The following is a 144,179-nucleotide window of genomic DNA, read 5'->3' on the forward strand; positions in this document are numbered from 1 at the left end:
TGCTAGACTGCTTATGACTGCCTGGCAATAAATATCCCTATATTTTATTGATTTATATACCACTTTTTCAGGCAAAGCTCACAAAGCAGTTTTCAGGAGATTTCTACAACAATAAGCATCACTCTTTTTTAAAAAAGAAATAAGGTTACAATAAAATGGGTAAGACAAGTTATTTGTTTAGAAATAGCTGTTGCTGCTGCTTATCCCCTCCTCTCAGGGTAAAGATGCCCATTCAGACGCCCCTGTGGTAGCATTTGTGGAAAGGGAGAGACCACGATATATAATGTTTAATATTGAGATTCTGTGTTCGTTCCTTAGCTGTATTAACATTTGTTTCTATCACTGTTATCAGTTGTAATTGTCAGTTGTTCTAAAATGTTTTAACGGTCTGCTGGCTGCAGATAAAGAAAACCCTTCCATCACTGAAGTACTAATATTACTACTAATACAGTGGTAGGTTACTACTACTGTTGCTATTATTACACGTAGTACGAATATTATTACATGCATTATTACATATTGCTAATATATTGCTAATATTACATGTCCATCTGAAATTGCACCAGATCAACATCTCAGATTCGGTTGTTGGCTCCTGTGAATATGATGCTGAATTCCAGGAATGAGGGTTTTCTCCCTTCCTCTCTCTCTTCTAACCTTGCCACCCACACATCACATTTTTTCATTGCCTGGAATTAAATTTACCTGAACAGGTGGAATACTGAAAGAAGGAAGTGCTTCATGCTTTATTGAGAAGTGGGCAGGACAGTGATGGAAGGGAAGATGGATATTTATAAGGCGCTTGAGGCAGCCTGCAGAATGGGGTCTCCAACTCTTTTCCAAAGCAGCGTGTCGAGATCTGAATCACCTCAGCGAGGTAAGAGTCTGTCGACTTCTCTTTGAAAGCTATTGCCTAAGTAACATTCTTCCATCACCACTGTGATGAAGAGGATAAAGCAGTTCCTTTGAATCAGAAGGACTTGTTTTCATATCCTCACTTAGGGATGAAACTCACTGGGTGGTTTTAGGCCAGATATTCTCTTGTCAGTCTAGTTTACCTCACAGGGTTGCTGTGAGGGTAAAAGGATTTAAGGATTTATGTCCCCTTAGCTCCTTGGAGAATGAGTAGGATATAAATGTAATAGATGGGTAGTTCCCAAACATTTTCTGCACCACAAACGTTTTGGGGAAACACCTAATGCTTTTTCTGCCTGTTGTAGCAATTGTAATGCCCTGTGCTGCATGATTTTTTAAATTGTGAACAATACAACAGTAGACGGAAAGTTTAGTTCCTCGACTAGTGGCTCCATTTTGGCTTCTTTGGGTACCTTCCAGCAGATGTGGCTTTCCAAGCAAGAATGCAAAGCAGGAAAGCAATGTGCAGAAAGAAAATGCCCATAAAAATCTGTGATTAAAAATAAATTTAAAAAACTGCTGCCTTCTCCAGTGCTTCTAATATTGGACAGCTTTAGCATACTCAGGAATCCAAAGTTTTATGTCTCTTTTGTAGGATATGTATACTTTTTGTGGCTTCTGCAATTTCCATTGCTCCTTTTATTTCATATATATTGCATTTTATTGTATTACTCAAATTTTGAATTGTAAAAATCACAATATATGAAATGAAAGAAGCAATAAAAAAATAACTAAAATCAGCATGAAGACTTAATGCGATGGATGTGCCACATCACAGATCCACAGACGTGGCATGGAGCACTTGAATGAAGCTCATGGACCACAGTTTAGAAACCTCTGGTGTAGAGGATGCCGTGTTTTCCTTGAACCCGGATGAGCTGATGTGTGATGTAGAGCAAGGGGTTCACAAAGTGTGATCCATGGACCACCGGTGGTCCGTGAGCTTCATTCAGGTGGTCTGCAGCATGTCTGCATTCAATATTCATCTTTTTTTATTCCTTCTTTGATCTCTTATATTATATTTGATTGCATTGCAGTTTGAATTCCGTAAAATGCAACATAAGAAATAAAGGAAGCAAAGACGATACAATTAAAAATCATACAGCATTGAGCACAGTACATTAAAATTGTTACAAGAGGCGGGGGGGGGGTGATGACATGGTCCGCAAAGACCACCAGCAGTTTTCAAGTGGTGAAAAATGTTTGGCAGCAACTGATGTAGAGTGTGATGGAGAGCTGATGGAGATAGCAGCTTGGCTTCCTTTCTCTCCTTTTACTAGAGCCTGATGCTGCCAGTTGGGGGAAGGAGGACACTGATGGAGGTAGTCTTTCAGTAAAGCTATTGGGGTTAGAATAAATCCCCAATCCCAATGTCCATGGTGTTACCACTAGCAGCACAGACAACTATGCTGACATTCACGCTCATGATCAGGACACGAAAATTCAAAAGAAACTATGAGCCGTTCCTTCTTGATCAAAAAGGAGTTGAAACATAGGAGAAATCCTCACTAGAAGGCTATGCTAGGGCAGTAATGTTTTTTCCCCAGGTAGGGATAACACAGAAAGTTATCCCATACATGCAACATCTTTTTGTCATGTGCAAAAGGGTGTTACAGTACGGTGGTACCTCGGGTTAAGAACTTAATTAGTTCTGAAGGTCCGTTCTTAACCTGAAACTGTTCTTAACCTGAAGCACCACTTTAGCTAATGGGGCCCCCCGCTGCTGCTGTGACGCCACCGCACGATTTCTGTTCTCATCCTGAAGCAAAGTTCTTAACCCAAGGTACTATTTCTGGGTTAGCGGAGTCTGTAACCTGAAGCGTCTGTAACCCGAGGTACCACTGTACTGGCAAACATGGGCAAAGATCTTTGACACTGTTTCAAAGCAAGCGACAGCTACTGTTGCAGTTGCTCAAGTTTGATACGGGTTAACGTTAAGACCAAGTTTCTATCTCTCAGAAAATGTGCTGGTTTGGAAAACTCCTTTTCTTGGCAACTGGTTGCTTCCTTGCACATGCTCTGCCGCATGCCAGAACCAATGAGGAAAACTGTCCCACGGTGAGGAGGTTGCGTGAAACTTGGAAAGAAATTGAAAAACTGGTAAGTTGCATTGGCACTGTTATGTGTACACCAATCTTTGAGAGACTTGGGTTTGGTTTCCTTGGAACAAAGGTCACCAGAGACTGAGGGAGTTTTCGGTGATAGAAGGTTTTTAGAAGGGGGGGTATAGTCAGGGCTTCTTTTTCAGCCAGAACTTGGTGGAACTCAGTTCTGTCACCTCTCAGGTGGGCACCATTACCATTCTAAGAGAATGAGGGTGGTGTTCATGGTGAGTTCTGGTACCTCTTTTTCTAGAAAAATAGCACTGGCATAGTGATTAGTGTGTTGGGCTAGAACCTGGGAGGTGGGGCTTCAAATCCTTGCTCCACCATGAATCACACCAGGGGACCCTGGACCAGTCATGGTCTCTTGGCCCAACTAACCTCAAAGGGTTAATGTGAGGATAAAATGGGGAGGAGGAGAACCATGTATGTCACCTTGAGATTCTTGGAGGAAATAATAAGGGAAAACAGATAAACAAAAATAAGGCGGGAGCCTCACAGAATTAACTCTCCTGCTCCCCTGTTTGGTATCTGCTCTGCCATTAGATTTCTGTAGGGGGTCACCAAAGGCATAGCTTTGGGTTCTCACAGAGAAAAGCAGATCAGTTCTAGAACCAAATATGTTTGTTTGCTTTGTTCTCTTTCACATCACCTCTAGTCAGAGGAGGAAGGGAAGCCCCCTTCTGCTCACCTTCCAGAAGGTTCTTTAGCTTTTAGTTCCAGTGACAGCAAATCACCTGCACTTGGCCTACTTTCTGGATAAGCAAAGACCCATTTCCCCCAACAAAATGGAATGTGCCAAGCTATCTAGTTAACAAAAGAAATTGTTTTGACCCTTTCCCCCCAATCCTCTTTTTCTACAGGGTCAGAAAGAGCTGTAAAATTTCAGAGCTGGAAGCACAACACTATCCCCTCACAATACTATAATATTACAAAGAAGCCTTACACTTTCAATGATTTACCGGCTGCCTTGACCTGATTTGTTTTTGTTCTGTTTTTATGAACCATTGTTATGTGTTTAAATGGTGTTCCTTTTCGTTTTGTCAACCTTCTTTTCCTGATCTAAGAATGGAGGAGGCTCATCTCAGGAATGCACATTTATGAACAAAAGCAGTTTGTGTGAACCAGCACAGATTGTGAAAATGGTAAGATGTTAAGCTTCAGTTATGCATTGTAATCCTTCTGTTGTTAAATGTTTTCGATGTAAGCCATGATATCAGCCTACTGGCTGAAAAGTGAGATAGAAATAAGTAATAATGCATTTTCAATGGGTATTTGTTTATTTCAGCAATTTATATACTGCTTCATTACAAGAATCTCTAAGTGGTGTACAAGTAACTCAAAACAATAAAAATAAAATATATTCCCCACCCTCATACTTTTAAACAAGTTTCACAAAGTAGTAGTCCATCTCGGTGGATTTTGTAGGAACAGAAAACACTCCAATTTTTTTTAAAGTACAGTTCTCTAAATTCAGGGTAGTAGCCAGCACAATACTCCCCAAATATTATGCGCTAAAGGTCCCAGGATCCTTGGTGATGCTGGTGGCAGCTGATGTGAGCTGCAATTCAACATCTGAAATGCACCATTTGGGCTACTCCCTCCTCTAAATCGTTCTTTTAACATTTATTTTGCAGGGTGTCTCTGATAAAGCAGCTATTGTTCTTCAAATCCTCAATGAAACAGCTACGCTCTTTGAAAGGAAGGACGTCCCCTTCTCCAATGTGAGAGGCGTTCTGGAGTATATCTATTATGTACATGATCAGCTAAAACCTTGTGTAAGTACTAAGAATTATTTTCCTAAGGAGTTATTATGGCAACATGAAGCAGAATGAAACTTGGTGTGCAGAAGAAACAGAGGGTAAGACAAAATGAAACTTGGATTTGTACATGCCTGTCTCTCTGTTAATATAGGTGTGTCCACATGGCATATTCCCCAATGTTGTCCCAGACCTTTCTCCTCTTTGAAAGTGATTCCCCAGGCCCTGGCCCTTTTGGGTTTTCTAAGTATGGGGGGGGGGCATATTTAAAGGAGAAAAGGTCTGAGACAACACTGAGTAGCCCCTAAATTTATGGGGAGACAGACAGATGCAAATCCACATTTTGCTCCAGTGTTGACAAGCCCAGAATGTGCATATTCCACACTTTAACCGCTACAGCATGGGTCGGCAAACTAAGGCCTGTGGGCTGGATCAAGCCCAATTGCCTTATGGATCTGGCCCACGGACAGTCCGGGAATTGCCGCATGGATTGCCAGCGCATGCGCTCTTTCCCTCTCCCTCCCTCTCCCTCACACGGCGGCGGTGACGCCTCCTCCCTCCTCCTGGCTTCTCCTGGCCCTGCCTAGAGGAGGATGGGGCTTGGGCTTTGTTGGTGCTAGCAGCAGCAGCGCTCAAGTGGCCGCCATTTTAAGCAGCCCCTCTCCAGAGCCCTTTCTCGCGCCACTCATTGTGCCGCCGCCACCAGCCCCTGCCACTCGCAAGACACAGGTAAGCAGTGTGGACATTTCACCCCTCCCATTGCAAGAATCTCATGATGTTTTCAGAAAGGAGGGGGCGGAATCTGCTCATCGCTTCTTCCGCTTCAGCCTGACTCTTTAGGAGTCTGAGTGTTATCTGTGTAGAGATAATATGACTGCATAACGAACAGAAACACTCATGCAGTCCGGTAGCCTCTGTTAGTCTTTAGTTTGTAGTTTATTTCTAGTTTGCAGTAGCTGTAAAAGAATAAAGAAGTTAAGCTTCAGAGCCGTCGTTCGTGTAATTCATACTCTGCTGTGCTCTGCTGACTTTGGTGCTGAGTTCAAAGTTGTGAGTCCATTGCATTTAGACCTCTTTTCCTGAGTGGAAGGTCTCTGGAAGTGCTTCCCAGCTTGCCTAGTCCAATCAGGGCACCGGGGCTGAAGAGGTTGAGCCCAGTCATTGGCACTGGCTCAAAGGCGAAGCTGACAAGCAGCCACCGGGGCTCATGGTGCTCTTGCATTTATTTATTTATTCAAAATATAGACCAGCCCCCCACAAAGGTCTGAGGGACAGTGGACCGGCCCCCTGCTGAAAAAGTTTGCTGACCCCTGTGCTACAGGGAAGTCATTTGTCTTCAGTTTACTCTATAGCAGAGAGCTGAATAGAAACTGAGACTCCAACAGCCAATCTCCAAATACCACCTCTCTTTCTTTTTTCTTCAGAGGTGGGAAACAACGTGTTCTTGCCAACTATGCTAGTAAGGGTCAGTGTTCAAATTCTCTTCCCACTTAATTTACAGCTGCAATCCAAAGCCAGTCTTCCTCTGATGGACAGCCCAATAGAAGATTGTTTCAAAAAGCTGCAGCTATTTTTGAACGATGTAAGTAGACTGAGCGTCTTTTCAAGAAAGCTTTTAATTCTAGGAATGCTTCTAACTCATTCTGAGTTTACAGCTGATCACGTGGGCCAACTGCGCAAATCAGGAATGGGGCGCTTACAGGTCTTCCAGATGTTGTTGGACTCTAGTTGCCGTCATTCCTGAGCATTAGCCAAGTTGGCAGAGGCTGATGGGAGCTGGCATTCAACCACATCTGGAGGGCCACAGGTTCCCCATCTCTGCCATAAATGATTTCTCAAGGTCCATTGTTCCCAAACTTTGTTTCCCGTGGACCACTAGAAAATTGCTGAGGGTTTCCACAAACCACTGAGTGATTTTTTCTGCTTGTTGTAGAACTTGCAATGCACTGCGCTAGATGCAATGTGATTTTTAATTGCATTTTTATTGCTTATTTTATTTCTGTGTTTTATCGCATCAGAATTTGAATTCCATAGAGGCCAAATTGTAATACTGTAAAATTCAAAAGAAGAAATAAAAGCAGCAATAAAAATACAATTAAAGACTCAATATCAATATTTAATGCAATAGATGTGGTGTCTCCACAATTTTCAACCACAAATGCACAGACACATCATGGACCACCAGAATGAAACTCATGGACCACAGACTGGGAAGCTTTCATTGATGTTTTGCTGCCACCTCCCACTATACTGCCTCATCACCAGGGTTTTCCAGATGACAGCTCATTGTTTTCATATGGGGGGTGGGGGCAGGGATAAAGTGTGCCTGTCCCTATATCTGCATATGAGGTCCTTTAAAAAGAACAGGATTGTTGTTATAATACGATTTTATCACCCACCCTTTGCCATAAGGGTGTGTTATAACAATTTCAAACACAATATTTAAAGCGGTTTTAAACAAAAACTACAGTCACAAGGACAGAGTGGGTCCTAAATATATAAGCCTACCTGATTTCAGTAGTGTACCTGAAATTCCCAAACAAAAATTAGGAGAGAAATTGCTCTCCTGATCAGATCCCAGCCTTGCAAAGCCGTGCAGGGCTGGTTTGGGGACAGCGGTGTGAGCATTGCACCCCCCCAAATGCATTTGGCAGCCCCCCCCCCCCCCGTGCTACACCCCTGCTCTCAGCCTAGCCTACCTCAATTGGGGATTCAGTTGGGAGGAGAACTATGTATTGAGCTCATTGGGGTATAAGTACCAAAAATAAATAGCAAATGAACCCAAGAAAACCTTTACCATTCTTCCTTGTTTTTAGACTGTTACCGGTCCTGGGAAAGTAGGATATCAATGTTTTAAATAAATAAATACCGTATTTTTTCCGTGTATAAGACTACTATGGTACCTTGGGTTAAGAACTTAATTCATTCTGAAGGTCTGTTCTTAACCTGAAACCATTCTTAACCTGAAGCACCACTTTAGCTAATGGGGCCTCCTGCTGCCACCATGCGATTTCTGTTCTTATCCTGAAGCAAAGTTCTTAACCCAAGGTACTATTTCTGGGTTAGTGGAGTCTGTAACCTGAAGCGTCTGTAACCTGAGGTACCACTGTATATTTTTTCCTGAATTTTTGAAGTTTAAAATAAGGGATCCTCTTATACATAGATAGTGCCTGGTGCATTTTCTTAATTTTGAGTCCCCCCAAAATAGTCTTATACACGGGGGCATGTTATATACAGAAAAATGTGGTAATACCTGCAACAACATATTCCACCAGATAACTAAAATGGACCCTTGACTATATGGGAGTAAACAAACCACCTGCCAGAGAGCAGCACAGTATATAAAGGGCTGTAAAGCGGGTAATAAATATAGAAACCCATTAACGAGGATTCCTTTTTTTGTGTGTGTTTGCCTCGCTTGAAACAGGGGAGCAGTCACTGCACTTGGCAAGTGGCTCGCGAAGATGTCATGGTGGTTTTCCAACAACTTGAACTTGACATTTCAGCTTCACGGCATCGACAGCGTAGAACTGAGGTGAAGAATCTTCTGCTTCCATGAGTCGGCCGATGCTGCCACACAGCCTTGTAGCATTGAATATACCTGTACAATAATATTTGTTTCCAAAACTATAATATAATTATAATAAATATATTTTGAATAGAACATCAGGTGTCATTCATTTGCTCCATTTCAGGGCTGGGGAAATGTTTTCATCTCAAGGGCCACATTCACTTCTGGGCAATTTTCCGAGGGCCACATGGCAGTGGTGGGTGGGAAAGTGGGCAGGACAACCAATGTGCAGTTTACCTTTCTACAGTACGCTAGTTTCTACACAAACTCTTATTGGCCAGAAGATATACTGGCAAGCTCTTTGACTATTTCTTACTTGTGTGCATTGAATTTGTTTGCAAACTACTTTTCCCAGCAGCATCATTAGCAAATTTATTTGCAAGCAACTTGTTGTTGCTGCTTTTTTCTTTCATCATAATTGTTAAGTTTACGTACAAAATATAAAAACTACTTTTTTATTCAAAGTGCAGAAAGTGATGTACAATTAACTCAAGTTAAAACAACACACACATACACAAAGAGAAATCCAAATGGAAGAAAAATGAATCCTAATGTTATAAGGAAAAAACTGCTCCCTTTCCCTTATGGGGTATTCCAGAGCCCTTATAGCAGGGGTCGGCAACCTAAGGCCATGGGCCACAAGTGGCCCACGAGAGTCATTTAACCAGCCCATGAGTCACCTCCGAATCGAGCTGCCCACAGATGCCAGAAATCGCGGGGGCGCACACAATCCAGTCACCAGAGGGATCTCTGCTGGAGTGAACCGGCCCAGGCAAGGTAAACCTTGCTGACCCCTGCCTTGTAGAGTCCTTAAGTGGGTTCCCTATTGGTAGGAGAAAAATAACAGAGGCCAACCAGAGTACAGTGGTACCTCAGGTTACAGATGCTTCCGGTTACAGACGCTTCAGGTTACAAACTCCACTAACTCAGAAATAGTACCTCGGGTTAAGAATTTTACTTCAGGAGGGAGGCCCCATTAGCTAAAGTGGTACCTCAGGTTAAGAATAGTTTCAGGTTAAGAACGGACCTCCAGAACGAATTAAGTTCTTAACCTGAGGTACCGCTGTATATTGAGAAGCAAAGTGGCTAGTAAGCCTTTATTGAAGGCTTATTTTTTTTCTTTATTGAAGGGAAATAAGTTGTTGTACCATGGTCCCCACTCACCACATGCAGGAGTAACGTAGTATCAGCAACAATATGAAAACAAAGCAAGCTAAGTAAGCCCAGGGAAATGTCATTTGAAACAGCCAAATTGTAATTCGGGGGGGGGGGGGGATAAAATGATGGAAATAAGTTGTACATTGCAAAGCTCTCTCACTGTTGTTGTTATTGGTTTATTGCTAAAATGTTCAAAGCAGCTTCTTTGTTGAGTAAATGGTCCTGGCTAGGTCTGCTAAATATCTGCTTTGTTATGTAGAAACGAAATAGCTGGGAGATAAACAGAAGGGGGTATGCATTTTCTCCTTCCCCTGGCTGTGGTCATCATGGGTGCCAGTGTATGAAAGGGAACAACAGGCTGGTAGTCTTGTCATGGAATTGGCTTGGAAACAGAGAGACCTAATTCTCTCTCTGTAACAATCTAGTGCCATGACATTGGGGAGTCCACTCCTTAGACACCTATTGGGAGATATCTGCTGTAGTGTCAATGCTGTGAATCTTCCACCTTATGCTCAGCCCATAGATAAGTGTAAACAAGCCATATATCACAGGAAAACCCCATCTACCTCCAGTGACCTCCATTCCAAGGAAACCCAACCCAACATATGAGCTTGGACTCTTGAGATCTCTCACCGCTTAGAAATTAGGGTACACCCAATTTTATTTTGGGAAATTAATTAATAGCACTTAAGGCATATTGGTAAAGGACAATATTAGGCTAAGTGGGCAATAGGATAGAGTCAGTGTAAGGCAACTCGTAACTTTGTTTGGAACACTGTCCTTAACACTATGCAAAGATTTGTTGGCTCCCAAAACTTTTACTGAGTTTGACTCTGCAGAAATTGTTGTGCTCCAACTCCCATGAGCCCAGCTAGCATGCCAGGGAAAGTAGGAGTTTAATTCAGCACCTTCTATCTAGAGGGTCATACAGTTTCCCTAACCCTGTTCTAAGTACTTTAAAAAAATCGGAAAGCATAATTTTGTACAATATGACTCGTTGTAATGCATGTCTATTGATTTTTCTAGCAAGGCCAATAAAATAACATTCTAAACTTGGCTAATGTGTGTGAAAATATGGAAGGGGGTCATGAGAAGGAAGTTTTGACCAAATAAATCAGAAATACAACATCTACTGGACTGCAGATTACAATAAGCTCATCTTTTCTGCGCCACCATGTGGTTTCAAGCAGGAGGGAAATCTGGAAAAGAAACCAATGTCGCTGTTTCAGAGCCAGGCTATATATGAAACTCACCACATGAGAGCAGTCTGGAGCTGTCTATGGAGAATGACTTCCCCCGCTGAAAGAGAAAATGAGAGAGGAGACCACAGTAAAATACCAGGCTGGGAAGAAGTCACTGGCTGCTCTGTTCTTTCTTATACAGTGGTACCTCGGGTTACAGACGCTTCAGGTTACAGACACTTCAGGTTACAGACTCCGCTAACCCAGAAATAGTACCTCGGGTTAAGAACTTTGCTTCAGAATGAGAACAGAAATTGCGTGGTGGCGGCGTGGCAGCAGCGGGAGGCCCCATTAGCTAAAGTGGTACCTCAGGTTAAGAATGGACCTCCAGAACGAATTAAGTTCTTAACCCGAGGTACCACTGTACTCTTCCCCAGTCCCCCCCCCAAACACAGCAATTTGAACTCTATAAACAACTCTAAACCAAGAAAAGTGTAAAAACTATTAAAAGTGGGCTCATATATTAAACAGTTAAAAACAACTCCATATGCAAAATTTAAAAACAATTCCACATAAAAAAACAGCTAAAAAATAAGATCCAATACTATTACTAAGCTCCAAGTGGTGTGAGGTTCAGGGTTTCCCAAACTTGGGTCTCTAGCTGTTTTTGGACTAAATCTCCCACCATCCCTAGCTAGCAGGATCAATGGTCAGGGATGATGGGAACTAGAGTCCAAAAATAGCTGGAGACCCACTAAGCTGTGACAACATTCACATGAACTTCTAAACGTTTCTTACATTATCTTTTTGGCAGTTTTGTGTCCTCAGTGGTATTTCTCCACTTCTTCCTAAGACTGGAATTCTTTTCCTCCCTCTATTGATGATGCTTCACTCTTAAAAAATACTGTACTTCTTTTGACGAATTAATTTTCTCTTGCTTTATCCCCTCTGACATTTCTCTTCTTTGTGTGTGTGTGTGTGTGTGTGTGTGTGTGTGTGTGTGTATTGCATATATCTCAACCAAAGGAAATTTCCATCAATTTGTAACACTGCTTGTCCATTTTTATGAAGGCATTTGCTTTTATAAATTACGCATTATCTCCTCCCATACTATCTGATTCCCCTCTCTGTTCCTCCTGCTCTTTTCCAATTGTGTCATGACTATTCTTAGATTGTAAGCCTTGAGGCAAGGGAACAGTCTTTCTGTAGTATTTTGTTTAGTTTAAGCACCATCTCCTGCCAACCTAGAAGTTCGAAAGAACAAAGTGCAAGTAGATAAATAGGTACCACTCTTTCCGTGCACTGCTCTGGTTCGCCAGAAGCGGCTTAGTCATGCTGGCGACATGATCCGGAAGCTGTACACCGGCTCCCTCAGCCAATAAAGCGAGATGAGCGCTGCAACCCCAGAGTCGGTCACAACTGGACCTAATGGTCAGGGGTCCCTTTACCTTTACCTTAAGCACCATCTAGGGTCCTCAGCCTTGTTGGGTGGCGGGGGGGGCATTTTGAAATCTTAAGGAACTGTAAGGGGTACCACAAAATACCCATTTCACAGAAGGGAAGCAGGCAATGCTCAGATTCCTCTCCCCACCCCACCCCAAACAAAACCCCAATAGGAAGAACTCCTACATCACCCACAAACAACAAGTAAAATACAAGGGAAAGATTACTGTATTTTAATATTTTGTTGGAAGCTGCCCAGAGTGGCTGGGGAAACCCACCCAGATGGGTGGAGTATAAATAAATAAATTATTATTATTATTATTATTATTATTATTATTATTATTATTAAATAGGCAAGCCCTCCAACAAAACAAGAACAATAAAATTAAAAAGAAAGACAAATAAGAACAGGGGTTTTTGTCAAGTTCCAGTAGTGTGTGTGAGGGCACTGTGGAGCCTATGGTTGCCACACTTGGGACACCAGCACTATAATTTGGGTTGCCAGATCAGGAGCATCCCAGACCCTGAGACTTGAAGGCTCAACCCTGAGACATGAGGAATGTCATGGGGTGGGCCCTGGAGATGGAGGTTAATTGGGAGAGGGGAGCAGAGAAGGGCAGACTCCTCCACCAAAGTGTCTGACAATTTATGGTGTCAGTTATAAATTATGACAAGGCATATTTCTGACATGTTTAAGGGCAATGTTCAATGAAGGAGAAAGTGCTACTGGGACAGCAGAAACAGCCTTGAAAAGAACTGATGTTATATACTTAGGAGTCTTCTGGGAGAACTACATGATTCAAAAAAGAAGATAAAGTAGTTTGAGCTCAAGTATGACCACATCTTCCTGCTCAGGAGTCTGACAAAGAAAACCGGAAGAGGCAGGGCTTCCTGCTTTCTAAGTAGTTGACATTCTGACACTCTTATCTGAATGGAATAGGAATAGGGATAGTAGATTTCTTTAAACAATTTACTTGTTGGCCTTTAACCAATTAATCACTTACATGCAGACAAATTTACATGCATGTATCCTAAATAACTGTCTTTTCTAAAATCCTGACAGAAGGGGACAGTTTCTGTTACAAGTGAGATAATATTCGAATTTAACAAAAAACTACACTAATCTTTTTGAAGAACAGGACATCTTTATAATGATCATTTGCAGTTATGAGGTATTTTAGTGTTTTGATTTCTTGTTGAGACTAATGGCCACCTTCTCCTTTCTTATTTCTGATTCTATTATATTCCTTTAGGCAAAAGGGCCTGGGGGAAAAAACAAAGTCAAGATCCATCATTGTGAAAGAGGGACATTTATATGACATAAGAGAAAAGGCAGCTTCATCTGCCTGAAGTTGTTATAAGGAAGGAAAGCAATGACACTTTTGCCGGGAAAGGAAAATTACATTCCACCCTCTCTAAACCGGTAAGGTGTTTTGGCACACAGCAGCTGGAAAGAACCAGCGCTTCTGGCTGATTTCCCAGGATGCAACTGTGCTCATGGGGGAAAATAGGTCCTGGGAGAATTCCTGTGCTCCTAATTGTACATGGTACCACCCAGCAAGCTTTGTGAGGAGCTATCTTCTTGATGTACCCTTTAAAAGGAAAGTTCATGGTCACTTAATGGAGAACAGGTTAGTTGTCCTCAACACACTATAACAAAACTTTTGTGGTCATATATAATTGGGGTGGTGATCAATCCATGCTAACAGGTGAAGTAGGGAGTCGAGTATGCCTTCCTGATTGTGACTATAGAACCAAAAAGGTGTTTGCTTTTTCTGGCCAAATATACTGGACCTGATGTCTGTGGTGTAAGATTCGGTGAAGCTGGAATACTATGAGGAATGCTATCCCTTATTAAAGAGGTAATAAACGTTTAAACCACAGAGCCTAGGACTTGCCGATCAGAAGGTTGGTGGTTCGAATCCCGGTGACAAGGTGAGCTCCCATTGCTCGGTCCCTGCTCCTGCCAACCTAGCAGTTCGAAAGCACGTCAAAGTGCAAGTAGATAAATAGGTACTGCTCCGGCGGGAAGGTAAACGGCGTTTCTGTGTGCTGCTCTGGCTCGCCAGAAGCGGCTTAGTCATGCTGGCCACATGACCCGGAAGCTGTACGCCAGCTCCCTCGGCCAATAAAGTGAGATGAGTGCCACAACCCCAGAGTCGGTCACGACTGGACCTAATGGTCAGGGGTCCCTTTACCTTTACTAAACATTTCAGAAATCTGCTGAGCCATACATTTCTGTCTGTTTCACTCTGCATTTCTAAACATGCAAGCGATTTGAAATCTTTGCCTTGTCTGTGTCACAGAGGCAATCGTATTTTTTGGCATGCTTTTTTAAAATTTAAAAACTCACCCCATTCATGAAGGCTGCTGTTTAGAACAAAAAAAAAAAAATGTAACACAGCACATTAAGTGGCCTGGCTTGTTCAGCAGCACAGAAGGCAAGCTTAAAATAGCACAAGATCTTAAGATGCACTTGAATGAACACATCCCCCAAAGGGGACAATTTTTGAAGTTTTATTAGTAAGTGATGTGGAATATTTAAACGACCAATGCTGGCATGATGATGTGGCTTAGTGAAAGGGATTTCAAGCAGCATTTATAATTTGCACTACATTGAAAAAGTAGGTGTGAAGAGAAAAAAAAATAGTACGATAGGTGGGTAATAAGGACCAAAAATGTCCCCATTAAAAAGACCAAAAAGGATAATCAAGGGTAAAACTGGGTGGTTTTTGAGGTTGGTCTTGAAATTTACTGGTAGATTTCAGATTTCTTCAATGTTTCCTTTTTTTTTTTTTAAAGCAATTTATTAGGTTTTACAATAAAAATAAACATAATAAGCAATATAACATTGATCTTAACATATTTTCACATTTTCTTTGGACTTCCTCACATCTCCCGCTCCCACTTTCATCGTTATAACATTTTGTCAGCAATTTATCATCTTATTTAAATTCTTATATCCCTTCTATATTTCATAATCTTATAATTCTCAGAAGGAGCTAAATTTCACAGTCTTACTTATTTTCTTAAAAACTTCTAAATTTAGTGGTGCTCAGTTATTTTGATCTAGCATCTTATTTAGCATTCATTCAAATTACAATACTTTTGTAAATAGTTCTTAAATTTCTTCCAGTCCTCCTCAATCCTCTCTTCTCCCAGGTCACGGATTCTGCCGGTCATTTCAGCCAGTTCCATGTAGTCTATCAGTTGTATCTGCCATTCTTCCAGTGTGGGTAGATCTTGAGTTTTCCAATGTTTTGCTAGAAGTATCCTTGCTGCTGTTGTTGCATACATAAAAAATGTCTGGTCCTTCTTTGCCACCCCTTGGCCGACAATACCCAAAAGGAAAGCCTCTGGTTTCTTAGTGAAGGTATATTTAAATACCTTTTTCAGTTCATTATAAATCATTTCCCAGAACGCCTTCACTTTAGGGCAAGTCCACCAGAGGTGGAAGAACGTTCCCTCACACTCTTTGCATTTCCAACACTTATTATCAGACAGGTGGTAAATTTTGGCAAGTTTGACTGGGGTCATATACCATCTATAAATCATTTTCATTACATTTTCTTTCAGAGCGTTACATGCAGTAAATTTCAATCCATTACTCCACAACCTCTCCCAGTCCTCAAACATGATATTGTGCCCAATGTCCTGTGCCCACCTTATCATAGCCGATTTAACCGTTTCGTCTTGTGTATTCCATTTCAACAGCAAGTTATACATCCTTGAAAGTACCTTAATCTTTGGTTCTAGCAATTCTGTTTCTAATTTCGATTTCTCCACCTGGAACCCTAGTTTCTTATCATTTTTAAAAACTTCTTTAATCTGAGCGTAATGTAACCAATCTCGCACTTTGTCTTTCATTTTCTCCAAACTCTGCAATTTCCAATTGTCTCCATCCTTTTCTAGTATTTCCCAATATTTTGGCCATTTAGCCTCCATATTGGGTCTTTTTCGGGCCTTGGCTTCCAAAGGTGAAAGCCACCTTGGTGTTTTATTTTCCAGCAAGTCTTTATATTTTGTCCAGACATTAAACAATGATTTTCTGACAATATGGTTCTTAAAGGCCTTATTTGCTTTAACCTTGTCATACCATAAATATGCATGCCATCCAAAGGCATTGTTAAACCCTTCCAAATCTAACACATCAGTGTCTTCAAGAAGTAGCCAGTCTTTTAGCCAGCAGAACGCTGTGGCTTCATAATACAACTTTAAGTCTGGCAGGGCAAAGCCCCCTCTTTGTTTTGCATCGGTTAAAATCTTAAACTTAATTCTGGGCTTTTTGCCCTGCCAGACAAACTTAGAAATGTCTCTCTGCCACTTCTGGAAGCACTCCGTTTTGTCCAAAACCTGAAGTGTTTGAAATAAAAACAACATCCTTGGCAATACATTCATCTTGATAGCAGCAATTCGGCCTAACAAAGAAAGTTTCAATTTTGACCAACTATCTAAGTCTCTCTTAATTTCTGTCCAACATTTTTCATAATTGTCCTTAAATAGACTTAGATTTTTTACTGTTATGTTTACCCCTAGGTATTTTACTTTTTTAACCACATTAAGTTCCGTCTCATTCTGAAACCGTTCTGACTCTGTATCAGTCAAATTTTTCCCCAAAACCTTAGTTTTCTGTTTATTTAGTTTAAATCCAGCCACCCGACCAAAGTCATTAATCAGTTGTAATACTCTTTTCGTACTGGGCTCTGGCTTCTGCAAAGTCAAAACCAGGTCATCTGCGAAAGCTTTTAATTTATATTGTTTCTGACCGACCTGAATTCCTTCCACCAACCAGATTTCTTCAATGTTTCCTATTGTGTTCTTCAACATCTAAGAGAGCCTTTCTCAGCCTTAAGCTGCCCAAATGTTTTGAAACTACATTTCCCATAAGCCCCATCCAGCATGGCCAATGGTGAGTCGTGATGGGAGTTATAGTCCAAAGCATATGGGGGGCACCAGTTTGGGGAAGGCTGAGTTAAGCATGAATGGTATATTATGTCCTACCTCTGCAGGGAGCAAGGGGCATTTGGCTCTGGTTAGCCTTATCAGGTGTCAGGCAACAGGATGCTAGATTCCAAATAGCAGGAGTTTGCAGGACCAGGGAGGAAGAGATCTCAGTGAGAGCATCTCTGCAAGACAGATGATGCTTCCACAAACAAAAGCAAGTCTGAGATCAAATAGCTGAATTACAACGGAGACCTGCTGAGTGTCCCTTAGATGCAAGCCAGCAGGAATTTAAAGAGACTTTGAGCTGTGAACTCAAAGATTGCTGGGCTTTCCATATGCATGTCAGGAAGATCTTTTGGAAGAATGAGGGTGGGGGACATTTAGTGAGGTGGTTCCTCAGTTGAGTCTGAGCCTTGGGTAGACTCTGGTGTCACATCCTTTCCCACTGGCTTAGATTCTGCACAGTAAACATTAAGGCAGACTCCTGCTGACCTCGGTCAGATGTCTTTGCTTTGCTCACTGTCCAAGCATCCAGGGACATGCAGACACTCAATGTTCACTGCATTTCCAACATTCCACAATATGATAAAACATATTGGTACCCCCTATGGGTTTTCAGTGATGAAAATACACTCTGAAAAGTGCACTGTGAGATGCAGCACAGCACATAATGTAGATTTCACAGTCAGGATGGCCAGCCGCAAAGCTCTTTATGCGCTTGTCTGTGCTCTCTAGATGCCTCAGTCGACAAGATGTCTCTCTCCTCAAGCTGAGTCATCGCAGATCCTTCCTTGAACTGCCATGAATGACTCAGTATATGATGGGGCGGGGGAATATCTGAAGAGGTCTTCAGAAGCCTTGCCAAGGATGCTTTAAAAAGCAGTAAACAAAGTAGCAAGACAGTGTATTGATTTGATGAATCATGACCACTGTTTCTCTTCTGGAGAACTGACCATTACGAAATGATAGGTGTGATCAGAATGGAGCATTCTGGCAAATATATTGAAAGCTAGGGATTTCAGACTTCACATTTTAACAAGTCTGAAATGGGGCATTTTTCACATTGTTCACATTTTATTACAGAGCAACAAAAGTCTTATGGAGAGGCTAATGTTATCCAGTCTTGGCTATTTATGTATTTCATACATCCATGATTGTCCCACTTAAACTCAGAATCTGGATACCGAGAATGTCAGCTTTCATTTAGAGAAAATAACGAGATTCAAGCCCTTGTGTTATGGAAATAAGCTTGTAAACATATTGGTTTGCCGGTGCCCGATAAAATCTCAGAAACCAGGGAGGAGCTTGGCAGGACTTGCATTGGAAGGGGGATTAGGCTAGCAATAAAATGTTGTGCTCTCCAGATGTTGTAAGGTGATGACTCCTATTAGTTCCAAGCAGTGTTGCCAGTGGCTAGTGCTGATGTGAATTGTGGTCTGCAACACCTGCAGAGCATCATGTCAGCTGGATTTCAAATTCAGTGCTTTGGCACGGCCATGGCACCTCGCTGTTTGTCATGCCTAGGCAAATAACAATACATTGTGGAGAACAAGTGTAAATAATATACATTTGCTTAACAACTCAGTCAAGTAGTGTAGCCTTGCATTTCTTGCTCAGCATTCTGGCTATTGTTGTTGTTGTTGTTAATAATAATAATAATAATAATAATAATAATGGTAATAACTGTATTTCTAAATAGCTCTTCATCTCATGATCTCATGCATTGCATTCAACGATGCAGGAGTATTTATTTATTTTATTTTATTTTATTTCTACCCCGCCCTCCCTGGCCAAGACCAGGCTCAGGGAGGTTAACATCAGGTATAAAAACAATTGATTAAAATACAACTTAAAAACAAGATTAAAATACTACTTAAAATGCAGCCTCATTTCAGTGGAAGCCCAGATCAAAAGCTGTTTGGGGGGAGAAAACGCCAAATCTTCACCAAGGCCAACTATCCAGACTGGTCCTACGTGGGCTAGAAAAGCCAAGGAAGTCTCCAAATAGGGGTTCCATCACAGAAGGAAAAGGAAAGAGCGGGAGGGGATCAGGCTGGTTCCAAGCCAAAGGCCAGGTGGAGCAACTCTGTCTTACAGGCCCTGCGGAAAGAAATCAGATCCTGCAGGGCCCTGGTCTCATGAGCCAGAGTTGAAAAGGCCCTGGCTCTGGTTGAAGCTAATCTGACTTCCTTAGTGCCCGGGACCTCTAGAGTGTTGCTATTTATGGACCTTAAGGTCCTCTGCAGGGCATACCAGGAGAGGCGGTCCCATAGGTATGAGGGTCCTATGCAGCTGTCCTTTACCTGCAACCTTGGCGTTGTCCACACATTTTCAAAAGTCCTTGTATTCATAAGGACTAGAAGATTGCTCTTTTTAAAAAAATGAAAGTGGACGTGGTCACGCCACCTTTTGTGCTCATGAAAATGATGGCATATTCACAATCCTCTGTATGAGTAACAGCAGCCAAAGAAATATTTCCTTGGGAATGATGTGGATAGATGACTCCCCCCCCCCCACTAGTTAGCTGATAGGTTCTTGGCCTCTGTGGTGACATCTGTATGCACAATTGAATTGCAATTGTGATCGTAATTGGGTATAATAGATTTTCCCCTGACAGGTGACATAATAAAAGTATCCTTCTCATTCGCTGTTGTTTCTGGTCAGTGCAAGACAGCATAATTTATTATAAAATGAACCTTTCCATTTGCTTTACATAGGATCAATACAAGAGACTACTATCCATTCAGGTTTTCGTTGCCAGTTGGAACCATTGTAATAATTCCTTCCTAAACTGTGGGAGCAGCATCTTCATTCTAAAAAGTTCCAAATCCTTTGCTTTGGAAGATCTCCAGTAAAGTAAACCAAAGGTTTGCTTGTTTATTTTTAAAAGGTGATGAAAGGCATAAGCATCTTGGTTGTTTTCCTTCTGGTTAGCAGGCTATTACTTGGTCCTTTTCTTCACTGAGTGTTTTTACCACTAAAAGGATCTGGAAAAGTCATTTTGGAACAATGCAGGTTGGCTTTTAAGAGCCAGCTTAAAAGGAATCTCTGCTGATAGCACCTTCAATTGTCAGATACTTTCTCTGATTCTACAAGTTAAATGTTTAACGCCTTGATTTTTCACTGATGCTCAATAAGCACTATGAAAGCTCTAACACTAAACAGAGAAGAACAGCTACACCTGTTTTAAGATGCATTACCTTAATTATTATTTTCTTGAAGAGATCTATATCCCTCCTTTTGTTTTCTAAAAAGAAATACTCAAGGCAGATTCTCAAGCAAACCTTATAGTTAAACAGAAAATTACCACTGGTTCCATACAATGCTTGCAAAAGATATGGGCATATCTAGCAGGAAATGAAAGTGCAATTGTAATTTAGACTAAGTATTTTTGAATACTGGATCAAATTAAGTACTTGACATAACTCAGAGGTAAACATTGTGAACATGGAAATCCAAACCAGCGTGAGACAAGATCTAGATATTGTCCAGACTGTTAGTCAGGTGAAATAGATATGCATTCATAATCCAATAAACATTCAAGGGATGCATACTTTGATATGCAGAACCTCCTCTTCTATCATCCATATTCCATTATTATATTCTATAATTCAACCAGAAAGCTTAGTCCTGCGGCTGCAGCAAATTGGTGGATATGTGAAATGTGTTGTGATTCGAGGACCCGATCCCCGCTTGGGGAATAAAGACACATGGTCACAGAATGTAAGGTTAATGGGCAAGAAAAGGCCACAACTTTGTGTGAGAAGGTATTGGCTTAGGCATTGGACCACGGAAGATTTGACTCCACCCACTCGGAGAGGGGTGAGTCTGAAGAGGGGTTAACCACCAGTCGGGGGAGCCTGTTGATGCTAATACAACTATAAGCTCTCCCCTGATGTCACCGTGGGGCGTGCCATGGCCCCCCGCCACACAGGCATCGGACAGGATCCACGACCGCCGGATTCCTTTAACGGTATACCCAAAATGAAGGGGTAGGTGATGGCCACACCTTGCCCTTTCACACACCAACAACACATTCCAATGCCTAACCACCAAATACCAAGAAAGTTGTGACGATTGCTACGAGGTAGGCGGAAAAAACCAAAAGGCCGGTGCCAATTTGCCGGTTGGAAAAAAATCCTACCAGGCCCCCTGGGCAACCAGGGCGACCAACCATAGGTCCATAGCAAAGTCAGGAGAAAAGCTAAGCCCTAAAGGGAGTGGTGGGTGGGTGATTTGAGGCGAAAAGTGAGAGCAATGAGGCAGAATGGCTGGCGCGGCAGAATTTGAGCAGCAAACCACACCCCCACCGAGCCTCCCGGTTGGGTGCCCAACAGGGGGCGTGGCGCGCCAGCCATGAGGATAGTGCAGGGGGCAGAACGCCCCCTGCATGACGCGGGAATCCTCTCCCGCTCACAACACCTCCCCTCCAGAAGGAGGAGGGGCCTTGCGGCCACATTGTGCTCTGAGGGGCTCTTATAGTTCAATGTCTTCCACTCAGTTGAAGGTGCAGAATGAAAATGGTAAAGACAGACCAAGTGTTGATTACAGGTTTTGGACTCTAAATATTGGGTTAGTTTTACCTCAAAATGTTTGTTTTGAATGACTGTTGTGAAAATGATAGAACAGAGAGTTGTTTGTCCACTCCCTCCCAGACTCTTTTGTTTCTACACGGCTTCTGACCTTGATGAGATACAGCAAGCTGATAACACTCAGGCTGCAGCAACAGTGAGTCTTAGAGGATGTTGTTATATGTAGCTATTAAAAAACACAGAAGCCACAACTACGTCTCAGAGCCAGACTCAGGGCAATATTGGCCTAAGTGCTTTTCCTTATGATTATATATAATTGAACATGGAAACCTCGGCTGGTGCCACTTTTTATGATTCTAAGATTGTCCTTCCACTGCAAATGGTTTCTCAGTCATTGATCTTCAGAAGATGTGTTTCTCAGTCTCAGTGTATCCCTATAATAAACTTGCCAGACCGTTTAGAGAGCCCTTTGCCTGGCAAAAATGCGTCCCTGGACTCTTTGCATGGAAGACTGAGAGGGCTGTGTGAAGACAATAGATATTGCTGTGTAGAGATGAAACTTACATTTGTTGCTCTGATCACCGCTGGCAAATGACCTTGATGCTCAGGCCTCAACAGCAACCTGTGAACCTAACAGGATATTATTATAAATAGTTAGAGGAGAGCAGAGGAGAGGAGAGGAGAGGAGAGGAGAGGAGAGGAGAGGAGAAACCACAACAAAAGGGGAGGAATCTTTTTCAGCCTGAGGGCTATATGGAAAATATACGGAAGACATGTTGGGATCACAAGGAGAGAGTTGGCATTTCAATGGGTTTAATTTTTGTGAGCCGCCTTGAGTCCTGGTTCTGGGGGAAAGGTGGGATGGTGATGATTTCATCTCTCTGAGGCCTTATGCAGCTAAACCCCAAACTAAGAAAGAGCTAATAATAGACTCTTGCATCCTACATAAGTTGTGTAGAAATGTGTTGTCTTCTGAGGAAGGGATGTGGCGTTCTGCTAAGACCACAGGGTGAGAAAGTATACTCATAATGGTGGCTCCCCTCAGAGACCGCCAAGATAAGGCACCAGAGAGCTGCCCAGGCTTCACTGATGCATGATGACAGCGGAGAAGTAATGAGCCACCCCCCTTGGCCACTGGCCAGGCCTCTGCAGTCTCCAGTAGGGAGAGTGGGAAAGCTTGGTGATATCGTCATAGGATATTTAAGAACAATATAAAGCCCAGTACTATCCTTGCTTAATTGAAGATCCTACTGCCAGGTGCACTGAAGGAATAGGAGGACATGCTGCTGTTCTGGAAGAGCTTTCCCAGAAACCCAGAGGGCTGTGAGATCTCTTCTTTTATGCTTTTATGCTTCTTGTTTAGCAAATAAACCCAGTTTAAATCTCAGCTTGGTGTTTCCTTTCTTGCTTGCCCTAGTGTGAAAGTCTCTCACACAGAGTGAGAGGAGCAGCCTGCTCCTCTTCAGCAATGGATCAATTTTTTAGGTCCCATTGGAATTTTTGCACATTTGAGATAAATGATATCTGTACGGACACTATGTCCGCTGTGAAAAGGAAGGCAACATCAGGGCCTGCTCAGGTTCAACTGTTCCCTCCTAGAACACAACGGCCAACTTTACATCTTATATCCTTTGTTTTGGTATTTTAAAATGGTATAACTCCTGGGGTGCCTTGACAGAAAGGTGACTGGCAAGTGGAATAACTACCGAAGTAAAATGTCTTTGGGTATATAAATTATGCTATTGGAACTTGCTACGTTAGGGGCCATATCTTGTGGCCTTCCGTGGGCTAGAAAATTCCCTCTATTCTCCTGTCCCAGTAAGGGAAAGCAAAAGGGGGGGAAGGGAGGCACCAATTGTGGCAGGTAGATTGAAGTCTGTTTGGTGGGTTGTACAAGTTGTGCAGACCCTGTATATCTTCACATAATCCAAAACAATCTCAGGGAAAAATCAGCTAGGCAGAAGCTTAGGAGCAAAGGCTTTTAATAAAAGGTAGATTTATATTAAACATCAGGGGGGAAATGTCTAAACTAGGAGTTAGCCAATAGAAAGAAGATCACTGAAGCTTTTCCCTCTCTTGAGGTTTCAGAGGAAATGTTGGGCCACACATTGGGGCCCACCCAACTCTAGAGTTTGGCATATTTATATATATGCAACATGTTATTTCAGTCCAGTAAACACGTTATACAATTATTCCCCCCCCCCAAAAAAGGCAAGAATTTCTGCTGTCTCAGGCTGAGTGCTCTTATGTAAGCGCCAACATTGCCTTTCACACCCACTCAGTGTGTGGATGGGCCAATTCCACACACACACACACACACACACACACCCCCTCCCTGCATCATGCGCCCTATAAAAAGAAAGCATTGTTATATGAATTTGGGTCTCTGACTTGCAGAAAACCGAAGCTTTCCCTCTGGTTATTTTGAACCGTAGCAAACTGGGGTGGTTATTTGCTTCACTGTTTATATTGTTTTTTAAGAAAATATATAAACCAAAAGTGACAATTCTCAGCTACAACGCCTCACCATCTGTAGTGTAAGGCAAAACCGAACAGAATCATTGCAGAGATTTCATAGTTAATGTATGTGATTGCCTGTACACACCATTTAAGAAGGGCAGGAGGCAAAGGCCATTGGACCATTTGTAGTTATTCCCCAGGCAAATGCTAATATAGCCTATGCAGCTTTTTAGCAGTGCACTTTTGAACATATCCAAAACAGGCTTTTGTACCTTGCACCTTAAAGCTGTCATGTAAGTATACAAGTATGACTTCATTTATACTATCATGCTGCTCCTTTATTAACCTGGGGCTTAATCCCTCACTTCCTTCTCCCAAGGGAGTGTTTATTTTCATTTTTAATTAATTTCACCAACTGGTTTTTTTACGCTTAAAGCATGATTCAAGGAGCCCAAGTAAGCAGCAAAGGCTTTGTAGCTACGTCACAGTAAACTATACAGTGGTACCTCAGGTTAAGTATTTAATTCATTCCAGAGGTCCATTCTTAACCTGAAACTGTTCTTAACCTGAAGCACCACTCTAGCTAATGGGGCCTGCTGCTGCTGCCGCGCCACTGGAGCCCGATTTCTGTTCTTATCCTGAAGCAAAGTTCTTAACCTGAAGCACTATTTCTGGGTTAGCGGAGTCTGTAACCTGAAGCGTATGTAACTTGAAGTGTATGTAACCTGAGGTACCATTGTAGTTAGCATTTTGTTGCAAACACACTGAACTAGTTCAGTTTGCTCCTCTCTGCTAGCATAACAAAAAAAGCCATAATGGCGTTTTCCTCCCTCCCTCCACCATCTTTTTTACTCTCCGGGAAAACAGCTATGCAGACCATGCTCCTATCATGCATGCTGGATGAAGCCCCTTCAGATCCTATCCCATGGAAGGCAATAGCCCATTGAAGCTAAGGAAGGCTGATTCCTCTCTTTAAAAGGCCGTTTCAACCTGCTGCACAAATGACAAAATAGGGTTGCCAACTTCTCAACCTGCCTCCTGTAACTATGCCTGTAACACTAACATCATCTTGAGAGGCAGACAATTAGCAGGTGGATAATGTTTCTTTCCATGCAGAATCGGCTGCTGACAATTGGCCATCAAGCTGCAGTTCAAGAGAAGTGCCCTCCTTCCCCATCTGGCAACCGTATTTGCAAAAGGGCTCCGTGGAACATATTGCAGTCTGTGAACCAAATGAATCTCAAACAAGACAGCAAAGTTTATGCTGTATAAATATTTGCTTTCCCTTACAGAGTTATGGTTTCATAAGTGAGACACAGAACAATCCTAACCACAGTCTCCAAATTTTGATCAATGAATGCTCAGGTTTTGTAGGTTTTTTAAAATTTGGTGTGAGGATAGGCCTGCTATCCTGTTATTTATTACACTGGTACCTCAGGTTACATACGCTTCCAGGTTACATACGCTTCAGGTTACAGACTCTGCTAACCCAGAAATAGTGCTTCAGGTTAAGAACTTTGCTTCAGGATGAGAACAGAAATCGTGTGGTGGCAGCCCAGAGGCAGTGGGAGGCCCCATTAGCTAAAGTGGTGCTTCAGGTTAAGAACAGTTTCAGGTTAAGAACGGACCTCCAGAACGAATAAAATATTTAACCTGAGGTACCACTGTACATTTATGCCCCATCTTTCCCCCCAAGGAGCTCAAGGTGGCACACACAGCTCTCCCCATTTTATTCTCACAACAATCCTGGGAAGTAGGTGCGGCTGGAAGACCAAATGACTAGCTGGAGGTCACCCAGTCAGCTTCAGGGCTGAACAGGGATTTGAATCAGTGTCTCCATCCAGTGCCCAAACCACTACACCCCACTGACTGTCAATGTGCTCAGTGTTTGTTGACACCATGAACAAGACACACATATAATATAAATGCAAACAAATCCAACGGAGTAAATTAAAAACGCTTAAAAATCTCCCTTCATTGGCGACCTTACCAACTAACCACCCAGCCACTGCAAGACAAGTGGCTTTTGCCAGGTCAGCAGACTCCCTAGATAGGCAGGAAAATGCTGTTTTTTAAAAAAACAAAATGCAAATAATAACTATCACTAAAACACACACACACACACACACTCCTCCCGATGAGGGCTGCACATGAGCAAAGCTCCATGCGAGCTGAACATTGGAACCAGTGTATTTTTTATTGTTTTTAAGGCCTGGTTTATGCTCACAACAGCCCTGTGGGGTAGGTAGGTCAGGCTGGAAGACAGTGATTGGCCCAAGGTTCACCCAGTGATCTGACAGGGATGAAATGGAGGGAGGGGGAGAGAGAGCAGGGGGGTGGCAGTTGTGGCAGTTGATGGCAGTTGGTCTGGGGGTGAAATCCCAGCAGAGCTCATAGGTCTTATAGGGTTTTGGAGCAAGGAAAGGTATATACAGCAGCAGCAGCAGCAACAGCAAGATGTCGGAAAGTAAGTCCATAAGGAAAGGTTTTTAAATGATGTAAATGGAAGGGAATGAGCAATGGAGCACAACATTAGATGAAGGAAGGTGGGTGACATTGTAGCACCGAGGAAGAAAACAGGGCGCTGGCAGTTTCAAAGCCATAGATAAGGCGCCTGCGTTTGGGGAGAAGCAATTGCTCGGTGTTAGAAAGGAAACCAGAAATTCAGGTAAAGGAAAGGTATGGATGCAAGTGGCAGAACAGAAAATTCATGAAGGGGGAAATGAAGGCAATCGTGGAACAATTAGGTATTATACGAAGTATGAACTTGTGTATGTGTGTGCAAAAAATAAAAAGGGTTTTGTATACAACTCCACTCCAACATATAAAGACAGTGTTGTATAGTGGTGAGAGGGTCAGACTAGAACCTGGGAAACCGGGTTCGAATCAGCAGTCAGCCATGAAGCTCACTGGGGTGACTTTGGGCCAGTTCGCTGCCCATCCGCCTAACCTACTTTACAGGATATTAAGGCAAACCCAGTGGGAATGAAGAAGACCAAAACCAAAACAGGTTTAGTTTAAGTTCAGTTACTGGCTGCTAATAATAGTCCAATAAGATATTTCTGTGGCCCTCCCAGAGATTTCTAATACAGATCAAAGTGATATTTGAGAGCAGATTGTCAAAACTACACCTAGAATCAAAATAATAACAATGGTGAATAATTTCAGTTTATTACCTGCCTTTTACCATAAGGCCCTGTGGCGCTCTACAGTAATTTAAAATACAATATTAAAAGCAGTTTATAACACTAGCTAACTGTATGTAGGTTAGCAGACCTGTTGCCAGTTTAGTAACTGTAAGACAATGCTTTTCTCAGCTGTTTAGTATAGCAGCTCTCTTTCCTATCTATGTACACCTAAAAAGGAGATGCCTAATTTTGGTCCTATAAGGGATTTAAAATCATGCTTCCACTTCTACTCAACAACTTTCGGGGTGTCCTGGCTTTTACTTTTTGAAATATGGCAATCCTAAAAATGCCAGTTGTCATATATTGGGACTTGGACTGCATGTGGCTTGGACTGCAGACTTTTCTCTGCTGTCAGCCCAATCATAACCATGCAAATTCTCCTGAATTCATTGAGGCTTGCTCTCAGGTAAGTAGGGTTAGGATTGCTGTCTTAATTCATGAGTTTTTCCTTTGCTAACTTCCGAAGAAAGGATATAATAGCAAACTGACCATAATAATTTACTTTAGTGAAAGAAGATTTAATTTGATGGTAGATCTGATTATACTACAGTGTAACTGAAGCTCAAAAACATACAAGTACATTTGCTATCATGATAGGGGAGAGGCATGGAAGGGAAGGGGTGAAGGACATCGCATGCATTTCCCTTCATGCTCCCTGGGATCAATGTCCATCCTACACTTACTAACTTATTCTAGGGACTTTTTGGCAGGGGGCTGAAATCTGAAGAATCACAACTCTAGCAACTCACATGAAGAATTTTTTTGGAAGAAAGGTACCCTCAAATTTATCCAAAACATAAAATATGGACCAAGCAGGAACAATGTCAGTACAGGTACCAGAAAACAGGGAGAGTTACCTGGCAAAGGGATGATACAGATCATAGACTCCAATCTAGTTAGTCTGGACGAATCTCTAATACTTAATTGGGCTATCACGCAAGACAGGGAGTGGAGAGAAGGTTTGCAGGCTCGAGTAAAACATATAAACCCAAGCCTCAACATATTTATTCTGAAGTAAGCCCCATAGAGTTCAGTAGCATATACCCACAGAAAGCACTGCAGCTCATTTTCCTCTGCCTGTCCTAAACTCATTGAAATAACTTGGTTTATGTGTGTCTCATAGCCACATATTTGGAAGTAATTCCTGTTAAATACATTGCGGCTTATTTCTAAATAAACATGCATAGGACAGGGCTATGAGTGTGTTTATCTGCTTGCACCGATAATTTGATTTAATTAATATAATTAAATCCTTCTCGCTTTTTCAGAGAAAACTTTGGTGTAAACAAAAATCAACATAAATGCTTTTCTTTAAAGTGGTAGGCATACTCTCCTTACAGATCATCAATACAAAAGACATTAAAAAGATGCATTGGGATTGTTAAACAAAATATCATAAAAGAGTAGCAACATAAATGCATTATAGGGAACAAAATCTTTCCCAAACTTGGTTACTGCATGTGAGTGGGTTGCACAGATAGCCGCATTTCACACTTTTTTGTGTGCATGATCCAGGTAGGATTTAACTAGATTAGCTAACGAAAATCCTATTATGCACCAGCCATATAAAAGCTGCTCTTAGAGCCTCTGCCACAGTCAGACGGTTCAGATTGGCAATAAATGTAGGGTTGTAATGGTTTCAGCAAGCCGCTTTAACTGTTCCTTTAACCTATGTAAGACAGATTTGTGGATGGTGTGAGGTACAGTTAACCCTGGAGCTGGTGGATCTGGGTGACATAGGATTCCTTCTGAAGGCTGAGGTCCACAATCTTGGGGACATGGTAGACCCTTCATTTGTTCTGGAAACTCAGGTAGCAGTCAGATCTATGAATCTGAAGTTGGTTTGCCAGCTGTAACCAATCCAAGAAAAGGCTGGCCTAACTATATGACGCACTTCCTGGCAATCTCTGGGCTGCACTACTGTAATATGTGGGGAATTGTCACTGAAGATTGCTCTGAAACTTCAGATACTTCCAAATGCATTAGCCTCTGTTTTAGTGGGAATGACTTGCTAGTAAGAGCTGTGCAGTGGTTCCCAATTTGTTTCCGAGCAGAATTCAAAGAACTGATTGTAACCTTTGACACTGTAAATGGCACTGTATTGGTCCAGAATGTCCTGTACTGTGGGAAACTGCTCTCTGTGTTACCTTTCTTGGAGGCAAGACTAATGATAACAAGAAAGCAGGGCATTTTGGGTAATGGAACTTCCTCCCCAAAGAGACCCAGAAAACCAGATTGGTTTTCATTTTCAAAGCTTTGGGTTGTTGCTGTTTCACTTAAGAGTGCTTCCTTGGGCCTTTTTGGAGGTGACACCTGCTGACCAGCTAGGATACATCTTGTTAACTTGCTCTGCTGTTGCTGACTATAGATACAAAAGAGGTTGCTTATGGGGGCATTTAAACTGAACTTTACAAGTGATCATGTCTACCTTTGCGTTCCCTTGGAAACATTTTCCCCCAGCCCTTTTCAACCTATTTATTTATTTGGAATACTTGTTTTCCATTTTACAGACCCAAGAAGCTCTCAGAAAGGGCATACAAAAGATGTTTGCAATAAAAATCACATTCAAATCCGGAATATGGAACAGAACCAAAGTTCATGAAGGAAGCCTATGCCACAAAACCTTTGTTAGTCCACAGTGGGAGGCAGTAATGCTTCTGAATGCCAGTTGCTGAGATCCAGCACTGAGGGCCTTCTGTCGGTTCCCTGACTGCGAGAAGTGAGGTTACAGGGAACCAGGCAGAGGGCCTTCTCGGTAGTGGTGCCCACCCTGTGAAACACCTTCCCGTCAGATGTCAAAGAAATAAACAACTATCGGACTTTTAGAAGACATCTGAAGACAGCCCAGTTTAGGGAAGCTTTTAATGCTGGATGAATCATTGTATTTCAATACTCTGCTGAAAGCCTCCCAGAGTGGCTGGGGAAACACAGCCTGATGGGTGGGGTATAAATAATAATAACAATTGCTACAAACCCCAGGAAGGGAGAGTGCTCTTGGGCTTGGGATTCTCCTCGCTGGTTTCCCATAGGCATCTAGCTGGCCACTGTGAGACCAGGATGCTGGGATTAGATCAGGGCCGGATTTAGGTTTGATGAGGCCCTAAGCTACTGAAGGTACAGTCATACCTCATGTTACGTTTGTTTCAGGTTGAGCTTTTTCAGGTTGCGTCCCGCAGCGACCCAGAAGTACTGGAAAGGGTTACTTTTGGGTTTTGCCGCTCGCAAATGTGCAGAAGCGACAAGTCGCGACCCATGCACGTGCAGGCATGGGTTGCGTTCTGCTCATGTTGTGAACGGGCCTCCGGAATGGATCACGTTCGCAGCCAGAGGTACCACTGTAATGGGGCCCTTTATATGTCCAACTGTCCTTTGTCAACAACAAATTGTCTGTTTTTTGGTGTTGAATATATGCTATATGGTAATTTACAGACCTAATAGGAATCAAAAGCCATTTGCACATGTTGCCATGCAACCAGTCCATGCAGAATGTAGGCACCCTGAATATAGAAATGAGCAAACCAGTGATATTTTAAGGAGCAGGCTAGCAGATGGGGCCCATTATTTACATCATAGGAGCCTACACAACACAAAACACTGTTGCTGTATGTAGGTTTTATTTCATTTGTTTTTTATCTTATATTTTGGAAATGTACATCCAGTTTTTTCCCTTTAATTTTTTCGGGGTTCCCCAAGAGAGTGGGGCCCTAAGCTATAGCTTGTTTAGCTTATACGTAAATCTGGCACACTAGCCTCCCCCCCCAACCCCTCTTCTTCCCTCCTCTCTGCTCTCCACGCGTTATCCTCCCTTCCACTCCACCTAAGCATCTTTACACCTCCGAGCCCAACGTCACTCGCAACCCGACGCAAGATCTACCTCCAGCCCCTGCCTGCGCGTCGCCATTGGCTCTTTCTTCCTGCCCGTCAAAGTGCCGACAAGCGGCTTTCTCCGGGGAGGAGGCGGGGCTGCTGCTGCTTGGCGTAGAGCTGTCACAGGAGGGAGAGAGGGGAAGGAAGAGTCTATATCGTGTCGCCACTGCAGGAGGGGGGGACTCCTGCTTTGCGCCGCCCGGTTTGCACGCACAGCATCTCTCTCTGCCGGGTTTCATCGTTTCTCTTTCTCTTCCCCCCCTCCCTCCTCCCCGTGATCTAGGAAGCAGCCAGGTCTATTATTCGTTCAAAATCCAAACTTTGCGCGTGGAGTCCGTGCACAGCCCTCCTCCGGCCGAGGGTGCCGTCCAGCAGCAGCAGCACTCCGAGGCGCCGCGCTCCGCCTCGCCGAGGGAAGCAGCCGTCGCTTCGCCCAAGGAAGGAGCGAGACCCAAGGAAGGAGCGCCCCGCAAGGAAGCTCCGTCACCCACCGAAGGAGCCAGACCCAAGGAAGCCGCTTCGCCCAGGGAGGCTCGTTCCCCCAACGAAGGAGCCAGACCCAAGGAAGGCGCGCCAGTAAAGCAGGGCTCGGCGCCTGCGCTCCAGCAGCTCCTTTCCCCCGGCGACAGGGACAAAGCCGCCCGGGATCCTGCCCCGAAAGTCTTCATCCCTTCCACCAACAGCATGCCGGACAAGAAGTTCTTCGAGAATCTCTCCGGAAAAGGGAAAGCCATCGGGGTGTTGACCAGCGGAGGCGATGCGCAAGGTAAGACAGTTACTCAGGATTTTATTTTTTGTTGTTGGGGGGATTGGGTAATGCTATGCGCACTCCCCAACCCCACCGAAGGGGGGAACTCATTGCCAGATGCCTCTAGGGGGGTGGTTTGAGGAGCAGGGAACGACCTGAAAGGGGACTGGACGTGGTTTCCGTGCAGGGAGGGTTCAGCTGCGCACGCATGGCTCCGGGAAGGAAGCTGGAAGCGTTACAGGTGGAAAGGGAGGGGTCCCTAAGAAGGCATAGGGTAGTGGACGTGAGACGGCTGGGCCAGAAAGCAGTGGGGATTCATATATGCAGGAGCAGGGGGGAAAGGGTTGGTGGGGGGTGCTGACAGGTGAAGATTGCAGGAATAAGCATAGGTGGTGGAGGGATAAAGTAAAAGAGGGTACGCGCTGCGTAGCTAAGATTATTATGTTTTATATTTTTCTGCTGGTGGTAAAGTAGCTAAGAACTGAGCTCCAGTTTAACAGGAGAAAAACCCAAACCTTTTTGCAAAGGTTGAGTTAAAAATGTTCTTAGAGTGAGAGTGAAACAGACTCGGGGGAAAAAATTGCTTCTGACATTCCTCCTCCCTCTCCCATCACATTCCCAAACGTGTGACCTTCCTCTTAAAGGACCAAGCACCGCCAGACTCTCTGGGAACTCGGTTATCATTCAGATGAGGATGCCTTTCCCCTCTCTGGCAGGAGAGGGAAGACCAGAGGAGGGGGAAAGGCCGAGGGAGGCCTTTGTTGTATGGCCTGGTTTTGGAAGTGATGGGGCTGCCTGCCACAAGAGTGAAGAGGAAACCCACTGGGTGGTATTCAACTAACTTACTCATTTCAGAGCTGTTGAAACTAAGGGACCTAACTTAGTCATGTTCACTGATTTCACTGGGTCTGCTTAGTCAAATACCACCATCTGTGGTATTTGGTTCTGCCAGACCTCATATCCTCAGGCTTTCCCTTCACTTTATATAACACATAATTGATCCGGAATAGACAAAGGGCTCTCCAAGACAGCCTTATATGGCCAAAAACAACAAGCCACTTACTGGAAATAGTAGTGTGACTTGTGTGTTTGGCCAAAGAGGAAATCGGTTTTTAATTCTTAAGAATTTAACAGGCTGCTGGATGAGGCCCATCTAGTCCAGCATCCTGTTCTCACAGATGCTTGTGGAATACCAGCAAGCAGCACCTGAGACCCCTCCCTTCCTGCGGTTTCCAGCAACGAACGCGTTAATTCTGGACAGTTAATTCTGGATTTACTTCCTTCTGCATTCATACAATTTGAATCATGCACTGAGCCTTCAGAGGGCGAAGACAGTGGCGGTTAAGTGAACTTGACCATGTACCCTAAGAGGAAGAAATGGCGATGGCGCGGTGGTAAACGTGCATGGGAATCACGCACGTGTCTAACGAGGGCCAGGATATCACCCTGCGTCTCATTCATAACTTCCCCCAACAGTTGCAACCGGTGACTAATAGGGCTGCATGGGATTTCCAGGGGGTGGTAGAATCGCGTTGCAAGACGCCTGGCTCCTCCTTGGGCGGCAGCCAACTGGGGTTTGTTCTTCGCCTGCTTCTGTTGGCATCTGTCTGTCTCGGGAGGCAGTGGAAGATTAACACCTCTGGAATTTGCAACACGATCAAGAGCCACAATTTCCGTTAAGGGCTGAACCGGCTCAAGATCACTCCCCTGCGACTAACTGAGTCGGTTGTTTCCGTTGAGATTCCTGCATTGTAGGGGGTTGGACTAGATGAGACTGCCCTGTGCAGCGGGTCTACTCAGAAGTAAAGCCCACCGACTTCATTGCAGGTTTCTAACCGGAGCTTGGATAGGCATCTGTCAGGCATGCTTTAGCTGTAATTCGTGCCTTGCAACGGGGTTAGACTGGATGAGCCTTTGGGGTCCCTTCCAAGTCCACGATTCTGTGATTCGATTATTCTATGACTCCGCTTGCAGCTCGCGGCCCCCGCGTGCCCTTCTTCCCGGTATCCTCGGAGGCAGGGCTCTTCTGGCCGGCGCAGGCTCCGCCTCCAGTGTGTACGTGATCCTTTGCGAGTCGCTGCGGATTGTGCCTCGGTACGTCACGCTCGCATGTTGGAAGCATCGGCGGCACATCTTCTCCCCGTCTGCCTTGCTCCACCGGGAACGTTGCCCATCCATCAGTTAGTGGCTGGACCAGGGCTTGCTATGAGACCGGGAGCTAAAGCCTGCGGGTTCTCCTTGAGTACACGCGAAGGAAAACCGTTCTCCTGAGAGTGTGCAGAGGGCAGTCGCCTCGCCAGTGCTGTGAAGCTAGCTTTCCAAGCGGAAGGTTCTTAAGTGGTATTATTAAGTTGCACAGAAGCAATTTCACTGAAGTACTTGGCGTCAAATAATATTATTACCCCTCCCTCCTCCACGCGTTCTCTCTGCTTACTTAAGCTTTCATCATGTCATGCCGGCGAAAGAACGTGACCAGGTAGCAACCCGAGTAATCCACACTCAAGTGCTGCCTCTGGGAAGTAGGAGGAGGGCAAATCCTAGTTTTTCCAAGGAAATAAACTGCATCATTCGGAGGGCGAGCCCTGGCACACATTCCAGCGTGACTGGGGCTTATATAATAAAGGCAACAGCGGCGGGGCGGGGGTGAGAGAGACGGAGAGGAAAAATACATTTTTGCCACAAGGCAGTCCATTGCTACATTTAAACCTTCTCCTGAAATTGTCTCTCGATTTGGTTACCTAAATGGCCCCTTGACAACTGTAGCATGTGAACAGCCAAGAGGGAAGAAGAAAAGTTTGCATTGCAAAGGCTGTGGGCATCAGCCAAACCCCTTTGTTTTCTTCCAGGATCGGAAGAGCACGGGCTGAATCCAGCCTAAAGACTTGGAATGATTATTTTTTCTGGAGGGAGATTAAAGGGACCCCTCTGGGAAAAGTAGGTGTGTGTTTGTGTGTGTGTGTGTTTCTGTTTTATTAACCTGCCAGGGAAACAGAAACACAGGCAGAGTTCTGTATCCACATCCGGGAAGGAGAGAGTAAGCATGCACTGGTTGCCTTTGAGTCATAATCTTTCAAGGTCATTGAGACAAGGTGGAGCAAGTGCAACTTTCTGACTAAAAGTTGCAACGTTGGAGGTTACAGAGGAAAGCTTATGCAAATCAGCTCTTTAGCTCCACTAGCTTTTCCTTGTTTGCTGGTTCTTCAGTGCCCAAACTTTTTCTTTCAACAGGCTTTATAGTCAGAGATATCTCATTTGTACGCATCATTAATCGGAGCTGGAAATTTGAAACAGAATGCACATTCTTGCTCTGAAAGTCAACCACTGATTTAAGCGTCACACGTGCACATTTCTGTTATATCAAGTTTCTCCTTACAGTGGTACCTCAGGTTACATACGCTTCAGATTACAGACTCCGCTAACCCAGAAATAGTGCTTCAGGTTAAGAACTTTGCTTCAGGATGAGAACAGAAATTGTTCTCCGGCGGCACGGCGGCAGCAGGAGGCCCCATTAGCTAAAGTGGTGCTTCAGGTTAAGAACAGTTTCAGGTTAAGTACGGACCTCCGGAACGAATTAAGTACTTAACCTGAGGTACCACTGTATTTGCTCCTGTATATTCATACAATCCTAGAATTTTAGTTTTGTATGTGTGTCGAACTAGACTGGAGAATACATACAGATATGAATACTTCATATTTTAAAGCGAGGATTAAGAATGTTGTCATGAACACAATTGTCATGGACAATTAATGCAGAATGCGGCAGCTAGACTGGTGACTGGGGGCAGCCGCCGAGACCACATAACACCGGTCTTGAAAGACCTACATTGGCTCCCAGTACGTTTCCGAGCACAATTCAAAGTGTTGGTGTTGACCTTTAAAGCCCTAAACGGCCTCGGCCCAGTATACCTGAAGGAGCGTCTCCACCCCCATCGTTCTGCCCAGACGCTGAGGTCCAGCGCCAAGGGCCTTCTGGCGGTTCCCTCATTGCGAGAAGCAAAGCTACAGGGAACCAGGCAGAGGGCCTTCTCGGTAGTGGCGCCCGCCCTGTGGAACGCCCTCCCATCAGATGTCAAAGCAATAAATAACTACCTGACATTTAGAAGGCATCTTAAGGAAAGCTTTTAATCTGTGATATTTTACTGTATTTTTTGTTTCTATGGAAGCCGCCCAGAGTGGCTGGGGAAACCCAGCCAGATGGGCGGGGTATAAATAATAAATTATTATTATTATTATTATTATTAATACTTAGGGGTAAGTCTCGCTGACTTTGGCAGGACTCTAAATTACTGATGCATATGATTTGGGCTGCATATTTTCTAAACTGCACACTGCTATAGCTCCTTTTCAGTAAAATACTTGCCAATGTCCTGTCTGAAAGCGAAGACAGTATGCTCATGATGTGTGAGACATTCCAAGGCTGCCTTTTCAGGCACTGCAAAAAAAGTATCTCAGGGCAGATTCCGGAATTGCACCAGCTCCTTATGGTATGCTTTGGGATATATTCACAGCGGATAGACATCAGCTTCATCATTATGATGTCAGGCAACAAATGGAAAGGATCTAGCATTTGAAGTCCATTTGCGGTTTTGGTACAAACTCTTACACAAACTCCCTTCAAGAGATGTCTTGGTGCCCATCAACTGATCAGAGCTGAGAGAAGTCCATTTGCAAACAGTTTTATTATTGATAGGTGGCTCATATTGGGGATAGGGCAATATTTATGACAGTTGTCATACATAAATACTGTGGTTGAGGATGAAATTTCTTTGTAATTCACCAATCACTAAAACCTACCTATACTAAAATGCCACTATTTCTGTAAAATCCACTGTATTTACTCCTGTATTTGTCCTGCTGAATTAAAGGGGACAGTTTGTTATAAAAATTGGTAGTACTGAATTGTAAGTTATTTTGCATTATCATGTCACGCATCTAGTAGATCCATCCATTCATCAATCAATCAATCAATCAAACAAACAAACAAACAGTATCCATCTATAAACCCTTTCGCAGCCAAAATAAAAGGCTCAGCATACTCAGAAGCTGCTGCTAAAATCTGATGTCTGCGGCTGTGCAGCAATGACTGAGCACTGTTAATGCTTGAGGATAGTTTTCGGTATATGAGAAGATAATTACATTATTGTAGATATAATTGAATTTCTATTACGGCAGTGAAGAAACCAAGGGTAATAAAATAAAGCCTTGCTTTCCATGGCCTCTCATTAGCCCTCTAACTAAAATACCATTCCTCTGTGTCTTCATATTCTCGTTGCCTGATTAGAAGTTTCAACATTAAATTGAAAATGTGAATGGTGACAAAAGTCTTGGGTTTTCTGAGAAGTAACAAGACATTTAAAAGTGTTGAGAGCTGACATTGGATTGGAGTTAATTGAAATTTGGTCCCATTGAAACCAGCCTGACGTTAGTCATACCTAACCCTCTTAATTTCAGTGGGAACAAATACTAGATCCAACCCAAATGGTTTTGAGAATATGTTTGGTAAAAGGAGCCTGTAGAAACAACCACTTAAACATTATTTTTGCCTAACAATAAAATACAAACTGTGTTTCTCACAACTAAAGGTCAGAGCAATCTGAAAATAAAGAAACATTTCCATGTGATATATACAGAAATAGAAAGCAAATGTGCAAATAATGAGCCTTTTTAAAATAGGGAAGTAGGCATCCCCCACCTCGGCCCTCCAGATGTTTTGGAACTACAATTCCCATCATCCCTGACCACTGGTCCTGTTAGCTAGGGATGATGGGAGTTGTAGTCCCAAAACATCTGGAGGACCGAGTTGGGGGATGCCTTACTTAAAGGATATCAGCATCTCTGCATTTCACCTCCCCACTACATGAGGTTGAGGTAAACGTACAATTATTTACCCAGTGCCAATGTTATGCTATATCTCTGGAAATTTATTTACTTACTGTCTTGGCCTGAATATAAGCTGCACCCGAATATAAGCTGCACCTTTAAAATTAAAGGGGGGGGAGAGAAATGGCAATACCCGAGGAGGAGCGGGGGCCGAGGAGGGCCAAGGAGGCAGCATCTTAACTCCACTGCCAGTGAGCAGCAGTGCTTCCAGAGGGTCAGTGCCACCATGGTCTCCCGATGGGACAGGCAGAGAGAGGCAGTGGCTAGCGGGACTCACGTACCCCTCGGCAGGCTAAAACCAAGGCAGCACCTTGGGCTAGGGCCAGTCCCAGCACACTGGCTGCATCTTCTTTTCCTTCTCCTAGCAGACTTTCTCTCTTGCTCTCACTCTCATCTGTGTCCCTTCTTTCCTTCCTCCTCCTCGCCACCTTCTGGCTCCCTCTCAGGGACCCCCTCGCCGTGCCGCCATCTTGGGAGACAGCCTAGCCAAAACCAGGCAACATCTGGGAACAAGCCCACTCCAAGCCAATTTTTTATAAGGTTGCGAATATAAACCACACTTTAACTTTTCACAGTCAGAATTTGGGGAATAATAATAATAATAAATAATAATTTATTATTTATACCCCACCCATCTGGCTGGGTTTCCCCAGCCACTCTGGGCAGCTTACAAGAGGAGATTAAAAATATATTAAAACATCAGTCATTAAAAAAACTTCCCTTAACAGGACTTCCTTCAGGTGTCTTCTAAACGCCAGATAGTTGTTTATTCCTTTGACATCTGATGGGAGGGGGGAAAGTGCAGCTTATATTCAGGCCAATACGGTATGTTGTCAACTTACAGACTACTTACAGTATATAAAAAACAACATGAAGTAGTTTGCAGTAAGGAGTCAGTGACTCGAGAATACTAATAATGATGTACGCACATGGATCTATGTTTTTGAGTGTCTGTTAGCCACGATGGCGAGTGCCAACAGGACTGGAGTCAAAACAGCCACCCTGAGAAACAAGAGGAAAGCACCAGCATTCTCCGGGAAACACCAAGGTTTTCAGAAAAACAAAATATTTTTCTAGAACTCAAACCCCCTCCCCCAAAGCAGGCCACTGACAACAGAGCATGTGTAGCGGGTTACGGAATTTTGGGGGAAAAAATAAAATTAGAAAGGGGAGATGTAGTTAACTTTGAATAGGGACTCTGAGGATCATCTAGCAATGCAGGAATATGCAGCTGTCCCATACAGTGGTACCTCGGGTTACATACGCTTCAGGTTACAGACGCTTCAGGTTACAGACTCCGCTAACCCAGAAATATTACCTTGGGTTAAGAACTTTGCTTCAGGATGAGAACAGAAATTGTGCTCCGGCAGTGCAGCGGTAACTAAACTATAGCAAAATTGCTCAGAAATAATAGGGGAGGGGAAATCAAGTTGCAAGGAAACAACTCGAAGATCTGACCAGACACCTTCATTTTAGTTGAAAATGACATGTTACCTAACAAGAGCAATCAGCAGCCGAGCTTCATTAATATAGAAGGCATGCAAGGGGGTGGGAAACCCCATTAACCTACCTATTCCGTTTTACTTTTCTAATTTGGGAGAAAGCTTATTATAAAAAAGGATTACCAGACAAATTCATTAAAGTGAGGACACTACTTACTAAGAAAGGCAGATTTGGGGTTCCCTTTGGGAAATATAAATTATGCAGCTTTAATCATGGTTTATGAGATTATCACGGCTGTAGGATATCTGATACTATTTTTATTGAAATACAGCATGGCTTTGATTAAAGCACCTTATTAGTTCTGTTCAAAATGAAACAATAAGTGTTGTCTCATTTTATTGGAGACGTGCAGGTACTGTCCGAGAGATCCAGCATCACATCAGCAGGCATGGTTCGGCTTTTCCTTCTTTCCTCCTTTTGCAGCCTTCACATTCTCAGTCTTCTCTGGAAAATTCTTCAACCTGCTGGAGCCAGTGTGGTGTAGTGTAGTGTAGTGGTTGAGAGCGGTAGTCTTGTAATCTGGGGAACCGGGTTCACGTCTCCGCTCCTCCACATGCAGCTGCTGGGTGACCTTGGGCTAGTCACACGTCTCTGAAGTCTCTCAGCCCCACTCACCTCACAGAGTGTTTGTTGTGGGGGAGGAAGGGAAAGGAGACTGTTAGCCGCTTTGAGACTCCTTAAAGGGAGTGAAAGGCGGGATATCAAATCCAAACTCTTCTTCTTCTTCTTCAGATTTTGGGGGATGGAGTAGGAACTGTGGCATTGGGGCAGAGGAGAGGAAGGGAAAGCCCCATACATGCTAGTGGAAGTCTGTTGTACAAGTGAGATCCTGCAAGTGGATATAATCCAGTACAGTGGTACCTCAGGTTACATATGCTTCCGGTTACATACGCTTCAGGTTATAGACTCCGCTAACCCAGAAATAGTGCTTCAGGTTAAGAACTTTGCTTCAGGATGAGAACAGAAATCGTGCTCCGGTGGCGCAGTGGCAGCAGGAGGCCCCATTAGCTCAAGTGGTGCTTCAGGTTAAGAACAGTTTCAGGTTAAGTACAGACCTCCAGAACGAATTAAGTACTTAACCTGAGGTACCACTGTACTATGGTGTGTCACGCTCTTGCATTATGCAATATGGGCAATCCTTTCTTTTGACTTTGGTGTGGGCTGATTATTGATAGATAATGAGCATCAATGAGCAATTGATTATTTTGAGCTGCTGAAATTTGAGTCGTCACCATCGATCAGGATAGAGGCTGAAACCGTTTTGTCTGAAATGGTTTGCATCAGAAGGGCTAGATATCAGCAGGTTTTAAATTTGGTTTGGAGAGAATTGATCTGGATTCTTGCGAATAGGGTGATACCGCTGAATTCAGCGCTGTATTTTCTCTTACACCCACACAGTGAGCACTCAGAATAAAGGCTGCACTTGACTTCCCTGGGGTTGGAGGCAACATGAAACTGCATAATCCAAGCTGTCTGGATAACAATCAGATCAGATTCAAATTACTGTAATTGTGGGTTCAGGAAGAGGACTAGGGAAGAATGCATTCACACTAGGCCAAAGACAACAAAGAACCCTGTGGTGTCTTCAAGACATTTGTTGTTATTGCATGAGCTTTCGTAGACTGAGGCCCAATTAGCTACTGTGGCAAAATTATCCTAAGACTTAATAATGTCATCTGCAACATCAGGGATTCTTTCACTTGTTCATTTTCCAGGGTGATTTGTGCTATGCTATCATCTGCTCACAAGGGATGCGGGTGGTGCTGTGGGTTAAGCCACAGAGCCTAGGACTTGCTGATCAGAAGGTCGGCGGTTCGAATCCCCACCCATGACGGGGTGAGCTCCCGTTGCTTGGTCCCTGCTCCTGCCAACCTAGCAGTTCGAAAGCACATCAGAGTGCAAGTAGATAAATAGGTACAGCTCCAGTGGGAAGGTAAACGGCGTTTCCATGCACTGCTCTGGTTCGCCAGAAGCAGCTTAGTCATGCTGGCCACATGACCCGGAAGCTGTACGCCAGCTCCCTCGGCCAATAAAGCGAGATGAGCGCCGCAACACCAGAGTTGGTCACGACTGGACGTAATGGTCAGGGGTCCCTTTACCTTTACCTATAATCTGCCCACACTGCCCTGCTTCATTCTGCATAGGCCAGACCAGTGTTTGAAACTCCCATTTTTCTAGACGCATTTTGTGACAGGGAATTTCATTAGCGTGAGCAGTTTCTGAACTCTGGGTGCAGTATGGCACCTAAGATTTCAGATGAAAACTGCAACGTCCCCACTTCCAGCTACTCTCTGAAACCCTCCTAAGAATATTATGGGGGTGGGCAGGGGAAGGACTAGACCATGTGAAAAATGAATATAATATTTTAGCTGCAGTTCATTCATTTTCAGCTTTGCATTCTTGTTATAAAAAAGTGTGCCTAGACATTCTGTTGTGGCGCCTATAACCTAGGATTAAGGTGCTATTTAGCTCCTGCTTTCACATCTCAGTTTCTAACACTGGGCCAGATAGGTCAGTCTCTATGCAAAACAATGAATGGACATCGATTTCAGAAATGACAGTATCTATAACCCAGTGGCAGAATGTTTTGGTGTCCCAAGACACTTTCTAACTGATCTTAATTCAGGCGGCTATTCTGCAATGAAGGAATCCACATGGAAGAATACAGCATGAAACAGCTGAAACACAATTTATCAAGAAGTTCAGTGCCATCACTTGTGGGTTAAATACAGACAAAGGATTTTTAACACACTACATGTGTTAATATTACCAATGCCTGGACATCTGTGCTATCTATAACTGTAGCTTGTGATTAGCTCCATGCCCAACTGCAGGTGTTAATTCACTCAGCAATGCTGAGGTTGATTGCATTATCACCAATCTGCTTCTGTAAAAGGTTAAAGGTGTGTTTATTTAACATACACTTAAATTCTAATTAACACTGACTTCAATCCATCTCATTGCAAGGTGAAAGCGAAAGGTGAAATGCATGAAGCAAAATCTTAGGTATACAAAGCAGAACATTGACAAAGTAGACTTAAGTTCATGAAAGCTTATGCTAGGGGTAGTTAGGATTTTGCCTTTCAGGTGTTGTTGGTACAGCAGTGCCTTGTGAATAGCACATTGGCTAACCCTGGCATATGCCATAAAATTTAGCTAGTTCTTAAGGTACCCCAATATTATTTTGTGAGTTTCTTGAGGGGGGTGACTGCAAGGCTTCCCCTCTGGAAATTTTTACTAGGTCATGATTTTCAAATCCAGATGTCAATAGTGGCTTGGGAGATGACCCTCCTAAGCTCTGATAACTATAAAGATCCAGAAACTCCTGAGGCGTATGCAACTCACGAATAAGTAACCTTGGTTCTGACTGTAGTCTCTGGCAAAGTGAGTATTTTCTGGCAAATTTCTCTGGAATTTTGATGAGGCTTTTGAAGCAGAACAATAGTCAGACAATTTCCCCTCTCTTCATTTAGCACTGAGAGTGCAAGGGGGCCGTTAACAAATACAAACACAAAGCTACCTTATAACGAGTCAGGTATTTCCAAATCTTGCTGACTAGAGATGCCTGGGGCTTCCTTCATGTGAGACACGAACTGTACAACTGAACTGTAATCCCACCAAAGGAGGCATATGCTGGCTGCTCCCCGATATATCTGTTTCAGGCCACATGTGGTTACTCCTCTCTGGTCAACTCACTGATTCTCAGTGGATTTTAGAATAATTGAATGTGTACTAGCTGTGCACTTGTGCTGAAGGCACAGAACCATGTGCTCCCCAGATTATGTGAGAGAATTGTTGCAAGAATAGTCTTGCCATGGCACAAGCTAAAGTTTAGATCTGCTCATACATGTCCAGTTGATCATGGCATTTAAATAGTCATAATTTTAGGGTTCTCTACATGTACCAAATGACTCAGGGAAGGGAGGCAACTGACTCATATCATACTTCTGTCTGCGTCAGTTTTTAGTGTGACTCTACCCCACATTCTCTGTGAACTTGTGCAATGGGCACTGTGTGCTGCTGGACATGCTGCCTTGCCAGGGCACAAGGGGCATTTGCCCTTCACAAGCTGGTATTGGATTCTTGAAGATCTATTTCCCGCTGTTGTGGGCCTGTGCTCCCAAACCATAAATGATCTTCAGTGCATAAGAACCCTTCAGGCAATTAAAATTACAGTTGAATGTTCAGGAAGGTGAATGGATAGCACGTTGCTGTCATACAGGCAGTCAGGCCATATTAATGTTCATCATCGGTGATGGGATTAGGTATTTGGGTCATCTTGTTCACTGGTTTGCGCAGCTGGTTCCAATGATGCCATTGGTGCATCTATGGAGCCTTGTGAGTGGGTCATCAAGTTGTTGGAAAAGGATGTTGATCCAGGGAAGAGGACAGGAAAATTTTTTCATTTGGGGCAGGGGGTTACAATTCTCTTTACAGACCCCTTTGTAAAAAAGCTTGGGAGCCACTAGCCTATGTTTGTCTTATGCTTTGTAAAACAAGAAGCTTTTAAAGTATTGAACCCTAGTTTGTGGAACAAGGATATAAGCAAGTAATTTATGGTAGCTTGCACAGCCTTTTTTTACTAATCAGTGAAACTTGCAAACAAAGAAAGCTCTTCTGAACCTAACAGGGTCTATACCATCCACACAGTAAGGATGGAGTTTGGAGTGGTGTTCTGGAATACTGCCAGACAGGAATACGTTTTCTTAAGATAACTGGGGTGGGGGTGGGGGATTTTGGTGTAGATTTTACAGTATGACCATTGCCACTAGCTCCGTCACCTACATCATTCCACTTCCCGATTTAGATCCCTTTGTGTTCCATTTACAAATTCCTTGATATGTATCCCTCATACCCAGTAGGGTAATTCTGCACTCGACCACTTAGAGATTACTGTGTGCTATACAGGGCAAATTAAAGCACATCACAGATATTGGAAATTCTTCATTGTGACATATTGCAATAGCTTTATACTGCCTTACACTTATCCTTCAATTTATCCTTAAAGGAAATTGCTGTTCTTGGAAATTTGCTGTCAGGACTACTCAAACCCAAATTCTGCAGAGCTCTGTGGTTCACAGTTGTGCCCTGGAGTTATTCAGCAAACACATGGTGACTTGTCACACCACACGCAGAACATTTTGCAGTTTACTGAAGAAAATGGGGCAATGCTGGAGGAGATCTAGCTATTTTGTTTGTATCTTGCCTTCCTCCATGGAGCTCAGGGTGAATGATGTACATGAAGAATTCAACTATTGGTTGAAATAGTTCAGGTGAGAGGTAGTAATTGGCTCAGGCTCATTCAATGAGTTTCATGGTCGAGTAGGGAATTGTCTCTCTTGTATCTCTGTCCATGCTGGCACTGTGCAGGCCCGACGGTGTGATGGTTTCCTGTTCGTTGTGATGGGTTTTTGGGACATCCTGGAATTTTGCATCAACAAATGTTCAACCATTCCTTGATGCCGTGTGAATTTAATGGGGAGACTGCACATTTCTACATGGGCTTCCTGTGCTGGTCAACTGCAGTGCATTGCTTCAAGCATTCATTAATCTCTCTATATATGGCAACAAAGCGTATAATTATAATACACAGTGTCCTTTCTCCAGACACAATCAGAATTAGTTTTGTAATATGCCTTTCATGCTAAAAATTACAGTTTGTTTATCGTTAAAGACACTTCAAGTTACTGCTTGTTTGGTAAAAATGTTAACCTTGCCTCTCTTTGCTTTCTCCTTTCCAGGTATGAATGCTGCAGTCCGTGCGGTAGTGCGTATGGGAATTTATGTTGAAGCAAAAGTATATTTTATCTATGAGGTTGGTGTTCACATTTGTTATATGTATGCCCCCACGGTCCATCTTTTGGTCTATGCAGAGAGAGAGAGAGAACACCCCTTTGGAAAGTGTGGAATGACAAGGAGAAAAGCAGGGACAAATTGGGAAATGCAGCCATTGTCTCTCAGCACTACATGCTTGACTGAAAGTATAGGAAACAAAAAAGTGTAGGGATCAGAAAAATACGGCGACATATAGAGGGAAAGTAAGGATTTCCCCCCTAATTTTATTCTCCTCCTCTGCTCCACACCTTTGCTCCCCGCCCCTTGATCCAATTAAGGAGGTCCACAGAATGGAAGCAGCCTTCTCTATGTGTGACACTTGCTCGATCTGAAGTCAGGAGTCTAAACTGGATGTGCATGTTGGTGCTGTCTGTCCATGCCGCACAAATTTATTTATTACTCTTCTTCATAATCTTATAAACTGCTTCACTGCCTGAAGCCACCAAAGTGGTTTACAGTGAGATAAAAATGAGATAAAGTACAAAAATAAGAGTTCCAAATGCAATGAAATAAGGTGTACAATTATTATTCCATTAATGACTGGGTCACAGCTCAGTGGAAGCCTTTTTTAATGAAAAGGTATCTCCTGTAGGTACCTAAATATCACGACACACAGCACCTGTCTAACTTGAAATGGTAACTGAGGGCTGGACCTGCAACACTAAAAGCCCAATTTCGAGTACAAACAAAACACCTCTGGGGCATGTGGTACTCTTTCTTGATCCTGCTCTGTTACTGGAGGCTGAGGTAGTCTCAGTGGCCAGAAACACCTTTTAGTAGCTGTTTAATAATATTTGGCCTCCCAGCCCATGTTTCTCACTTGGGATGTAATGACAACCACACAAATAATGGTTCTGCTCCCTACTCCCCACTGCAGCTCTCACCCTATGAAGGTTTTCTTCTAGTATGTTCTCACCCTGTGGGATGCACACCCCTTTCTTTCTCCTTTGTGACAGGACTTGTACATCCTCTGCTATGTCAGGCAACATATACCGTATTTTTTGCCCCATAGGGCGCACCTAGTTTTTTTTGGGGGGGGAATAAAGAAAAAAAATTATTTCCCCCCCCCCCCAGGCACTGGGCTGGGGCAGGGGAAGCCTGAGCTTCCCCCGACCCCAGCCCCCAGAACAGGCTGCTCTCCGCAAGCCTAGGGAGCCCGGCGGGAAGTCGTGCCGGGCTCCCAAGGGTTGCGGAGAGCTGCCGGAAGCCTGGGGCAAGCTCCACTGTGTCCCCAGGTTTTGGGCTGCAGGCTGCTGTCCGCAAGCCTTGGGAGCCCGGCGGGAACTCCCGCGGGCTCCCAAGGCTTGCGGATAGCTTCCTGAAGCCTGGAGAGCGAGAGGGGTCTGTGCGCACCGACCCCTCTCACTCTCCATGCTTCAGCGAAAGCCTGCATTCGCCCCATAGGACACACACACATTTCCCCTTCATTTTTGGAGGGGGGAAAGTGCGTCCTATAGGGCGAAAAATACTGAGCCCACAGCAAAAGTAACATCAATGAACAAACCTCACAGGTAAAGAACACCAGTAGCAGGGGGATGGCACTTCAGTGACAATCGGAAGTATTGGTGTCGCCCCTCTGAGGTGACCCACAAGTGCACCATAACATGGCTTAATTTAAAATAATAAGGGCTTCTCTCCACCAGTGAGAAACTTGGCCACAGCTTTTCTGGCTCAAACATCACTGCTGCCTATGCAGCTGACATTCAGGCAGCCCAACCAACACAAGGCTAGTGGTTTACGAGGCAGCAAGGAGGGCAGATGACAATATTTACCGCTCCGATGTGCCATGTAACCTTCTGGCAGCAAGAACAGATTTGCACTTGAGTGTGCATCCCTATGAACATGTGAATTTAGGTGTGCATTCAATCGAAAGCCATGTAATGTGGATTACTGACACCTGTGCAGCCCACAGTCCTTTCAACTTCAAGGGAAAAATCTCTTGTGATGTGGAAGGTAGACTTTGTTTTATTTTGTAAACTAACTTTGGTGATGGTGTCTATAGGAACTTAAGAGTAGAATATACATTGGAAAATTCCTCTCTGCCCAAGTTCATGAAGCTTGATTGCTGGCCCTAAGACTTCATTCTGCATATCCATCCAAGTTGTTTTTATAGTGGGTGGTATCCTTATTGTAGGACGTAATATATATTTGAATCTATGCATGCTGAACGTTCAGTGGACTTTTTCCAAAGCCATACAAAGAGCCTATTGTCCTTAAGTTTATAAGCTAATAAAGCATTCAGCTCTTGATAAAGTTGCATCTGAATTGATGTGATTGTAGAGATTCAAAGTGCATTAGGAAGTGTTTTTATACGGAAGAGTATTTTCTCCTGTCTGGCTCTTTGTCTTTGCTGGCCCATGCCTGTCTACTTCCGTAACTTGTGAGTCGAGGAACTGTAAAACATATGAATATGCAGGCAAGCGGAACTCGGTGCACCACAATCCTTTGTAGTATTGCCACAGCAACTAACCAAGTATTTGTGTGTCATGCCAGTGCTGGAAGTTCCTGTTTTACTGTAAAGTATTTTGCCACCTTGCTTGAAAGAAGCTTGGAAAGATGGTTGGAAAGATTTTTCTTTCCCTTATCTCTGCAAAAAGTTATCTCAAATCTGTCCTCTTATAGTGCCGGCTGAATTGGGGGCGGGGGTCACATTCTGAACTGAGCACTGGCTCTCCACAGAATCCCTGAGCTGAGGTTCAGGCAAAGGGCCTCTTAAGCCCCACAGGCCCCTCTGATGACCTACATTACATTTAGCATGAGATACATACTAAAGAAAGTCTCTCTAGCTGTTCACCCTGGAGGAGGGTGTTAAACAGCCCTTTGCCTGTCTCTCTGTTCAAGTGGCAAAAAGCAACTGATACATTTAACAGGAATATGGAGACTATACAGGTGGGCAGATCGAGTCACTAATGGTTTTTCCCTGGCATGATTCCATTGGCGTTCTGGATACAATCTTCCATTTCTGTATGCAATGCATTTGGAGTGCTGCCTTTTTTTTTTGTTCATGCAGAAAACTTATTCTATAATGGAAGTTATTTCAGGCCATTAACATTCTTTTAAGCAAATGTTTCAAAAAGACTCTTAAAACCACTTAGTAGCTAAAAGATACCAATTTCCTAAGTTTATGAAAAGATAAGCTTCATGGTAGAGCACCTGTTTTGCAGGCAGGAGTTCTCAGGTTCAGTTTCTGACATCTCTAGGTAAAGCTAGTCAGACAGCTAGATGCTGCCACTCCATGTAGCCTGTACTGTATAGATGTACCATTAGCTGACTTGGACAAGGCAGCATAATAGCTTCATATCTGTAATTAACCCAACTATGCTCTGGGACTATTTCCTCTTCAGTTCCAAAGGTCAAAGGAAAAACTTGGGAGGTAATAGCTAACTCCTGCTTGCTTCCAGTGTTTTGACCTTTGAAGGTGGGAAGGTTGGCAGATGTTTGATACCTTTTTTAAAGTTTAATTTGACTAATAGCACAGCTTACTCCAAAGTAAGTCTCACTGATTTCAGTGGGTCTTACTGCCTGCTACATAGAATTGCAGCCTATTTGTGTTTAGGATAATTGTACCCTGATTAGAGAGCCAAGTCGTGGAGTTCCAGGTCTTACACTGATGTGTTACAGAGTTGTAGTTCCTAGCATCTTTATTCTGCTTCTTTTTTTATCCCTTTTCCTCCCAGCGAGAGTTTTATTTGTTCAGTGAAGTAATTATGCGTTGAGGTCGTGGGGAAAAGTAGCCCCCATGTCAGCACTGCCACTGTTTTGTGTCAGCTGTGCATTCCAAGCTGCGATAACCTGGAAGTTGTGCTGACTGTAACTTAGCAAAGGCAGAAATGCAAACTGGCTGCGGACAAGTTGTGGGGTGGTTTGTCTTCAATATCCCTTTCTGTTTAAACACACAAGTGCCTATCAGAAAACTAACTTTTCTCTAAGTGTCCCCTGGAATGACGGAAGTGTTTGATGTGTAAACCTTTTGTATTAGTGATGATGAATAGACTGGAATCACATCTCGGCATAAAATAATCTAGTAAAAACACCTTGAACTATTTATTTTGATACCACTTTTCTTTTTTAAAAAAAATAATTTTTATTAACAGGCCAATCACATCACATTATCCAAATCACATTAGTTCCAAATTATACAGCCAAATTTTAATTTCTTGGGGGGGTACCCATACATCAAGCTCCGCACGAGTCCAAAACTACGAACGAGACCAAACATCACTTATATTACTGCTTTAATTAGACAGTTCTATCCAGTTCAGTCTAGATAGTCCTTTATTACTTTCTTTCTCTTCTTGTTGTTATCGTATATTCATTTCTTTGCAATCTCTGATAATTTTCACAAGCAGATTGAAAACAGGCATCCTCTGTGTGGGTTTTGTACTCTTCAAAGATCATATCACTCAGGGACAGCCTCTGTTCAATGCTTCCATAAAAAATTAATCTTCGGTCTGTCCTTTACTTTTCTCAGGCTTGCCAAATAAATCAAATTAATCAGGAGGCTCTGTCAGGTCAAGCTTGCGTTCCAACATTCCTTCTCTTTTGAACGATCCTGATTCTCCTCCCCCTGTCCTTCTTTCTCTGGCAAGCCTGTCTTGGCGAGACGCCATTTTTTAACGGCGCCGTAAAAATTTTCCTCTTTCTCACCGTTCACCAATCCTCTCTCCTGTTATAATCCATCCCACACAGTTCTTGAATTCCTGCTTGTGATTAATAAAAACGCAACGATCTTATTTCTATCTGGGGTGAAGGGTTATTAATATCACATCGTGCAAAGGGAAAAAAAAGTTTTTTTTCCTCCACCCCCCCTTCATTCCAAACATACAGTCTCCTAGTGGTGATTCACCAGAAGATTTACTTATCCATCCGTCACTCCCGGTCACAGAGATCCATAAATCAGCAGTCTTATCCTCGAACATTACTTGATGTATGTGCTTCAGCTTCATTCTCAATTATAATTCCGAGCTGAAGCTAACCAGCACGCGCTAATTGAAATCGGCGTCAGGAAGATCTGACTTCACTGATGGCTCGTGCCAAGTGTTCGGCACCCCCATCTCTCGGATCAGGGGGTGCATTGTGAACACCGCTGGCAAGGCAGCGCCCCCCCGTCTCCTGGGGGGGGGGAAGACTGCATACTTCCCATAGCAGCCCCTTAATTACCTCGTATGGGTCAGAGAGATGTTATTGTCGGCCATCTTCCAACGCGCCACCTGGTGGCCCCCTTTGATACCACTTTTCTGGTGAATCTTACAAATCTTACCCCCAAACCCCCAGAAAGTATTAAAAGTATAAGACAAAACAACTTTAATTTATTTTTGTTTTAACCTTCTGGTGGCTACATGCCAGCCAGCAGTGGGTGAGGATCCAGAGGAATGGAGTCATAGATGTGATCTTTGTAGGTAAAGGTAAAAAAAGATAAAGGACCCCTGGATGGTTAACTCCAGTCAAAGGCGACTATGGGGTTGCAGCACTAATCTAGCTTTCAGGCCGGTGTTTGTCCACAGACAGCTTTCTGTGTCATGTGGCCAGCATGACTAAACTGCTTCTGGTGCACTGAGGACCATGATGGAAGCCAGAGCGCACGGAAATGCCATTTACCTTCCCGCCGGAGTGGTACCTACTTATCTACTTGCACTGGTATGCTTTTGAACTGCTAGGTTGGCAGGAGCTGGGACAGAGCAACAGGAGCTCACCCCGTCACGGGAATCCAAACCACCAGCCTTCCAATCGGCAAGCCCAAGAGGCTCAGCTAGCAATGCTCCAGCCACATGAAAGCCAGAGGTTTCCACTCACACAGCCACATTCAGGCGAAAGCACTTCTTTAGAGCTCAGAGCAGGATTAGTAAGGGGTATGCCCTTGGAAGAATCTAGAGGACTACAATACAGTATTGCATTTACCCCCACCCCAGATTCCCCACCCTGTGGTAAGGTTTCGGGATCCAATGTTTATGAGGAGAAATTATAATTATTGCTCATTAATATGGATGAGCAGGTTATTGAGTGGCTAATAGTCTCTAGGTATAAATCAAGAGAAATTAGATATCTGGGAATTTGTCAGATTATGCCTTTCTTAAGCATAATATTTTTCAAGTATATGAGAAAGCAACATTAGATAAGAAAAAGTGGGCCACTTTAGCTCAGCATGTGTGTGTGTGTGTTGTGATATATTCAAGAAGAAAAGGATGCTGAATATATTTAGACTGCAGCAGTTAGCTTGTCCTAAATGAGAAGTTTAATACACTGCTTAACCTCACAATGGATCAGGATTTACTATAGAATAGATTTAATTCAAACACATTCAGCACCATCTATTATCTGGATAGAAGGGTGTTGGGGGAATAGAGGGAGAAGTTTATTTGCAATTCTGTCCCCCACCCCACCACCCACAAAAGTCTGGCCATTGGTTTTTCTTTTAAGAAGTGTGTGATATGAGATTCTGGTAACTAGAAAACCACAAATGCCTTCTAGCATTATAACCTTACCAGCTACAGTCTGTGAAATAATCTTTGCTTAAGAAGTGGCATGCAGCTGCTTCTAGAGACTTTGGGGGTGGTGCTGAAATGTAACAAATGGAAAATGTAGAAACTCTAGTGCATATTGTACCAACTTAAACATTAAAATGAAGGTACTCCCCATCCCAAACCTCAAAAATCAAAAGAGTGAGAAAATTGACCCTTCTCTTTTTTAGGAATAGGGATCAGAAATTCAGGACTACCCTGGGAGAACTGGAGTATTTGATGAGATGCAGTTTTGTTTTTTTGAATGCTTCATTAGCTGAAGAATGAATCATAGCCAACATCTCTTGAATGCATGGGTCTGCCACAAAGAGGTATTTGTTGTAGGTACCAGAATATAATCGGGCAAATCCAGTGCCATGGCACGTAGGCTGGGAAATTCCAAAGGATATGCTGAAAGGACAGAGATTTCCTCCGCTCCACTTCAGAAACCATCATGATCACAGCAGCTTCAATGGACGTTGTTGTTCTGGTGATTTGCCCTCTGTCTGCAATGGAGAGTAGCCATGGTTGCTGTAACATGCTTGTACTTGTAATTAGTGTCGAATTTTCTGTGTTTGTGTGTGAACGCCTTTGTCTCTATGCTTACTCTGTCTCTGTGAACACTGCAACATTCTCAGGTTTATCAGCTGTAAACTTGTTTTGATTTACATTACCTCAGCTGGAAGTACAGTCAAATTATGTAGGGAATGGATACGCAGTAAACATTAAGGCTTCCAACAAGCAATCAGCTCTTTTAAAAGAAAAAGCAACAATGTTTCAGAGAAAATTATAGATAAGAGATTTGTTCTGAAATGTGTATTCAGAGAAAGGGACAGGTAGCACTTAGGAGTTTTGCAGATTATAACAGTGCCCTAACACCGTATACATAAACCAGCCTTAGTGAATTTTTACACAAAAGGTTTAGCTACACTACAAATGTATAGTTCTTAACATGTTTATGCTCTCGTAGCTTCCCCCAAAGACTACATGTGTGTGGTTCTGCCGTTTTCCTACTCCTGCACCATTCTCGTTCTTTCCTATCCATCTTACTTGATCATAAACTTAGCTCAGTTTTATCATAAAAACCCTTTTATGTTACAACTGTATTTAATCCCCTCTTAAATGAGTGCTCTTTTTAATGTCAGGTTTCTATAATGTTTCTCTCTTGTCACAGGGTTACCAGGGCATGGTTGATGGAGGTGACAACATTGTTGAAGTCACATGGGAAAGTGTTTCAAGCATCCTCCAAGTGGTAGGTCCTGAATTAGGACTCATTTTCATGCAAGTGTGTTACTTTTCTAAAAACCATCCCTAAAGAGCTAATGAATAAAATGTTTTAGTAATTAAGCAAAATGCTTTGCACTAAACAGCTTTGTGTTTTGGTCCCAAGCCTGTTTATTTGAAAGTAAGTCTTAGATATACTTTCTTAGAATTTTTGCTTCTGTCACCATCCAATATTTTCAGTGCACAAATATCTGGGCAGCCTTATTGTCTCTCTTTTTTTTATGTTCAGGGAAGAGAAATGGAGCAGCATCCAAGCAGAAGGATGCCAGCAGAGCTCTCTTTGCTTTTTATTTCCCCCTCCTAGTATGAGTCAGTATAAAAAATGTTCCTATGTTCCCTTCAGGATTTAATAACTGTTTTGTGTTGGCTTGAGCTTGGCTCCTCTTGCAGGAAAATTCCCTGCCTGCCGTGACTTGCATCACGTATGGGTATGGTAGTGCCAAGAAATGTTTTCAGCGTAGATGAGCCCTGTACCACAGTAAATTGACACCGTTCTGAGAGCAAAATATGGACATAGCTTTAATTCTTTTTCCTGCATCAAAAAAGAGGAATTAATATTGCGTAATCAGCAACTAGCATGTTTTCAGCAAAGGAAATTACATAACACTTTTCTCTTATATTGACACTCTTCTAGTATGCAAAAAATACTTCTGACCGGTGGCAGAACTTCAGTCAAGGATAATAAATGTGATTTAAACCTTGACTGAAGAGATTTATGCTTTTGAACCATATACTATAAAACTAACGGAACAGATTATCTGTTTCATAAGATTCGGCTGAAACACTGATTCTTCCTGACTTTTAAATCTTGCACAGCAGCAGTTCTGAAGGTGTGGAGGAACAGAATACCAAGTCCAGATTGAAAAATTGATAAAGAAATGAAGGAAACTGTTGTGCAATGATAGCAGGAAAGCGAAAAAGAACCTGGCTGAAATGCTACTTTGTCCTATAGTCATGAGTAACAGTAATGTGTGTGTTACTTATTAAGGAATGTGTCATTAATGTAGTTTATTCCCCAGTAGCAATCACTTTATTATCACATCTGTTATCTATTACTCAAGTTTATATATAACTGACTACCAGCCATCATTTTTAGTCACCATCTGTACCAGACGACCATAAATGCTGTGCTTTGTGCGTAAGCCAAGTAAAGCGGATTAAAGTCCGTTAAATGTAAGATATTGGATCTTCTGGTCAATGTTGTACTTTCACACCTGCATCCTGCCCTTTCTTCGTGGAGTTCAGTGTAGCACGCAGGGGCTTATCCCATTTTATACTCACAACATTGACCCTAGTCTCTTCTTTTCTTGTTTCTTGCTCCCTCCCCCAAATATCCAACTGATCTGAAATGAAATGACCTCTGCAGAGAACCAACATACTGTTGCTGCTCTGTGTCGGATAAGCACTGCACATGGTGTAGGGAACCTTTCCGTATCAATGCTCTCTGTTTTTATTTTAGCCTGGATCTCAGGCACGAGAGGGAAGCAGCAACTGCTGACCTCCTCTCTCCCCATGCTCTCTACTGCCCTCAACATTTTACCAGCTGAGGCTTCCAGGACTGATCCTTCTTGTCTGGTGCCTGGCTGACTTATGAACAGGTTTGACAGGAAACCCACCCTTAGCTACACACCCCCTGTCACCTCCAGGCTTCCTGGCAAGAGAGGAAGCGTCTCTCTTGTTACGGCAATTGAGTCAACTCTCCCTGCCACCTTGCTTTTCCTCTCTGCCATCCTCAGTTTAAGGTTCCCTGCTAATAAAGGCATTGCTATGGCAAGGAGCACTATCGGGTTGTAAAGGTGACCTTTTGTCTCATCATTGGTGTTGTTGTTTGACCTCTAATAATGAATTTTGTCCCTAGAATAAAAGGAATAGTTTGGAACCAGTGAGCTACAAAATAAGCGCAATAGCTTAAAATCATTTTCAATCCTCCAAGGACAAGGAAATGTATATGTGTTGCATATTTCTTTAACCAAGTAGTGTTTACATCTGACAACAGACGTAGGAAATGTACACAGACTATATCAGGGGTCAGCAAACTTTTTCAGCAGGGGGCCGGTCCACTGTCCCTCAGTCCTTGTGGGGTCCGGACTATATTTTTTGGGGGGGAAATGAACGAATTCCTGTGCCCCACAAATAACCCAGAGATGCATTTAAATAAAAGGGCACATTCTACTCATGTAAAAACACGCTGATTCCTGGACTGTCCACGGGCCAGATTTAGAAGGTGATTGGACCGGATCCGGCCCCTGGGCCTTAGGTGGCCTGCCCATGGACTATATACTCCATCATACTTCTGCCAGCACCAGCTTCTGCATTAGTGTTTATAGCAATGGAAGTAACATCTGGAGAGCTTGTTCCCTCAACCAGATTCTTCTCTTTTCTCTTGAAGGGAGGAACGGTCATTGGCAGTGCCCGCTGCAAAGCTTTTCGGACCCGGGAGGGCCGCTTGAAGGCAGCTTGCAACCTGGTGAAGTGTGGCATCACTAACCTTTGTGTGATTGGTGGGGACGGCAGCTTAACAGGGGCTAATCTTTTCCGTGAGGAGTGGAATGGCCTTTTAGAGGAACTGGCACAAAATGGTAAGTCATGCTTAATCTTGTGGGGCATTAAGCTCCTCACGTTCTGTGTTATTTATTTTAGTATTTTAAAATTGCAAACCACCTTTGGTACATCAGCAGAAAAGTGCTGCATAAGTGCAAGGAAACATATTTGTTGTGCTGTACAAGCGCTTACGTTGTTAGTTTATTGTATAAGATTTATATCCCTCCCTACATCACCATGATCTCAGAGCATTTTGCAATTAAATAAAAACCAAGTAGAATATACTTTAAAGTGCAACCTTCTCCCTTCTGTTAAATATATCTGTCAGATTAGACATGCACCGACAAATATCACTCAGACACATGACAGTCCGTTTAATAAACCCTTTGTGGAATAGCAGAGTCTTCAGCTGTTGTTATAATATAACCAAGGTTAGTGCTGGTCAAAGCTTGGAGGAGAGAGTATTCCATACCTGGGGAGCATTTACACTAGGATTGCAAGTGGATACAGAGGTGGAGGTGCTTGGATTGAGGTACTAGTGTTACACAACAATGCAGTTTGTCACTTATTTCCTTACTGATTCCAAGAAGGCATCTGAGAGACAAACTGTACCTAGACGGTTCTGTTCTCCCACTTGCCTCTGTCACAGAATTAGGCTCTTAATCCTAGCTTTTGCCCTTAAAAGCCAGTATTGATAGCCACTGCCGTGTAGTTTTATCCCTGGTTGAGAGTGCGTAGCACTGAGGTAACATCTTATTTCGCAGTAGAGGAGCTATAATGGCCCTTGATACAATTAACTGGTTTTGTGAAACTCTTAATAACAAATAAAGAGCATATGGCTGCTTTGAAAATGGCCAGCATTTGTAATACATGGATGACAAATGAGAATCTCAGTCACTATTTCAGGCTGGCCAGCTACTGTATTCTGCAATGGGTGCTCTCTTGTCCAGCAAGTGCTCTGGGGAACAGAAGTGTATTTTGCCTCTCAAGCAGTACTCAGTTTGGTCAAACTCTGAAGCACAGTTAGTGACATCTGGCAATCATATTTTCACACCACAAAACCTAAAGGGATAAAGAGTTTTAAACCTAAAAATTTCAATGTGAGCTCTCCTCTGTGAAAACAATTGCTTTTTCTTTGGAGTGAAACTCTGAACAAGCATTCTACCCTTCTAAACATTACTTAGGGGGGGAAAGTGGCTCTGAGGCCACCAGTTGGACCACCTTGTGTTGTATTGAGCACAACTGATTACATTTAAAGGTTAATAGTTGTTGTTGTTTTTGTCTATTCATACAAGCACAGTCTTATCAAAACTTCAGTTCCATGACCCCAATAAAGTGAGGACATCTTTGGTCTCCTAGCCCACTCCCCATTCTTTCCCAATAACTGATGGCAGAAATAAAACTCCCATTCACTGGTGAAGCTTCATGCAGCATTAATTCACTTAATCCTTTCTTCACGAAGAGCATTTTCTTGCCTCTTACACACGCCAAGCCAATAAATGCTAAAGCTACATTGGTTTACATTCACTGGAGGGGTGTGGTGTTTGTCAGACATTTCTGGATCTATTTTTCTCCTGCTTTTTTGCCAGGTGAGATTGAAAAAGGGGCTATCAAGAAGTACGCTTACCTCAACATTGTGGGAATGGTTGGCTCCATCGACAATGACTTCTGTGGTACCGATATGACCATTGGCACTGACTCTGCCTTGCACAGAATCATTGAAGTTGTGGATGCCATTATGACCACTGCTCAAAGGTACTTTGAACTCAGGATGTGAAATTTTAAGATGGCCACTTGGGCAATGGCTAAGAGTATTTAGCAGTATTAAAGTGCACTGAAGTTGTATTAATTTCATCCTTTTGCCAAAGACGGAAGGGTGGTTATGTGCACACGGAAAACCTGCCTGCGTTGCAATTTATGACAAAGAGAGGAGCTAGATGAGAATCCAAATATGGATGTCAAAAATGGCATCTCTATCTTTCTTTCCTGTAATGTGTATTTGTGGAAAGATGTGGCAGTCTTTGACTGCACCCACTATTATTTTTTACCCTGTCACCACTGGCATGCGCAGAATGCTGCCCTCAGGACAAAAAGGGGTTATCACTCTCAGTTTAAACTAACTGGAGCTCCCAGTTCTGATGGATTGAGGAACTGCTTAGTTTAAACTAGGAAGCACATATCTCTAATCTCCTCACAGCAGTTCCAGAGGAGGAGCAGGGAGCAAGAGAGGTCAAGGCTTACAGTTACTCATTCACACAATGCTAAAACACAGATTGGCGTTGCATTCAAACTTTTGACCGTAGTCTGCTTAAATACTATTGAAATCAATGGAATTTAAGCAGCTTCTGTGGAGGCTTGCAGCCTTCCGCATTGTGCAGCCAGAGGAAAATGGAGCTCTGGAAGGCATTTCTGGATTCCTGGGAATGGCAGCTGAGTCCTGTCACCACTTGGGCTGGTATTTATCACATCATCAGACACATGCAGTGGTATGAAAACTGCATGTGGAGGTCAAAAGAGGGGGAAAGCCCATCTTGCATAGATCAGGGGCTTTTAAGTTAGGCTTTACTTTAATATTGCTTTTTTGTATGTAGTTTAGTTCTGTGAACAAATGGGGGGATTGAGATTTGATTGTTAGGACTTGCCTAGTTTTGCAGTTTTTCAAATAGTAGCCATCACTGAAAGGCAGTTAAGATCTGAGGAATAACCTGTACACTCTCTTAAATGGCATGACTTCATTAAATTTAGTGTGACACAGTGGTCTGCACAGTGGGGTGGAATAATAATGCAAAGAATAATGGCACATGATAGTATGCTGCAAATCAGAAAGTTAAGAAGTGCCTGGGGGAAGATGGAAAACGCAAGCACAAATGTAGTTTCTGCAGTGCCAAACAACTGTCTTGTCTTCTTTCTGTGCATTTGTGCATATCACTTCATACTTCAATGCTGTTATGACACTATTAATATTTATTGTAATTGTTACAGCCATCAGAGGACCTTTGTCCTGGAGGTGATGGGGAGACACTGTGGGTACGTATGTCTGCCAACACCACATTTAGTTAAAATTGCCGAAATATATAGTTCACGTTCTCATTTGGATTTTCTGATTTTGTTCTAGGTACCTAGCTCTTGTTAGTGCCTTAGCCTGTGGTGCAGATTATGTCTTTATTCCTGAATATCCACCTGAGGAAGGATGGGAAGATCATATGTGTTCTAGGCTTTCTGAGGTAATTATTTTCTGCAGTGGCTTTCAAACTGTGTCCTGGGATCTCTTAGTCTTCTTTGAAAGCTTACGAGGTTCCTCAATGAAAAGATCAGGGATGGCCAGAAAGCTTTCAATCCCGCAGTGTCCTAGGTAGAGCCAAAATGGAATAAGTGTTCCACAGCATTGTTTTCCTACTGTGAAATTGTCCTCCTTTTTCATCATCTTTCCATTTCAACCTAGTAAAGACCCCCCCCCCCACCCATGGGGCAGTGTAGAGGGAAGGCACATCTAAGCTGTCTCAAAACATTTTGGCACCTGAGGTGAACCACAAAATGGTGTCCCCTTCCCTGCCAGGGAAGAAGGGGTGGGTGAAAAACTACATCAGGAACCGGGGGGGGGGGGTAAATATCTACATTGGAATCTGCTGCCCCTGTGGATCCTGCCACCAAGGCAGTCACCTTGCCTCATGGGTGGGCCGGCCCTGTCTATGACACATGTTCAGGTAGCAAGCATCCCCTTGCCAGCAGGTACCTGGCATTTAGGTGTGCAATGACAGCACTGTCTTGTGAACTGCTTTGTCGTCCACCTGACTCTTATCTTTGGTGCTAATGTACAGAATGAAAGGTATTGCTAGTGTTGAGGATTTAGACCTGATCGGCTATAATCAGGGGTCAGCAAAATTTTTCAGCAGGGGGCCGGTCCACTGTCCCTCAGACCTTGTGGGGGGCCGGACTATATTTTGGGGGGAAAAATATGAACGAATTCCTGTGCCCCACAAATAACCCAGAGATGCATTTTAAATAAAAGGACACATTCTACTCATGTAAAAACATGCTGATTCCCAGACCGTCTGCGGGCCAGATTTAGAAGGCGATTGGGCCAGATCTGGCCCCCGGGCCTTAGTTTGCCTACCCATGGGCTATATGATGATGCTACTGTTGCAAGGAGGAAGGGTTATTTGCCAACAAGGCAATCCACAGCTGCTGGGGTTGCCAGCAGTAATGAGGTGGTAAAAATGTGTTAGGAGGCATTATTTTTATCCTGGTTTAGCAAGGTCTGTGGGGTGATTAATGTTCATTTTCAAAATGGTAACAACACATTAAGTAGTTGTAACAGTCTGAGAAGCTTTCAAGGTACAGCCCAGCTTTGAACTTCAGCTATTTGCTGTGGTCTCAGACCATGAGGCAGATTTAATGGCTTTTCTGCATTTTTTTACCCTAGAACCGTGCACGAAAGAAAAGGCTGAATATCATAATTGTAGCAGAAGGTGCCATTGATTGCCACAATCAGCCTATAACTTCAGAGCAAGTTAAGGATGTAAGTATCAAGCTGCCAATCAAATATTCTACCAAGGATATACGTAACTGAATGCTTCTCTTCCACATAGTGTAAAGTGTGTATCATTTCTCTATTAACATAATTAGCCTTTCTTTATATGGTTGATTGCATTTTAATCATTTCAGGCGTTACAATAAGTATTATATCTGTGTCCTTTAGTAGTAATGTAATCTTAGTAATTATGATTATAACCTAGCTGCTGCCTTTTAAAAGGCATAAAGCAAACACAAATACAAATGAGTATACTATGTTATTTGAGTATTTTGTAGGACCTGGTCAAAACATTCAAAACAAGGAGGATGCCTTCAGTTCTCAGTGCTGAACTGATTTTTGTTATCAAATTATATCCATTATATGAACTAAGTTTGGCACTTATCAACTTGGCTACAATCCCGGCAATTTGAGCCTGCTCTATCATCAAGGCTTCTCAGAACAAACTGTTACACTGTTCAGCCAGACAGTGACCCAGAAGTGCTATAAAAGGGAAGAAAAATCTTCACTTTAATGTGGATTGGAAAATAGTTCCAAGATGAGTAAGATGCTGCTGCACAAACCACAAGGAGGCCATAACATACCTTGACATAGTATGGATTTCTTCTGTGTTTGCAAGTGGGGGTGGGGTTGAACACACAGCCTTTCAAAATTGTGTGGTCATTCCCTGCTGCATACGCTTTACCTTTCCTTCTGCCGCCAACACATTTATACTTGTAAAAATTCTTTTAAACCACCTCTGACTCAGATGTAGAGCCTGGACTGTTTGGACTTTGCTTTCTGTCACCTTAGCACACTGCAAACTTTCAAGTGCTTTGTGTGGTTCCTTATCCCTTATCCCTTCTCCACTTCCTCACAATGTATAAAAGGGAATGCCAAACAGGGAGATCCCACAGTAGTTCAGATAAAAGATCTCTCTCTAACCCCATATACCAAAACCCCTTTCTGTATCACTTTCTGCATCCTGGGTTAAAAGAGATCTTGCATTCAGGCTTTCACTTCTGTACCTCAAGGCCTTGTCCCAAAGTTACCATGCATGGAGGTAGGTGAAGGATTAATGCCCAAACAGTCCCACTAAGATGTCCAGTCAAAGTCTGCAGTTACAGGGTCACCCGTTGTCAGGTTGTAATTTTTAATCTTGATTGGAAAGAGGCCAGATTCTCCAGGAATCTTGCCCCACAAACAGAGCAGACTATTCCAGTCCATATTCCAGTTCAGAAAGAAAAGTTTTCACAGATCTGGAGTTAGGAGAGTACAGACTTGATTGTAACAAGGAATAGGACATGACTGGGTTTTTTCCTTGCTATTACTCCTCTGTATATAATTGTAGATATTTTTACCTCAGCCTTGGAAGATACATCAAAAGTTATTATTTTGTTAGTGTAATATTTGCGCACTAGAGTTAAGTAATTCCAAAATGTTCTACTTTAATTATTATAGGGAACAGTTTTTCAGGATGAAGCTAAACAATAGTTTTTCAAAGACTTGAAGTGGGAGTAGTGGTGACATTGTTGCCAGTGCTGTACACGTTTTTAAAAAATTATTCTGCTGTTGCTTCTAGTCAAACTGGTTCTGAAATCTTGCCACCTTCACTTTTTAAAAATACTTGCTTACATAGGGATCAATTTTGCTTGCCTTAAGGTTAAAGGGATTTGAGAGCATTGCTCCATCACTATTAAAGAATCCTAACTCTTCATAATCTTTGTATTGTATGCATTCTTAAAGTTTAAAGCTAGGATTTCCACCTACTGTTCAGGCACAATAGTACCCCAGTGTGTTTCTGCAGCTGTTACAGCTCATAATCCTGTTATCGTCTTTAACTTGACACTTTGTCTTTTTTGCAGCTTGTGGTGCAGCGACTAGGGTATGACACTCGGGTGACTATCCTTGGCCATGTGCAAAGGGGAGGCACTCCCTCTGCATTTGATAGGATTTTGGTAAGTAGATGCAGGCAGCCTGTGTGTTCAGCCCCTCTGTTTAGGGTGTGACATAGTTCCTTGTCCTCATTCAGATTGTAGAACAGTCACAAATGCCACTGGCTTTCTAGTATATGGGGTAGTGAGAAGAAGGTCATACATAAATGAGCAAGTCATGGATTAAAAATTGTACTCAGCCATTATGTTCTCTGGATTTTGGACAATAAGTATCTCTCAGGATAAAATGAGGTAGAACCATGTATGTCACCCTGACCAAGGAGGACTAGGTAATTCTGTAATACACATACAGCATCTAACATTGAAATCAGTTTTCTGTCTGTCTCATAATTTCCCGTTGCGACATTCCATCAAAATGGCTGGTCCAGAGGAAATGAAGCCATAGCATATGAGGTCTGCATCTGACAGCCCTTAGCATGGAGTTAGCCTTCTGAAGGGTGCTATCTGACCACTGCTCATTGTCTTCTCCATAGGAAAAAGGGGAGAATGGATAAGCAATATTTGTGGCAGTGGGGATTGGACTTCTTTTTGCTCTATTTCCTGCAAGATTTGACCTTCCAACACAATGAGTTGCTGATCAGGGAATAGCATTGGAACTTCCAAGGACGTATATAGGTGCTTAGCAAAATGGAAGTAGAGGCCATATAAAGAAGGAGACTCTTGATCACCTATGGAATTATGTACATGATTTAGGGGCTCTTTGCTTTCTCATCTGTTCTGCAATAGATTTTAAAGCAACCTGTGGTCATTTGTTCTTATAGTATTGTAATAATTATCCCTCCCTATTTCTAATTCTGCAAAACTGTTCTATACAAAGAACATTCTGTAGATGCTTGTTGGCATGTATCAAAGTCGGCATAGCCTTCATGAAAAATGTTCACATATGGTTAAAGGTTTCTTACAGATTTCTTATGGTTTTTTTTTATTCATTTTCAGGCAAGTCGCATGGGTGTGGAGGCTGTCCTTGCCCTTCTAGAGGGCACACCTGAAACTCCTGCTTGTGTGGTCTCCTTGTCTGGAAACCAAGCTGTCCGCCTGCCTTTAATGGAGTGTGTGCAGATGGTGAGTTGCTGAAAAGAAGCAGTTGTGTTTGTTCATTGACACTCTCTTGTTGGTTAGCCATCAATAGTTGGTTGTTACTTGGAGCCTGGAAAGATGTGAGCAGAACTCTTATCCACGTTGGGCACAATGAACTCCAGTCATTCCTTCAGTGACAGTAACTGGGCTATTTGTTGCTGCCCCATGAATCTTGACAGCAAACAGCACTGCTTACCTTTTGTAATGCAGATGCCTTTAACATAGTAGCTGCACATTTATATTCACAATGAGTCTCTTGCTATCTAAACTCTCATTTCTTGTGGCTAGTTTAGTTTAGTGACTACACAGTAACACCCACATACCATAATACACATACATACCAATGAGCTGCATGCTGAGATTATTCTGGTTTCCCAAAACCTTCGCAATAATGTTCAATTGAGGCATTCTGTATGTTGCAGTCTTATAATGCATGATTTGAGACCATGAACCTAATAAAATATAGTCCTTTCCTGTTTATTTCTGATTTTAAAATTTATGCTTTAGCTTTCCCAGGCATTGAAGTAACATTGGCTGAAGTGCTGGGCTGGTTAAGAGTCCAATTATATACATGTCTACTGAGACACCAGTCCCACTGAACTCAATGGGGCTTATTTCTAAGTAGACAGATTGCATTATAAATCCCACTGAAATAATTTGGATTTACTAACCTGAGCAAGGCTATAGCGATTGTCACCATTCAGATCTACTTCATAGCCTTCTAGCATTGTGATAGATAATATCATTTTCTAATAAATGATGACCTTTTTTCTTCTTTATTTCAAAAAGACCCAAGATGTACAGAAAGCCATGGACGGAAAAAGATTCAGTGACGCTGTGCAACTTCGTGGAAGGTACTCCTCTGTTGTTTATTTCTCTGCTGGCAACAATAACTTTTCCAATAAATCATAGCTAATTGTGTTAAGGCAGGCATAGGCAAACTCAGCCCTCCAGGTGTTTTGGGACTACAACTCCCATCATCCCTAGCTAGCAGGACCAGTGGTCAGAGATGATGGGAGTTGTAGTCCCAAAACATCTGGAGGGCCGAGTTTGCCTATGCCTGTGTTAAGGGATTATTTTTCACGGCTAAGGAACAGGGGGAATAGATTCTTTTACTCTAGTTTCTAGTGTACACATTTTAACCCCCCAAACCCTCCAAAGTTATATAACTATTCTAGGCCAATTCTATACCAGAAAAGGAATTCTACCAGTATTATCTCTGCAGAATTTAAAATGCCATTTCATCAGAAATGGTGCTTGCATTGCTTTTCACAGTTCATAGAGCACATAATATTGAATGCTAAGTGGGTATCAGTTGTGGAGTTGCACAGGGAGGAGCAAATGTAATTTCTGAAAGATTCCCTCAAATGGCAAATCATAAGTGGTCATTTGCCTGTCTTAAATGTATATGAGACATTTGTTGTTGTTGGCATCTGTCTATCTCAAGAGACATGGGAGTGCGCCTCTGGAGGTGAAATCAAACCGTTGAAAGCAGAGTGAAGATATTTCCCATTCAGTCCTCTCCAAAATAAAACAAGTTGCACGAGGGAAAATCATTCACATTCCATGATTTGTATCCAATGAAGTTGAAGGGCTGATAATGGAAAGCACTGGTGGAAATGGAGGAGTCTACCAGCCTAGCCGGGAAGCGGGGAATTTTTCACCAGTTCCCCCTTCCACCTTCAGTCCCCTAAACCACATCTCACATTGTTCCATTGGTTCCCAAGCCAACTAGAAGCGGAATTGGTGACTCTGTCAGCAGAGCGACACCAATGGCTACAACCTATGTCTCAAATACAATCTACCAAGTAACAAGTAAAGATATATAGTTACTAAATGCTCTGAGTGACACTTTAGGATAGAAAAATACATCTCGGTATTCTCTAACATTGTGAAATAGCTTTATTATTCAGACAACAGTGTGAAAATATCGTTTTCTGTTGCAGGAGTTTTGAGAACAACTTGAATACTTACAAGCTGCTGTCTACCAAAAGGACAGCTGCTGACCTTCCCAAGGTACTTCTTAGATAGTTGTCAAGTTGTCTGGTTAATTCCTCATTCCTTTGTCCTTAGGGTGGCCAATTAAGTGCATCACCAATAAAGGGCATGCCAATCTGCATAAAAATTGAAAATGCTGATGTATATGAATTTAAAAATAGTTGCTACAGTTTAAATAGAAACACCATCCTGCCATTGTGGGGAAGACCTTTCTCCTTACTCAGCTTGCTGTCCCAATAGCTAATAAATGGATGGCTTACAGCAAACATGCCAATCTGTAGATTGGCCCTTCCTCTTCCTCCTTATGGTTCTTTATACTTTTCTTGCTTTTCAACTGCTTTCAAATAGAGGACTGTCCTCTGTGTAGTAGAAGATGCTACGTGTTTTGTTGAGAAAGCATCTAAACACACACAGCAGGTTGTTCAGAATTTTGAAAACGGTCTCCATGGAAACATCTGTGGACTATGGACTTGTATATTGAGTTGAAGCCTGGCAGGCAGTGATCTAAATTTTGCTAATACAGCATTTTGTAAACAGTCTAAATTTTGTAAACATTGCCATGTCTATTTCCTTGTTTAAACTCCCAAAATACAATTTTTCCTGAAAGGTCTAGGCCTCTCTCAGGTAACCAATTCCATGTCTAGTTGTGAAATTCAAAGGTGTACCTAACGAGAGGTACTGAATGCATCTATATACCGCAAGCTGTGTTACAGTGGTCTACCAGCTAGTCAGCTGAACAGTTATTTTAAAACAAGGTTTTTTGCCCAGTGCTAATGTATGTCGGGAGAAATGTACATACTGGTTTTGCAAAATGGCACAATAAGTGGGAAATATCTGCAGCTACAGTTTTACTTTTAAATCTTTCTGTTTTCTTTAACAGGATGATATTTCATGTAGCGTATGTAAAAAATAAACAAAGTGACTAACCTTAGCAAGGTCTTTTGCTTGCTAGGTTGGCAGGCTCTATTATTTTTGCATGGCAATGGGATTTGATATATAGTTATTTTTGTTTTTCAACTGTGCACTTTTTTGCTTAAAGCTGGACAACCAGTATGCTCTTCAGTTTTGCAACAACTTTGATTTACACCAAGCATAACTTTGCAGAAGCTTTAATAGAGCGCATAAGACGTGCTTATTGTGAAGTTGAAAGAATTCTCCAGAAAATGCGAAAGGTCCCCATTTATTGTCATGGTGAAAAGGTAGAAAAATGCCATGTATTTCAAGAATCGCTTGAAATACCACATGACTTTTATACCCCTCATTTTCAGTTCCACTATTTTTATATGACTTGGCATAGGCAGACATGGTCCTCCGAAAATACCCCTTGTTGTGAGGCCTCCTCATTTTCCATACAAAAAGTGACATAAATGGCTCCACGTGAGGCCTGGCATACTACCAGACTCTCCAATAGGGCTGCCATTTTTGTGATTAAGAAGGTAGAACGAGCATGAGCAGGTTGTGTTTTATTTTCTGCTTTCTGAGACTCATAAGAGGCAGATCATACATTAAAACGGCCTTGAAGTGGCTCTCATTTTTCATTTATGCCACAGAAGCTGGCAGGCTTAGGAGAATTCCAGCCATTCTTGCAACATTTGCAAGCATGAATTAATTACCAGAGACTGTGAGAGCCATAGGGAAGGAGGGATTATAAGGGAACCAGATTTCCAGGGAGGCACTCCCAACATAAGCTTCTTTCTTAGAAAGTACAGGAGAAAGATTCTTCAGAAACATGCTCTTTGTTGAAATGCTGTGCAGAGGTGGGAATAAGGCCTCAGTCAGAGGGGTGAAATATAGGCCTGTGCTTTCCAAGAGTCCAAATTTTCTCTCAAGGGGGCTGGTAATTGCCAATTTAGTCAATTGTCTAGATAAGAGTAGACTAGCCTCCTTAAAGACATGCTCCTTAAAGACATGCTCACATTCCAAACTGCTAGGTTGGCAGCAGCAGGGGCCGAGCAATGGGAGCTCACCCCGTCACGGGGATTCGAACTGCCGACCTTCTGATCGGCAAGTCCTAGGCTCTGTGGGATCAGCAAGTCCTAGGCTCTGTGATTTAACCCACAGCACCACCCGCATCCGATCATGACAGTTTATCTGAAAGCAAAAGAGATGATAGTGGTGTTCTGTTGATCAGCATTTTGAGTACTTAGGTTACAGAACTACAACCAATAATTACTTCATTAAATTTGTTTCCACGAGAATGTGGTGCTTCCTTGAGGGCAGTAGATGAAGAAATTAAACAGCAATCTGAAAATCAAAATCTTGTAATACAGCATAGAACCCATTGTGACAGACTGTATTCTCCTCAAGAGGATTGCTTGTGGCAATTGTGTAGTTTGAAGTTTGTATTTTTACGTTGTGAATTGCCCTGCGATCTTCGGATGAAGATGGTATACAAATTTAATAAATAAAAATAAAATTCATGTTCTACCTTATGTACACATCAAAGGTGCTTAAAAGGTGCTAGAATAATGTTATATCCCACACTTGAGCAACCTATAGGCAGATGGTATGGCAATAGTTTTATAACGCTGAAAAGAGTGGTTGTCAAATGCCAAACTGATAGGGTTCTCAGATACTTTAAAACATTGTTAGGTGCTGGCAATAATGAATCAATCGCTTGTGCCATAGCTCAACACAATACGGCATGTGGCATCACATACTTTGGTTGCAATGGGCCAAGGAACAACATTGCACAAAAGCCATGTATGCATGCATATGGTTATTGGGGTTACAATTCCTATTCTGTATAAATTTGTTTCTGTATGCAATGCATGTGCTTGTTTCTCTATGCTGGGTTATTGTTATGCCAGAATCTGGACTGGATAGTTCAATGCCTCACATTTTAATTTGGACCTGCTGCTGATTGCAAATAACTGAAGGCTCCCTGAGTGCTATGAAGGGTTGACCCCACAATCTAAGATTAGTTTTAAAATTAAGTTTTATATAATGTGATGGGGTTCAGAAGGTAAGGTGTGTGTCTTGCTTTCTTTTGATGCACTTTTATATTTTTGTCACTGGATGTTCAGATTTACCGCTTGATGATTCCTTTTTCCTGCCATGGGGTTTATGTTCCTGACTATATTTTCTCTCTCTTCTGCTGCAGACTAACTTCAATGTAGCTGTTTTAAATGTTGGTGCTCCAGCAGCTGGCATGAATGCTGCCGTTCGCTCTGCCGTGAGGATCGGTATAACCGAAGGACACAAAATGTTTGCTGTCACTGATGGATTTGAAGGCTTTTCTAGAGGGCTGGTTCGTATATACCAAAAATTGTATGGGAAGTGTTCCAGTTGCTGGAAATCACAGGAGGGAAAAGAGTTATTGTGCTCAGGGTCTTGCCTGAAGGTTTCCCACAGGCGGCTACTGTGAGAACAGGATTCTGGACTGGATAGGCCACTGGTCTCATCCAGCAGGCCCTTCTTATTTTCTTATTCTTAATTTTGTTTTAACTTGCCCTCTGGCAGGCCCCCATAACTTAATTTTCCAGCTTTCAAAATGCACTTTCATACAAAGATTGCAATTCAAAGAAACCAGAGCTAGGTTTTCCACTGATAGATACTATGCAATGGGAATGGAGAAGAGAGGGTCCTCCTTGGGGAGAACATATGTTGACTGCAGAGATAAATTTAATGAAATTTGTTATGGGAGGGGTGTTTGTGAGGTATTTTTAGAACACTAAACACAAGTGACCAACACCACCAAACAGCACGGAGCAGGAGTCTTGTTATGACAGATGGATATTGCACATCTCCCACAGGAGCTCTCCTCATAGAGGCAGTTTCAAATATAGTAAAAGCATAACGGTTTGATCTATTTTTGCTTGGATTGCAGCTAATTCTACCCCCCCCCCCGTACGTCTTAAAAAATACCCTTAAAATCTTCTTGAAGAAGAAATGATTAACTATGTTTACATGAAGCGTTTGCTTCTTTGATACTTCCTGAGAAATCTTCCATATCAGATTCAATATATTTGGCCTCAAGGGTAGCTTTGAAGTGACCTTGGCAAGAGGCCATATTTGGCAGTTTGCCTATCCCGGAATAGCTGTGGGAGTATGAAATCTATGGAGATAAGAATACACGCTAGATAACTATTTCTGAAATTATATCACAAAATCTGTTGTGTTTGATTCTTGTTTCTCAGTTGTGGTGGTGTTTGTTGAATGCTACATTTATAGTGTGCCCAGTGCTGGGACTCCTGATGCGGCATGTTTATGAGTCTATAATATATATGTTATTATTATAAATTGTTCAAAATAAATCCAGATTGCCTCTTTGTTAAGCAGGTAGAAATTAGCTTGAACATTTCAGAGCATCTCTCAACTGCATAACATTGTGACACTTCTTAGGACTGCAGAGTGGTAGTCAACTTAAGTTTTACTCAGAGTAGATCTATTGAAATTAATGGACCTTTCATTTCAGTGTGTCTTCTCTGAATAAAACATAAATTAATACCACCTGCAAAATTTCATTCCCAAACCATTGACAAGTTGCTTTCCACCATAAGGAGAGACCATTTCTCAAAAGTACTAAAAATATAAATTTATCTGTAACTTTTATTATTATTTTTATTTATTGAATTTATATACCGCCCTGTACCTGGAGGCCTCTTGTAAGAATCCATTCGGACTTCCATTTTGTTTAACCCATTAGATAAAGTTAGAGCTGAGCCAAAATTTATCAGAAGACATTTTTCTGAGATTTTTCTTTTTCTGAACCCCCTTTACCCCGCAAAAAAAAGAAAGTCACTACAAATGTTCTGTGCCATATTTTTGTTGGAGCCACCATTCTCTGTCCCTCCATGTCCTTGAATGTCACTAGATCTGGGGCTTTGTGGAGGACACAAAATGGTGGCCAGACTACCAGCACAGTTAGCACTTGCAACAACAGCAAAACACACACACACACACACCATTGTGGGAGTGGAGAGAAAGAAACTGTGCTGCTGCCATTGCTAATACTGAGCCACATCTCGGAGAAGCTGTCACCATCTTTATCTTCCCCCTGGAAAAATGTGTTGATTTCCCCAGTTTCTCTGCTCACAGAGTGGAGAATATTGAGAGGCCATCTGCACACGAAAAACATCTGAAGGAGTGCCAGAGCCCCGCACCACATTCTGTGACCTGCCACTGTTTTTGTTTCTCTTCTCATATTAAAGGAATGCAATGTTTTTGTGCAATTGTTCAGGACAGAAGGTGTGTAGGCCTCCCTATTTCATTAGATGGTACCCTGGTCTATTATCCTCTCTGGAAAAGTGGAAGTTGAAAACTGAACTGCAAGAAACATTGGTTTGGACCCGCTGTACAGTGTAGTGCTGAACGAAGTTAACTTTTGTATCCATTGCAGAAATGACCTAAAATGTGTATCTAAACTAGGGCTTAGTAATTCAAAAACTATGTCTTTTTTGTTTTGAATTATAGATCAAAGAAATCAGCTGGGGAGATGTTGGAGGTTGGACTGGCCAAGGCGGGTCAATTCTTGGCACAAAACGGTAATGTGATCTTTCATACTGATATCTTTGAGAAAATAAACTTTCACTTGTGTGTGTAATTTAGTGTGAAGATTTATATACAGACTTGATGCAGCAGTCAATAAAGGGGAATTTTTTGTGAACATTGCTAATGCAGACTTTGGAAGATCATAGGGGCTGCAGAGCGAGAGAAGAGGACTGTGAAGTCCCATTTCTTGAGCAGATCTGCTCATGCAACATTGGATTCTGCCTCATAGTTTTAATTAATGCTTATTATAAAAAGGGACAGAAGACTTGCTTAATGGTGTGATAGAAGGACCTTCTATAACTTGATCCTGAAATTTAAATGTTTTTACCTCAGCATGTATTATAGATATTGTAAAGGGGAAAATAGAATTTTTTTAAGGAACATAATTAATTTGCAGTTACATTTTTTATGAGGCATAAAGTGTGTGTAGGTCAGACAATGTCAACCAGTCATCACAGGAAGCAAAGGTTTTTCACAAAGTGCTATAATGTAATAGTTTAGAGATTGGGTGTAACCTTCAAAAGTAAGATGTGGAAAAACACTTAGTGTAAAAAATTATAGTCTCTTTTAATCATATAGCCTTAAGTGCCCTGCAAAAAGCCTTTTTAACAGAGATGTGTATATATTTTAGTGCACTCCCTGGAAAGTATTTGGAGAAGATTGCAGAACAAATGCGAACTCATAACATCAATGCCCTCTTGGTAATTGGTGGATTTGAGGTATGTCACTTTGTTTCGTTTCCCTTGTGAATTCTTGTTAAATGAGCATATAACAGCTGAAACATTGTAGTCAACGATTAATGCTAAAATTTAGATTCCAGTAAGACCAGCAAGATTATTTAATTTAAACCTAACCAATCAGTTCACAAGGTTCCAATATGTTAAATGTCTAGATATTAACTGTTACGTTGCAGTTATGTAGTAGGAGTTGGAACTCTATGTGCGGTTTCTATTTTCATGTTTCTTATTATGCTTAGAATTATGCAGTGGGTATTTTTTTTAATGAATTGCATTTAATGAATCTTCCCACAGCATGGTGCCAATTCTGAAAGCCAAACTCCTGTTCAGGAGTCCAACTTTCCTAAACATGGCTTTCATAAACCTGTTATTTAATCAACATTATTGATATACTGATGTCATCCGTGTAGGATTGGGGGTGGGGACCTTAAATTTGTAAGATTTTATTCTCTGTGTTATACAATACTTGGAGGAATGCTTAGATGTATTTACAGTATTATGTTGTATGTTGTCTTATATATTCTGTTTTGGCCTTTCCTAGTGTGTCTCTGTGGCTGGCAATAGATAGTCGTTTTCAAGTGCATTGAGAGAGAGGCTTCACTTCCCATCTAGTAGACATTTGTTTCTGTTCTACTAACATCTGCAGTGAAACAGAATTTTGAAACGTTGCGAAAGCCTGTTTACCAAATGTGTCATGAGCAGTGATTCCCTCTTTCAAATCACTTTTGACTCTCTGGAAAAAACCAAACAAACCACTATTTCCAGCATGTGTGTGTTTGTGATACAGTAATCAAACCCCTCTGCTCAAACCCCATCCATGTTGCAAGCCTTGTCCTCTTGTTGTCCCCTCTAATTCTGCATTCGTTACCACATGTGCCCATCAGGCCTACTTGGGACTTTTGGAACTGTCCGCTGCCCGGGAGAAATTTGACGAGTTCTGTATTCCCATGGTTATGGTTCCTGCAACCGTATCCAACAATGTACCGGGTTCTGATTTCAGCATTGGTGCAGACACTGCTCTGAACACTATCACTGATGTAAGTTTCTCTTCTCTTGGTGCATGCTCACTAACATAGCTATCCCAGGTGCTGCTGACCACGGCTGGAGCTGGAGACTTTTGTGAACCAGAACGCCCCCAAAACATGATTGTGGCAGAAACGAGGTGTAAATACATGTGCGTGCACGCACACACACAGAGAGAGAGAGAAAGAAAATTTTTTTGATTAGCCCATCGATTTCAGAAAGTTTGAAAACTACATTTTTACTTTATTCATTCATTCATACAAAAATTATATTGCACCTTTCCAAAAATTTGATCTTCAAGGGTTTTTACAAATACTTAAAACAATGTAAAAACATATAATAATGGATCCAGTCAGAAAATAGCAGCGAAGACAGATAACGATTAAAAGCTCAGAGTTAATTTGGCATCTAAAAGATTGAAATTATGAATGGTTTTAGTTAATCATCACTCTTTGGCTATTTACTCTCTGAGGATAGAAAGAAATCTGTTTATTTCCATCACACCTCCAATGTGCTTGTGCACATCTGTGTGACTTAAATTCATGGCTAGCATGCTCAGGATTTCTGATGGAGGATTTACCTTTTTAAACAGAATTTTCTATTTCTGTTGCAAAGCAGACTGCTGTCACATCACTGGAAAATAAATACACTGCTGCTTCTCCATCTCCAAGGGTACTTGGTGTAAATTTTCCTCAAGCAGCCTCTTTTCTCCATTCTGTTTGGCAAACTGCTCTTTCTGGTGTCTCCAAAACATTTTATGATTTGTCATAAATCTGCTTTTACATGTGTTGAAAGGCAGAGCATCCCTGAGCAACATGCAGTGAGCTATATAAATCTTTAAAGAACCCTGTAAAATTTGCATGTTTGATTGCAACAGGTTTCATAGGTGCAAGCCTGCTTTATTAGATAAAAAACAACAAAAAACAGAGACACCAAGAGCTCAAAGCAGTTCTGCTTTTTCCTGCTGATGTCATTCTTGGCAATTAAAGTTTCCTTCCTCACAAGACACTTAACGTATTTCCAGTTCTGGTACATAACATTCTCCACCTCTAGTTTTATAGGCAAACTAAGGTGAGTAATGGTCTCCTGCATGTTTCTTGTTATCCTCTCTGCTTCATGGATTTTCTTGGGACCTGTAGATTACTTTTCTGAAAGAAATGGTTTTTCCTTCTTTTGCATTATACTCAAAATGCAGATGTCACCAAGTTGGACTAGACTGTAGGTAGATGGTAGTTTCTACATTTCTTTCAGTAGAAGCTGAACCATCTTAGAATCGCTGTGGCTTCTATACAAGGGAAGCATTGTGGCTGATTTAGCATTTATTTTCTTCGGTCAGTAGTTCTCAAATGGTATTCCGGTGGTGGTAAGGAAGAGAGATTTCTCACCACTGTGATCTTCTGCTACCACGTTCAGCCACTGAGTATTATGGAATGCATACTCCGTTTCCAACAGGTACAGCTTGCTCCACACAGGAACTGACCATGTGCCCTAAAGATAACTCAGAATCCTCTGCAACCTGGAAGATGTTGATGAAGAAAGGAAGTTCTAAAAACACTGGCATATATATTGCTTCCAGATGGAGGTTTAGCTTTCAAGCTTTTATTTTGGCCTTGGGCATCTGCCCATCAGGCTGCCACCTGTTGTCCAAAGTCAGGAAGTGCAACATAGTTGAGAATTGCAATGTCGTTACCTGTTCTCACCTGTCCTTTCCTGTCTTCATCTGAGATTGTTCTCTCCCAGTCCTCACTGTTACATTTGATTTTGTGAGATCTTAACCTGTCTGTCCTTTTGTCCATTTTTCTTCTCTCACCATTCTTTTCCCCTCAGTTTCTCTGTCTTGTTTCCTTTCTGCTTCCCTCTCTGTCTCCTTTTCTCACTCCCTGCAGCCATCTTGGGCTCAGGAGTGCTTTTTAAAAAGACAACTCTAGTTTACAGCCACCTCTTTCTGCTCATCTGCCTCCTCCACTGTGGTGGCCGGTCTGTTGAAGGCCACTCCAGGCCACAACTGATCACCAGTTGAGCAAGTCTTACTGCCCAAGTGAAATGGCTTGTAACCTTGGGAATAAAGTTACCACGTCATGTTGGAATTTGTAACAGTAAGCAATGTGAAAATTATGTGTATTTGGAGGTGTACCCTGAACATTAGGAAGAGCTCAGATTAAAATTGAGTACAATCCCATGGCCTGAAATTTTGAAGGAGAAAAATGTTCAAGAGGGATGAGAGATTGTAGAAAGTGAAATACTGAAGTCATAGTTGCAAGCATTTCCAAGGAGGAGAGAAAATGGGAGACATCTAAATAATTCATTGTGGCTGCGCAGGGGTATGGAGATGGAAGGAAAAGCATTTAACTAAGGACAAATACAGTAGAGTGGCTTGAACCCATTAGAACTGTGTCAGGAAGGCTAAATCTCAGAATGAACAAAGGCTTCCAGGTGTTTCTGAACACAACAAAAATGGATTCTGTGTTCAGAGCAAGAAGGTCAAGAAACAAGCAAATTGCCTGTTTAGGAAAGGTGTTGAAGTGTTAACAGAGGATGAAGAGAAGGTAGAACTACTCAACTCCCATTTCAGGAAAAGTTAGATAAATGATATATGGATGGATTTGCAGTCCAGGATAGGTAAGGAAATAGCTGGAGAAGAGAACACATAAGAACTTTAAATAAGTTGACTTCTCCAGGGTCAGATGAAGTACATCTGAAAGTGCTGAAGGGGCTTGCAGAGTTTATTTCAGAACTGCTCTCTGTAATCTTTGAGAATTCTTGGAGAATGTTTGAGAGCCTGGACAGAGACAAACGTACCTATTTTCAAAAGGGGGGGGGGAGGTGGATCTAGAAAACCACAGACCAGTTGGCTTGATGCTGATACTGGGCAAAACTCTAGTCTAGAACATATTATTAAGCAGTCCATCTGTGAGCATCTAAAAATGAATGCACTGATTACTAGGAGCTTTCACAGGTTTATCAAGAATGAGTCCTGCCAGACAACCGTCTCTCCTTTACTGAGAGAATGACTACATTGGTAGATCATGGGAATGCCATGGACATAGTATATCTTGATTTCATTTTGTTGGCTGAACAAAACTACTGTTAAGCAGATTCACAACTGGTTGAACACTCGTACCCAGTGCACGCTTCTTACTGGCTCTGTATCAAACTGGGTATCAGTATAGTGATATGTGTTAGTGTTGGACCTCGACTAGGGAGGCTGGGCTCAACTCCCTATTCAACCATCAGGCTCATTGACAGTTACAAGTTGACATACCTTACAGTATTGTGTGGATAAACTGTATCCACAATACTTCACGTATGCTAGCCTGTGATCCTTGGGAGAGCAGATTATGTTTGAAAGCTTAAATGTGTAATACAATAAATCTCCTTCAAACTGATTGTCAAATTCTTGGCTTGTTAGTTCACTAAATGTAGGAGCTGGTCTCCACGTTATGCAGAAGGAGTTGGTGGAAATTATTGACTGTGGATAGCTATGTTCTTTAATGTGTTCTTTCAAAAACAAAAACAAAATCCTACCTGCACATCAAGGTGATTGTTATGCTAACCCTTTCTGTTTGACGTATTAGTTTTCTACATGTTCTTCTTCCTCCTTTTTCTGATTCGGGGGAATTAAAAAGTTATGAACCTATCCATAGAATCCTGTCACCACATTCTGCATAACATGTGTAGTCCAGTTTTTTTAAAAAGGATTCTTTATAGGAAGGGTTTTTCAAATATTAAGTATGCCTCTTCAGTACACTTGATGTTTCTCAGTCACACAGACTGCTACTCTCCCATGACAGAGCAGGAAGCAGCAATATCAGTGTGGCACATAACAGTCTAAATGCATTAAGTGCAAAAGAAAGACTATAAATTTGAATGAGTTTTTTACATTTAATTTGCAGATTTATAAATAGCTTCACAACCAAAAGTTAACAAACAGGATAAAATAAGATAAAATGCAAAAGGCTACACACTTTGTAAACCGAAGACAACGAAACCATTTCTAAAATCACACAATTAGTAAAATAAAAGGACTGAGTCAGACTTCATAGAAATCCGTCTTAAACACAAATATCTTGATTAGCTGCCCAAATGTCAAAATACTCAGGGCATGTCTGATTCCAGTTAGTAACTCATTCCAGAGGGTTGGAGCTGCAACACTAAAAGCCTGCTTTCTAGAGAATACAGTACAATGCAGGAGTGTAGCTGACAGGCACTGTTATTTGGGGAAGGCAATCATTTAGGTCACTTTGTCCCAAGTTGTTTAGGGCTTTTAATGCTAAAAGTAAATCCTTGACTTGCGGTAGGGTTGCATATTGGCACCCAGTACAGTTCCCTCATCAGATGTTATACGGTGTGAATGGCATGTCAGAGCCAGCGACCTAGTTCTGCACCAGCTGCAGTGGGAGGTTTGGTGCCTATACATCCGGGAGAAACTTCTTTGAGAGGAATGAATGAATAAAATAGAACCACACGGCCAAAATCTGAAGATTTTCATCACTTAATAGAACACTGCTATATAAAAAGTTCAGTTCTATTAAGTTAGTGCTTGCATCATTCAGAAGTAAGAATTTAAATGCATCTTGTCAGGGATAAATGCATCTTGCGATAGTGCTGCTCTTGACAGGCCTTCACCAATCTGCTTACCTTTTACTTTGGCCCTCTCATGTGGCCTGTGTTCAGCATTACATGAGAAACACCCTGTCCCCTTGACTTTGGAGATAGAAGAAGAGTTGTCTCATGTCGTACTTTGCTTTGGCAAGCCTTGGCCTGCTCCTCAGCCCAGTGTGATGATATGACTGTCCCTAGCCTCTCTGGCATGTACAGAAAACTGGAGAGGAAGATTAGTAGCGCCCACAAATGATGGCCGGCTAGTAAGCTGTGCCTAGCTTCTTCCGTGCTCCTAATCCATTTTGAAAGCTGAGTTTGACAAGCAGGGTATAAATAACCTAAATGCTTATTTTCCTTAACCTTTCAGAAAACAGAACCGTTGCTAATTTCCTTTACTACTAAATGATTTCAGTCTTTCTGTGCTTTCCACGTTCTGCTTGTTTCACCTTTCTAACTTCTGCCGATCTTTCTTCTGCACCAATGCAGACCCAGCAACCTGTGGTGGGTCTACACGAGCAAAACCCTTCTTAAAATCACCAGCTTGGGAAGTCTTTGCACCCTCGGAAAGTCAGACCTTCCATTGCCATGCACAAAGAGCCACTAGCATAACGCCTAATCAGTAACTATGCAAAGCAAGAGCACCATGTGTGTTGCTTATCATTCCTTGTACCACCACTTCAGGCCTTCGATGGCTGCCTGCAGTTATTTGAAGCACGGCCCCGTTTTGAGGAGTTTTGCATTCCTATCTGCATTGTGCCTGCTACTATTAGCAACAATGTGCCCGGCACTGACCTCAGTATCGGTGCTGACACTTCCCTGAACGCCATTGTAGAGGTAAGACGGAAAATACTTAAACCCATGTCTGCAAGATGAAAGAGAAGAAAGGTTTCCCTTTGGTTTTATGCCACTAAGTTATTGGGGCTGAATCAAAATTGTGGTTTCAAATTCTGAAGGTCACTGCATCAAAACTCATGAAATTTAGCCAGGATCCCATGCACCAGATCTCTTCAACAAGATCAGCCCATAAAATGCAGGTGCTGGTGGACAAGTAGGATGTGCCATAGGTTTGTGCACAGGAAGAACTCAAAATGCCAGGTTATGCTCCCAACCGTCAATCATTTTAGCTCCCTAATTTTTAGTTGCTTTAACTATGCGGTTTTGGAGCAGAAAGGTGGCACGAGCATTTAATTGCAACAAATATTATTATTATTATTATTACTATTACATCGTCATCAGTGATTTTTTTGGGGGGGAATGGTGCTGGTACTCACCATGAAGTTGTTACAATAAGTGCCACACTTGTAACATTTGGAGAGAAAACGGTGTTGGTACTGCATATAAATAATAATAATAATAATAATAATAATAATTTATTATTTTTACCCCACCCGTCTGACTGGGTTTCTCCAGCCACTCTGGGCGGCTTCCAAGAAAAGAGTAAAAATACATTAAAACATCAGTCATTAAAAACTTCCCTAAACAGGGTTGTCTTCTAAACATCAGATAGTTGTTTATTTCTTTGACATCTGATGGGAGGGTGTTCCACAGGGCAGGCGCCACTACCGAGAAGGCCCTCTGCTCGAGTTCCCCTAGAATAAGCTGCTGTTGTTGTTGCTGTTATTATTAAAGATACTTCCTTTGTGGTTGCTATCCTCCAAGAATTCAGAAGAGTGTTGTAAGATCAAAACAGAGATATTAGAAAGGCACAGTCTCCTACAGCTGAAAGCAGTGTTCTTTAACCTTTGGTGGATCACAGCTCCCATCATCCACAGGCCAAAGATGATGGGAGTTGGGTTTCCAGATGTGGGTGAGTTACAAGGTTGAAGTGCACTGATCCTAGAGGCTAGGGCTGCCAGCTGCGCATCAAACTCCCTCCTTATGGAAGAGGAAAGATGAGCCGGCACAAAGACAGGTGCTTTTGATATTTTAAATAAGTGGGCCCTGTGGTGCCAGGTTGGGGGGGTTGCATTCTAGGGACAATCAAAACCATGAGATCTTCTCCAGGTGGAAGAGAAAACTCTGACTTCATAGAGGGCAGTTCTGATGTTGGATTCCCATTGTCTGCAGTGCGAAATTTTCCAGTGTCACAGCTCCAGATGGTAATAGGGGTGAGAAGGATATGTGTGCTGAGGTTGACCAGGTGAAGGCTGGATGATGATGATTTATTGAATTTATATACAGTGGTACCTTGGTTTGCAACCATTTTGGATTGCAACCACATCAAACCCTGAAGTGTGTGTCCCTTTTTTATTATTATTACAACCCATTTTTGGGGGATTGCAACCCATTTTGGGGAGGAGGCCCCATTGGCGAAAGCACACCTTGTGTTACAACCTGTTTTGTTTTACAACTGGACCTCCAGAACAGATTGTGGTTATAAACCAAGGTATCACTGTACTGCCCCATGCCCAGAAGTCTCAGGGCGGTTCAATCTGAAGGACCCAACACTTTGCCACTCCTCCAACTCTTTCAAGCCAGCCCTGAAGCTGGTATAGCTCAGTCTCTTTTATTTGCTTGGAGGGAAATGTTTTGTTCTTGAAACATAAGAAGTATGGAGGTGCCCAAGAGCATTTCCACCTTGCTGCAAGAATCTTTCAGAGCACTGGGTACGCTAGGTGGACCACCTTCAGTTCTCTCCCTTCCCTGCCCAAGACACATGGTCCTATAAAATAGGCAGTTGAAGAAACTGTTAGTTAATATTATGACAATATATATCACATGTCAGACTATTAAGTTACCCAACTGATTGCTTTAGAAGGTAGTAAAGTGTAAGTAACAGTTCTATCTGGATCCATATATTATAAAGTATATAACGTCTGTTTCCTTGCAAGTTATATACACTTTATTTCCATGAACGGAACAGTGTTTCTAGAATGGGCCTTTCCTGCTTTCCTTTCCTACATTTACCCCCAAAATCGGATCTGGAAGGTTGGGGGATATATTGTATTTTGGGGAGGGGGCTGCAGATGAAGGGGAGAGCAGTTGGAAATGGTCGTCTCTCTTATATGTACTGAAGAGCAACTTTGGATCTGGAAGCACAATGTTAGCCATGCTTACTCAGAAGTAAGTCCTGTTAAAGTCAGTGAGACTTACTTCCAAGAATGTGGGGTTAGGATTGCAGCTCAAGCCCTTGTCATTAGAGGGAAAAGACTTGATCTCAGTCATAGCTTATGTTGAAATCTAAGAATCAAGAGGAGTCATGGATTTTTGCTCCAGAAAAACGGCATTTGTAAGATTTTCTGAAAAAAACTACTGGTTTTTTTATGCCAAGTTTCACCTAATATTGTGTGAAGCATTGCAGATGACATGTGAAAATCTCAGAGAAATGTTTCTGAACTAATTATTTTTAGTTCTCATGGTGCATCATAAAAACAAAGCAGTTGTGCTCCGAATGATACTAAAATATCATCCTTAAAGGATGGTGAGCACTTTGGTCTGAAAGTCACTAATAGACCATTCTTTGCTAGACATGCGACCGAATCAAACTGTCGGCAAGTGGGACAAAGCGACGTGTGTTCATCATTGAAACTATGGGCGGCTATTGCGGCTACTTGGCAAATATGGGTGCCCTCGCTGCAGGAGCTGATGCTGCATACATCTTTGAAGAGAAATTTGATATTCGAGAGCTCCAGGTATGCAGATCCTATATTTTACCTATTGGCTACCTCGGGCTCCATTGGGAGGAAGGGCAGAATGTGGACTGAACTCAATAAGTAATAATATGTAAATTCAATGTCTGTGGAGCAGGTATATCAACAGATTTATCACTGGCTGATGGCTCAATGCTGCATATGAGAACTCTGCTCTCTTGACTAGAGTTGCATTAGGAGTGATATAAAGTAATGGGATTTCTGTCTGGCAGGCCACTTTAAGGATGTGCACAAAGCAAAGGTTAGCAAAGCAAACCTTTGTGCACAAAGCAAATTTACATCACTTGACTCACAGTCATAAATGATGCATTCTTTTTAGGCCAACGTGGAACATTTGACTGAAAAGATGAAAACCAGCATTCAACGTGGTTTGGTGCTGAGGTAAGCTGACTGCTCACTAAAGTGCACTGTAAACGGAAGTTAATTTGTTGTTGGGATGGTACTTTGGATGGGGAGAGGAGAAGAATGGCAAATGTCACCACTGGAAAGTGCTGTAGTTCACTGACAGAGTGCAGGTTCAATCCCAGAGTGCAGGATCTCTGATGAAAGGAACAGCAGAGACCTCTGCCTGAACTCTTGGGAGAGCTCCTGCCAGTTATAGGAGACCAGACTGGAATAGCTGGACCAGTAGTCTAGCCTAGTATAGGAGTAAGCATGGACCAATGGTACCAAATAGTATGGGAAACAGCCTTGCTAGAAAAATTAACCAATAAACTAAAACTGACACGGAGACAAATGGAAGAAGACGCCTTCACCCCAGTATGGCTCCCTTTTATCATATACACAGCCCAACAAGACAACAACAAGAATCCACCAACAGCATACGAATCAATATGGCTAACCTGATTAAAAAACACCCCCCACACACATGAAAACAAAGATCACCACAGCAAATCACAAACAAGTAACCGCACCCTAAGCCAACCCCAATTTCTCCCACCACCAAAGGAACACAAGCAGATAGTAAAGAGAACCTGCACAAAGGACACTGACACAAAACCCTACACATACATTAAGTAAAACAGAAACATTACCACCTGACCCCACCCCTACCCACCATGGCCCCCTCTACCTCTTCCCCCTTTTCTTCCCAATGTAACAGCAATGTCTCAACAAATGAAACTGACCTGTAGAAAATGTAGCTTGAAAAAAGAGACACTGCACATACTTTTGTAAACCAAATATATATATATATATAGAGAGAGAGAGAGAGAGAGAGAGAGAGAGAGAGAGAGAGAGAGTGTCTAGCCTAGTATAGACAGAGCCATCTCCACTTCCCAAGGGGGCACCTTTTATGTTGGCTGCCAAGTCAGTTCACCCACCCATACTTGTTGTGGTTGGCAGTGGCAGTGTAATAGCCCACCACAAGCAGTGGCAAAGTCCTTGCCATTTGAGATTTCACTCAAGAAATTTTGGAATGGCAAGCAGCTTCCAGCCACCACACAAACCAAGAAAAGGCCAGACTGGGACTACAATTAGACCCAAACCAGCTCAGGTGTCAGTGCCATACGACAATACTGAGCCTGATTAAAGGGCAGTTACATTTGCTCAGCCATTATCTCTCTCCCTGTCCCCACATTGCAGCTGGACAGCTTTCTTTTTTTAATGTAGTGTCCTATTTCAGTTTTGAAGACGATAAGCTGTAGAGATTTGTACTGACAATTCCCTTCAGTCGTATTTGCACCACTGTTATCGTTACTTGTTTGAGAGTCAAGTTTAGGGGCATGAAATTCCCTCTGGATTTTGTTTTGCTTGGTTTTGTTCTTTTAAAAAAAGGTCAGGATGTTTGGGTCTGGTCCGTGCGTGGGTGGAAGACTTGGGTTCCATAACGAAAGAAAGGCAGGATATACATGTAACTCGATAAAATATAAGCCAACCACACTTATGCTTGTGTTGTACAGGAATGAAAATAGTAGCGAGAATTACACAACTGACTTCATTTACCAGCTCTATTCTGAAGAAGGGAAAGGAGTCTTTGACTGCAGAAAGAACGTACTGGGTCACATGCAGCAGGTAGGCATACCTTACAGATTCTCCAGGATGAAACAGGAGGCTTAAAATGTTATTCTAGTGCTGCAGTTGTGAGTGCAGGAGCTGGTTTCATGTTTCCCCCTGGACTGGAAACCTCCCAGGACAAATGCTGCAGTGCTTAATTTCTGCATCCATCACCTGGGACAAAATCTGCCATAGAGGCACATACATCTACATAGCTTGAAAGGGACTTTTTTGCCTACTTCAGTGTTGCAGATAGCATTACATAACAAATAGCTCCATTGGCAGAGGTTGTTGTTGTTGTTGTTGTTGTTTAGTCATTTAGTTATGTCCGACTCTTCGTGACCCCATGGACCAGAGCACGCCAGACACTCCTGTCTTCCACTGCCTCCTGGAGTTTGGTCAAACTCATGCTGGTAGCTTCGAGAACACTGTCCAACCATCTCATCCTCTGTCGCCCTCTTCTCCTTGTGCCCTCCATCTTTCCCAACATCAGGGTCTTTTCCAGAGAGTCTTCTCTTCTCATGAGGTGGACAAAGTATTGGAGCCTCAGCTTCAGGATCTGTCCTTCCAGTGAGCACTCAGGGCTGATTTCCTTAAGAATGGAGAGGTTTGGTCTTCTTGCAGTCCATGGGACTCTCAAGAGTCTCCTCCAGCACCATAATTCAAAAGCATCAATTCTTTGGCGATCAGCCTTCTTTATGGTCCAGCTCTCACTTCCATACATCACTACTGGAAAAACCATAGCTTTTACTATATGGACCTTTGTTGGCAAGGTGATGTCTCTGCTTTTTAAGATGCTGATTGGCAGAGTAAGAGACTCTTAATCTCAGGGTCGTTGGTTCAAGCCCCACAGTGGGTGAAAGTTGCCTGCCTTTTAGGGGGTTGGATTGGATTGGCCTTTGTGGTCCCTTTCAACTCTACAATTCTCTACTTTTAAGTTTAATAGCATTTAACTAGTTTTAATACTAATTCATTGGTAACACCGAGGCATGAAGATATTTGCACTGGGACCGCAGCCATTGAATTGAGGTCTTGCAGCTCTGTATGTCAGTACGATTTAAATTATAACTATCTGATGCTGCACAAAGAACTGTATGTAGAAGCAGTCATTTGTTTATGATGCTGCCTTTGTTCAATGGAGACCAAGTTCACTGCAGGCGCAGGTAATCTTCCAACCTGGATCCCTAGCTGATGTCCACGACTATGGGCATGCGGCCATGCCTCAATTTCCGCCTAAGTCTCGTAATTGCTTTGTAACTCCGAAGAGAGTCCTAAAACTTCAACTCACTGTTAACGTACATGTTGAATTTCACAGGGTGGCGCTCCTTCGCCATTTGACAGAAACTTTGGGACAAAAATTTCAGCGAAAGCTGTACTTTGGCTCTCCAAGAAACTCAAAGAATGCTATCGAAGAGGTAAGGAAATGCTGATGGCATTAAAAAAATAAAAATTAACTAGTTTAATGTGTCAGCTGCTAACATCAATAGGAAAGTGCCAAACATGTGATACTGAGTCTGTGAGGCACACCTGTTTCTTCTCTCGTATATTATCACATCTGTGAAAAAAGGCTTAGCTGCCCTGTTTTATTTTTCCTTAGCTTGCTGGAAATATTGAAGCCAGGGACCAGTGAATTGTCTATTTCCAGTAATGGCACCTCATTTGTACAGTGCTCTTCCAGTTTGAAGACTATAGAGTCTTGAATCACTGTTGGCCTTTCGAAAGCAAGCTGTGCTTTGATGTAGTTTTACAGGGGAAAGTATCTAATCCTGCTTGCTTACATTTTTTTTGACTTAAAAAAAAATCATAGTTTATATTGCTTGTAAACTGCTTTGCAGGCCCACTTCAGGGCAGAAAGACGGTATAAATTTATTAAAATCTAATATAGCAAACATTTACAAGCGGCCATTAATATTTCTTAACCAATGAGGCCAGCTCCCTTTCTTCAAGGCACGTTGCACTGAGTCAGTGAGACTTTTGAAAAGACATGTTTAGGACCAAGGTTGTTTGCATTATCAAGAATATTTGAGGCTGATAATTCAGAAAACTTAATCCACAATTCTTTATTTACAGGGGCTAAAGTATCCATGCAGGTTAGGTATACCTCATGGTATTCTATATATCAAGCCACATTCAAGTGCTTGCAACAGAACTAAGTAAAAACCCGTCAGTTACTAAGGAATCCTTTCACTTAACTGACTTCTAATTTTCTGAGCAAAACTAAGCCTAGACAAGCTTACTTAGGGGGTAAGCCACCAAATTCTAATGGTACATTGTTTGAGTAAACCTGCGTAGGATAAGGCTTCAGATTTCTTAGAATATTAGGCAAATTACCAAAGCTTGCCATGATTTGGTCATGGAGATTGATATTTTACTTCAGGGTAGTCAACTTGGTGCTGTCCAGTGTTTTCGACTACAGCTTCCATCATTTCTGGCTGGTTAAGCTGATGGATATTATAATTCAAAACATCTGAAAGGCACCATGTTGGCTATCACAGCTCTACTTTTTTTTATTATGACCGACTCCTTAAACTGTGCTAAAATGTGTGAGTAATCTCAGCATTCCAACCCCAACTCCCCAAAAATTAAAAGTTCCTGACAATGATTTGTAAAAACATAGGAATTCACCGCATGAGTTACATATATTCTTCCTTTCTTGTTTTGTTTTCTTGGTTGCTGCACGGATCACAGACGAAGGTAACATGCTTCATTCTTTTGCAATTTTATCAGGTTTGAGGAACAGTTCCTACTGTAATGATGAACAATTTCTAACAACAATTAACTATGGCCAGTGACACCAGTTATTCATCCATTCTCTTTCACTCCAATTACCGATTTGAAAACCATGCCCTCTAACAGTTTCAGTCCCTATTTTTTGTTGTCGTTCTTCACTGTAATATTTCAGTTAACCAAATTCAATTAAAAACCCTATGTGGAATTCTTTAACATTTCATCCCCCCTCCCCCCAAGTACACTATTCCTGTATGTTACTCTTTTATAGCTAAAACGAGAAAATGTATGTTTTTTTTTCAAAGGAAGGGTATTTGCCAACACTGAGGACAGTGTTTGCCTCCTGGGAATGCGCCGGAGGAACCTTATTTTCCAGCCTGTGGTTCAACTGAAGGATGAAACAGACTTTGTGTAAGTAAAGACAGTGCGGGGAAAAACTCCAGCGTCCACACGAAGATTAGAATTAAGAATTGGTATCTCTTTGGGGACAAACGGTAGACTCTAGTTCAACTTCAGCCTTGAAGTGCCCTCCCCCCCCCAAAAAAAACCTCCTGGGATTATTGAAAGGAGAATTTCTCTTTTACAAGGACCTGGCAGCGCTGAACCAGACACAATCTTCTTTCACCCCCTTTTTAATCTTTTAATAGCAAATGCTTCCAATGTACTGTTGCTGTTGTGGGTGGTGCCCAGCTATTGGGTAGCATGGCAGCTGCTGAATTTTTCAAAATTCTCTTAATCCCTGCATCATCTCTACTGGGCCTTTTGCCCAGCCAAGCTAGGTGCCAAGTCTGAAGCTTGGATTTTAAGAGAAGCAACATGCCCCAGTGGAAGAGCACAAACTTTGCATGTAACATTTTGCTTCTGCAGTACTATTTAGTGGTATCTGTAAAGACCTCAGCCTGAGCCATTTAACTGCTTTGGCTACCTGCACTAGACAAGCCAAGAGTCTCACTGAGCCCATGGTAATGTTGACAGACTTGAGTTAAACTGCTTGTCTAAGCAGCAAAACCAGCAAATTAGAATCTTTGTTTTAATGGAAGAAGGGAAGTGTATTTCCATGATCTAATGGCTCTCCTATTGCATCGCTTGTGCAACTAGGCAGCTAGTTTATCTGCTGAGCACAAGTTGACATGACAGCATGTCACTAGCACTAACTCTCCATATAAACCAGCTATTTATATGAGCAGAGTGACAAGACCCTATTGCAGAGTTCCTGTGTCTTGTTTCAAGTTGATCAGCATCCTCAGTTGGTGTTTCTCAAAGCCTGCCTATAGGTTTAAATGAGTTCTAAAAGCATTTCCCCTCTTTCTTGCTAAACAGGCACCGAATTCCCCGTGAACAGTGGTGGCTGAAGTTACGGCCCCTGATGAAAATTCTGGCCAAATACAAGACCAGCTACGATGTGTCAGATTCGGGCCAGTTGGAGCATGTGCTCAGACCAAAACAGGCAGAAGCGTGAGCCGACGAGTCCATGGTGTCCTACTGTTAAAAAGTTGCAATAGCTCTCCATTGTGTGTCAACGATGCTTTAGAATACTTGTTGCAGCTTCGTTTTGTAACATCTAAGTTATTGTACCAGCACTTTATGTGGAAAAACAAAAAGCCGCCATCACAGACACTCTCTACCTGGTATTGTCCTAGGCTTCTTAAAAAAACACCACACAAAACACCCTAGAGCCTAACTTAACAACAAAAAACCCAACTTACCAATGTGTTCCTTACCAATAACCTGTGCAAAAACGGTTCTATGCACTCCGTGTGATGCTATTCATCTCTTGCACTTTTACCAGATAGTGTTTACACTTAAAGAGTATGTTACAGAGGCTTAGTTTTGTGGCAAACTAAAAAGGAAACTTATATATGTCCCCCAACAGAATAAAATACTATATTAAAAGTAAGCTCTGGAGTCATTTGTTCTGTACAACCTGGGACGAGCTTGCTTCATCCTACCCACTGGCTAGAGCTTCTCAGGGCTAGCCCATGTTATTGGTACAACTTTACCAGCCCTAGCTAATGTAACCAATGGTCAGAGGTGATAGGAGCTGTAGTGTGACAACATCTGGAAGGTGACACATTGGCTAACCTGCACTAACTAGCTGAACGTGCTCTTAAAAGGAAAAAAGCATTGGATTTCAAAGCCTACAAATACAAGGCAATTTCTTGCTTGTGTAGCAAGTTTTTTATGTAGTGCAACCAACTTCAGTCCAGCTGCTTGGGTATCTAAGGAGCAAGAGTAAAGGTAGCAAATGCAAGATTATGATTTTTCTCTGCTGTAATTGCAAAGAGAGACCCCGACTTCAAAACTAATGTTTGCCACAACCCCTGCAGTGGCTTGGATTCCAAAGCAGATGTAAAGATAGCTTGTTAGATCTGCTCTGGAAGACAAGTGACTTCTCCCTATGCTTAGAGCCCTCAATCAGGGGTGGAGTTAGCAGAGCAGCCACATGGTAAGTAGGCTGGGGCCAAGTAATAAGACAGCTGGAATGCATCCTCATGCGTAAAATCACGACCTGCTTGAGTTGCATATATATATTAAGATGGTAGGAGCAACCCTGTATTTAAAATTCCCAGTGTTGATATGAGTGCTTCTGCCAGTACATCCTTTACTACCTAAAACACCAGGGAGGAAAGGAGTAACCTCTCGCCAACCCCATCACTAAACAAAACGGGCCAGGCACAAACTTGCCTTCTGCTGTGTTGTCTCTAAAGATAAGCTACCTGCTGCGGGAATAAGAAGTCCCCTGACAAGAAACTAAGCAGAACAACTCATCAGAGGCTGGCAATATTTAATGGCACAAGGTTGGAATACACAATATTCAAATAAGAGTACTGAAGATGGTCAATAACAGTAATCTTAAAAAAAAGAGGAAACCCGAACTCTATTAGACATGATTTAAAGGAAACAGAAAACTTAATTGTGTGCTTCTACAAAGTGCAAAGTACCATCTAGTTAAACTTAATCATGATCAGCTAGACAGAACCAACAGTAGTTCCGGTGGGAAATTAGTCAGAGTTATTGAGCTAGATTGGGACCATAATCCAGAGCTTCGGCTTGGCAAGTAGTGAAAGACTGACAGAGGGTGAAATCCTGCTTGAGAAGTAAGCACCACTGTGGAGTCAAGCTCTTTAAGATACACAAGTGTAGTGCTGTCCGGTCCTGACAGCACTGCTATGGAGGAGGACCCCAAGTTATTTTGGTATCTGTCACACACGATTGCATTTAATCTGAGCCGGCAGCAAATATCATCGTATAACCCACGAAGGGTCTTTGGCAGTGTGTGGGTTTTCTGGGCCAAGAATAGCCAGTCCTTTTGTTCTCTTCCCAGCGGCAAGATATCTGAAAGTCAACAAAGCATGCACCATTAGTCTACCGTTCATTTGCAATTGTCTGTTCAGCATATAAGTGTAGGGGATATTAGGAGTCTCCAATTCTCAGGACTCAATGGGCAAAAGTGATGCTTTCGTTTTAAATTGCACTGGGATCATTATTGATAAAGGGCAATTCAGAAAGTGAACAGCACATGTCATTCTGAAAAAACGTTTTAATTTTAGACAGCATCAAAGACTCTGGAGCTCCCTTTCACTTGATGCTGGAGAAGTAGAGCATATTTGTATGTACACATTCCTCAGTCTGCAATTCATGCTTGGCTTGCTTTTGAGTTATTCTAGGGCTTCACCACAGTCCCAATGACACCTTAGCATACTGCCATCCAACTAGCTAGATTTGATTCACAAATCTAGGTTCTGTGTAAGTTTTACACATCCAACTGTTTTGTCCCACTATCCCATTCAATAGCCCCATGCCACAGGAAACCCACAATCCTGAAAATTAAAGGGCTGTGTGGCAAACATCAGTTCCCCCCACTCCCCTTTTGGGTTTCGGAAAGCTATCTGAGAAGTCTCGCACTTCCTGGTCAGGCACACAAACTCACTTATTGGCTGCATCTATGAGGTTATCTTTGGAGACGGCGAAAAGATGCTCTCTGTGCCTCTGCTTCATCTCATCGGAGATCCCGTACAAAAAGGTATTCATCCCTACAAAGAATTCACAAATGTTAAGAAAACTAACTTGATTCTTAAGGGTGAAAGCAGCAGGTGGCAAACCACACCTCCATCCTGCAGCTCCTACTTTTAGACAGATCTGTTTCATAACGCACTGAGATCACTCTCAATTCTTCTGGAATGGCGCATGTAGCCAAGAATTATGCAACAAATTTTAGATAATTTCTCCATGTTGGAAATGCCTGATAATGTCAGAAACTCTTTTTGGCTGCGATTTAGACATATGAAACTGGGTCCGCTCCCCCGCCCCCACTGAAAAGCATCAAAGATAACTAAAATATGTGCAAAATCATATTTTGGCTTTCAGACTGATGGCTATTTTGATCCAGGAAAGGCTATTCGCTCACCTCATTTGGCTCAATCCCAAGGTGAGAAGTCAACATACCTTTGTCGGATGGTGCTTGGGGGGCATCCACAGATGCAAACATGGCAAGCTTGGCTTCATCGATGTCTTGCTGCGTGAATTTTCCCGCCTTGGCCCATTCGGCGGCCTTTTCAAAAGTAGACAGGGTACCCATTGAATTTGGATCCCTAAAATGTAAGGAAGGCACAGGTAAGTTTATACAGCCAATTTTTTTTTTACAGAGAAATGACACCACAAAGTGACTTGCCCTTGTTCAAGTGGTAGCTTTTTCTAGCTTTGCCTCACACTGTGATCACAGATACATGAAAACCCAACTGCTATTTTTATTGCATTGTTGACTTCTGGAGGGTAATTCTGTCCCAACAACATTGTATTGAGCAGGTTCTTACAATAAATAAATCTGCTGGGTTCTCTGAACTTAGAAAGCTTGAAATCATAGGAACATAGGAATGTGCTTTAAACTGAAATAGACCTTTGGCCAATCTAGCTCCATATTGTCTACACGGACTGGCAGCAGCTCTCCAGGGTTTCAAATGGGGGCCTCTCCCATCCCTACCTGGAGATGCTAGGGACCTTCTGCATGCAAAGCAGATGCTCTAGCGTTGCCACTGACCATCAGGACCTGATCCATATATTCAGTACATCCCAACACTTACAAGCCATACACTGCTGGCATTCTGTTCAGCACTGCAAAAGTGGAAAGCAATTACACAGCTTTCCCACCACTGACGTGTTCGTGCTTTTTTACGTTATGGGATTTCCTCGCAATTTAAAAGCACTGATTTGAGTGCTCTGGGGCAGATCGCAAGAATCTACTCTCCCTTTACCACTCAATGACTTGTACAATTCCAGTTCCTAAACTCATTTTATTTGGCAGAGAATGCTGGTTTACAAAAAAAGAAAAAGAAAAAGACAAACAAGCACAGTCAAAGGAAAACATTGTGGTTCCACTCAGTCAACTAGTTACCTATAGGAATAGAAACTGAATATGCCATTACTGGCAAGTTGCGCACCACCTCCATATGCACCTCCTTTCTCTCTAATTTCTGTATGTAGAAATTTAGCCGTCATTAGCCGGGCGAGGATGCGAAGGCTGAAAAAAGAGAGAGATCGTTAGTGAACAAGAGATTCCTACATTGCAGGGGGTTGAGGCTAGATGAACCTTCCAACCCTTCAATTCTGGTTAAGATGCTCTCTCCCTGGCCCTTCCTTTTTTCCTCCTCCTCCTCATCATTATAAGTCTGCATGAACAAATGTACCTAATGGGCAAAATTTCAGACTCAGTAAGATTTCATAACTTGTCTCCCCACAGAAGTCAAGATCTCTGATCTCCACATTTCCATACCACATTTTTTCTCCTTTTTAAAAGCACAAGACTTATGCGTGTAAGGGAACGTGCTTCTCCAAGTGGAAGTTTTAATGCACTTGCTAGATCATGGTGCCCTCTAGCTGCTGCTAAGACTCCCAACTCCAGTCAGCAAGGCCAGGTAGGGATGATAGGAATAGTAGCAGTGGCTACCCCTGTCCTGGACATCCCTTGGGGAGAGCGAACTGGGGGCTCCGCAGGCAGAATCAGTGCCAGCTACCTGGTTCCTTCTTGCTGCTCCAAAGCAGCGCCTCCGCCTGATGAGTGCCAGGAGAGCACAGGTGTCATTAGCTCAGAAGTGGTCCCTTATCAGCTGCTGTTACCTTGGCAGCAATGCCCCCTGAAGACACACATGGGAAGCAGTGTTGCTGAAGCCACACCCCCAAGCAAAGCTTGTGAGCCAAACCCACCTGTGCCCCACAGACGCTCTCCTGAGCTGAGAAGCAGGCAGCAACACAGAGCAAACAGGGAGGGGGAAAGAAAGCCTGATTTTGTGCACTGTGGGTCACACTGCCTGTGAGTCCAGACATAAATGCACTACTTGTAGCAGCCTGTAACTCAGAAAACATCCCAGTGTTTTGAAAGCAAACGTCTTCCCAAGAGCACTGTCGGTTATTTCTGAATGCAGATCTCAACACAGCCGCAACTGGAGATTTAGTTTATTCAACTCTGATCATGCACTATTTGGCAGCACTTCCCATCGTCTTACCTTGCATGGTCCGGGGCTGTAAAGGGAACTGTCCGAACGCAGGCGCCAACGTAATTGACAGGGAAGGGCAGAAGGAAATGAGTCTTCATCTGGCATGGCTGGAAAGTGGGATCCTGGAGGAAAAGTCACATTGTTTTTGGTTGAGATCACCTCTGGCAGAGAGTGTATAGAGAGAGCAGCGCGGACACTCAATTTTAGGTGGCCGCCTGTTCTTACCCATTCAAGAGCATCAAAAGGAGTCCAGAAAGGTTAATAGTCAACTCTGTCTGGTTACTTGGAGAGAGAAGGAAGGAGAAAAATGAGACTGCGGAGTCTCAATGTGATTGCTTGGAGGGCTCAGAACAGCCAGCAGCAAGGGAGAAGAGGGAAAGCATTTTAAGAATTTGATGCCCCTTATTATTGTTTTTTTTAAGGCAGTAGTTGTCAAAGGCAAGGAACAGCTCAGCGCAGCCCCACATTTGAAGGGGGCACAGTTTGCAAAGGGGATGTGCATTCCACAGGCGTTCAACAGAATACACTTTCACTTGACATGTAACTAACTCTCTTCTCCCTCCCTCCCTAGCCTAGTGTTGCCTTTTATAAGCAATGAAGGCAGGGCTTGGGTTAGCTCTAATTTCTGGACACAGCTCAGCAACGTTAGTAGCTTTAGAAATATAACTTTATGAAGCCCCAAGTGGGGATAAATCAGGAGACAATCTCTGGCATACATGAGCAGACTGTTTATATTCCATTCAACTTTTTTTAAAAAGCTACTGTATGCTACTTTGAAGAACTTTATGGAGGCAAAAAAATGTTTCAGAGATGGGTCATAGGTAAGTCGTCGTCCTCCATCCAGTTTGAGGGGCAAAAATTGCACCCTAGATGCACCTGCCATTGTTGAATTTACATAGAAGGAGGTCTACAACAAAGTCTTTCTTGGGTAGGGACAGAAAAGTTACGGCTCCCAGAATCTGCTGGACTCCAATTCCCATTAACCCTGACCACTGAGCTATGCGGACAGAGGCTGATGGGAGTTGGAGACCAACAACAAGGGGGCACAGGATTGCCATTTTTGTTCTAAGATAATTTTCCTGTGCAGGTGACAAACAACATCCTCGATTGCCAGCCACTTATCACTGACCATTCTTCTTCTCATAAATGAAGAAAGCACTCAAACAAAACAAAACAACTCTAAGAAATCTTGATTTTTGCCACTGGGGTGGTTTTTTCTTTTCTGTCCAGCCAGTATGGAGCAATATTTCTAAAAGAAAAACCAACTCATGAAATAGAATTGGGTGCTACCATCACACAATTGTTTTGGGGGGATGGGGACCATTTTACTTCCCTGAGTTTTTATCCAATTTTAGCTTCCTGCAAAGGCCTCAGCCCCCCCCCCCCCCAAAGGAGCACATTAATCTTCAGAGCAGTAAGGCTCAATTTGGGGAGTAGTGACAAATACTGGCAACTTCGACCTAAGGCAAATGAACTAAGACTCACCGTAATGAGCTTCCTGGTGATCTGGGAGCAAGCAAGCGCCTCACTGCCATCGGTTTTGGGGTCTGAAGGTTTCTACAAAGAGAAAACTTGGTTGAAACAACAGAGATCCAATTGGTTTCTCCCAAGTAATCAGCACAGCTTCCCCACGCATTTCCTTCCCGCTGTGTCCAATACTTTGCTGCTGATCACACTAAGGGTTGCATCCAAAACATGTCCTGCAGGCAGTGCTAATACTGGGGTACCCTGTGAGGATTACAATGTAAGACAGGGGTGGGAAGCCTCCGGGTCAGGGGCCAAATGTGGCCCTCCGTGTCTTTCTATCTGGCTCTCCGAAAACTCCCTCTCCCCAGGCTGAATCCTTCTAGGGCACCTGCTTTGTGCCCCCAGTGTTTCTGCCTAACTTAAACTGTAATAATGCATGAATGGAGAACGGGGATATGAGTGTGTACAGGAACTTGCGATTTGGGGCCGAAATGCAGCCTATTGCACAAGGCTAAGGGTCACAGCCCTTGTTCTGCCCACACCCAACTCTGGCATGTGGCCCCCAGAAGGTTCTCTACAAAGGAATGCGGCTCCCAGGCTGAAATAGGCTCCCACCTAGGCAACGAGAACAGCCAAAGCAGAAGTGACATGGGCTATCAGAAGTGACACCCCCCCAGCCTTCCGTCCCTCCTCTGGCTTTAAAAACTGCTGCAGGGGGCTTCATACATTATTTGAGCTCTGTAGACATTTTTCCTGATCTAAATCCCCATCCCACTCCCAGAAGCTATCAGGACCACTGGGGAGAAATACAAGCACTGCTAGGGTATCTCCCTCTATGGAGCTAACAGCATCTTTGGAGGGAAGCAGTCTATGCTTTCTCTACCTCTCAATACCCCTCAAATTCTATTGCACAGATCAAATTTGGACACCATTAGCAACATGTGAGATCTTGCTCGGAACTGTAGAATTCAGCTGCAATACCAATGAACCAAAAGGCACTGTCCCTTCTCATCTCAGCCTCAGCTCCCTCTGGAAGGGATGGAAGAATAGTACTTGAAACATGCTAACATTTGTAGGAACCACAGCAGGAAGGAAATGTGAGAGAGCAGGGGGAGGCGCCCCTGGCAGCCCGTGTTGCAAGATTTGTATTTCCACAAGCTACAGAGAAATGCACCGGATATGTAGCCAATTCTGCCTCTCGTTTGCATGAGAACTGGAAAGTCACCTGCAATGCAAACGCCTTCTCTGCTAATCCTGCTTTACCTCAATCACATGGGGGCGGATGGGCTTGCGTTCCTTTTTACTCCGGGCGATGCCCTTTATGAACCTTTCGACGTCTTTCGCTGCGTGTGGCATCTGCTGAGGGGTGGCGTTCACCGAACATCTAGGCAGAAATAAAATTGCATCTATTACATGCACAAACACACCGTCTGTGAGGAACAAACTGTGCTTTTACACCTTCTCAATTTTCTGAGTCGAGTTCTGTTTAGCCATCAAATATCATCGGCTTTAAAAAATGCTGGGTGGACTTTAATTCTGGTCTCTGAGTGCTCTGCGTGGCGAGGGCAGTATGTAGCCAGGCTTCCCTCCAACTCTGAAGCTGAAGAGGCTCAGCAGGGAGGTTTCGGTGGTCCTGGCATCAGCGCTGCAACTTCCCCAGCTACAAAGCTGGGAGATTATTTATTTGCTTTATAGCCCACCTTTTTCGCTCCAAGGTGGTGTACATGGTTCTTCCTCAATCGCCATGCCCTGCCCTGCAAGGTAGGGTCAATCCTAGGGGCAGAGACTGGCCCAAGGTCACCCAGTGAGCTTCACTAGTCAAGCAGGGATTTGAACCCCGGGCGCCCAAGTCCCAGTCCAACACTTTAATTGCTACATCACAACACTCCCCTCATTGCCACGCCTTCCCAAGCTAGGTTGATGCACTTGCCGCTGCCTGAAATCAGGAGCTGTGTTCAAACTGCAGTAACCCAAGCAATCACACTCCCTTCTTCTCCCTGCCGGTAAGAGGGATGGAGACCAGAATTCTTGCTTTGAGCAGCCAAGAGTTGTGGACTCCCAAGGCCGCCATCTTGAGAAGTAGTATGTTATTTGCCAGCTGCATTTATACAGAGCCTTCCTGGCCAAGGAACTCAAGGCAGTTCAGTTTTAAAATACTATGAACAAGCAAATAGTGAAACACAGAATAACAGCGTTCTCTTGGGTCAATGGAGGGAGGGTGCTCAATAATTCTCCTTTGTTGCTGATGGTTGCATCGGCAACTGATTTCATGTACTCCCCCCCCCCCTGCAGACCAACGAGCAGTGTTTCCTTATTTAATGCTTTCGTTTGGCACTAGAGTTTCGGATGCTTGAATTCCTGGATAACGCTCAAGAAGGCAGACTAATGCTCTCTTAAATGCTCACTGCCTGATAACTGAATGCTCTGTAGAATACCTGTCTCTCACACAGTTGTGTACATGCAAGATTCACCATTAGGAGGTTAGGGGGGAAACCAGCAAAGGGCTTAGAAATCCACCCGGGGCTAGCTTAGGGTCGCATCAGGTGAACATTAACAGAGCCTCACCGCATGTTGTCACTGTTTAAGAGGTATTTCTTGATGCGTGGCAATTTCCGCAGCACTGGCTTAATGTCGGACATTTCTGCAATCCTCTTCATCAATCTCACCTGAACGGAATTGGGGCAGCAGGGAGGAGAGAGGGAATGAATAGAAAAGCAAAAGCAAAGAAAGCCCACCAAGCAGACCCGAGACCTTAAAATATGTGACTATAAACAACTGGGGCGCCTTCTTCCCCACATATGGCTGCTGGGAATTGCTCCCTTGTTTCAATGTGCTTCTCTAGAAACCTCAGGCAAGAACTCTTGTCGGAACAGAAACAGCAGTGTGCAGAAGAGGCTACTTGAGAGACTGCTTCAATCTCTGTGGAGTTGCTGCTGTTATGCAGAGCCCATAGCACTGGGCTGGCTAGACAAATCAGACACCTTCATCTAAGCCAGTTCTCCTCTTCCAGAATGATGGAAGCATTCTCCTTTCGGCTGTCCCCTTACCTGCTCCATGCCGTTAAACATTTCCTGCAGCTCTCCAGCTGGCGTCAGGGTTCTGCTGGCTCTAATCGAGGCGTACATGTGCCCAGAATCGGGAATCCCATTCGAGAGCTCTTGAGCCGTCATCTTGACTAGAACCTTGAAGTGTTCCTCATCTTCAAAGTGAGGGCTGCAGAAAGTGGAGAGAGGAAGCAGAAAGGCATGGGGGGGGGGTGGAATCACAGCAGAAAAGCACTGAAAGGGCTTAGACGCAGCCATCACTGAAGACCAACTTCTTCCAAGTATAATCACCAAGAGTTGGGCAAAAAACTTCCAGCTATAACCACCAGTCCTGGTCGTTCCGCTGGAAGGTCTAGAGTGCTTTTCAGAGATGCTCTCAGCAGCTGCTCAGTTTTTAGGGCAATTTCTTCTTCTGAGCATTCAAGTGGCCTGGCTACTGCGTTCTGCACCAGACGCGGCTTCTAGATTAGATATACAGTTGTACCTCAGGTTAAGAACTTAATTCGTTCTGGAGGTCCGTTCTTAACCTGAAACTGTTCTTAACCTGAGGTACCACTTTAGCTAATGGGGCTTCCCGCTGCTGCTGCGCAGCCGCCACACATTTTCTGTTCTCATCCTGAAGCAAAGTTCTTAACCCAAGGTACTACTTCTGGGTTAGTGGAATCTGTAACCTGAAGCGTCTGTAACCTGAGGTACCACTGTAAAGGCAGCCTATTTCTGGGCTCAGATAACCCAGCAAGCTAAGTTTGAATCAAAAGCTTCTCAAGTACTCCATCCAGCTACACCTGATGTGACTCCCACACAAGCAGAGCACTGCTGGATCAGGCCCACAGCCCATCTAGTCCAGCATCCTGTTTGCCAACCAACGCCCTGTGGGAGGTACACAAACAGGGACTGAGCATGACAGAACTCATTCCCAGAAACTGGTAATCAGGGGGGACACTGCCTCCGACAGGGGCGGCAGTTTGTTCACCCAAGTTTGTTCACATCATGCGGAACGATGGCTGCGCATGACATCTTTAAGTGCTTGTGGACTGGGCTCATAATTTGTGGGCAGAGTACACGCCTTGGATGTGAGAAACTCCAGTTTAAGTCTGTTAAAGGTGAGGATCTCAGGCATTCAGGGAAACTGCTTTTCAGCCTGAGACTCACAAGAAGGACTGCCAGGAAGAGACAGGAGACAACAGGCTGCCCCATGGACCAATGGTCTGCTTCAGTAGAATGAACCTTCTTATATTCACGGAGAATCATTGAGTTGGAAGGGACCACAAAGGTCCTCCAACCCCCTGCACTTTGGGAACCTTTTGCTCAATGTGGGGCTCAAATCCATGACCCTGAGATTAAGAGTCTTAGGCTCTACTAACAGAGCTATATTCTTTCTTTTTTAAAAGTAAGTTACCTTGTTATGAATTAAACAAACAAACAAACAAACAAAAGCCATGCTTAATCCTGTGCACATTTAGCTATACACTTATTTCATTTTCAGGGTGATATGAAATGAATGGCCATGTTTTGTGGGTGTTATTCTATTTTCTAGTATCTCCAAGCTTTGTGACATATATCAAAAGCAAGCCATTTAGCTCTTTTAGCAGGAAAGCACACAACTGCAAACAATACACACACACACACACACACACACAGAGAGAGAGAGAGAGAGAGAGAGAGAGAACCTGTTGAATATTTCACTCCAGATGTGCATCATGGCAGGCAGATTTCGATCCAGGCACAGAGAAGAAAAGAGCACACCCTAAAGGAGACATTTAACAAGAAAACTCAGATTAGTAGACAAGCCAGTAAGAGATCCTCAAATAATTACTTAAAGAATAACAGCTATCTGCTCAGCTGTGATTCCCAGACAGTTATTTACTGGGGATGGTGCCCTAGAAACATGAAGCAGTTCAGCAGCATTGCCAGTCATTAGTTAGGTTTGCATCTCATCTGCAGCAAGGGAGGCACTCACATCTCTAGCCAACACAGCCCCAACATGAAAGAGCGCCAGCGCCACGTGACACCCGACCTGGAGACTGACTTACCTGCTCATACACGTCCAAGTGGGAGTCGTCCACGGTGATATGAGGGCAGACGGAAAGGCCCCCCGTTTTCAGATCTATCTCTTGAGCCTGTTCCCTGTAACTGAGAGCGCCACAGCCCATTCTGCAAGAAGGAGAGAGCAAGTAGGGTGTGGACAGCAGGCCAAGGAAAAGGCTGCAGCATTTAATTATCTTCTCTCCTGGCATTTATTTTGCAGATGTTGGAAGAAGGGTTTTGGAAGCCGAGCCCTAAGAGGAATGGCAGAAAGAGCTGGGAAAGAGTAGCCTGGGGGATGGAAGACCTGAAGATTTAGGCAAAAGCCCAATGGCAGCATTAGAGGAGGACATGCCAGGTATCCTCTTAAAACCTGCTGGCCCAAAACAGCAGCAAACAGGAAAAGGGACTGCTGGAGCCTAGAAGTTCGCTGCAGCTTCTACGAGTAGCATAGCAGATTTGGGGGCAGCAACACTAAACTTTAGCAGCCAAGAAGAAATTATACCCAGCTCTGCGCAATCCCAGGGATGTAGCTCAGCAACCAAGTCTAGACAGCAACAGCTTTAGGGTTGTTATTTCTGTTACTTCATGTTGCATGTTGTTGAAGTCATCTTGTTGCATTTTTAGTATTGGAATGCAGCTTTTTGGTATGTTATTATATTTCTGCTATTAGGAAATGGTTTTGTTACGTTGTTTTGAAGTTGTTACTGTGTTCTTGTTTTGCTATGTTATTATGAGACTGTGGTGTTTTGTTTTGAGGTGTTTCTTTGTTGCAAGTCACTTTGAGCATGCAATAAAATGAATGAATGAATGAATGAATGAATGAAAGGTTCCAAGGTTCAATCCCTGGGCATCTCCAGGCAGAGCTGGGAGAGACCACCGCCAGTCTGTGTAAGGGAAGGATGGCAAAATCACTGGCCCCCCCCAGATGTGGCTTGACTGCTGCTTCCATCATCCCTGGCAGACGGCTGCAGCTGATAGGGGCTACACCTGGAAGGCCGCAGGTAAGCCACTCCAAATGGCACAAGGCACCTTCCTTTAGAACTAGAGGATCACAGAACTGTGGCGTTGAAAGGGACCCAAACGGTCATTTAGTCCAACCTCCTGCAATGCAGGAATTACAGCTGTGCTCTTCTCCCAAAAACTTTGTACCCCAAGTCACCAGCCCCAGTACCGGAGGGCCTGCCCCGCAACTGCTCGGAGAAATGTTTATTAACTTTCTTGGCCAAGGATATACATATTTTGTTCAAGCTCATTACACTATGAAGATAGACTGTAATACAGGGATGCAACAACAGCAGCAAGAGTATTGCTGGCTGAGAAATGGAAGCAAGAAGAAATACCAACGAAAGAAGAATGGCAGACAAAATTAATGGGCTATGCAGAATTGGATAAAATGACAGGAAGGATTCGAAACCTGCGTGACCAGAGATTTACATAAGATTGGAATATACGAATTATTTGAAGAGCAATTGTAATCAACAAATTACGCTAGTAGGACTACAATAAGTTTTGTAAGGAGAAATATATGAAATATTGCAAAGAAGGGAGATATTAGTTATGAGATTTAAATGTAATGGTGAAAATAAGAAATGTAAATTAAGTAAACAGATTTGAAAATTTTCAGATGTGATTGATGGAAGTCAAAAAAATTGTATAAGATGTAAAAGTATTTTCAATTATTGTTGAAAATGATACGTTGAAAAACTAATAAAAAAATTATAAAAAATAGACTGTAATACCATTAAACGAGCAATATCCACAACATGCACCCCAATAGTCTTCCCACAAAAAATAATAATTTGAACTTAGATCAACTCATCAAGCCCAAAAGAGGGAAGAGGGAAGAGATAGTGTTTATTAACCACCTTTGCTGGAATGAAGTTTATTGCAGAGATAGCCCATGGGGTGCGCTGCAGATGTTCACAGAATCTTAGAATTGTACAGTTGGAAAGGTCCACAAGGGTCATCTAGTTCAATCCCCTGCAATGCAGGAATCTTTTGCCCAACTTGGGCCAGAACTCACGACCCTGAGATTAAGAGTCTCATGCTCTACCAGCTGAGCTATTCCAACCAAGCTGTTGTAGGACTATGCATCACATCAGCCCGAGGGAGTATGGTCGGTGGTCAGGACCGATGAGGAGCTGGCAGTCCAACATCTGGAGGCACCACATGGGCTCTCTCTGGAATAAATCCCCAAAGCGCAAATAGAAAGCTCCTCCTTACTTGGTGATGACGTTGCAAAAAAGCGGGACGTAAGGCCGGAGCTCCTCCGGAAGAGTGTTCAGACTGGAAACTGCTCTGAAATACACCATGCCGTTTGTGGGCTGAGCGCAGTACTGGATTGGGACATCCTCAGCTACAGACAAACGAGAAGAACTCATCAATATATGGTGGCAGAATTGGAGAGTGGAGGGAGCAGTGTTTCAGAAACAAGCCCGGCTTCCTTTGGAAATATAGAGCTCCGTACAATTCAAGCCCAAATCCTTCTCTTGCCTCGTATAAAAGCTTAAGACCCACAGACCCATTCCAAGCTGCCCCACCTCCCAGGTTCGATCCCTTACATCTCTAGGTAAGAGTTGGGAGAAACTCCTTTCTGAAACCCCAAAGAGCTGCTACCAGTCAGTGTTGAAAATACTGGACTAGATAGACTTGTGGTCTGACTCAGAAGGAGACAGTTTCCTCGGAAAACGTGGGAAATGGAATGGAGCACCCAGAAAAATGGACTGGCTGGCTGCAACCCTGGACAGGAGCACTCACTGTGCAACATTACGCAGGCTCCTTTAAGACAGCTGCTAAAACCTCCCTGTCCCACCCCAGTCTATCTGGATGCAAAAATCAGTTATGCATACATGACTTTAAATTGCAGTAATTTTATCTGTATGTTATTGATAATTATTTTACTGTCTAGAGACTTTGTGATTAGGCTATTTCTAAATTTTACTGTATCCAGCAAGCATTATGTTGCAGAGCCCTCTCATACTAAACCGAAACCTGCCTGCATTTCCACCTGGGAAGAAACCCAGAGTGGCGTCAACAGACTGAGAAAGAGCTGCTATTCCAACATAAGGCTACCTACGTTCACAGGCTCTACATTTTCTGTTTTGTAACAGAACATCAGCATTGAGTGACTCCGTCTTACCTGTAAGTGACATCTCCAGCTCAGTAAACACAATCCTAGGCTCAATATCAGAGACCTTCAGAGCCGGGAGGCAAGAGGTGTCTTGAGGCTTGCTTTGCAGATCAAGCAGTTCCAACCCTAGAAGGAAAAGTGGAACGTTGGTCAGCGGTTCTGACAAAAACTATCCAACAGGGATTCAGGTTCAGCGGCAACAGGAGGGATTTGACAACATTCTCCTGGGAATTTAATGAATTTGCTTCCCATACAGCTCCTGGTGGTTTTCAAAGTTAAGTCCCCTGCTGCTAAATTTTGGAGAGGCAGTGGAATACAAAGGGATACAAATCTCCCCTCACTTATTTATATCATTTAAAACTTTTATACTGCCCTTCATTGAGTGCCACAGGGTGGTTCACAATATAAAAACACAAAAATAAACGTCCGTTTTCAAAGTGCTCATTGACCTCAAATGGGAAACCACAACGAATGTGGTTTGAATTTCTGTTATCTTTTAATACAGAAATGGGGGAAAGGGGAACAAGAAGTGCGCAGAGATAAACCACCAAGAGATAAAATAAGCTGCAGCTTATTCACATCCTCTGTCTGTCTATCCCTCCATCCACATAAATATAAGAGAGTCAAAGCAGGCAGAAAAACGCCCCACCTTTTTCATATGTCAGCTTCTTCTCTTCTTCAGAAAGGGCCTCAAGTTTTTCTTTCAGCTTTGCCGCTTCCATCGAGGTTTGCTTCTCATAAAAAGCTCCATCTGGACTCATCGACAACGTCAGCCTATGGGGGTTACCCTTGTTGCCCAGGACCAAGGCGAAGAAAACAGAAAATGGAGTGCCCATCATTGCAAAGAACAGCCTGCTATTTTAATACCGGGGGTCTCCCATGAGGTGTGTTCTTCAGCCTGGGGCACTTGGCTGACCACTGTCAAGAGACAGGGTGCTGGACGTGATGGACCTTTGCAAGTCGTCTCCTGCCCTGTAACTGGGTCCTTACCTTAAAGTACTGCTTCATCTTTTTCTGAAGAAACTGGGGGTCCTCCTTAAGGCACTGCCTGAACCGAGCCACTTTCTCGGCGATCTTTAGAAGGTCAACGGGGTCTCCTTCATGGTTCCAACAGGAGGCAATATACTTGAGGGATGAGAAGAGGCGAGGAATTAGAAGCCAGCCACGGAAGACAGGAGTTAAGTAAGTTGGAGTTCTTGTTATTAAATATACCAAGAAAAAAGCACACCAAGAACTCAGGCCAATGTAAGTTTCAATGGTGGGAGTGGTCCCTACTCACAAGTCAATAGTCAATAGTAACAAAAACTAATCCATTCAAAAGTATGCATTCTGTCAAGAATTACAAACTCAAATAAAGATTACAAATTCTAAGAGAGATTACAAACTCTAACGCATAAAGATATGCATAACACAATAATTCGTTACAAAGATTTTCTCTTTTCCACTCAACAATAATGTTGATCCTTATAATTTATCAGCTTGCAGATGGAGACTCACTTTCATAGAGCAGAAGTCAAAAGTCAATTATGGATTAGAAGCCAGGACAGGGCCCTGTTTCGATGTAACGAATTATTATTACAAAAATGAAACTTTCCTCTGGTTGTAAATATTAAGATTATACCAGCAAGAACGAATCTTTCTGTAAGAAAAATGATTTAAATCAAATCTTACTGACTAGTGATTTAAATTGGTTTGATTTAAATCAAATCCACCCCGCGCATAACCAAAGCAATACCAATGCCAATGAGTGCAGCAGGGGAAATCTGACGAAAAGATGATTTAGTTTAAAAAGCAATGGCAAGATGGAACTCTTGACGTGATTATCCTGAATATGGAAGGTAAATTTTAAAAGCTAACTGGACTTGAAACTGAAGAAATGCTGTCATTTCTCCCTTGTGATCAACCCATTTCCTACCCTATTACACAGGAATATGACCAACGTATTAACAGGGTATTGTTAAGAAATGCTGTTAACTCGAAAGGAGACAAGCCATGGACCCATCACTGGGGAAACTGCACTTACTGAAGTCAAAGCAAGTCCAAAGCTAGTTGACTGATGCTTCATCTGGATTTCAATCTTGTGAAGCAGTGCTTCAATCCTTTCTTCCTCAAACCCATTCCTTGGGAGAAAACAAACAAGCGAGCGGACAGTTAATATTGCTCTAAAAGCACACACGGAAGGGAGACTTCCACTCCCAAGAAAACATTAAAAAACAGGGAAAAAGAAAGACTCACACACTCAATGACTCACATACTCTCCAGCCACTACAAAACAAAACAAAACCACCCCACACAGCTTTTACTTACTCAATAACTTCATCAACCGTCCTGGAAATAATTTGTTTCACAGTCTCAATGTTCTCTTCGGCGATCCCTTGAAGGCCAACGCTGAAATAAGCCTCTCTTGTGGAGCCGTTAAACCTGCAGAACACAAGAAAACGAAGGAAAAAATGTCTTGGCTGCTCACAGCAGGGGTGGGGAGACATGTCGCAATTCAAGGGCCATATCCTTTCAATTGTAGCCTCCTTGGGGCCACAAGACAGTTATGGGTGGAGCCTGAGAAAGTGGGTGGGGCAAGAAAGGTGACCTTAACTTTGTAGAGAAGGCTGTGCACTACATAGGTTTGTGCAAAGAGAGAGACACACTTATTCTACCCATCCAGGCAAGGAAGAGGCACCATCTCAGTGGAGGCATGTGTCCCAGCCAGGTAAAAGCACCCAAAGAAGGTGAACAGCAGGACTACCAAGGGGTGTGGCTTGCAGAGTCCCAAGGACCACACAGAAAGGCTTGGAAGATTCACATTTTGTCCCTAGGGACTGAGATTGCCCACTTCTGGCTTTCGGCCTTCGCTCTTGGGCAGCTGAGTCTTGAAAGAGTTGTGCCCCAGGAAAGGAAGGGCAAGTGGGAAAGAAGTGGCACACTGTATTAAATGTGGTCCAGTGGCAGAAGAACAGCAGAGCCCAGACAGGGGGCATAAAGGCAAACAGCAAGGGTAGAAACACAGGCGAACAGCCCATTCGCCAGAAGGAAGCTATAACACAGAGCTACGAAGAGTAGTTCTAAAATTTCAGGAAGCCAGAATGCTTTTAGTGCATTTAGCACTAGTTAGAAGTGGGAAGTCCAGACATTCCACAAACTGAGATCCAGTCAACCAGGAATCCTGAGAAGGCGTGGGTCTGATCCGAGTTCCCAGGAGATTTTATCCATGAAATTACAGTAAAGGTAATTTGCAACTTACACACATTTAACTTGTGCGCATTCAGCTTTATGCACTTGGCAAAACTGTTTTAAAAAGTTAAAAAGGTGGGTGGGCATCTGGGAAAGATTTTGGCAACCCCATCCGCCACTGAACCCAAAGTTTTGACTATATGTGATTCTGGCTTTGCATGCTCTCCCTCCCAGAGGGAAAGGTAAAGGGACCTCTGACCATTAGGTCCAATCGTGACCGACTCTGGGGTTGTGGTGCTCATCTCGCTTTACTGGCCGAGGGAGCCGGCGTACAGCTTCCGGGTCATGTGGCCAGCATGACTAAGCCGCTTCTGGCGAACCAGAGCAGCGCACGGAAACACCGTTTACCTTCCCGCCAGAGCGGTACCTATTTATCTACTTGCACTTGGACGTGCTTTCAAACTGCTAGGTTGGCAGGAGCAGGGACCGAGCAACGGGAGCTCACCCCGTCATGGGGATCTGAACCGCCGACCGTCTGATCGGCAAGTCCTAGGCTCTGTGGTTTAACCCACAGTGCTACCCGCGTCCCGTCTCCCTCCCAGAACATAACCCCAAATCGAGAATTGCCTGCAGTTGGTGTGTTTTCACTTACTTGTTGGTCTTGGCCTGAACTCTTTTCTCCCCCTCGAAGTCAAATCAGGGAACAGCAGTGTGAAATATTTCATTTGTGTCAGCCTAGTGTGACTGGCCCAAAGTCACTCTGTAAACTTTGTGGCATGAGAGGGGATTTTGAACCTGAGTCTTCTGGATCCTAGTTTGACACTCTGATCATAACATCACATTGCCTTGTTGCAACCTTACTTTATGCCACTTAGAAGTCACAGTGTTAAGCAGCATATAAAATGGATGGGTGGATGGGGGCAGGGGAGTGAAATAAAGAGCAAAGTGTGCTTTGCCCCTATTTTAAATGCCCAACCTGAGTAATTTAATTAAAAAACAACAAATTGAACTAAAGTTGTGGGGTGAAGTCCTACACTGCTGCACGCAGCTAACACACTTACCCAACATCTGGCGAAAAATCTGAACCCAGACCAGCTTCGATTAAAGCTTTATAAAAGGGGGAATTGGGGCCACCAACCAACAGCGAAGACAACAAGTTCAGCGTGAAGGATTCGAAATTATCTGTAATGCTAAAAAGAGAAAAAGTTTACAATAGTACCGTGGGATTCAGCATATAAAGGACAACGACGGCAGTTAAGACCAAACCAAAACCTGAATCCAGGTGCAGAGTTACACAAGGCTAGTCAAGTTATTCTGGCAAACAATGCAGAAAATGGGAGAGAGTCTTCTGTGACATTTTTATAGGTTCCGGAAACATTCTTAGTAGCTGTGGATTATAGACAGGAACCTCTATAGATTACGTGCCACTCTCCACATTTGTTGTCATAAATATACGAAATCAATAAAGAAAATGGCCAAATAATTTGTCCTTTTATGACTCCTGAAATCAGGTAGCTGAGGAGCCACTTCAATCTACCCCAGCAGAAGGCTGACTGACCTACCTGATCAGGCTGTGGTAAGTTTTATAACAAAGTAACACATGTGAATCACTTTCAACCTTCTAAAATGCTAATTTCTAAGGATTCTACTGGTAATTCCACGGTGTCCAGTGCTGAGTTAGCTGTGGATTCACTGAGCATTATGAGGGTGGGAAAGTGGCAATGGTGCCACAAGCCTATAGCTTTTGTTTTCTGGTTTTGCCCAAAGTTGTTTGCAAAAAAAGCCAAAATCACCAAAATCTATACTACTGGCATGGGCAATTTCTGCCCAGACACTACTTAATGGGGCTGAATACCAGCTATGTCCAGAAAATTCCAGACATATGGCAACTCTGTTCTGCCATATTCTGCAAATGTGTAATCCCAGCTCATCATATAACTGCAGGGATGTAACCTTCATGGCTTTTAATTGTCAGAGGACTGAAAACATGGCAAAAGACAGCAGCACCCCCTGGTGACAGCTCCACATCACTACTCAACCATGAAGCCTAGTGACTTTCTATCAGTCATATACTGCCTGCCACTGAGTCTTAACTACCTGATAGGATTGTTGTTGGGAGACAATGGACACTGCCCCAAGCTTTTGGGAGATGGGCAGACTGCTTTATAATGTAATCAAGATATGCAAGTTAGCCCTCTGAAAGAAACAATGACCACTGCACCCCTTTCTCAGCTAAGCCTTGCTGAAAAGGAAGTATGGGGGGTGGGGAGCCAGGATCCCAAGGGGCGAGGCTAAGCATCACCAAACTAGTCATTTTATGCTTTTGGTGGCTGGGGTCAATATGCACTAAGCACAACTGGAGAAGGCAGAGATGGTGGGAGCCCAATGCAATGCATTTCAGGGTTCCCTGTTCAGCAGGGAACGGCAAGCTGTTTGAAACTCATCCATTTCCCATTCCACGTACTCTGCTAGGAGGTAGCCGACGCTGACCATCGTCTGCTTCTTGGAGTCTGCAGCAAGCGAATCAGTCCCGCAGGTCACATGGTGTTCCCTCTGCAAAAGAGAAACCGATGATTTGAGAAGGCAGGGGAATGCAGCCCTCTCTCTCTGCCTCCAATATATGGAAGTGCCAGAGTTAAGCTCACTGGCAAGAGACGCCTGAGAGCGAGATGCTGTAGCTGAGCATGTGCAACCTTACACTGAATCAGACCATCGGCCCAGTATACCTGAAGAAGTGTCTCCACCCCCATCGTTCAGCCCGGACACTGAGGTCCAGCTCCAAGGGCCTTCTGGCGGTTCCCTCCCTGCGAGAAGAAAAGTTATAGGGAACCAGGCACAGGGCCTTCTCGGTAGTGGCACCCTCCCATCAGATGTCAAGGAGATAAACAACTATCTGACTTTTAGAAGACATCTGAAGGCAGCCCTGTATTGGGAAGTTTTTAACATTTGTGCTTTATCGTGTTTTTAGTATTCTGTTGGGAGCTGCCCAGAGTGGCTGGGGAAACCCAGCCAGATGGGCGGGGTAATAAATTATTATTATCTAGTCCAGCATCCTGTTCTTACATTGGTCAACCAGGTGCCTGTGGGAAACCCAAGGAGCAGTACCTGAGCAGAGGAGCACCCTCCCATCCTGTGGTTTCCAGGTATTCAGAAGCAGGACTGCCTCCAACTGTACAAGCAGAGAATCACCCAGCACAGTCGAGGCTCGACTGGCTGTGGACCCCCAAAGTCTCAGGCAAGGGTCTTTTTCCAGCCCTGCTTCCCCAAGATCTATTCACTGAAGATAGCAGTCTTTCAGAGCATTTGCACTGCATGCAGAAGGTCGGAGGTTCAGTCAACCAAACAGGCATCTTCAGGCTCTGGCCTGAAGCACTGAAGTGTTGCTGCCAAACAGTGTGGACAATTCTGAGCTACATGGACCAATGGTGTGACACAGTGTAAGGCAGAGCTGCCCATGAACCCAGCCTCTTCCACCCGAGGTAAAACAGGCAGCTAAAAAAAAAATAGAGACAGGGCCTTCTCTGCAGTGGGGCCCATACTGTGCAACTCCCTCCCGCTATGGATACCTGCCTGGTGCTTAAAACCTTAATTAAATACTGTACAAGGCCCTTGATCTAGTTCAGAACCAAGGCTGCACAACCCTAGATATTATCTCTTTTTCTTGTGCGTTGTTATTACGCTATTGCATTTGGATTTTTTATTTTTTTAAAAAAAGTGTGCATTCCTATGCATTTGTGGGAAATATGGCATGTAAACAGACTGAACTGCGACTAAACATTTCCTAGAAATTTTTCCACATTCAAAATGTACCAGAAGAGCTACAGTGGGAGGAGATGAAAAAGCCAGGCAGATTTTCATCTTTCCTCAATCAGGAACTATTCACAAGAGAACTAGAAGCCACACTTGACTTGACTGCGGCTGTTACAGTCATCCCTGCTAAACATTTGGGCTGGAAAGTGTTTTTTGGGAAACGACCAAGGACAAAATGGCCTCTGTGTGGGTTTCAAGAGTCACCTATGGAAATCCAGAGTAGAAATCTTGTGGTACTCACAGGTTTATCCCAGAGCTGTTGTATTGGGACAGCAGTGTTCGGCTCAATTTTCTGGAATTTACTCAGGGCATCCTCATGGATCTGTTGCAAGTGTTGTTCCAGTGGGAAGTTACCGTAAGTGAAGAACCTGGAATTTTATTTTTTATTATATACTACTACTAACAGGCAAAATAAACTTGCATATTCAAAAGCCTGGATCCCAAAACTCCCATTTGCACATATAGATGCCACAAGATTTATGTTCCATGTTTTAGACCATGGTCAAGCCCAAAGGCCCATCTCTGACTCACAGAAGCTGGAGGACCATCTGCCACGTAAGATCCAGTTGAGATTCCTGCCTTGCAGGAGGTTGGACTAGATGATCCTTGGGGTCCCTTCCAACTATATAATTCTATGATGCTATTATTCTGCAGATCTTTCACTTTTGTTTATACTTTCCCAATGCTAATGATACACATCATTAATCCTAAAATGACAATTCATGGAGCAGTATACCTCAGCATCGCTCCTAAGGAAAAAGCAATTATTTCTACATTTAATCTTAGTCAAAAGGCTGCAAAGCTACTGAAAACCAGTGATTTTTGCATTCTTGGAAAAGTCTAGAAAGCCATAGAAAAAAATGGGCTAGAAAGTGAAGAGAGCTCCCTCACTAGAGGCACAGAGATAGGAAGTTGGGGCATGTGGTTGGGCAGAAACATGTACCTTATTTTAAAAAATGGCTCATTGCTTTCTCCGGCCACAATGAAGCACTCGTAGAAAGTGATAAACTGAGAGTCTCATCAGAAGAAGGAAGCTTTGGCCTAGTCAGCCTTAGCCGGCATCCAACATGGCAGAACAACTTTGCGGAGCCCCACCTGGGGCAACCTCGGGCCCTTAAAATTCCCTGGGTCATTTGCACAGGAAATGAAACACACACACCACACACCCAGCTAGGATTGACTTATTTCCTGGCTCCCCCAACTGAGAGCTGAAGCTGCAATAGCTGTGTTGGGCACACCCGGGATTATTACAAAGCACCCCTTTCCCTTTCAGATGCACGCTTCTCACCTTGCATTACTAGGGTGGTAATGTGTTGCGTGGAATTGCTTCAGCTGTTCCCAGGAAAGATCAGGGATCTTCAGTGGGTCGCCGCCGGACACAACTGCGTAGGTGTGGTCAGGGAGAATCTTGTTCTGAAGGTGCTGGGAGAATACTCTCTCGTTGTCTGTCTTAAAAGAAATCGTTTAGGTAGGAGTAAAAAAGCTTCAGCAAAACTCACCTGCAACAACCACTGCTACTTCAGGGAGCACATCAGGTAATAGCCACAGTTTTCCTGGAGAACCCAATAATCCCCAGAAAACAGGAAAACAGTGGAAGGAATCACAAAACTGTAGAGTTGAATGGGTTCCTGAGGGTCATCTAGTCCAACCCCGTTCTTAACCAAGACTCAGGATGGAGTTAAGAGTGCATGTGGCCCTCAGCAAGTTTCCCAGGAGGGACAGTGGCCCTCAGGCTGAAGAAGCTTCCCCATTTCAGCATTAAATTGTGGAAAAATGTATAGATTGATAGGAAAGGACTGATTTATGCTGTGAACGCACTGAAACATTGTGATGAGTGAGTGTCGCTGGCTTATTATGGTTTGTTGTGAAGAAGCATCATACTGGTACATGCTACCTGATCATTCCTGCGTTACTCCTCTGACATGAGAAAGAATTGATCTTACTTGAAGTGCTGATTTAGGAGTGGCTCCAGCATCCCATGATGTAAATGGCTGCCCCCTACAAGCATGGATGACCACCCAGACTTAAAACAATGGTTTGTTGATGGCTTACAAATCCTGGCTTGTTAGGGATTCAGGATCCCGTATTTGGGCCTCACAGGAAGCTGAGCTAAACTGTGGATTCTTGGTTTGTTTCCCCAGCTCATGTCAGGGAGAAGCAGTGCCAGAGTGATGGAGATGTGTGCACTAATCTACTGCCTGTTTCACAATAAACCATGGTTAGCTAGAAACACTGGTTTACTACAAATACAGTCAATAGGTCAATTGGACATGATGATGATTTTATTATTTATACCCCGCCCATCTGGCTGGGTTTCCCCAGGCACTCTGGGCAGCTCACAGCACATTAAAAATTGTAAAATGTACTATATACATAAAATGTGCTGTATATATATAAATATACAGGGCTCATCCAGACTTCTGCATGTGCTGTGCCTAGAAAGCACATGTCCTGGTTGTTTTCCACTTGACCCATGCTTTCTACGTATGGGTCCAAGGAGATTTTCCCTTGCCCCGCTCCTTTCCAATGGAAAAACAGCTCTTTAGTGATATATCAGAACAAATGGCAATCGGGGAAAAACCCAAATTCCTGTTAGCTCTGATTGAGCACTAAAGAGCAGTTTTTTTCCAGGAGGGTGATGGAAGCAGCAGAACAAAGGGAGGAGTGGATAAGCAAATCCACTCCATGTATGCATGGTTAGGAGAGTTAACTAGGAATGTCCGCTGCTGGGAATCACAAGTAGAGAGTGTGCTCTTGCACTCAAGTCCAGTGTGTGGGCTTCCAAAGACATCAGGTTGGCCACTGACGGTACAAGATGCTGGACTTAGATGGGCGTTTGGCCTGATCTGGCAGGACTCTTATTGCGTTCTTAAATTAAAACAATTTTGAAAAAGGAACTTACAAATGCTCCCTTCATCTCATTGAAGACAACTCCTTTGAAGACTAGCGGCGTCTGAGGGTCTGCTGGATCCTCATGTTCTAATCTCCAGCCTTCCTGCCTGTGCAAATGAAGACACGCAACAGAGGGGTCAACACTCCTTTGGGCAGCACCACCATGTGTGCGTATATGTGCCCAAAACATGAAAGTCTTACCAGAAGTCAAGGTGTCTCAAACAAGGGAAAAACACCGCGTCCAGGTATACAGACAGAAGGTTCTGAAAATCTTTGGGATTTTGGGTGGAAAACGGGTAGAGTGTATAGTCGCTAGCTGTGGGAAAAGGTAACAAAATAAATATTAAGAATTTAATGAAGGTGTCCCAGGGACAATGGGATTCCGTGGTTCTCCCTTTCCAGGAGGGAGGCCTGTCCTCTGAAGCCCCTTCCTAGCAAGGATTGCTGCTGCAACCCCCCTCCTCTGTTGCAATTCTGAGAAGGGTGTGTGTTCTAGGGCGAGGTTTTAGATCCACTGGATCCATGCTACCAGGATGGACTGGAGATGGTGGGGCTACTGCTAACCTTTCGTTCTAATAGTCTTGCTCATCCTGTTTATGAACAGAGCTCCTCTCAGATATTATAGTTAACAGATCAGGGTGGCAGGGGTTTTTTTTGTAACTCGCTCCCCAAGACCACGATTCCATGGCTATCTACACCCAAAAGTGCCTTACACAGAATTGCAGCCATCCTCCATTTACCCCACTACCATCTGCAATGACTGGGAGGGGCTCTTCACGATCCCCAGAGACTCTTAACTGCAGATGCCAAGGGTTAAACCCAGAAGTTTCTGCTTGCAAATGATATATTTTGCTCCACCCTTGAACCAAACAGGGCGGGCACATTATCAAGGGCAGCAATCGTCCCCAGATCTGAGCCAGGCGTTAAGCGGACAGTTTTGCAGAAGCTTCCCAGCACTGCGCTCTTGTCTCCTTTTTTTCCAAGTCAGTTTTCTTTCCATCAGTAAACAGACAAGAAACATGTATTGATGGGGATCTTGGGGGCAGGGGCTACCTTGTTGACATCCCAAATGGGCTATGCATCACAATGGGGCTGCAGTTTGCATTTTTCCAAGGTCTCAACGCAACGTGCAGAACTCCAATTGCTCCTTAAAGAAAGCGCTGGGTCTCTCAGTAAGTCCCATAAGGCTCCTTCCACATATCTGAACCAGTTCTACTGCAACTGACATGCAGTTGAGGCCTGCAATAAAATGTTGCTGCATTTCCTCCTGCCTAAAGGGAGTTTAATGTTCCAGGAACATTCCAAGCAAGGCACTTCATTCTTCTCCCTCCCTACCATGTTATTTTCCAACTGTAAATATATATTCAATATCTGCAGAGCATGCTCAGTCCTGATTGGTGGCTTTTTTACCCTCTTAGTTTTCTTTTCTTTATTTTTGCTCTTGTGCAATGATACACACCGCCCCAAGCATGCATTTACCTCCCCTCTTATTTCTCAGCAGCCTTGGTTTGGCTACAGTCCTGCCGGCACTCTCCACTCGAGTTTGGAATTGGAAGGAGTGACAGGCACCATAGATTTCATCATATGAGTAAGTTGCCGTTTGCACGAGAAAAATGCAAGAGGCTGCTTGTTCCTGTTTGCTCACCTGTAAAGGCATTCATGAACGTGGAGAGTGACCTGTTTAGCATTTTGAAGAAAGGATCTCGGACAGGATACTTCTGCGAACCACAAAGCACAGTGTGTTCGAGGATATGGGGGACGCCTGTACTGTCCATTGGAGTGGTACGGAATTGAACACTGTAAGGTAATCAGGAAAAGGTTGGAGAGGTTAAAATATGGAAGTAAAACATCACCATACATATAAAAATAATTTGTTATTCCTATAATGCTGGACCCCAGATTTCCCCTCCTTTTCGTGGGAGCTGCATTCTCAGTGGCACCTTAAGAAGCAAGCAGTAGAACCTCACGAATTCTTATACTGACCTCTGACCTTCCAGGGACCTTTCACACAATTGATGGCAGATGCAGCCTTGTCTCCAAACATACTTGGAAGCCCTAAATGGCACTCCCGTAAAGTCACGATTCTATCCCCATCCCTAGCGAGACTTGTCAAAACTCTGATCCCAACACACCTACCTGAAGAGATTGTTGGAATCCTCTCTTGCCACATGCAAATACTTGGCTCCCGTCTGATCATGGCTCAGGTTGACAGTAGTTAAGAATAACTCGGGTACAGCTGTCACCTATGGTGGGCAAGCACGCACGCACACACGTGCACACACACACATTTATTTCGGTTAATACAAATGGCCACAATCATTTTTATTATCATTAAGCTATTTGACTCACACTAACAACGATCTCAGAAGCTGAACAATGCACAAATAAATAAAGGCAAAGGTAAAACTTCAGGGCCTCTCCAGTGAGCACAAGCTATTCTACCAAGTTGCCTGGGCACAATTCTTACAGAATGCAGGCAGGCAGTTAAGTACCAAGCAAAAAAAGAAAAGGTAAAAGAGGGGTTAGACATTAAATAAGAGGCATATGAAATAACGCACGGTGTGTACAATGTGGATACAGATAATTTATTCTCCCTCTCATAACATTAGAGCCTGGAGTCACAGAATCAAAAACATGTAGGGACCCTGAGGGTCATCTAGTCCAACCCCCTGCAATGCTGGAACCTTTCATCCAACGTAGTGCTCGAACCCAGAACCCCAAGATTAAGAGTCTCATGCTCTACTGAGGGATGGTGCTATCCCTCCTATACCCAATGCTAGTAATTCTCAAGAGCAGGCACACTGAAATCAATGGACTTAAGCAACCTCTCCATTGTTGTCCTACTCTGAGCAGCACCAGCATTGGTTATTGCCCAAAGCAGCCGTATGGTAGGAATTTCGGGACAGACAAGATGTGCTTCTGCCACACAGTGCACAACTTGAACTACGGAATTTGCTACCGCAAAATGCAGTCATGCCTCTGAACCCCTGTTGCTGGAGAACTTTGAGCAGGAGAATGCAACTGTTCTCATGCTATATTTGTGGGCTTACTACGGGCATCAGGCTGGCCACTGTGAGAACAGAAGGCTGGACTAGATGGGTCTTTTAGTCTGACCCAGCAGGGCTCTCCTTATGCTTTTAGCTGTTTATAAACTGACTGGTTGAGCCCCCAGAATCAGCTGCAAAATACAGCGTGTGTGTTCCTCTGCCGAGAAGCTGATGTGGAAAGGTCTTCCTGAGTTTTCAAGCTTTTTTTTTTTTACCGTCAGATCAGACAATACTTTCTTGGGAGACCCCAACTTTCTTGGGAGAAGAGAGCCAGAGAGCCCCGAGCGACCAGGAAAACCAGACAAGTACCTGGTTTACTGTGAATCCATGGATGCGATCTCCAGTTTTGTACTGCAGTGCCCTTTCATTGGCAGAAGTACTCTTCCATCTCCAGAGTCTCTGATTAAATGGCCTGAAACTATATACACAAAAAGAGAGAGGAAGAGGAAAAAGCAAACAATGAGTCTTCCTTTAAAAATAATAATTGGGGTGGGGAACCTTGGGCTCAGGAGCCAATGCATCAAGTTAAGCAAATGTGTGAGCATAGGCAGGTGGCACCCATTTATTCAGTTGTATAATTAATACAACTTAGACTAATTAGGGCACAGGAAAATGGAAGGGGGGAGTGCTAGGAGCCAAATCCTGCAATAAGTACCTATAACTCAGGAGCTAAATTCCAGGGATGTGAAATCTATAAGCTGGTGTTTAGGGCCACACTAGTAGGGTACCTTAGTAAACAAGACTTTTAAAACTCCCAATTTTGGAGGGGTAAAAGGGAACCTCCACTGTGCACACACTTCCACACAGCACAGCTCTAGCTAGTGGGAGAGTCAACTTAGTTTTAAGAAGGTGAGGCCTAGCCTTCTTTAAAAACACCACTTGACAGGAATGGAGAGTGCTGATTCAGGACTTAAGAGTCAGAGTTGGAAGGGGCTTTTCTAGAGAACTTGGAGGTCCTCTACTCCAATGTAGGCTCTGCAGTGTGAAATGCAACCACAAAACCCCTGGCCCAACCTCTGCTCAAAGTATGTGCAGGAAGGGAGAGCCCATTATCTCCCAAGGCAGCTTCTTCCATTGTTGAACAGCCCCTTACTGGACATTTCTCCTATAAAGTTTAGCTGAAATCTGCTTCCCTCGCACCTTCAGCCCATTTGTTCTAATCCTGGACTTTGAGAGCACCAGCAAACAGGTGAGATACAAGCGCAAATCCTTAACTATATCAATCTTAGCTCAGCCCAAGTGTTATGAGGCAAGGCCTTCAAAAATCAAACTATGCAGTCCAGGCTACAGAATAAAACCATTAAAAGAGTCCTGCTGGATCATACCAAATCTTAGGATAGCAAAACCTGTGGCCTTCCGGTTCTTGGGACTACAACTCGCACCATCCTTGACCAACTATTTCGCTGGCTGGAGCTGATGGTTCACAAGTCCGATGCCTCCATCCAGGAAGACAACACAGATAAACTAGCATGACGGCCAGAGTCAGAAAGTTGGGCTTCTCACCCCTAAATAAGACCACTGCTCCCAATACTTCACAAAACCCAACCGCCAAGAATTCCAGGGAGAAATGGGGGATGTTTCACCAGCGGCTTCCACCCCCCCCCCAATTCCTCTTTTCTTTTATCAGTCCCAGGCCAGCAGAGGAGGTAGGTGTGGCAGCAGGGAGAGACAGTTAAGACAAAACAGCCTCCTTCAGGGAAAAAAATGTCAGAAAGCAAGCTTTCATCAATCAGATTTTCCAAAAAGGTTAAAGGTAAAGGGACCCCTGACCATTAGGTCCAGTCGTGGCCGACTCTGGGGTTGCGGCGCTCATCTCGCTTTATTGGCCCAGGGAGCCGGCATACAGCTTCCGGGTCATGTGGCCAGCATGACTAAGCCGCTTCTGGCAAACCAGCAGAGCAGCGCACGGAAACGCCGTTTTCCTTCCCGCCGGAGCAGTACCTATTTATGTACTTGCACTTTGACGTGCGTTCGAACTGCTAGGTGGGCAGGAGCAGGGACCAAGCAACGGGAGCCAAATACCTGAGCTACTAAAAACAACAAGTGTTGGGGTCAAAGACAACCATAAAAAAAACAACCCTTTCCCCCAGATGCAGAAAGTGGAAGGCACTCTGCACATGTTTAGAGCCTCCCTTTACCTCTCACTCTCCAGCAAGAAACTCAAATAATAGAATACGGGGGTTCTGAACGTCGGTTCCCCAGGGGTTCCTCCTAACACCCCCCACCCAGCCCCCAAGCAGCATGACCCATGGAAAAGGATGAGAGAAGCTACAGTCCAACCACTTCTAGGAAGGGCCCCACGGGATGAAACCCCGGCTCGGAATACGGGGCTTCATAAATGTGGGGGAAAGCTGAGGAGGAGAAGGGGAGCCTCTGAGCACGTGCAGAGTGTTTCTTCGCCCCGCCCGGAGAAGCCCCCACCCCACGAGTCGACCAGCGGCGGATGCTGCTCACCGGCCGGGACTCGTCCGCGCCAGCTGCCGCCCCGCGGCGCAGAACCGGCCCCACATGGCGCAGCGCGACCTCCCCGGCGGCAACCGCGGAAGAGAACGGAAGAGGCGGCTGCGCTGCCCCGGACGACCCGCGGAGCGCATGCGCGGGACCTTTTCGCGGAGGGGGCGCGGCGGGTACCAGACGGCCGCTAGCTCCGCCCCTGGGGCGGGGCCTCTCGGGCGAGGGAGGGCTGCGGAGCTCCGCCCCTTTCCCTGGCGAGGCTGTTTCCCCGCCTGCTCCTCGCATCGCTCTTCTTCCCCGGGAAGCTTTGCGACGGGGCTGCTTGGCGCAGCCGGGCGATTCAGTCTTACCTGCGCTTGCTGGGAGCTGCTCTATCTGATCTCCCTTTAAAGGGGATTGGGAGTTGTGGTTTGTTCAGGGTGCTGGGAACTGTAGGTTTTTTTTTGGGGGGGGGAGTACAGCTCCCAGGATTCATTTGCGCTAGGTGGGTGCAGTGCCAAATTTACGTACAGTGGTACCTCAGGTTAAGTACTTAATTCGTTCCAGAGGTCCGTACTTAACCTGAAACTGTTCTTAACCTGAAGCACCACTTTAGCTAATGGGGCCTCCCGCTGCCACCGCGCCGCCGGTGCACGATTTCTGTTCTCATCCTAAAGCAAAGTTCTTAACCTGAAGCAATATTTCTGGGTTAGCAGAGTCTGTAACCTGAAGCGTATGTAACCCGAGGTATCACTGTAAAAGCTAAACAAGCCATGGGGGTCGCAGGTGGCGCTGTGGGTTAAACTACAGAGCCTAGGACTTGCCGATCAGAAGGTCGGCGGTTCGAACCTCTGCAACGGGGTGAGCTCCCGTTGCTCGGTCCCTGCTCCTGTCAACCTAGCAGTTTGAAAGCACGTCAAAGTGCAAGTAGATAAATAGGTACCGCAGGAAGGTAATCGGTGGGAAGGTAAACGGCTTTTCTGTGCGCTGCTCTGGTTTTCCAGAAGCGGCTTAGTCATGCTGGCCTCATGACCCAGAAGCTGTACACCGGCTCCCTCGGCCAATAAAGTGAGACGAGCGCCGCAACCCCAGAGTCGGTCACGACTGGACCTAATGGTCAGGGGTCCCTTTACCTTTAAACAAGCTATAGCTTAGGGCCCCACTCTCTCGCCCCCCCAAGGAAAAAAACCCTGGATGCACATTTTCAAAATATAAGATAAAAAACAAATAAAATAAAACCTTCATACGGCAACAGTGTTTTGTGTTGTGTAGGCTCCTATTTGTTATGTGCAAATGGCTCTGGATACCTATTAGGTCCATAAATCACCATATAGCATATATTCAACACAAAAAACAGCAACAATTTGTTGTTGACAAAGGACAGCTGGACATATAAAGGGCCCCATTACCTTCAGTAGCTTAGGGCCTCATCAAACCTAAATCCGATCCTGGTTTCTGGGTTCATAGGATTGCAGCCTTTTAGAATCATAGAATCTTAAGAGTTGGAAGGGACCCCAAGGGTCATCTAGTCCAACCCCCTGCAATGCATGGATCTCAGCTAAAGCATCCTTGACAGATGGCCACCCAACCTCTGTTTAAAAACCTCCAAGAAAGGAAAGTCTTCTCCCATCTCTTGTGGCAGTCTTTTTTTTTTTGTTATTATTAATTTATTTAACATAATTATTACAAAATATAAGCAAAATATTGCAAAAACATACATATTTCAGATAAGTACACATATATAAAAAGAACAAAAGAGAAAAAATGAAGAAAAGAAAAAGAGAAAATAAAGATAAAAAGAAGAAGTCTATTCCACTGCTGAACAGCTCTTGCTGCCAGAAAGTTTTTCCGAATGTTTAGTCAGAATCACCTTTCTTGCAACATGAAGAATATATCTTTTTAACAGCGTTATAAAGGCCAGTGTAGATCCAGCCCAGGTGAGGTTCAGCAAAATGTATCCTGATTTGCAAAGAAGCCGAATCATCTGAGGCGATGCTCCGGTTGCCCAAGTTTATTTTAATTAGACTGCAAAGTGTGTCCTTTGACGCAACAAACGGAAAGCTTATTGCAAAATAAAATAAAAATATGATTGGTTGCCAACCACAGAACGGATTCCTCCGAACAACAAAGGCTGGCGTAACTGCAAAGCAGGAAGGCCTTGATGCTTCTGCTCTTAAGTGGGCAGCTGGTAGGTCGGCGTCGGTCAGCCTTCCTCTAAATCATCTCCCAAGTAGGAAATGTGCCCCCTGAAACCTCAAGACTGACAAAGAGCTTGTCAGCATAATAATAACTTGGAAAAAAAATAAGCCTAACCACAGTCAATGGATTGAAGCTCTGAATGAACACGTCCAGAATGCATGAATATTCTTGTTTCATCTTCACCGCGATACCCAAATGAAGGGAATGATATCACGTACTCTGGTGCAGAATGAGGTTCATTATGTTCTGCAACATGCCTTTCCTACCTTCCATTGAAGCAGAGGATTCTCTTTCATCTCTGCTCCTAATGAAGACCTGCTACCTCTCGCTGCTTAATTATTAAAGGCACAGACTACTGAGGAGATATTCTGTCAGATTCTTGGCTGGATTGGTAAATGGGGAGGGGGGAATTCTAATTATTATTTCTGATCCATCTGGAAGTGAAGCTGGAGGAGTAGATGGGAAGGGGCAAGGGCTCAAGTATCTCTTCTCTCCATTATATATATATATATATATATATGCAAAAAACACAGTGCTACTGCCTGACTGCGCAGCCCTATACACGGGGAAGTGATGTAGCTCTGTGGTAGAACATCTGTGTTGGAGGCAGAAAGGCCCAGGTTCAATCCTTGATGTCTCCAGGTAGGGATGGGAGAGATTCTCCTATGTCTACTTACAGGTAAGGCCACATCCGCACCATATATTTAAAGTGCACTCACTCCCACTTGGAGATTCAAGTCCTCTCTCTGGCACCTGGAGGGTGTCAGGCAAATCTGGACTTCTTAGTTGACCCCAAGCTCAGCATGAGTCAATAGTGTGATGCTGCAGCAGCAGCAGCAACAAAAAATCTAGTGCTATTCTAGGCTGCAGCAATAGAAGTCTAATGTCCAGATCAAGGGAAGTAACAGTACCACTCTATTCTGCCTTGGTTGGACCACATCTGGAGTACCATGTCCAGTTCTGGGCACCAAAATTTAAGGAGGATATAGACAAGCTGGGACATGTGCAGAGAAGGGCAACCAAAATGGTCAAGGGTCTGGAATCCCAGCCTTGTGAAGAAAGGATGAAGGAACTGAGTACAGTGGTACCTCAGGCTAAAGACGCTTCAGGTTACAGATGCTTCAGGTTACAGACTCTGCTAACCCAGAAACAGTACCTCAGGTTAAGAACTTTGCTTCAGGATGAGAACAGAAATCGTGCAGCAGCAGCGGGAGGCCCCATTAGCTAAAGTGGTACCTCAGGTTAAGAACAGTTTCAGGTTAAGAATGGACATCCAGAACGAATTAAGTTCTTAACCCGAGGTACCACTGTATGTTTAACTTGGAAAAGAGGAGACTGAGAGGAGATACAAGGTGTGACCGGAAAGTTCAGTGAAGGGTCACAGAAATCAGACAGCGAGAAATATGCAAACGTACATGCCTTCAAAGTAGGCCCCCCTCTGGGACTTCCGGGGTGGCGCCATCGGCAATGGCGGACTCCCTCTGGATTGGAGGGACTAGCTCCGCGCGAAACGGGTCTTCTCTGCTACGGCGAAGTGGGGACCCTTTTAAAAATCACAGGCGGATGAAGCCTGTGACCATGGGACTCGGCGGACACCCTTAGCGCCCCCCAACCCGCAAAGGAACCCACTAACGGGCTCCGAAGCGAAGAGGGGGAAGTGGCGCGGTGCTGTGAGTCAACTGCTATTTCCGTGGAGCAAAGCCACACAGCTGTTGCCGGAGAGCGCTGCCTTTTTCCTGGGACAAATTGGCTTCTAAAATAAGCACCCGTGAGTACTTAAACTTTGAACAAGTGGACTTTAAATAAGGACTTGCGAGCAGAAAGGAATTGGACTTAAAAATTTTTACTTCAATTTGGTACTGAAACGGGAAGGTCTAAACAGGAAGTCAGCCTTCCGTTTCTTTGTAGACAGAATAAAGCAAAGACAACTTAAACTAGAGCTCAGAAAATCACCTCTGAAGGATTGGCTTTCATCATTTAAAATTGTTGAACCCCCCTTCGGCAGCAGGAGAAGAAGGGGGATCTTTTCTGGACTGCTTAAACCTGCAGAAGTGAGTTTAAAGTAAAGTAACTTTCCACCGTCCTGATCCTGGAGCGGGGTGTCAGGACTGACGTTTGAAGCTCATTGACCAGAAACAAGCGCTTTTGACAGATAGCTAAAAGAAGAGGAACATAGTGATTCCATTGTTTCCTTTCGCACCTTAAAGGAACAAATATTGACAAAATATCTGAAAAAAGGAAACTCTGTTGCTAGACTTGTCTTTAAAAGAAAGATTAAACAGAAGCTTTCCCCCTAGAGGGAGACTGTGAAACTGTAACCAACTCCTGGGAGCTGGCACCTGTTACAGATTACAACCGTGGGAATAGACATCTGACCTTCAGGACAATGTATTCAGAAGCTCTGTTGTGTGCTTTCTATAAAACAAATGCCCTACTGGAACAGCTACATGAGAAGACGAATTTGATGGCTGATTCGATTAGAAATTTTGAACAGGCAGTGGGAAATTTTGAACAGACAGTGGGAAAATATGTGGAGCCCACCCAGGAATTAAATCAGGAGTGTGTCTTGACAGAACAGGCCCTACAGGAATATGAGCTTTCGGATTTGACAAATGAACTTGGAAAAAGCCAGATTTGGAAAAAAAAAGTTTGGTTTGGTTTGGAAATGGGGGGTTGGATAGACCCTCCTATGAAATTGGACTTTTCAAGTCTGGCAATGGGCTGTGAGATGTTTGGGATTGTGGGGGCTCTTAATTTTGGAGGGATTCTGAAACATGTTTTTAAATACCACATGGAATTTAGTGTTGATTATGGAAAAGGGGCTGATCTGTCGAGAAGGGTCAAAAATATTGCTAAGTTGGAGTTCCCACGAGTGAAAGGAGCAGGAGACAAAGGAAAATACAGCTATAAATATGAAGAAGAGCTGCGGAAGGGACATGGAAGGGACTTAAGGGCCTCGGATATAAGATTACCAGGTTAATGCGCCAGATTGATGGGATAATAAGGACTGACAAAACCCGGGACCAGGAGGAAGGGACGCTGGATGAAGATTGGATTTGTTTTTATTTCTTTTTTTTCCACTATTAGGACTGTTTTATAAAATTGATGAATGTTAGAAAAATGCTGGAATGAAATTACTTGGCTTTAGTAAAAATGTTTAAAGAATTATGCAAGAATATTATGGTTATGAGAAGTTGGTAAAAATAAGATTTAAGTTTTAAGTCTCAAGGTTTTTTATAGTAAGGTAAGATTAAAATAGTTTAAGGTAATGTAATGACAGAATATTATGAAATATGGAAAGGATTTGCTGTGACAATTAACAAACAGGATACAAGGAAGGGGAGGAGGAGGAGGTCAAGGAAAGAGGGTAATGACAGTTGAGGAGTTGAGAATAATGGATTTGTTTTTAAATGTTTTTAAATGTTTGTGGTGTATTTTTGTTTTTTTCTTTCTTATTTTGAATTTGTATATGTATGGTTGGAAGTGGTTTGTTTTTCTCCTTTTCTCCTTTGTTTTCCTTTTGTAACTTCCAAAAAAATTTTTTTTTCAATAAATATCATTTAAAAAAAAAACAAAGTAGGCCCCCTCTGATACAATGTACCGTTGACAATGTTCGTAGAACTGTTGGAAACCTCTGGAGAATTCCTCTTTTCATACTGCTTTCAGTTCCCTCATCACAGCAGCTTGGACGTGTGAAATGTTGGGAAATCTGTGCCCTTTCAGTGCAGATTTCAGTTTTGGAAAAAGAAAGAAATCTGGTGGGGCCAGATCGGGAGAATATGGAGAATGGGACAACTCAGTAACCTCAGTAACAATTTCACATGGAATATGCAATTCTTCTGTCACCATTCAGACGGACAAACGCCAATCCTGCAATAACTCACAAACTCTGTTGACACTTGCCGCCATTTTGCTCATCAACTGTCTGCCAGACTGAGGGCCATCTTTGATGGTTTGCCACCCTTCACGGAAAAGCTTAAACCACTCATACGCTGTCTTTTGAGTTATAGCTTCATCTCCATACACAACTGTGAGCATTTCGTGGGTTTCCGATGCCGGTTGTATGTGCAAATATTTCTCGCTGTCCGATTCCTGTGACCATTCACCAAACTTTCTGGCCACACCTTGTATCTTCAGATATCTCAAGGACAATGGAAGATGGAGCAAGCTTGTTTTCTCTTGCTCTGGAGGCCAGGACCTAAGAAACCAATGGATTCAAGTTCCAAGAAAGGAGATTTCGACCAAACATCAAAAAGAACTTTCTGACAGTAAGAGCTAATCAGACTCCTATGAGAGATTGTGGACTCTCTTGGAGGCGTTTAAACACAGGCTGAATGGCCACCTATCATGTATGAGCGAACCAAGATTCTTGCATTGCAGGGATTTGGACTAGATTACCTTTGGGGTCCCTTCCAACTCTGCAATTCTGTGATTCTATGATAGGTCATCCCTGAAGGTCAGGCAACCCTGGTCTTTATTGTTGTACTTTCTCAGGACTGAAAAAAGAGAGTCACGAACAGATGTGCCTCTGCAGCATTTTTGACATGAGATCTCCTTTAATCATTTTCTACTTTAGTTAAGTGTCACTAATGAGGTCATGTTTGCATGTTGTCCTTTGATCTATGGTTTTCCCCATCCATTAACTTTATTCATTCCAACACTCATATCTTCGGGGGGAAAACCCCCCCAAAACCATCCCTTTTTCTTCTTGCAGGAAGATCTTTACTGTATATAGCTAACTAAAGTTCTTATCTAAGGCATTGTTCTTCCTTTAACTCCTGGTGAGATACACTGCCATTGATCCCTGGATGCTGAGAGCAGGAGAATGAAGGCAAAAGATCACTCGGACAAAGTTGAATCAACCCCTTATTTTTCATCAATATCTCTGATAATTGGTATATACAGTTTGGGGGTGGTAGCTACAGCAAAATACAGTACTGCAATCTTGCAAGCTTTCTTGTATATAATTCTCTCCTAACCAAGTCATTTCTTTATTTTTTGGTATTAACTGGTAAGGATAGGGTGTGGGAGAAAGCAGAGAGCAATCAATATATGTTTTTTAAAAAATTCTATTTCTTGTTTTCCAGTGCCTATTCTATCAGTAGGAGGGGAAAAACCCACAAAAGTTTTCTGAAGCCATCTAACCAACCTTCACAAGGTTGGTGTGGGTTTTACAAAATGTGTGTGTATGTGTGTGTGTGTGTGTGTGTGTGTGTATATATATATATATATATATATATATATACACACACACACACACATACATACAGTGGTACCTCAGGTTCCGGAGGTCCGTTCTTAATCTGAAACTGTTCTTAACCTGAGATACCACTTTAGCTAATGGGGCCTCCTGCTGCTGCCGCGCCGCCGGAGCACGATTTCTGTTCTCATCCTGAAGCAAAGTTCTTAACCTGAGGTACTATTTCTGGGTTAGCGGAGTCTGTAACCTGAAGCGTATGTAACCTGAAGCGTATGTAACTTGAGGTACCACTGTATGTCTATGTGTGTGTCTCTCTCTCTCTCTGTGTATATATCGGATTTGATATATATCAATCAGACCTAGATGTTCTGCACATGTAGGTGAGATTGTCGGAGGCTGGGGCAGGGTGGTTCACATTGTATATAGATTATCAGCATATGAGAGTCAACTCCTGGGGTGTCAGAGGTCTTCGCCCCACCATAGAATATTTGAGGCCCTGCCCCAAGTTGATAGACATTGCGATTCAAATGGTGTGTGCACGCCGTGTCATGTGATTGATTATGTAGGGCCTGGCTTACCTGCTCCCCCCATATTTTATTCAAGTTGGCACCACTTTGTCTGTGTTAGGCTAAGTGTGTTAATAGCTTTTAAGTAAAGGTAATTTTGATGCCCCCCCCCCAATCCTTAGCATCACCATCAGCACAGATGGAAATTAGGTGTTTGCCTTTTGGCTCTTAGTTGATACATTTCATCAATATGAAGAACAAGGAGATATTTCTATTTTGCTACCAGATTTAAGGGCCAAATCATTTGCATGGGGGCAGGGGAAAGTTCTGGTTGAATCCAATGGAAGTTTTTATTCCTATGCTAATTGCCAGCATGCTCCAAATCAGGACCACAGCAGGAGATTGTGGCTGCACACTTATTTGGTGGGTAATTCCCCCTACTGAATTCAATGGGTCTTATGTCCCACTCAGCTTATGTAGGAAAACAGCCATGCAGTCCATTGGGTGGTGCTGTGGTCTAAACCACAGAGCCTAAGGCTTGCCGATCAGAAGGTCGGTGGTTCAAATCCCTGCGACAGGGTGAGCTACCGTTGCTTGGTCCCTGCTCCTGCCAACCTAGCAGTTCGAAAGCACGTCAAAGTGCAAGTAGATAAATAGGTACCACTCCAGCGGGAAGGTAAACATCGTTTCCGTGCGCTGCTCTGGTTCGCCAGAAGCGGCTTAAACATGCTGGCCACATGACCCGGAAGCTGTACACCAGCTCCCTCGGCCAATAAAGCAAGATGAGTGCAGCAACCCCAGAGTCGTTCCCGACTGGACCTAATGGTCAGGGGTACCTTTACCTTTACCCAGAAAGACATCTGGGTAATCTAGGGTTGCCATATCTTGTAGAGCAAAAAAGGATAGCCCGAGCTGCTGCCAGCCCAAGCCAGGGAAAGAGGCATGTGGGTGCATGGGGCTGCCACAATGCCCGCATGCCTCAGGCATTTCCTTTCAAACCCAGACATTTCCTTTAAAGTATAAAAATCTGCCCAGATGGGCAGATTGGCCCCACAAAAGAGGACATGTCCTGGTTTTCCCAGACATATGGCAACTCCGACTTACTGGCAGTGAATTTGCTTAGGACTGGCATGTTTACTGGGAAGTCAACCCTGGGGAGTTCAGTGCAGCTTGCTTGCAACTTTGTGAGCCTGGGATCGCTGCCTTCTCTGTTTCCAAAGGGAGCAGGTGCGAATTGGGTCAGTATCCTGATCTGGTAGCAAGGCCAGAGCGTGCATCTCTCAGTGCAGCCACGGTCCCAGAGAGAAATGCCTTTTCTGAGGCCTGGAAGGCAGAATGCCATGACAGCATAAGCCAACTTAATCCTGTTTAAGAAAGAAAGAATAACTCGAGGATTCACATTGGTTAGATGGGATATTCTTGGGCTTTGCTCTGGTTACACTGTACTCTGTCAACATCTATTGATTCCAAGTGGCTGTTCAGATTTTCCTCGCTGTCTCCTTAAATTAAATTAGCCTTGCTTTGCTTAACACGCTTTGGAATCCAGGGCTGTTATTTGAGATATAGCATGTGTGTGTTTGTGTTTTAGAAAAGGGAAAGTGATTGCTCCAGCCTTGGCTGTTCCCAAAACCCACAACCTCGAGTAGCCTTTCCCCCCAAATTATAGCAGGGTATGCAAACCTTTCTGGGCCTGCAGGCAGATTTACAAATTAGAGAAACTGCCATGGGCCACACAGCACACTGCAACCAAGCGCACATCGCAGCTGAGTTTTGTTGAATATAACAGAACGCTGGTACTAAGCCTAATTTCAGCAGGAGGAAGGAAGAGAGACAGCGCAGGCCTCTCTCTAAAAGTGCGTTTGCTCCTGCGGGCAAATAATTACGATTATTTCAGTTATGCAGTGCTTCCCATGAGGCATCCTGAAGCAATTTACAACTTATTCATTTGTTTCATAAAGTTTATAAATCACTTGATTGTTTTTTTTAAAAAAGCCCTCAAGCAGTTTACAAAAATAATAAGGCAATAAAATTATCAGGTTGTTTTTTTTAAAAAAAAAATTGAGCTCAGCAATAAACTAAAATCAGATTAAAGCACATCTCAAGATCCTACATCTCTGGGTAGGCTTTGTCTAAAAAAAAAAGTTTTTAGCAGGTTCCGAAAAGAGTACAGTGAAGGCACCTGCCTGGTATCAATAAGCAGGGAGTTCCAAAGGCGCCGCTACACTAAAAGATCAATTTCTTGCCAATGCAGAATGGATAGATCTCAGTTGGATGTAAAAACAATGATTCAAAAGCAACGGGAATAAAGATTTTTTTGAAAGTAGAATGTCTTTATCAGGCAGCAGAGAAGGCGCCTGTTTGATACGCAGTGGGAGGGAGTTCCGCAAGGTGGGTGCCGCCACACGAAAGGCCCACTCCTGCAGAACTTAGTGGTTGGCTGGGAGTGAGTCAATCTGTCAGATGTCCTGGTCCAAAGATGTATAAGGCCAGCTCCTTGAACCTAGCTTGGTAGCTAATTGGCAGCCAACTGTAGTTCTTTTCACAGCAGCATATGATGGCGATATTTTTCCCTGGTGAGCAGTCAAGCCGCTGCTTTTCTCACAAGCTGCACCTTTTGAGCCAGCTGCAAGCGCAGCCCCATATAGATCACATTGCAGCAATCTCACCCAGTGGCGTAGCGTGGGGGGTGCAGGGGGGGCCGGCCGCACCGGGCGCAACATCTGGGGGTTAGGGTTAGGGGGCGCAAATCCACGGGTTAGGGGGCGCAAGTTACTTGCCTTGCCCCGGGTGCTGACAAACCACGCTATGCCACTGATCTCACCTGCAGCTTACTGGCGAATGCGCGATTGTGGTAAAGCTTTCCCAGTCATTTCAGCTGCATAATATGGAGAGCGTTGAAGTGGTACATTTTGAAGTACAGTGGTACTTCTGGTTACGAATGCTTCTGGTTACGAACGCTTTGGGTTATGAACTCTGCTAACCAGGAAATAGCTGCTCCTGGTTGCAAACTTTGCCCCCAGGACGCGAACGGAAATCGTGCGCCAGAGGTGCGCATGCAGCAGGAGGCGCCATTAGCGAAAGCGCGCCTCAGGATAAGAACGGTTTCAGCTTAAGAACGGACCTCTGGAACGAATTAAGTTTGTAACCAGAGGTACCACTGTACATCCTTGAAGACCTCATCGTGACAAAAGAGGCTCGGGGAAGGTGTGTGTTGGTATGTGCAGGTAAGGTCCAATTTTGCATCTTAGCAAAATGAAGCTTGGGTACTGGTGGGGTCTTGTTGATCTCTTCAAGCTGTTGACTGGGTGCTGGCAGTCCAGGGATGAGCATACATGCCAGAAGTAGCTCACAGTGTGGTATCTTACTGAGATAATGTGTTTTTTAAAAGCTCCCTCCTTTACCGGTTTGAGATTCCAAACCTCGCCAGCCTCTCCTCCTGCGACTCTCATTGATTTCAATCTGTCCCACATAACTGCAGCACGCTGGGCTGCCCATAAATTTCCATTAAACAGAATCATGCGTATTAAGTTGTAAATATGAATAAAAGGGCTTTAAATAAGTAGATTGCACAGCTATATTAACCCACCATTTGGTTTGCCAACTTTATATTAAAAGCATATTTTCTTGCAACGATCGAGATGCTAGATTTGCAAAATAAATAGGACCTAGCTGTTTTTTTCCTGTTGAATTAATATTAATGTTTGCTTTTCTTTATTGCCACATTTCCCAGCTGCATCAAATGCTGGCAGGGTTGCTAGGATAATATGTTTCAACGGGTATAGGAGGTTATTGTAAATAACCTCTCACTGGTTTTACCAGTGACAAGCAAAAACCATTACGGAGTACATTGGTGCCTTGGCTTTTGAACATCTCCGTTGACAAACATTTTGGTTTTTGAACGCTGTAAACCTGAAAGTAAATGCTTCGGTTTTCAAACTTGCCTCAGAAGTTGAACATGCCACATGGCTTCTGTATTAAGTTTCCTGTATTGAGGCTTCTGTACTGAGTTTTTGGTTTTCGAACGTTTTGGAACTCGAACAGCCTTCCGGAATGAATTACATTCAAAAACTGAGGTACCATTGTACATTGCACTACGTAGCTGCAATTTTCTTCTTGGGGAGGAGTGGAAGAGGAGCAGCTCAGGCATGCACAGCGGGGCATGTAAATTTATTTTATTAAATTTTGCCCTGCCCTTATTTGATAGCACTATTTATTTTCACGACAACCTTGTGAGGTAGGTGCAGCTGAAAGATTGTGACTGCTTTGAAACCTTACCTTTAAACTGCTATGATATCACGTTAAACAGTCATGGCTCCCCCCCCCAAAAAAAACAAAGGATTCTGGGAGTTGAGGGGTTTTTGGTTTTTTAGGATGCTAAGATTTGCTAGGAGACCCACAGAGCTACACTTTCCAGTGTGGTTTAACAATCAATCCTTATTCCCAAGGAACTCTGGGAATTATAGCTCTGGGAGAGGAATAGGGGTATTTTAACAACTCTCAGCACCCTTAGCAGACAACAGCTCCCAGAATGCTTTGGGGGCAAGGATGCCCACAAGCAGCAGCGGACAGCATTTTCATCTGGAGGCATCTACACAAGCTTTCCAGCTGGTGAGCCACTATTGGTTATCAGGAGGGGTGTAGGTTGAGGCTCTGGTGAGGTTGGTGCATGCACTATATCCACAAGGAAATGCAGTCCTTGGGCTTAAGGAAAAGTCCCCCACTCCTGCTTTACAAATCGAGGCCAGAGGTCTGATTTGGTACAAGCTAGTTTCCTATGGAGGGACGTGGGTGGCGCTGTGGGTTAAACCACAGAGCCTAGGACTTGCCGATAAGAAGGTCGGTGGTTCAAATCCCCACGACGGGGTGAGCTCCCATTGCTCAGTCCCTGCTCCTGCCAACCTAGCAGTTCGAAAGCACGTCAAAGTGCAAGTAGATAAATAGGTACCACTCCGGTGGGAAGGTGAACGTGTTTCCGTGCGCTGCTCTGGTTCGCCAGAAGTGGCTTAGTCATGCTGGCCACATGACCCAGAAGCTGTACGCCGGCTCCCTCGGCCAATAAAGCGAGATGAACACTGCAACCCCAGAGTCGGCCACGACTGGACCTAATGGTCAGGGGTCCCTTTACCTTTACTTAGCTTCCTATGGCTTAGAAAATGAGCAGCTCTTTCTGATTTTGGGGTGGCGGCGGCCTAAACTAGCTTATTTTGCAAGCAATCAGATTCCAGCCGGGGAGAAGCTGCTCCATCTTTTAAGAATAGTAGGACCATTGTACAAAATCTAAATAAATCCACCTGCCTTTTATTCAGTATAGTTTTCTTGTTACATGGTCATCTCCCCTGCCGTCAAGAGGCACAGAAACTACAACTCTTCTCGTAAAAATGGAAATAACAAGGAAAGGCCTACACGCTCCCATAGTGGAAACTGGGCAATTCCTGGGATGGCTCCGCATCTGACTCCAGACATATAGAACAAATATCCAGAATCTTGCAATAAGAAACCTTATTGCAATTTGCAACCAGCTCCTCAGTGAATTCAGTTAGCTCCTGCTTACTATTTAGCAAAATAGTTGAAATCCTGTTAATCCAGGCATTTGGTGACTGAAAGATAGTGTTTCTGGCAACCTTGTAATTATCCGCTGTGAGGGTAGGTGATTATTTTACATGTTTTTATATTGGTATTTTTTAAAAGTTTGCAATTGTTTTTCAATGTTTACACACACACTATTGTTTTATCATTTTTTTTTTCTCCACCCCAGGCTCCTTTGGGAGGAAGCGTAGGATATAAATGAAATAAACAACTGTTGGGAAAGCTCAGTTGGTAGAGCATGAGACTCTTAATCTCAGGGTCTTGGGTTCGAAACCCGCAATGGGCAAAAGATTCCTAGATGACCTTCGTGGTCCCTTCTCACTCTACAATTCTATGATTCTATGAAACAGTGTTTGTGGCAAGCTGCTCTGAGGGCAAAACAACACATGAGGGCAGCAGAGAGCAGCAAAACAAACCTGGGGGGGGGGGGGAGAGAGAGAGAGAAGAAGAAGCAAAACTTCAAAGACTGTGGAATATCAGAGAAGTCCTTGTACACTGTGCAGTGTTGTCTACAGCCCATTGGATTCACATGAGATGGCTTTGTACGAAGAGAAGAAGGTTAATTATTTACTCTTTGGGGGGCAAGGCATATGACCGGTCTTTTCCGTTGGCATCTGTGCAAATGGAGAAGCATTCTTCATTCATATGTTGCACAGTTACTGATTCCTGCAGCTTACTGAAGACTCCTCAACAGCAGGACAGAATCACAGGAGGCTCGCTTGCACAGATTTACCCTGTACATTTAAAGCCCACCCAACGCACACTTAAAACACCGCTTTCTCCCAAACAATTCTAGGAACCGTAGTTTGCTAGATGCGCTGGGAATTGTAGATCTGAGAGCGGGAACCTACAATTCCCAGCATTCTTTGGGGGAACTCATGTGCTTTTTTGAGCACAATTCAAAGTGTTGGTGTTGACCTTTAAAGCCCTAAACAGCCTCGGTCTAGTATATCTGAAGGAGCGTCTCTACCCTTATCGTTCTCCCCGGACACTGAGGCCCAGCGCCGAGGGCCTTCTGGCAGTTCCCTCATTGTGAGAAGCAAAGCTACAGGGAACCAGGCAGAGGGCCTTCTCAGTAGTGGCACCCACCCTGTGGAACGCCCTCCCATCAGATGTCAAAGAGATAAACAACTACTTGACATTCAGAAGACATCTGAAGGCAGCCCTGTTCAGGGAAGTTTTTAATGTGTGACATTTTAATGTATTTTTAATCTTTGTTGGAAGCCGCCCAGAGTGGCTGGGGAAACCCAGCCAGATGGGCGGGGTACAAATAATAAATAATAATAATAATTATTATTGTTATTGTTGTTGTTGTTATTATTATTATTACATGTGTGTTGAATGAATGTGTTTTAAACGTAGGGTGTTGTCACAGAGTGCGCCGGTCAGTAAATCACAGTTAACTCTTTATTAGCAAAAACACAATCTCCACAGACTTGGCTGAGCATCAGGCCCCATGAGCACAGCACCTCATTCCCTGTGGGCCCTACTCCATGAAATCAGTTGCTGAGGCTGAAAGTCTCCGCCTTCCCACAGCCGCCTAAGTCTCATCCTCTCCAGCGCTTTTGGAGATTGCGCCTGCCGCATTGACTAGGGCAAAATGTGCATGTTGAATGAATATAAATTAGTGGAAACAGCATAGACGTGCCTATTCAGACGAATGCTGAGAAACACAGCTGGATTTTCACAAGAACCTTTTTGGAAATGTGGAGGAGTGAATTTAAGATTGGCGGGGGGAAAGAGAAAAAAGGAGAGAATCCGAACCTGTCATATTCGCCAATCTGTCACAAGATCACTTCTCAGGGGAAAAGTGAGGCCCATAGGTAAAGGTAATGGGACCCCTGACTGTTAGGTCCAGTCATGCCCGACTCTGGGGTTGCGGCGCTCATCTCGCTTTATTGGCCGAGGGAGCCAGTGTACAGCTTCCGGGTCATGTGGCCAGCATGACTAAGCCACTTCTGGCGAACCAGAGCAGCGCATGGAAACGCCGTTTACCTTCCCGCCAGAGCGGTACCTATTTATCTACTTGCACTTTCACATGCTTTTGAACTGCTAGGTGGGCAGGAGCAGGGACTGAGCAGCGGGATCTCACCCTGTCACAGGGATTCGAACTGCCGACCTTCTGATTGCCAAGTCCTAGGCTCAGTGGTTTAACCCACAGCACCACCCGCGTCCCAGGCCCATAGGTAGAGGCGTGCAATAAGATAACAGAACTCTGGGAATTGATCTGTGCCACCTAGACAGCTCCCTGTCTCCCGGAAAGTAACCGTGTGCTTCAGAAAAACTCCCCAGCCCCATTCCTATTGATCCGCATAAGGAATAATGGCCAGGCGTGACACATCAGCAGAATTAATCCAATCTCGCTCTCCTCAATTCCATCATCACCCTGTCTTGCCCTCAAGTGAAAAGTATAGATTTCTTTTACCAATCGGCTCATTCATTTACTAGTGTGACAGTGACCTACTTTTGCTCTCTTCCCAATAAAAATGAATATGAGAATCAAAACATCAACCCAAACCGTCCCCGGGCGCGTTATTTAAAACGCTGCTAAAGGTTATGAGATTCACCCTGTGACACGTTAAATGTTTAGGGATCGCAGGATGCGGTTTTCAGACCCGGGGAGGCAGCTGCGAACACGATCCAAGATGCGGGAGTAAGGCTACATATACTTCACTTGCTTTTCATGCTTTTGATCCCCATCCTGGTGATTTTGCCCTTGTAGAAACAGCAGTGCTTGAACTTACAGCTGTCTGCAAAAATAACTGCTCCCCTGCTGTTTCTCCCCTCTCTTCCCTTCCTCCACCCTAAGAACCCCCCCCCCCCAAAAAGCCTCCTCTGCCTCCCCCATCCTCTGTCGCTCCTTTGGCCACTGCAGGAGAGATGACGATCACTTGTACTGGGTGCAGATACTGACTGCTATGAAACAGCCCCCTCCTTGCTCCAGGGAGGTGGTCAAAGAGGTTACTATAAAAGCGAACACATTATTGCCTTTGAGTCATAAAACTGTGTCTTGGGGAAGTATTGCGAGAGCAGGCACGAGGCAACCATCAAACAGAAATGAAGCTGAAGGCAGCATTCTGCGATGATGTTGATGACAGGGCAGTGCATCACAAAAAAGATTTATTTATTTTTTTGGAAGAAGATCCATTAAAAAAAGAAACACAAATCTGTAAGTCGCTTTGTCATAGGAACATAGGGTCGTATTCAACTTAGGACCTTAGGGTGAAGGGCAGGAAATAAATTAGAACAACAAATCGAGTAGACCCGTTAAAATAATAATAATAATAATAATAATAATAATAATAATAATAATTTTTATTATTTTATACCCCAACCTCCCTGGCCAGAGCTGGGCTCAGGGCGGCTAACACCAGTAAAATTACATTAAAAACATAATAGGAAAAAAATAACAACCCAATTTAAAATACAGGTTAAAATGCAATTTAAAATGCAGCCTCATTTTAAAAGTAGCCCACAGATCAAAACCATAAGGGGAGGGAAACATAAGGGTCAGACTGAGTCCAAATCAAAGGCCAGGCGGAACGGCTCTGTCTTGCAGGCCCTGCAGAAAGATGTCAAGTCCCGCAGGGCCCTAGTCTCTTGTGACAGAGCATTCCACCAAATCGGGGCCAGTACTGAAAAGGCCCTGGCCCTAGTTGAGACCAATCTAGCCACCTTGCGACTTGGGATCTCCAAAATGTTGTCATTTCTGGACCTTAAGGTCCTCCGCGGGGCATACCAGCAGAGGCGGTCCCTTAGGTACGTGAACAACCCTGTTAGTTATGTCAACATGTGACACCCCCCTTCTCACCTCATCAGCGGTGCTTTTAGAGGCAGGGGAGAAGTCATCTAGAGCATAACCCGCAACTGCAATGACTAAACTGGGACATCCCGTTTTTGAGCGCCGTGATCTTGCATGGGTCACGTGACTCGTGGGAGCATGGCTGGGAAGATGCACGTCCCAGTTTTCAGTCTGAACATGTTAGGGGCTTTGCTAAAGGTCTCTGTTCCATTGCCTCATCCCCTCTTCCTCCTCCCTTTCAGAGTCTTCTTCCTCAAAGGTCTCATACCCCTGCTCTGAATCAGAGCACACAAATGTGCATGGTGGAGGACTCTGAGGCATGTTGAACATTGCCCCATGTGAGCATGGCTTCATATTACAGAAGAGGGCGGGGAATTGTGGGCAAGTTGTCTTTATGCTCATCTGGGCATTCATGAACTTTGAGGGTCTGCTGAGAAGTTCCCAGAGGAGTCCCCAGATTCCTTGGAAAACCCAGTTTGACATTCACTGGCAAGTTGAAAAATCTAGGGTGGCGGCTTATGCGTTGTGAAAAAAGGAGGACGCCGATTTGCATGAAAATTGCAAATCATAATTCATACGTAGGGACGCACATTTATAAATAACTGATGTCATTTAAATAGAATCACAATATATCTCACTCCAGCTGGGGTAAAGACCTGCACGCTCAGATGCTAAAAACTGTTGATGGGTAAATTCAAGGTTTCCTGTTGTTCTGATATTTGCACTGGACAATATGAGATGCCTTCAAACAGAGGACCAACAGCTCTTCAAAACAGAGGGCATCAAAGTAGTGTCCATGGCCACCCTGGAACAAACATGGCATTAGGTCACAGCAGAACTACCTCAGGAAATGGAAGCTGTTGTCAAGGAAGTCTTGTGATGCATGGAAGTCCTTGATATAGGAAGCTTTACTAAAGTCCCACAAGCAGTGACCTAGGCTGTACAGCCTTCTTCCATGTACTCTGATGATTCGAAAGAGTTTTTTTGGGACTGGAATAACACACAAAAAAGCAGTGTAGGATTCTCGGTGGATGGACTCCGTTCATCGATGGCTTATAGCCTGCGTGGAAAAATACATATCATAGCTGTCCACACAAACAACAAGAAGAAGAGTTGAGTCAGAAATACGACCAATGCTGGGAGATAGTGGCCACCTTTGCTACATTTATCCCTTTATCTGAAATCAGTTATTTTATCTGTAGGTTTCAGGCGCATGGTTGGTGTATATACTAATCCACAGACGTTGCACTGGCTGCCTTGGGTGAGTGAGAATTTGCCAGCTCAGCAAATTCTATAAATACAAACTGCTTCTCCTCAGCCTCACCGGCTGCAATGGGTTTCCACCGGTTAAGTTGGTCTCGGACTGAATGCTGGATTTTAATGTCAAACACATGTGCATGGCTTGACTCACTGTTCCATTGTCATGCCGAGAGAAGTCCTTTGATTTTCTCCTTTCCAAGCCCCACAATATTTAGGATTTCTTCTTGAAAGTCTCCTGAGTCATTCAGTTTCACTCAAAATGTAACATTCATTTAGGAAAAGGAATGACGGGAGGGGAAACCACAACCAGGGCTGCTTTGTTGTTGTTTACTCTCTGCGCATAGTTACATAGCATCGCTTGAAGAGCGTCTGCCGCTCTCCCTAATACCTCAGAAACCAAAACAAAGCAGGAAGAGAGACACATGCACTTCAATTGGAGGACTTTTCAAGAAAGACTGCTGACCTCAGTTGCCAGTTGGTTAATTACAAGCTTATAAAAATATTGTGGAGCCACTTTTCCAAGGGGAAGGCAAGGTTTCTGAAGATCAGGCTTTGACTGTCTGTTGCTTCCAAAGTGTTCATGAAGTACCCTAAAACCAAGTGGTTTCTGATTCAAGACTTTAGAAATGTCTGAGACAAGAGTTGATCTTAGGGATGCTCAGATATTTTATTGGGTCCACTTTCTGAAGTGAACCAGCGTGATTCACACTTCCCAGACTGCTACTGTTCAGAACGCTGCTGTCCTTCAGTTCTTGCACTTCTTCTAATTTTGCAATACATTCCTCAGCTCAAAAAAACCAACAAAATGCACATAAAAGTGTGCATTTTAGGTTAAAGTGGATTTGTATACATTTCAGGATAAAATATGTACATGATGCTTATCTTAGGAAAACACACACAAATCCTCCACCAGGACCAGGGCCTTCTCAGTGATGGCTCCGACCTGGTGGAATGCTCTGTCCCATGAGACCAGGGCCCTGCAGGATTTTAATTCCTGTTAGACAGGGCTGTTCTGCCTGGCTTTCAATTTGAACTTAGCCTGATCTTTTCTTCCCCTTCCTTCCCCCCTCCCCTTTTTATGAAGATTACCCACTCTGGGATCTCACAGCTAATTCTCCTCTGGTCTCCTCACTGGCCCAAATAGGACTAATTTAGCCAGCTAGCCCTGGTGGTCATCTAATGTTTATTGGATAGTTCCCCCCCCCCCTAAATTGATTTTTGAATTCTGAATTTATTGTTATTCATGTTTTATACTGTATTTTATGCTGTTTTTTGTTGCATCAATTAAGTGTTTTAAATTTGTTGTTAGCTGCCCTGAGCCTGGTTTTCTGAACTGGAAAGGGTGGGGTATAAATAAAAAATTATTATTATTATTATTATTATTATTATTATTATTAAAAATGCATATTCTGTGGAGGGGGGCGGAGTCCCAAAAACAACTTTTTCAAGTACTTTGAAAAGAATGATGGCATCAGTTGATGCTGACTGACGTTTGGCATGGACTTAAGAATGTGTCATCCTTTGAACCTATGTTGGAAGTGTCAAGAGAAGGAAGGCACCATTTCCTCACATGTGGTGGACCTGCAAATAGGCTAAATGATTTTGAGAGACAATATGTATTGAATTGAAGAACATGTTTAAGACGACGTTCCCCCAAAAGACCAGAAGCCTTTCTTCTAGGAATAATGGAATTGGATATCCCTAAGAAGCTACTTAATTTATTCCTGTATGTGACCAGAGCAGCAAGAGTAACATATGTGCAAAAGTGGAAAGGGAAAGATATACCAACCAAGGAAGACTGGCTGAAGAAACTGACAAGAGTATGTGGTGTTGTCAAGTTTGACCACAGAAATCAGAGATCAGGAGGAATCTATGTTTAGAGAAGAATGGAAACTCTTAACAGAATATTTGAAGAAACATAGTAATAGTCAGATTAACATGCAAGTAGGATCTGAACTGGAATCAGCAGTAAAACAATTTAGATACAGTGGTACCTCGGAGTACATACGCTTCAGGTTATATATACTTCAGGTTACAGACTCCGCTAACCCAGAAATAGTACCTCAGGTTAAGAACTTTGTTCCAGGATGAGAACAGAAATCGTGCTCCGGCGGCGCAGCAGCAGCAGCAGGAGGCCCCATTAGCTAAAGTGGTGCTTCAGGTAAAGAACAGTTTCAGGTTAAGAACAGACCTCTGGAACGAATTAAGTACTTAACCCGAGGTACCACTGTATTAAGTTAGGCTGAAGAGGCATGTCAGGTATAATATGCAGCACGATAAGGGGAAACAAGGAAACTGTGGAGGGGTGGAGGGGAAGTTTACATTTGTTAAAAATATGGGGGGGGGACGATGACCAAATATGCAATTAACTTTTGAAAATCAAAATAAAATTGTAAAAAAAAAACAAAAACAAGAATGATCACATGCTAAGCTGCTATGGTGAAAAAGAAATAGCAGTCAGTTCCTGGTGTCACTGTGGCTTACCAGGAAGGAGAGAGGGAGCAACTGGAATTCAGAACCATTACTGATTGCATGGATGAGGAGCAAACAAAAAATAGATGATGAAGAAGAGTTTGGATTTGATATCCTGCTTTAACACTACTCTAAGGAGTCTCAAAGCAGCTAACAATCTCCTTTCCCCTTCCTCCCCCACAACAAACACTCTGTGAGGTGAGTGAGGCTGAGAGACTTCAGAGAAGTGTGACTGGCCCAAGGTCACCCAGCAGGTGCAGGTGGAGGAGCGGAGACGCGAACCCAGTTCACCAGATTATGAGTCCACAGCTCTTAACCACTACACCACACGCATAAATAAGGCCTATTTTTTTGATGGGAGCAGTCTTGGTGGGCATCCAAATTGCCTACAGTCTCTAAATCGGGCCCTCCTTTTACCGAAGTCCTATGTCACATAAATGTAACATGGCAGGAGGCACCCAACATCATTTGCTCCCTCTATTAACTTCACACCACAGTCTATATCGCAATGGATGATTGTGATGATCTGCTGCCAATAAAACCTAAAACTGATATTTTATATTTGGCGGGGGGGGGGGCGCAAACTGACCGCTGACTTCTTTTCTTTTCTTTTCTTTTCTTTTCTTTTCTTTTCTTTTCTTTTCTTTTCTTTTCTTTTCTTTTCTTTTCAAACCACCCTGTTCCTGTCGCTAACAGCTTTTTATTTCCGAGCCAAAATTGCACCACTTATAACCCTCCACCCGCCCAGCTCAGACAACGGCCATAAAACCTGTCTTGGAAAGAATGATGTCAACCAATTTTTGAGACAGGGCACGGAAAGGAGGCTGACCAGGGTCAAGCTGACATGAAGTCAACAACGCCTTTGCAAATCGCCATTTTTATATATATATAAGGGCTGTATATTAATCTACTTTGGACCGTCCTGCAACCAAACCCCAGGCTTAGCGCTCATTCCCAAATCACCGTTTGGAGTGCCAACATAATAAAACAGGAATTAATACAGCCTGCTTTCGACATGTTTATGCGTTTGTGGTGCACTCTTCCTTCTGAGGCTGAAAGAGACATTGAGGCGGCAGCAGCAACAACAGTCTCTGAGACCAAGGATTGAAATAATGGTGCAGATTCAGAACTGTAATGGCTGCCAGCCAGCCTTGGCCAGCACCAGTGCATTCTGGGAAGGGAACATTGTTTGGAGCACCCTTCTAGTCTTGATACAAGGCCTTTCCACCCTTACCATTTATAGTGGCATAGTTGCTGTTTGATCCAGTGTTTCTAAGGGTGAAATTGGAGCCAATTGTCTGCACCTTTGGTCACTGGTTGGTCACTGGTTGGTCACTGTTATTGGAGAGTGACTGTCAGATTTTCCTTTCCTCGCTAATGCATACCCTCAAGATGACAAACTGGGACGCCATCTTCTGGGGCCACCTAAATAACACCCACCAACTCTCTCCACACAGAAACCAGGAATGCGGTAGCATTGCATGGATGCGCCAAACCAGCATTACATCTTGCCAAAAGATTTCACCTTGTAAGCAGGGCTTGTTCCTTCAGTAAACAAGAATTTGAGAGGCTTCAGTAGATTTTCTGACACCGAGTATATTGCTGGATTGTAATTGAATGTGAGATTAGTGTTTACAGGATTATCGTTCTCGCTCCTCCTGACTCTCCTTCCATCTGTTCTCGGTGGGGGGAAGTAGAAAGGACATGTTATTAAAAAGTAGTCACCTCTAATATCCTGGCTGCAGCTCGCTGTTTACACAGATAGCTTATATATAAAGTGAGTCCTGCTCATGATTGGATTGAAGACAGAGTAATTCACTCAAGGGCTTGACTCTCCTTCTAGCTGTGAAATATATTGTTGCGTACACCTCGTTCAGCAGCAGAAACACAGGAGTACATTACAGCCCTTTCTAGTCAATCACATTTGCCTTGCTGTCATTTCTGGTGTAAAAGGACAAGCTGAGAGCAGGGAAGACTTCAGTGTGCGTGGGATGTGTGCCACCTCTGCAATGGGTCTTTTCTGCAGTTGACTAGAGTTCGGGTTTTTATCTTTAATGCATTACTATTCCACCTCTGGTGGGACGTGGGTGGCGCTGTGGGTTAAACCACAGAGCCTAGGGCTTGCCGATCAGAAGGTTGGCGGTTCGAATCCCTGTGACGGGGTGAACTCCCATTGCTCGGTCCCTGCTCCTGCCAACCTAGCAGTTCGAAAGAATGTCAAAGTGCAAGTAGATAAATAGGTACTGCTCCGGCGGGAAGGTAAATGGCGTTTCCGTGCACTGCTCTGGTTCGCCAGAAATGGCTTAGTCATGCTGGCCACATGACCCGGAAGTGAGATGAGCGCTGCAACCCCAGAGTCGGTCACGATTGGACCTAATGGTCAGGGGTCCCTTTACCTTTACTTATTCCACCTCTGAGGAACTCAAGGGGGCATATATGGTTCTTCCCCTCCTCAGTGAATCCCCACAGCAACCCTGTGAGGTACGTGAGCCTGAGAGGAGACAGTGACTGGCCCAAGGCAGTCACCCAGCAGCTTCATGGCTGAGTGGGGAATTGAACCCTGGTCCCCCAGGTCCTAGTCTGGCACGTTAATTGCTACACCACTCTGGCTCAGGGGTGGGGGAAGGCATTCAATTCACTTCACATTTAAAAGTGTACCTGCCAGCACTTTCCTGAACAACAGGACAGCTATCCTTCAGACAAGAAGCAGCTATCCTTCAGAAATTGTGACTTCTTCACATTTTGCAATGCTGTTCTCCGGCTGAGTAGTGCACACAAGTATGCATGTTATTGTTGTTGTTTAGTTGTTTAGTCGTATCCGACTCTTCGTGACCCCATGGACCAGAGCACGCCAGGCACTCCTGTCTTCCACTGCCTCCCGCAGTTTTGTCAAACTCATGCTGGTAGCTTCAAGAACACTGTCCAACCATCTCGTCCTCTGTCATCCCCTTTTCCTTGTGCCCTCAATCTTTCCCAAGGGTCTTTTCCAGGGAGTCTTCTCTTCTCATGAGGTGGCCAAAGTATTGGAGCCTCAGCTTCAGGATCTGACCTTCCAGTGAGCACTCAGGGCTGATTTCCTTCAGAATGGATAGATTTGATCTTCTTTCAGTCCATGGGACTCTCAAGAGTCTCCTCCAGCACCGTAATTGAAAAGCATAAATTCTTAGGTGATCAGCCTTCTTTATGGTCCAGCTCTCACTTCCATACATCACAACTGGGAAAACCATAGCTTTAACTATACAGACCTTTGTTGGCAAGGTGATGACAAGTATGCATATACTGTGGTAAAATGCCTGTGTGTGTGTGTGTGTGTGTGTGTGTGTGTGTGTGTACACAGTGAGAAAACTGCTCTCTCTCTTTGTGTGTGTAGGGCAAAACCAGGGAGGGTTGCAAAGCAGAGTCCACCAAACCATGGATGGCTCCACAGTGGTGGACAAGTTGCTCTGTACTTGGAGACGGCAGTGTACCTTATTTCATGGATTTGTCCACCTAGCCTAGGACTTTCTGCCCCAAATGGCAGCTGCTTTCCAGAGTCTCAAGCAGGAGTTCATCCCAACTGCCTGTGTCTTGAGCCTTTAAGAAAAAACTCCCCACAACCTTGGAAGTAAACCTGTTATTTTTCTACAATTGATTCATTCTGCTCTGCAAAGCCAACAGTCAATCCAACTGGGTTTTAACAGGGTTAAACACAACTTTAATCAACTTTTAAAAGAGTAGAGTAGGATAAGGAGGTTTGATACATACCGTATTTTTCACCCTATAGGACGCACTTTTTCCCCTCCAAAAATGAAGGGGAAATGTGGGTGCGTCCTATGGGGCGAATACAGGCTTTCGCTGAAGCCTGGAGAGCGAGAGGCTCTCACTCTCCAGGCTTCAGGAAGCTCTGCGCAACCCTCTGGAGCCTGGCGCGAAGCCGCGCCGGGCTCCAGAGGGTCACGCAGAGCTGCCTGCCCTCCCGGGCTCCGCGCAGCTCTGCACGACCCTCCGGAGCCCGGCGCCAAGCCGCGCCGGCCTCCGGAGGGTTGCGCAGAGCTGCCTGCATTAGGAAGCCTCAGCGCGCCCAGGCTTCACACAGCTGTCCGCAAGCCTGGGGAGACCGGCGCAGCTCCCTAGGCTTGCGGATAGCAGGCTTTTCTGGGGTCGGGGGAAGCTCAGGCTTCCCCCGCGCCAGCCCCGTGCCTGGGGGGGGGAAATAAATTTTTTTTCTTTATTCCCCCCCCAAAAAAACTAGGTGCGTCCTATAGGGCAGTGCGTCCCATGGGGTGAAAAATACGGTATATCATAAGCACGAATGTCCCTAACAAGCATTACTTTACTAGCTTGCCAAATACACAAGCTGCCCCCAGTACTTCTGCTGATTAGGGTTGCCAACTACCAACAATCAAGCTCTTCGATTCTGGTGCATGCACTAAATGTCTGGTCCACATTGCACCATTCAGAGGACGATGAACAGATAATGATCATAGAACTGTAGAGCTGTAAGGGACCCCGAGGGTCAATTTAGAGCAAATGTTTTCCTCCTCCACTTCTGACCAGTAAAGAAGGGGGAGGGATTCCCTCAGATAAGTCTCAGCCAGACAGGATGAGCCTTGCATCCTCCCACAAGTTCACCTCAGGACCTGCAAGATATCTGCGCAGGCTGACATAATTCTCTGGCTGCTGCGAACAGCCTGTCTCCCCACAGGACTCTCAGAAGCGAGTAAGGTCCCGGAAAAGGTCCTGGAAACAAACCTCCAATGGTCTGGAAGACAGCCAATCAAAGTTTGCAGATAGAGGATGGCAACCCACAGGCAGAAACGACTTAGAGAACAATCGCCGTACTTGTCCTTATCTGAGGTCACAGGAATTATTCTGAATGTGTGTCCCCCTCCCTCAAAACAGCCCTGCTTTCTTTCTTGTGATCTGGTATTCTGACAAGGACCCAGGGCTATATGATCCATTAACAGTTGCGAGCGGAATGCTCAGAATGAAGATAAATGAATCCCATTGACATCAATGGGGCTCATTCATCTTCGGCTCAAGTATTCCGGCTCAACCCTTTTGTGAACCAGGCTGTAGTCACCTCTGCTGAAGAGGGGGCAGTGGATTGATGACTGTCTCCTCGAGGGGGGAAAGTGAGAGACGCATGAATTTGAAAACAAGCAACCCGACCACCGCCCAGCCAGCCCATTGAGTCGAATGAAACCACCTGAAACCCAAACACCGACGGTCACGTCTGCGCAATCGGCGATCTTCACAAAGATTAACACAGCGCGCCAGGCATTGTAAGGTGACCCAACAAGGTTGCTCCATAAATTGTAATGGTTGCTTGCCCCAGACTGCAAAACCAGTGTTTGCCTGTCAGCACACACACACAGTATGGTCAGGCAAAGGTCGTGGCTCACAGACCTCAGAGTTCTCACTGCAGATGCTGCTGACTTATTTATTTATATTTATTTATATTTTTTAAAAAAACAGTGCCCGTCATGGGGGGAAAGGAATGTCACACAGCCAACATCTGGGCTCCTATGCAGTGTACATTGGAGGCAGGCCCAAAGGGAAATGAAGATGGCGGCTTCAGCTGCCTCAGAGGGCCTTCTCAGTGGTAGCCCCTGCCCTGTGGAACACCCTCGCACCAGATGTCAAGGAAATAAACAACTATCTGACTTTTAGAAGACATCTGAAGGCAACTCTGTTTAGGGTAGCTTTTAATGTTTGATGTTTTGTCGTGTTTTTAATATTCTGTTGGGAGCTGCCCAGAGTGGCTGGGGAAACCCAGCCAAATGGGTAGGGTATAAATAATAAATTATTATTATTATTATTATTATTATTATTATTATTAGAAAAGCTGGATCGCTCAGTTGGTTAGGGTTTGGTGGTGATAACACCAAGGTTGCAGGTATGATCCCCATATGGGATAGCTGCATATTCCTGCCTTGCAGAGGGTTGGACTACGTGATCCTCAGGGTCCCTTCCAAAAAATGTCAGTGATTCTGTTGCTGAGTACTGAGTGGCTGGTGCTTTGGTGCAGGTGCCTCCAGTGCAGCTTCCAGTAAGAACGCTGGAAACTACCTTAGAACATTGGCCCATCGCATTCAGTACTGTCTACTCTGACCGGCGGTGGTTGTCCCTGCTCAGACAGGGGTAACATTCCTAGTCCTACCTGGAGATGCCAGGGATCAGTCTTGGGCCCCGTCTGCATTCAGAGCAGATGCTCTGCCCCAGAGACGTTGCCATTTCGTCAGCCTATCCCTGTCAACCACAGGGATTTGGTCCACTTTTTGGACCAAACCCAGTCCGATGGCTCAGATCTCAAACTCCCAATCAGATCATGTCCTCCTCCAGATGTCGCGATGCATTTTTGATGTGCAAATATACTTATTTTACATCAAAGATGTGTACAGAATGCATGTTTTATGGAAGAGTGCATTAAAAGCTCTGCATTTCATGTTTGTGTGCGTTCTTGCGAAGAAAGAGAAATGGCGCACA

General features: G+C 43.7%; 2 protein-coding genes across 5 annotated transcripts; one reads left to right on the forward strand and one right to left on the reverse strand.

Moving 5' to 3' along the window:
* Positions 1-26,389: 26,389 nt before the first annotated feature.
* Positions 26,390-87,073, forward strand: PFKP (phosphofructokinase, platelet). 4 transcript variants are annotated; one of them, XM_080974037.1, is made up of 24 exons: positions 26,390-26,533; positions 31,405-31,887; positions 44,994-45,067; positions 52,759-52,836; positions 55,258-55,447; positions 56,999-57,164; positions 58,392-58,436; positions 58,525-58,633; positions 59,833-59,928; positions 61,785-61,877; positions 62,811-62,936; positions 63,741-63,805; positions 64,898-64,967; positions 68,053-68,199; positions 70,365-70,435; positions 71,074-71,161; positions 72,064-72,216; positions 77,486-77,638; positions 80,272-80,436; positions 80,774-80,835; positions 82,356-82,467; positions 83,765-83,864; positions 85,482-85,587; positions 86,497-87,073. In XM_080974037.1, the coding sequence occupies exons 1-24, from the start codon at positions 26,524-26,526 to the stop codon at positions 86,633-86,635; spliced, it is 2,901 nt and encodes a 966-aa protein (XP_080830163.1). In that variant the 5' UTR covers positions 26,390-26,523; the 3' UTR covers positions 86,636-87,073. The 4 variants fall into 4 exon arrangements, with proteins under 4 accessions (XP_080830163.1, XP_080830161.1, XP_080830162.1 ...); XM_080974035.1 differs by lacking the exon at positions 72,064-72,216; XM_080974034.1 differs by lacking the exon at positions 77,486-77,638 and having other exon boundaries at positions 26,391-26,533.
* Positions 87,074-87,944: 871 nt separating this feature from the next.
* On the reverse strand, positions 87,945-116,853 carry PITRM1 (pitrilysin metallopeptidase 1). Its single transcript, XM_080974013.1, has 27 exons — positions 116,708-116,853; positions 114,563-114,671; positions 113,343-113,449; positions 112,852-113,003; positions 111,408-111,522; positions 111,217-111,313; positions 109,603-109,763; positions 108,556-108,682; positions 106,969-107,057; positions 105,566-105,694; positions 103,644-103,757; positions 103,360-103,456; positions 102,327-102,461; positions 101,986-102,124; positions 101,346-101,462; positions 100,430-100,562; positions 98,212-98,332; positions 97,849-97,925; positions 96,182-96,347; positions 95,700-95,800; positions 94,398-94,518; positions 93,153-93,224; positions 91,677-91,789; positions 90,569-90,694; positions 89,623-89,768; positions 89,108-89,210; positions 87,945-88,512 (listed from the first exon to the last, which is right to left on the reverse strand). Exons 1-27 carry the CDS (start codon positions 116,845-116,847, stop codon positions 88,419-88,421), a joined length of 3,201 nt encoding a protein of 1,066 aa, XP_080830139.1. The 5' UTR covers positions 116,848-116,853; the 3' UTR covers positions 87,945-88,418.
* Positions 116,854-144,179: the final 27,326 nt, after the last annotated feature.

This window comes from Podarcis pityusensis (assembly GCF_964106645.2).
Source record: "Podarcis pityusensis genome assembly, chromosome: 12".
Taxonomy (NCBI): Eukaryota; Metazoa; Chordata; class Lepidosauria; order Squamata; family Lacertidae; genus Podarcis; species Podarcis pityusensis.

Bases quoted from the DNA above. Each gene is read 5' to 3' on its own strand.
- PFKP (XM_080974037.1), top strand. The intron at 64,968-68,052 runs GTACTTCTTAGA...CTTCTGCTGCAG, and splicing joins CAGCTGCTGACCTTCCCAAG to ACTAACTTCAATGTAGCTGT. The intron at 85,588-86,496 runs GTAAGTAAAGAC...CTTGCTAAACAG, and splicing joins AAGGATGAAACAGACTTTGT to GCACCGAATTCCCCGTGAAC.
- PITRM1 (XM_080974013.1), bottom strand. From the start codon at position 116,847: ATGCGCTCCGCGGGTCGTCCGGGGCAGCGCAGCCGCCTCTTCCGTTCT. The intron at 107,058-108,555 runs GTGAGTACCACA...TCTCTTTTGCAG, and splicing joins AACAGCTCTGGGATAAACCT to AGGGAACACCATGTGACCTG. The intron at 96,348-97,848 runs GTTCTCTCTCTC...CACTTTCTGCAG, and splicing joins TGGAGTGAAATATTCAACAG to CCCTCACTTTGAAGATGAGG.